At 46.1% G+C, this 130480-nt stretch overlaps 8 protein-coding genes across 13 annotated transcripts; 5 read left to right on the top strand and 3 right to left on the bottom strand.

Annotated features, from left to right (window-relative positions):
• Positions 1-2379: 2379 nt before the first annotated feature.
• On the top strand, positions 2380-14858 carry LOC135377313 (DDB1- and CUL4-associated factor 10-like). Of its 2 annotated transcripts, none has more exons than XM_064609651.1 (7): positions 2380-2593; positions 6525-6747; positions 9165-9278; positions 9355-9552; positions 11134-11305; positions 12488-12697; positions 13846-14858. In XM_064609651.1, exons 1-7 carry the CDS (start codon positions 2527-2529, stop codon positions 14470-14472), a joined length of 1611 nt encoding a protein of 536 aa, XP_064465721.1. In that variant the 5' UTR covers positions 2380-2526; the 3' UTR covers positions 14473-14858. The 2 variants fall into 2 exon arrangements, with proteins under 2 accessions (XP_064465721.1, XP_064465722.1); XM_064609652.1 differs by lacking the exon at positions 2380-2593 and adding an exon at positions 2649-2782.
• Positions 14859-16411: 1553 nt separating this feature from the next.
• On the bottom strand, positions 16412-20876 carry LOC135396639 (synaptobrevin homolog YKT6-like). Its single transcript, XM_064627719.1, has 9 exons — positions 20773-20876; positions 20443-20578; positions 20274-20356; positions 20111-20211; positions 19457-19515; positions 19351-19396; positions 18032-18097; positions 17868-17969; positions 16412-16574 (listed from the first exon to the last, which is right to left on the bottom strand). The coding sequence occupies exons 2-9, from the start codon at positions 20547-20549 to the stop codon at positions 16539-16541; spliced, it is 600 nt and encodes a 199-aa protein (XP_064483789.1). The 5' UTR covers positions 20550-20578; positions 20773-20876; the 3' UTR covers positions 16412-16538.
• Positions 20877-21354: 478 nt separating this feature from the next.
• On the top strand, positions 21355-30252 carry LOC135377312 (large ribosomal subunit protein uL24-like). The gene is made up of 2 exons (XM_064609650.1): positions 21355-21559; positions 29950-30252. The coding sequence occupies exons 1-2, from the start codon at positions 21389-21391 to the stop codon at positions 30217-30219; spliced, it is 441 nt and encodes a 146-aa protein (XP_064465720.1). The 5' UTR covers positions 21355-21388; the 3' UTR covers positions 30220-30252.
• An 8106-nt stretch (positions 30253-38358) lies between these two features.
• Positions 38359-60498, top strand: LOC135377311 (delta-1-pyrroline-5-carboxylate synthase-like). Its single transcript, XM_064609648.1, has 6 exons — positions 38359-39339; positions 52279-52674; positions 55897-56278; positions 58146-58529; positions 60147-60242; positions 60297-60498. The coding sequence occupies exons 1-6, from the start codon at positions 38470-38472 to the stop codon at positions 60455-60457; spliced, it is 2289 nt and encodes a 762-aa protein (XP_064465718.1). The 5' UTR covers positions 38359-38469; the 3' UTR covers positions 60458-60498.
• A 4704-nt stretch (positions 60499-65202) lies between these two features.
• Positions 65203-73139, top strand: LOC135377310 (polycomb group RING finger protein 1-like). The gene is made up of 6 exons (XM_064609647.1): positions 65203-65743; positions 67656-67758; positions 68053-68205; positions 69314-69455; positions 70927-71146; positions 72903-73139. The coding sequence occupies exons 1-6, from the start codon at positions 65729-65731 to the stop codon at positions 72945-72947; spliced, it is 678 nt and encodes a 225-aa protein (XP_064465717.1). The 5' UTR covers positions 65203-65728; the 3' UTR covers positions 72948-73139.
• Positions 73140-81676: 8537 nt separating this feature from the next.
• Positions 81677-96284, bottom strand: LOC135396625 (zinc finger protein Gfi-1b-like). 2 transcript variants are annotated; one of them, XM_064627697.1, is made up of 5 exons: positions 95071-96284; positions 87178-87456; positions 85455-85674; positions 83973-84123; positions 81677-83814 (listed from the first exon to the last, which is right to left on the bottom strand). In XM_064627697.1, exons 1-5 carry the CDS (start codon positions 95914-95916, stop codon positions 83808-83810), a joined length of 1503 nt encoding a protein of 500 aa, XP_064483767.1. In that variant the 5' UTR covers positions 95917-96284; the 3' UTR covers positions 81677-83807. The 2 variants fall into 2 exon arrangements, with proteins under 2 accessions (XP_064483767.1, XP_064483776.1); XM_064627706.1 differs by having other exon boundaries at positions 87178-87417.
• Positions 96285-96413: 129 nt separating this feature from the next.
• Positions 96414-122146, top strand: LOC135396613 (Kv channel-interacting protein 1-like). 3 transcript variants are annotated; one of them, XM_064627688.1, is made up of 7 exons: positions 96414-96704; positions 97281-97350; positions 105043-105113; positions 105582-105788; positions 105861-105923; positions 107267-107375; positions 121872-122146. In XM_064627688.1, exons 1-6 carry the CDS (start codon positions 96597-96599, stop codon positions 107312-107314), a joined length of 567 nt encoding a protein of 188 aa, XP_064483758.1. In that variant the 5' UTR covers positions 96414-96596; the 3' UTR covers positions 107315-107375; positions 121872-122146. The 3 variants fall into 3 exon arrangements, with proteins under 3 accessions (XP_064483758.1, XP_064483751.1, XP_064483741.1); XM_064627681.1 differs by having other exon boundaries at positions 107267-107402; XM_064627671.1 differs by having other exon boundaries at positions 107267-107595.
• A 1579-nt stretch (positions 122147-123725) lies between these two features.
• On the bottom strand, positions 123726-128807 carry LOC135396600 (cell growth-regulating nucleolar protein-like). 2 transcript variants are annotated; one of them, XM_064627652.1, is made up of 6 exons: positions 128709-128807; positions 128346-128510; positions 128172-128286; positions 125650-125757; positions 124754-125035; positions 123726-123892 (listed from the first exon to the last, which is right to left on the bottom strand). In XM_064627652.1, the coding sequence occupies exons 2-6, from the start codon at positions 128468-128470 to the stop codon at positions 123749-123751; spliced, it is 774 nt and encodes a 257-aa protein (XP_064483722.1). In that variant the 5' UTR covers positions 128471-128510; positions 128709-128807; the 3' UTR covers positions 123726-123748. The 2 variants fall into 2 exon arrangements, with proteins under 2 accessions (XP_064483722.1, XP_064483727.1); XM_064627657.1 differs by having other exon boundaries at positions 128741-128802.
• Positions 128808-130480: the final 1673 nt, after the last annotated feature.

Genomic DNA, 130480 nt, shown 5'->3' with positions numbered 1-130480 from the left:
CGGGCAAGCGCGCACATCTAAAACGTCACTTCCTGTTCGTCTGTCAATGTCTCTCCGCGTTGTTGGGCACCACTGTCGACGTGGCTTGAAAAAATGTAGTTTCAAAAATTCAAGAGTAAAAAAAAACGTTCAAGTGATGAATGCGGGCAATGGACTACAACGTATGAAACGACGCCTTATATTTAGTGGATTGCATTTGGTTTCTCAGCCCCTTTAAAGGTTCGAATTCCGAAATCGAAACGGGTTGAAGATGAAAAGAGAAGTCACTTTCTCGTGACTGGCAACAATACGAAGAAGAAACAAGTAAAAATAAATGGTACTATGCCACAGACTAGACCACAGACTTCCAGAAAGAATAATCGATTCATTCTTTTCACCTGCACTGCCTGCACCTCCTGAACTAGTTCGAGGAACTGCAATCCTCCCGCGTTCTTTTTGTCATAAACCTCGCGCGTACTTAAGAATTGATGCTGTACTGGTGGAGCACGAGTGCAGCACTTTTCTTTCGAACAGAATGGACCTAAAAAAAGTTCAAGCCCTGGTAGATATATCTGGCTACCAGATATACTTCAAGGCGATTCATGTGCATTTGAAGTAGCATTTAATTTGTTCAATATCATGCGTTCTATAGTCTGCACTCAATGGTATGAGGTCAGCCTTTCGCACAGCCTCTCAGCTTTTCCCTTTCCCTTCGTGCACGTGGTGGCGTTGGTGAAAGGGTTCGGCCGTTGTCGGCCTCACAGAGGTGGGCAACGTCACGACTGACGGGGAATGTGCGTCCTGGGCCGACTTCTAAGGGAACTGCCGACATATGTCTGAAAGTGTCTGAGGATAACCCAGGAAAAAACCCCAGACAGCACAGCCGGCACCGCGGGATTCGAACCCGGGTACCTCCCGAGTGCACGCAAAACGGTCTCACTGGATCGCTCTCAAATAATGTACCAGAAACCGCACGTGAAGTCCACGTTGTTTCATCTTTTTCGCCATATAGTGTTCTCCGTCTGCGAACCCAAGTGAAAAATGTTTGCAGTTACAAGTAGTTTATGAAACAATTTCTACTTGAAACCACTTTGAACCGTTGCCCGGCATCGTAACCCAATATCAGTGCACTACGGAGCCAGCCGCATGACCCAGTGACACAGCCGCCCATATTAGCCCATTACCCAAGAGGGATATGAGCGACCATAACCCAAACATTCTTTGGATGCTGGGTATGCGCAGTGACGACGCCTCATTTCTTTGGAGCCTCAAAGCGCTTGGGTACCGTGTTCTAAAACTGTCTATATTTTAATCGTCCTGTACTTGCGTTAGGCTCCCCCCCCCCCCCCAAGGTCTTGCACTCACACTCACGTGGCTCATTGCGGTTCTTCTGGAGCTTGAAACGCTGTCTTTAGCGTGGCGAAAAAGCATCAGGTCGATAGCTGATATTTTCAAGTATAAGACTCTTCTGCATGACTTCGCAACTTCTTCATTCTGAGCACTTGCAGTAACACACAAGATTCACAGTATTATTCACAGTATTCATACATGAACATACATGAACATGAACGGGGCGCCTACTGTGAAGAAGCGAATATATGTTCGACACATATACAATATTTATCATTAGAGCAGAAGTTGAAATCAAGTTGGCTCACTCACTGTCCGTGATCACGACAGGAACTTCAAGCAGAAATGCATCTGCTGCGCGAATGCGGTGATAGAGCGGTTCATAACTCGCTGTGTCTTTGTAATTTTTAAAATGATTTCAAATAAAGTTTACTCGGTATGCAATTGCTGAGAGTTACTTGGGATGACTTGAACGTAAACATGTTGCAAACCGGTGACAGATGGGCGTCTGCTTCACTTTTCACATAAATTATTATGGCGTTACGGTGCTGTATTGTTCTGAAAAGAAAAATAAACCATTCCATACAAATTTTGTTGAAAATAAACGGTTGAAACGCTAGAAATATTCAATGTACGGAGTAGTTGCGGAGTCAAGCACTGCCGCAGAAGTTGCAGCAGTCCGGCAAGTTTTTCGAAGCAGACGAAGTTTGTCGGCATCCGGGCATCTGTTCTCCTGTTTGTAAAATTCGTTTTCGTTTGCTTTTAACAAAGCTGGCATAATTTTTCAGCTTACAGGACTTTAATATATGTATATACAGTGTGATCGCAATATGAGGTAATAAACATAATTTTATAAACGATATGCTAGCTGTGAAGCGGGATGGATATGCGATTGATGTGCATTCTTCCTTCCTTCCGTGTGGGAAATTGAATGCGCAATGCTCACTATGGCTTTGACCATTTTTCATTGATTCTTGGATACTTTTCTACGTGCTATAGTTATTTGTCAATAAGAATGCCGAAGGAGAAGGAAGAAAGCGCGTGTTTGCTATGGCACGCGCAGACGACGAGTCTACTAAAATTTCGTGGATGACAGCTTCGATGAAAGATTTTGAGCACAAGCGACAAGCACTCACAGGCTTTTTAGAACATGGAGGCAAAACGCTGGCTTGTCTGTATTTATGTCATTTTCTTTGAATGACAGGCTCTCAAAAGTCTTCAATGAGAATTACATTCAAACAAGTCGCTTCGAGCAGCACTTCCGGTAGGTACAAAACGGAATTGACGTTTCCTCTATACAAACTCGGCCAATAGCATTTATTCCTCCAATAGCAGACAAAGATGGCTTCTGCATCGCTTACGGTGCTCTGTAATGAATTATCCTGTACATCAGTGCGTTTTCTAATCCTCGAATGTGTACTATTTCCATGCTAATTATAGGAATGCTATACAGGTAATTTCTACAGACATTAGACGCTTCTCTTCTGGCGTTTGATGTGGGCGTGATACAGCTGCCTAAATTACTCGTGTTGGGTGTCTATACTGCAAAAGTGTTAAGAAGCGGTTTCAAAGAAATTACATTGACGTGCACATGCCCGACTTCGTTGCATGGCTAGATGGTTCAATCGAACGTTGCTAGACGCGACGCGATTGCCCATTTTGCCTTCCTGTCTGTCTTTTGTGCGTTTGGATCAGCTTGCTTGGCCAAAGTTCTCCTTCTCTCGTTGTCTTTCCGATTCGCAATGCGTTCTTACGCATTCGGTTTATGCGAACATTGTTTTCATATCTCGCCCAACCGTTGACGCGTTTTCATAGCACACCCCGGCCGTGCCATGTTTGGGTACGTAGATTGTTTCGAAGAAATTCACCGATTTTCTGTTTCAAAAATTGTCTTCGATAAAACCACTTCACCGAGTAATGTCACGAGAATCGTGTGTTATAAACACGACAGTTGATGCATGCATGTGCACACTGATAGAATATGCGTAAAGACGCGGTGTAATTTCAGTGTTATAGAAATTGGGCCAAGATTTTAAGCTGAATAACAAAGTACTGTGTTTAGAACAAGTAGACGTGCAGATGATTAGTAACAATTTACTTTAAATTCAGCCGTTATATCATTGAGTCTGGGTAACACAAGCAGAAAAAAAGCGGATTAAAGAAGATCTTTTAAAGTAAGGAGCAGTAAAGGGAGCAGAAAAAATACAGTAGAGGCTCGTGGTAATGCTAATGAACGTGGTACCTAGTCTGTAGTACTTATCCCGTACTACTCAGCATACTCTTGTGTCATAGGACGAAGAACTTTTGGTACAGGCTCGATGGCGGAAGTCAATCAAGAGAGTGAATTCAGATGGATGAGTGGGTCCATTATATATTTTGCCAACTCCCTGAAAAAGGCAATTGCTTCTTCTTAGCTGTGTTACGGCAACAAGTTTCAAAGCTGGGCACCAAAGCAAACAATCTGTCATGTGCTACAAACGTTGCTCCGCCAGAGTGCCAAGATTGGCGCGGGTATTTACTCAGAGTGACACTTACGTCGTTTCTAGTACACCTCTAAAATTTAGAAGTACTTAAAGATACGCCTCTTGTTTCGATTGATTGATTGATTGAATCGGCACAGTGCACTGCTCACAAACCAAATGCATAAAACATTGAATATACGAGAGATAAAATGAAGCCGAGGCTCTTTGGCTGCACGAAATGTATGTGCTTATAGACACCCCAGCGTCACAATTACCAGCACTGGGCAGTGGTTTCAGCCTTATTCTGCCCTCAGCACCAGTGCGCAGGCAGGCAGTGTCGACTTCTGACGTCACCCCCTCAAGCTTTGCCTACCTGCGCCCTGTTGATGATGGAGGCCGAAGCAGCTCTAGCAGCTCTCCAGTGGTGGTATGGAGAGGTTTATGGCTCGCAGGTGACTCATGGGTAGGGAGTGACTTTTTCGGGTTAAATGCCTTTCTCAAATTCGGGGCGGGGGGGGGTAAAAATCGGGCGCTATTTTTAAATCTGTAATTCGGGGAGAAATCGGGCGATAATTGTGCCTTCGGGTGTTATCGGGTGTTTTTGTTTCTCCTCTTGTCTATTAACTCCTTTCCTAATCTCTCTATTTTGTTTTTGTTTTTTCTTTGTTGTTGTTGTTGTTGTTGTTTTTTGCGGGATCGTGACCTTCCGGCGGTAATCCCCGAAGGCATAGACAGTGTCGACACACGTGGGTGTATTGCTGGGAACGTAAGTGACCCATTCTTACATGCGTTACACGTGGCAACCTTTGTTCGTCTTCAGTGGAAACGTCACTCCAGGATTTCATAGTATGACTGGAATTCGGGGAGAAATCGGGTTTAACCCGAATTGGTCGGAGGTCAGTTCGCGGGGGAATGACCGGGCGGAATCGGGTTTAACCCGAAAAAAAGTCACTCCCTACTCATAGGTTGTGTAAGAAATCCAGGTGAGGAAACCTATCTGTCTTAAAATGTCACCTGTCTCGGAGATCTTTTCTGCAATTTAAAGTATTCAACGTATCACGGATACTCGTTTTATCAAGTTTAATTTAGTCTCGTTTTAATCATTCTATTGGTTTTGTGTACCAGAGCTAAGCGAAATTGACATATGCTATGGATATTGTAAATGAAAATTCTTTTGACACAAGCACGGGGCTTTATGAAAAACATGGTTTGATACAACGTACAATTACGCAGGCTGCCTCGCTACTACCTTACAGTACTCAGATAAGCACTAATTCATTTGAATCTGGAAGTAAGTAGAGTCTGGACTGGAGTAGAGCTGGACTGAAGTTCACGGAACACGCTCTGGCGCATTCCTTCCTCAGAGCGACACACTAGCAGTGAATTGGACTGTACGGACTTAATGAGATGTCCCTAGGTAACCCAGTCACCATGTTTGAAAGTCCGTACGGCAGCATTTGCTGCTAGCGTTTTACAATCGGGAAGCAGTGCGCTGTAGCGTGTTCCGTAAACTTTTGCCCAGCACTGTACATGTTTATAGTGGCAATTGCAGTTGGAGATTTTCTGAACGTTTTCCTCGAAAATGCTAGATGTTTTGTGTTTGGGAGCTCCAAACTCATCAGATTGCTATGGTGACTTTTTTCGTGGCTCTCGCCATAAATGATCGTCGAAAATAGAGCAGAAGCAAAGGTACATGTTACTTTATGAAACGAAGACAACTTCTTGTCCTCGTTATTGTGCTGTATCGTGTTGAATATGTATAGGGAGTTACTTTTTCGGGTTAAACCCGATTCTGCCCCGTTATCCCCCCCCCGAACTGACCTCCGACCAATTCGGGTTAAACCCGATTTCTCCGCGAATTCCAATCACTATGAAACCCTCGAGCGACGCTTCCACTGAAGACGAACAAAGGTCGTCGTGTGTAGCACATATAAGAATGGGTCTCTTACGTTCCCAGCAATACGCCCACGTGTGCCAGCACTCCCAAGCAGCGCAACATCTTGGCCCAATATTAGACCGATATTGGTCCATTATTGGGCAGAGATGCTGCCTATGCCTTCGGGGATTAGTGCTGGTAAGTCGCGCACCCCACCCCCACCCCCACCCCCAAGAAACAAGAAAAAAAGATTAGGGAAGGACTGAATAGACAAGACGAGAAACAAAAGCACCCGATAAGACCCGAAGGCACAATTATCGCCCGATTTCTGCCCGAACTACAGGTCTAAAAATAGCGCCGGATTTTTACCTCCACCGAATCCGAGAAAGGCATTTAACCCCGAAAAAGTCACTCCCTACCTGTATTTAGTCACATTCGCCAAGGTTTCAAGACTTGACAGTTGTAATTAAAAGCTAAAAATATTCTCACTGTATAACTATTAGAATTAGAAGGAAAATTTCGGCTCGTCCAGACGGTGTCTTGTTTCACCGACGGAACTCTTCTTCTTGCCTCCGTTCCCCTTTTCTTTTTTTTTTCTTTCTTTCTTTCTTGCTTCGCACGTAGGTGTACAGGGGTAGCCAGTCCGACTTAGTTGCGACTCACCTACCCAGTTTTTTGTCTTCTATCCGCCATCATCATCATCATCATCATGTTCGAAGAGTTGGGGAAATTACTTTTTTTACTCCCCCCCCCCCAAATCTGAGACAGGCACTTAACCCGAGAAGGCCACTCCCTAAATGTGTACCACCAACTTGCTCAACTCTCCGCGTTAACTGAACGAAAGTAAGTCTCCGCAGGAACTGAACTCAGGAGGGAGAGTCCCGCGGCAACTATGAAGAAAGCATGCCGACACCACTTCTGGAACACGCTGGTGGATCGCCGCAGCCTCGGGTTCGGCTCGGCGCTGGGCGACCAGGACCTGGTAGCCCGCAACCTGTACCTCTCTCTGCAGCCCTCGTGGGAGACGTTACGTCGTTCTCAGCACGGAGGAATATTTAACCTCTCCTTCTCACCAGACGGGTTTGCTCAGTTTTATCGCTTTTTTAAAAGCGATAAGACCCCCTGTGCAGGGGACACAGAGAGAGACAAAACAGATGGAGCACTGGCTGACAAACAGCTTTAATGGCAGAGACACAGCTTAAATACACCAACCAGAGCCATTTATAGGGAGAGTTTGGCCATTCTTTGATATTTTGACGCCTCGTGGGAGGAGCTTATTTTGACGTCCGAGTCGTCGTTGCGCCGCCCAAAAAGCCTGAATCCAAGCAGAATCCGCTGCCTGTGATAAGAGGGGGGCTTTGTTGCCAAACTAAAAGAGTTCAAGGACGAAGGGCTTTCGAAGGACAATGTACGCACGTGTCGTCTCGCCTTGGATTGTAAACAACGATCAGCATCAATATGGCGTCGGCGACAGGCTGACAACGGGACAACAATAGAGCACGGAGAGGGAGGTGGCTTAGCCGTGGCATCGCATGACACGCTTCAAGTTAGGCTCCTCCTAATGGCCAAACTCTCCCTATAAACGGCTCTGACACCAACTGCACACACCCGACCCCTGGTGGCAGCCGAGGCCATCATGCTGTAATCACAAAGTTTGTGATTTGTTGTGACAAGGTGTGAAAGTTTGTGTGTAATCACAGAGTTGTTTGTCGGTCAGTGCTTCGTCTGTTTTGTCCCTCTGTGTCCCCATGCACTGGGGTTTTATCGCTCTTAGGATGTACCACCAAACAGCCCGGTTTTTATCGCTTTTTATTGCTTTTTACTTGAAATGTGGGGTATCGCGCGCCTTGTAAGATAAATGAAAGTCGGACCAGGTTGCCGAACCGAGAAAACTTACAGGTTCGGTTGAGGTGAAGGGGGAATCACTTCTTCAGAAATCTATGGGCGATTTTCGATCGCACAAAACACATGAACGCTCTAAACTATCATCATAAGATTGGTACTGGCGTGTTCTCTTAGCTTTTCTCTAGTCAATGACGCATTTTTTAGAGGACAAGGTTGAGCCGTTGATTTTTAATAAATTAAAGTTTGGCGCGTCTCGAACGTGCGCTGCCATCTCGATAGAGTGTCGCGCACTAGAATATTTGCGAATTCGTGCTCAGTACAAATCGACGGATAGTCCCGGAATTCTACAAAACGTGTCATTGACGAGGGCAAAGCAAGGAGAACACGCCAGTACTTCTGTTTTGACTATAGTATTTTACGCCGTTTCTGAGCGCTATGCGAACAAACATTCTTTATTGTCTTGCGCAGAAGTTATTCCCCCTTAAGAGATTCTGATTCAGTTCTGGCTCAGCTCCAAAGCGCAGAAAGAATGGTCCGAACCGGTTTATTGAGGTTTATAGCGGTTGAGCCAGGGGCGGATCCAAGGGGGGGGGGGATCGCCCCCCCTCAAGCATCAGTTTATACATTGGATTCCCCCCCCCCCCCTTTGTGGGCAAGACCAGGGTTGCCAGATGGCAAAAGCTCCACATAGTCAACTCTTTGGCAGAACCCATTATTGTCTCGGAAATAAAGTAGTTGTTGTTCATGAAGAAAATACATGTGTGAGGTGTCATGCCCAGGTCCCACTTGGTGACGGCCGATGCGGCGTCACTGCACGAACGGTGACGTCGCGGCACGTCGGGAGAGAGCACGTTTTTCTTGTTCTCACTGCAGAGAGCTGTTCCGTAAACTTTTGTCCGGCACTGTAGTACATGGCCTCCTTGCATCGTTTCTTTTGGAGATCTTGAACACTGCCGGCAATTTGCGCGGCTTTAAACTACTTTTTTTTTTCAATTTTTTTCAGGCTATTACCATTGTAGTAGTGAATGTATTTTGCGATAGAATGGAGTCAATCCGTCACGCACTTTCTGTTTCTGCAAAAAAAAAATATACGAGGTTGTCCTGGCAAATTTTGGAGTTGAATTCGGAAAATTGAATTTCTCACGAATGAAATTTCGTAAACGTGCTTAGAAGCGATGGCAAAATCTCCCCTGAGATAAATAGTGTTCAGGCAAGCAGATTTTTGAATACGATTTTTTATCAGTTAGGTGAAACACCCTGTCTGAGGGTCCGTCCAACTCAAACTCCAACATAGAAAGGACAATTACATACAATTGCCACTTGCGTCGTTCCCGTCGTATGAATGTGCGTATGAGAGAGAAAAAAATGTAAGAGTGAAAGGGGGATGAGTGAGAGAGTGGTTGGTTTGTCCCTTCAGATGACGCACCCTTGGAAGTCGCCGGGGAGGTGTGTTAGCTTAGCTCAATTGGTGAGAGCCCCTGGACCGGTAATCCAGAAGACGTGGGTTCGAGTCCTACAGCTGGCTAACCTTTTCAGTGACTTTTCATCTTTCACGATTATTTACGTTACTTGCCGCCGCAACCGTGTTGGCATTCTAGTGCTCTCTTTGTGATCGGCAGGAAACTGATCCTTGTGACCCTCACTCACTCCAGGTCCATACTAGTGGCGGCCACAGAGGGAAAGAGCATCCTGCTCTTTGACCCCTTATGCCACAGACTTGTACAAAAGGTCGAGAATGCTCACGGTGACTGCGTCAACTATGCAAGGTGACGAATTTGTTTTATAGAAACACGCCCGAGTGTTTACGAGATAGAAGGATGTTTTTTTTTTGTCCGCCATTAGGTTTCTGGACTCACGAACGTTTGCGACTTGCTCGGACGACACAACGGTTGCGTTGTGGGACATCCGGTACCTGCAGCGGAAGATTCGCTCCCTGCTGGGACATTCCAACTGGGTTAAGAACATTGAATACGCGTCGGACGTCGGGCTGCTCGTGACGTCTGGCTTTGACGGCAGCATTTACACGTGGAACATCAATGAGTAAGTTGTCCGCGGCGCTAAATGTGATGGCTTTAATTGATTGACAATCTGATGATACAACAAATTTTTGGGGACGTCGAGCTGTGATGTGTGCTTCGTGTAGTGCTGCTGAATGGATTAAGTGCGTGACTTACGTTATTAGGTGGTATAATACTTGAGGTGTTTAAGGGCCTTCCCTCATCGCTGGGGATAGGGTTGCCACCAGGCCGGTATTATACCGGCACGGCCGGTTATTTGCGCGCTCTGCCGGTTGCCGGTAGGAAGGCGATACCGGCAGCCTTTTGCCGGTATTTCTGGCTCAAGACCTTTCATAAGGGCTCTTACGGGGCTTTCCCTTCAACATTCCACTACAGCTTGAATAAATCTGGAGCACTGACCCAACTCCGCAGTCACCAGTCGTTTTCTTAGTTATTCATTATTATGATTATTCATTGTTATTATTATTATCATTGTTATTCACAACGTCTTGTGTTCAGAGGGGAGAAGAGCAGTGGTTGCGCAAAGCTGTTGGTGGTTGTGTCGAGCCAGCTTGAACGTTTTTCACCCACGACCCTTTCCTCCTTTCTCTCTATTCCACCTCCTCTCCGTCAGCCGGTATTTTTCACTCCGAAAGGTGGCAACCCTAGCTGGGGAGCGTTTCAAGTAACAAATTCCTCAAATACTACTTGAAGTATGTTTCTGACTAGTTGTACTTTATTTGAGATACATTTTAAATCATATAGTGCTTTGAATGTTACTTTGATGTTACTAGTGATGTCTGGTGCTTGTGCTTTATGTTGAGTACAATTTTGAACTGCCCATTTCTATTTTTTTTACCTTACAACCGCCCTTTCCTCTGTTTTGAACAAACGATGTCTCGTGAAAAGTTCCATGGCCAGTCATCCAGCCAGCATTACCGAATGTGCACGATGGTAACCATACGAAGCGTCTTCATACGCACACTTTGGCTTCATGCACCACACTTTGGTGCAAGCAACCCCTCAACTCCTTGCGAGAGCTCTTAAAGGAGCATTAAAATGGTATCTAACATGGCCAAAAACTGCTGTCATCTTGTAAAGCAGTATGTGAAAAGCATTCCCATAAAAAAATTTTGTCCAAAGTTGTTTCACTGCGGCGCAATTACTTTGCAATATCGCCTCCCCACTCTCTCAAACCACCCACTCTAGTGTGACGTTTGTGGTAGAGAGCACCCTCATTCGTTGGTAGAGAAAACAGTCTGCAACCAACATTGTGAGCTGCTTCTTGATGACTTCTATTCTTTATATGATTTATATCGCGTTTCCTAAAAAAAAAAACAAAGCATATATACAGCCTGACAAAATAAGGTTGCGATCACAAGAGTAATATACTCGTGGCTTCTGTGCAATCTCAGAACTCACAGTAGCAGAAAGTAAGCGATGACGGCGGTATTGCGGCGCCACCTGTTAGCCACCGAACCAACTGCGTGGTGAAAACGGTCAGGGAGGCTGCACACTGTCGGGAAGCACTGGTCGATGTGGATTCGGGATTCGTCCCATCTCTACGACTTACAATCAACGGATATGGGCATTGGTGTCTTGACAGAATGTTGTCACTTTGCAGGTTTTCCGAATCGGGGGCCGAGTTCCAACGCATCTTTCATACCAACAAGCTGATGAGGATGAGGCTGACGCCTGACAGCCGTAAGATGGTGATTTGTACCACAGGAGGGTACATCATGGTTATTCACGACCTGGATTTGCACAACCTCTCCCACGACCTCCAGGGCTTCAAGGTGCGCACACACGTGTTGAACTGTCAGCGTAAAATACGAGGCGCACGATACGACGTCAACTTATTCCCCGTTTGCACCAGCGCGAGCGGAGTGCACGCGTTCGTGATTAAGCTGTGATTGAGATCAACAACATGGACATCAGTCCACTCATTCGCGAACACTTACACTTCAAGGGAAGCAGCGCAGGCACACTGCATCTTGGCTTTCCTTTCTCCCTCAGGTTCTTGTTGTACCGATCGCTGATGTTGTACCAATGTGTGGACTGCAGGTAGACTCGCGCCACGAATCCATCAGTCTCATTCAGTTAAAAGTGCACGCAAGGATCTGTCAAATGGGTTTGCAGCGATCACGATTGGGCACTGACCTACATCAGGCCTGACAGTGCGTTTGAGGTTTTTAGTAACTTTTTATAGTAGTTAATATGCTAATTTTACGTATTTAATCTGCACATAATGCGACTGAATTTTTGTATTTCTATGGGAGAAAATTTACCCTGTGTGCGCTGAACCAATGTGCCAAGGCATGGAAAGCTACCCTAATGTCACCAATAAATTACACTAATGTGTGCCACTGAACAGCCAATAAGTGCAGAATGTTTGCATTATCAGAAAGTTCATTAACTGTCACTATATTGAAAATATGCATATTAATCAATCTGCAAATAATTCAATGTATAATTATTCAATGTATCTAAACTTAATTATGCAAACAACAATTTACAGCGTTGCCAGTAAGGCAGCATTTGTAGCACAGAGTGTGACCTCTGTAAAAATCCATTTGTCAGGTATTGCCAAGGTGAGGTACAACAGATTACAACAGACTAAAGAGTTCGCAATATATGTGATGGGTTAAAGAAATGATGGTACAAACACTTCAACAGGTACACAAACATAGAACAGGAAACAATTGATGTTCTGAGGCTGGAACACATATAGAAGGACAAATACATACAAAGCCTCAATGCCTAAGAAATTAATGACGACTTAATGAATTTGATTTGATTTGATTAATTTGATGATTAACGATTGACTTCCCATCTCTCAACAGAAACACAGACCAAACACATCCCTCGGTGCGACTTTGAATGATTTGTGTGATTTTCGTGTGGCTAAGCCACGCTAGCTGGCAATTTGGATTTGTTCCTTTCGGTTGTGTTTATGGCGACTATTTTTTATCATGCAGCCCAACATGTATGACCCTGTAATGCTGCTTGGTGCAAATCCTGACCCAGGTTGTGTGCACAACCACGCCTATGCGACGAAACGCAACCGCGTCGAACTCATCACCGATTTTCCTCGTGGGAATGACGCGGAGGTGATATCTTCGCTTCAGGTGCATCCGCAGGGCTGGTGCGTGCTTTCCCGAAACACGAGCAGCGACGAAAACTCGGAGGTGGGTCTCAACCGTTCAACCCTAGGATATGGCCTCTTTCCTAGTCTTATTACAGCCTAGTGGCCCTTCAGGAAAGCAGCCTCGTCTCTTGCCACTAGTACTTTTTATTGGGAGTTTTTTTTATCCGCAAAATCTGCACAGGCGGATACAAGTGCACGTGGGTATCCACATCATTTATCCGCACGTAAGCGTTAAAGGAGTTGAGAAGCCAACACACTCAATGTGTAGCTCTGTTTCGTACATTGTAGTTCATGGAATTGATGTGCAAAGTGGCACCATTACTCATTTGAGCGTTTTTTTAAACTGTCGGGGGGTTTTTTGAAAACTGCGATTTTTTTTTTTATTTATACACGTATGTTCCAAAATATATTTTGAGGACTTTGTGGGTACGTGCACGCAACATACAACATTTACTCAAAAATATAGTATGTGGTTTCCTCGAACAGGTAATATGTGAACATGGTTTCCACGAATGTTACTCACACTTGCAACTTGCAAATCACCATAAGCGTATAAGAACTATGCTTCTTGTGTTTACTATATACACTACTATTTACTTATATGCTCCATGGAGATTCGTGAAACTTTGAGCAAACGCAGGAGGACGGCACAGCACACAGCTCCTAGTGTGTGCAGTCCTCCTGTCCTGTCCTGTCTTGTCCTGTCCTGTCTTGTCCGTTTAGTTATGTACTCCAGTTTGATAGTTTATTATAGTTTTAGTCCCTCAGTTACCTTTAGTTCACTTCATTCAGCTTTATTTAATAAATTGATCCAAATGATACGGGGAAGGATTGTAATAATTCGGGTCCTGCAGTACCCAAATTATTACCGCAAGTTATTTCGGTTTCAGTTTCTGTTTCAGGTAGTATTCCAAGTGTGTGATGTCCGTTTCTGTTACCTGCTATATATTTCGGGTATACAGTGAACCCTCGTTAATATGACCCCCGATAATCTGACATACGCGCGTTATGACCATACTCTTAAGGAACAATGCAGTGAAACCTTTTCAATCTCCCCCGTTAATATGACAATTCCGCATTATGACCAAAATTTTCGGGAGCGACCATGGTCATAATAACGAGGGTTCGCCGTAATTAAGTTTCCGTTACCTTCCCCCTGCCTACAAGCTCTACGCGAATACTTTGCAGTGGACATGCGTGCACGACATCCAGGAACCCCCCCTCGACACGCTGCGTTGCGTCCAAGACACCCCGGAGTCGGCGGACCTCCGTCCCCTGCGGCCCCTGGTCCAGTTCTGGCTCCACCCGCCGCAGGACCACCACCCCCTCTTTCCGATCCGCGAGCACATCGACGACGACGACGAGATCCCGGAGACGCGCGTCCTGCACGTCTCCGGCGGCTCGCGCCACGAAAACCCCACCGTCACCGAGGGCACGATCGAGGAGGCCACCGCGTTCCTGGCGGGGCGCGCGAGCCTGTCCGCGCACGTCTCCGCGCGGCCGCGCCGCCCTCGGCTCCTGCACTACGCCCGGGAGCCCAACGTGGGGCGGGGCTGGATCAAGGAACTGTGCTTCAGCACCGACGGGCGCCTGGTGTGTTCGCCCCACGCGTACGGCGTGAGACTCCTAGCGTTTAACAGCCAGTGCCGCGAACTGAGCGACTGCCTGCCCCAGTCGCCCCAGCCGCTCGTGCAGCTCTTGACGAACGTGAGCCACGCAAACTTTGTGGTCAGCACAAAGTTCTCGCCCACCCACTGCCTCCTGGCGTCGGGCTGCCTCAACGGGAAAGTATGCTTTCATCAGCCCGTGCTCTGACGGGATTTCATGGACGCGGGGGAATGTATAAACGAGAGACGGCATTGCGACGGCCGTTAAAAAAAAAAAAAAAGAAAAGGAGGGTAACGCGAGACTTCGGGAGATCCGGCGGGTTGCTGCCGCTTCTCGGCACACTTTTGAGACGCGTCTGTTGGCCACGGACGGTAGCACGTTTACGCGATTAAACTGCTGGGTTGTGTTTGCTTTGTACAATGTTCGAGGGAAACTCTGGGCAAGAAAAGTGTTTGACTGGCTGCCAGCCATCTAATGGGTTGCTCAGATCGATTCAGTAGGTATGAAAACTTGCTACGTCAATCCATACGATCGTGTGATAGATTATGCATTGAGGAGTAAAAATGGACAATAAAAATAATTTCACGTTCTCACGCAAGTCACTCAGATACGTTGCCCCAACATCTACGTGCATCGTTGTATACTAGGTCGGCAGTTGTATATTTTTTAATGGCTGTCACAACTCGAATCATGCCCCACAACCTCTACCTATTAATGTTGCCATTGCACGGTTGACTATTTGTAAACATCATTCAACCAAACCAGAAGCTTCCTGGACCCGAGCAATTGTTTGTGGAATGGAAGACAATTGAGACATCTTTTGAACATGAATGGTGTACAAAAGGAGCATTGTAACATTAAATGACACTTTTGAATGTACAACTTGTGTGCTCTTGCTGCTTCTGTGGGATGCTTTGCAACCACGTCAGCAATGCATGTCTGGTACAAGTGTGACTGGTGGTTTGTGCATGTCCGTGCTGCATAATTCAAGTGCATCGAGGTCCACTAGTTTCAATAAGTATTTTCCCACGTTGGTTCAAACCCTGATTACTTTCGGTTAATTCAAACAGGTTTCAAATTTGGGTTTGGCCCGCTATATTTTTGATGGAATGGTAAGCACCTTAATTCGTACGCCACCTTCGTTCAATTCGAACTTTTCGTTCCCTCGTAAAGTGTTTCTGCCTGCAGGAAGCGCAACCAGACCAAACCGAACGCTCCGCTTTAGGCCGTCGTGTCTTGGGCTACGACTATCTTTGAGTATCGGAAATACTGAAATGCCGTCCTCAACTCCAAGTGAGAACGTCCGTGATACTGCGAGAGGTGCGTTTAGTATGGGAATCACTGAAAAGTGTGTTCGTATGTGCAGATATGCACACAAAGGAACCATAATGGTGTCGTGCGGCATATAGACCTTGTCGCGTTACTCTCAAACCACTAGTCTCCGTTCGCTCCCTAGCCTCGTTCCCAACGACGACGCAACAGGGGTGGACTGCCAAAATATCTCTTCCTATTGGATATTCCTAGGAATCCTATTTGGATTCCTATTGGCGGGTGCGATATCTGTTCTACACCGGTTCCTGAGCAGGAGAAAATGAACCGCCACGAAATGAATACGAACGGAAACACACACGGCTCTGCATACGGCAGTCCACACGTGCAGAAGTTCCTGTGACTACCACGGGGTGGCAGCACTAATGGCGGCGCCCATTCCTTGAATCGCGTTTTTGTGTATATGTAGGCAAAATATTGCTAAGTCAAACAAAAATCTGTTGTTTTTTGGGCGCTGAATTAACGAAAGTCTACTGTATTTGTTGAATAGTCGTTACGAGAGTGAAGCTCTCATGTTGCTGAATGCTATTCACAGCCGCTATCACGTTACCTGTCCCAGTGGCAAACGTGACTAATTTACTTCTCGGCAGGCAGGCATATGACCACAAGTGGAGCTGGAGACGGAGACACATGCCACATTCCTCCATTACAGAAATAGAAAACGCAACGATAATGACTACTGAATTCCCCTAATGACCATTATTGTTATGCAGTGGCACGAGTGATTTTGTTTTACTACCTACCTAACCTACCTACTTCCTGTAGGCTATACAACCTACCAAAGCTACCATTTTTGGAACAAAAACGTGTTCTTGGATACAGAGGCACAATTTATTCTTAAGAGTAGCACAATATAACATAAAAGATAATGACAACATTTACAGCTTTCTTTTTTTTCCACGTTTGGTCTGGAGATGCTCACGGACTAAGGGCTTGGCAGGCTTTCAAAGAACTGTGCAACATTGGTTTGTCTTGCGTGCCTATGGAAAACAGAGAGAGAGAGAATGTAATGGCAACATCGTCTCTGCACTGTACGAGAAACAGAAATGGTGAAAATACAGTCAGAGTCTGACACCACGAGTGGAGTGCTTTTACACTACTTCAGGGTGAAAAGTTTTTGGGCAACATCGCTCCAGACAGCATGTATGGGAAAATTTTGTGTAGTCCATTTGGAACCATGTCATGCGTGATTCCCCACTGGTACTTGAAATCCCTTAATTTTGCATCTTTTTCTTATTCTCAAGGAGATATTAGTGCAAATTCTGCTTTTCTGGAGTCCGAACAGAAAAGCAGATTAGATTAGATTAGATTAGATATAGATATTATTTATTATTATTATAGATTAGATATAGATAGATTAGATTAGATATAGATTCGAAACAGAAAAGTTGTAATAGGAATCGGCAGCAGAAACCAGAAGTGCGAAAAATGAGTGACGCCATCCGTTGTATTCATCAACCTTCCTTTCTATCCTGTGACCTTTAGCATTAACGAGTCGGCGATCATGTTTATCGGCAATACGATACGCAATCGGATCACTATTATACAGTCCCCAAAGTATTCTCTCGTGCGATACCCGTAGGTTATAAATATTTGTGTGACACTCGAAGCCCTGGTCATAAACTGTTTTTACATCCCAGACAAAATGACGGCTGAGCCTTAAAGGAGTACGGAGTGCCAGCCAGAATATTTTCAGTTTAAGACATCTGATGGAAGTATATGCATCAATTTGCCGAACAGCACAAAATGTTTTGATGCCTGCAATTTTTTTTTCCCCAGAAAAAAAAAATAAAATTTTACATACAGACTTTTGTTCATTGCGCATCTTCGGAGACGCGTCTTTCCTTCACCCCCAATGTGAGAGGGTGAAGGAGCCTCATGCGTCGAAGATGAGCTTTAACTTGCGGAAACAAAACAAAAACACATGTATCGGGTGACGCTATCGGAACTGCCCTTATCTTGCGTTGCATTTTCTGTTAATCTTTTTCCAGGATGCAAGGGGCGACAGCGTGCTCTTTCACCCTCTGACACTGGGGGCAAAGGAAAGACGGGTCTCCGAAGATGTGCAGTGAACAAAATAAAGATAAAAATGGCGTTCCTTCACAACTTTTTTGCGGACGATTTATGGGACGGATTTTATTTTTGTTCTGAAAACAGCTTTGGTATCAATTGACTGAAGAGCTCAGATGTTCTCATTGGGACAACTTTGAGTCTTCGTCGAGTCAACTTCGATATGGCGAGTTGATCTGCAATGTGCAGAATAAAATACTCACTGTTTTGTAAAATGCTTTGGACTGCATGCTGAGGTCTTCAGATTTTGCCACGAGGTCGTCCAATTTTTCGCCTCTGTCTAAAACCGCGTCTATCGTGTTGTGCTAGAAGAAACGACCAATCAATCAATAAATAAAATTACCGCAGTCGAACATTTTACGCTAACCAATATTATCTTGGTTTCGTCCAAGTCAGCCTGGATTTTTGTCATGGCGTCTGCTTCCACCGGGTTCTGCAGGGAAATCAATGCTTAGTGAGGACCCGACACGTAAAGGGACGTCGCCGTCAGTGTACACCCATTTTTAGGACTTAACAGTACACACATAATATTTTCTCAACAGATTTCCGAAACATTGAATAAAAGTGGTCGGCTCACAGATGTTTAACAAATAGCATGCAAAATATTTTCACAGATTAGTAAAAGTATGCTTGACACTAGATGGCACCACGGCAGTGGTTTACCCAGAATCCCAAGCACGGAGGGGGTGTTAGAAAAAATTGGGCGGGATCATTATTATAGTTGCGTCACTGCACCTTAACATATCATTACCGACGTGTGTCTAAAGCTGAAATCGCAGGGGCACCCCCTGAACATTTGGGGAGTGTTAGGGGGTGTAGGGGGGGTCTGGATAAATCACTGCACTATGGTCAAATTCCATTAATACCTCTGCTGGAGCACGTATGGAAAGCTGTGCTGCCCATTTCTTCTAATCCCCACTGAAAGGCATTTTCCGAGTGGAACTACATTGATAGATTAAACATTGTTTACAACGTGTTTTCTAGTGTGTTCATTGTGTGTGTTTCATTGGTCCTTCCGTTCGCTCTTTATTTGTTTCTAGCTGAACCAGCACCGGCACAGTGCGCTGATTCACCAGTAGCCAATAGAAGTATAGCTTTACAGAAATCAAAAAGCTTATCAGTATGTACATACGTACGCATATTTTGTGTCACTGCTCATGTAAGGCGGCTGATTTTAAGCTGCCTAGATTCCTCACGCCTGGCTGCCTGTGCACTGTTCAGCCCTGTTACGAAGAGGCGCCAGCCTGGTGGACCAAGTAAAAACTAAAAATCCTCATTGCGAGTTCAACGGCATGCTGTGCACTGCCAACAGCAGCCTCCAACTTTGTATGCACGACAGCTAGAACATCCAAAATGCCGTCACGATGTAATTTGTCGCAGCTAAAGGTGCTGCAGAGGAATCTTCCAGGCCACCAGGAATACCGCTTTGCACCCCAGGGCGGAACAGTGGTTTGGCCACTTCTTCTTGGGCATTTCTGAAGAGAATCAGAGAAAGAGCCGGCACCACATCACGGAGCAGGGGCGTCGTGCAAAGGCCAGTAGCCAATCGCAGAAGCCTTCAACGGATGAGTGGGCGGTCCCAGTTGTAGTACTTAGGTTGTCACTGACTATAGTTCACTTTAGTTACGGTTAACTGAGCACATTTCATGCCATACTTAGGCTGTCCCGTAGAGGCGATAATCTTACCTGGTACTTCGCGAGGAGAGCTTCCAACCCAGAGAAGTTGCACGAGCTAGAAGAAATGAGAGGAATTAAGAATTGGCAAGCGGCCAAATTGTCCGTATCTGCGTACCTTTCTGTTACTGTCGCCCACGTCGAAGATGGAACTTTTGCGCAGAACTCGTCGAGAAACTGTTAGCAGACGACAGGATGTGATCTAACAATCGCACTGGTTGACAGATTGATCAATTCAATCAGGTAAGTACAAGTATACATAAAACTGACAAAGAGAGTAGCTCGCATCCAATAAGTTGTTTCCTGAAACACTGCGAGTGGCATAAAATAAAGCAGAGTAGAGTCACATGAAGTACATGTATGTGACTAAATCGTAGCGATTTCCACAAGTACAAGTGAATTTCCTTAAGAGGCTCGGATTAATAAAAAATTATGTAGAAATTGACAGATCAGAATATACATTTTGTTGTGTTCACCATAATGTTTGTTGATGGAATAAGTTGATAATGACTGATAACTAAAATTACCAATCAATCTACATTAATTACACAATTACAGTTGATATTGAATTCCGGTAAAAGGGGACCGTACATTTTTATTTAAGCTTATAAACACTGCCACCGCCGACTTGAAACACAATATACGGACCCCCTCTCTCAACACTGTGTTTCTACAAATCACTGGTAGTGCGAACCACTTTCAGGTTGTCTATCTCGTGTGGCTTCTTTCACATTTATAAAATGCTATCACAAGTATAAAAAAAGAGAGAGACCTTGTTGATCAACGTGTGTGCAACCCGGTTTGGGTACTCGTGGTCGGAGACTACAACACCTGCCAAGTAATCGCTGCGGACGTACACGTGACACATGTACTCTGAAAAACAAAAATAAAATTTCGGTACACTTTATCGCACCTTCATGCTGAATAATCCTCACCTTTTTCGCGCACAGAGGAACGAGAGGCTGGTAGTGTCCTTGCAACTAGGATCTGGCCAGAGAACTTGAGGAATTCCAGAACACTGTAAACACAACCGTGCAGCTTGCAACGTACCCGAGATTTTGGGCAGCAGACGGAATAAGAATTTTCGCTAATGTGCCAACACACCTAGCTCTTTGAAAGTACCCAAACGATGACAGCTCACTCGCAGATTTCAGAGTTGATCCTTTTGTTGGGTGCTTATATAGCACTGCTATGTAGAATAACTTTACCATTATAACTGTGCGCAGGTTCGCCCAAGTTTCTGAAACATAAGCGAGAATTTTTTAGGTACTCAACGACGTAACATCAGTATCCATATAGTCATCACGTAGCTGACAGCTGTACTGCTAACTACTCCATCATTTATCCGATAGCAAAGAAAATAACATTTTCTAAACCAGTTTCCGCAATTTTCTTTACACGATAAAGCGCAAATACTGAAATTGTGTTACTTACAATAAGCGTAAATAGGAAAGCTCAAGTATGATCACATCAACCACAGAACACAACTCGCGGAAGGTTAATTGCACTCTCGACCTCCTCGAACTTGGCGGATTTAGTAATGACTGTAATATCATCTAATTGGAATTCAGTATAGCGTAGCAATTTTAGTAGTTGCTTTATCTGTTGAGTACTTGAAAAAAGAAATACATAAAATATACTGATTGTGTTCAGGAAACAACTGAGTGTTTCCGGTTTGAGGCTACGCCATCCCTTTCCTTTCTGACATTACGCGTTGTGTGGTAAGTTGGTTTTGGGTTGTCATAGCTATATCCGAACTAATCACTTATTTTCAATCTGAATTTTAGTCTCAGGTATCACTGCTAGAGTTTAATATTTAATCGAGCACAGGTAGATGTAGATATTTTGTTTGTATGTGAGATATTTGTGCGAAAACTCGACTGATAGTTTCACCCGGTGAGCTCTTGGAGCCATGTTGTGATTGCAAAGTTCACAGAAAATGCGATCGCTAACTTCCTTACCCTGTGTTTCTAATTGCATATCGATCTCGTGCTCTAGAACGTGTCAGGCTTACAGTGGACTACGTTTTTCTTTCAGGATATAGACAGACATGGCGAAATTTAACGTCCATGTGTCCTCATCGCGAAGGAAGAACCGCAAGAGGCATTTCAATGCCCCATCACACATTCGCAGGAAGATCATGAGCTCACCCTTGTCCAAAGACCTCAGGCAGAAGTATAACGTGCGGAGTATGCCAATCAGAAAAGATGACGAGGTTCAGGTAAGTCAGATGAGAAAACGAGCTTATTTCGATGTTTGGGGTGCATCGAGGATTTATAATTGAAATACTTTTGAGTTTAGACTCTTCGCCTTTCTGTTTTTTTTTTTTCTTTTTCTGCTGATGTGTACTGCTGCTCTTTCATTAGCGTCTGACCATGAGAAAGACGTGCAGTGCACATCACCTTGTATGCAAGATTCTTCCTCACGTGTTCTTGGTGCTGGCTAGCACTAGCTGTCTTCGATTCGCGAAAACGTGCAGGAGGCAGCATAAAGGACTGTAAACGAAGTGCACGACAGGTGCTGCTCTCGTGCAAAGTGCACTGAGCCCCATTGAATAGAAATGTAAGCCTTAGATAGTTTCTCACAGCTGTCTGCGCTGAATCGCAATTTTCGGAGCGATAATTGTCTATAAATGAACTCTGGGAGTAAAAACAGGCCCATCTTGCAAGTATGCTCCATATCGATGATAAAGCGTCGCCAAAAAGGACAGTTACCCTATTCGGTGTCCGCCCATTTCATCGACGCCTGACCAAGGTTAGGTCAGGAGAGCCTTTTATGCATTTCACACGTTGCAGCAAGAAAAAGGCGGCAGCCACCGATTCGACGAAACGTCGCGGAACTGTGCCCAGTAAGAGGACTTGGGTCGAGGCAAGCTGTGACAGCCGCAAAAACAGGCGGCGCTCCTGTTCGTCCTCTATCTTTTCCGGTTGGGTTGTTCTGTTGTCGGCGCGATGGGCTGTAATTTCCCTCACCTTTGCTCTTTGTTTTTTGTAGTCCATTGCCTCAACCGGTCCTTAGTTATTCGGAGTCCTACATCCGAGCTCTTATCCTCCCGGAACCCCAGGGCTTCTTGTAGAGAGCATGACCTGTGCGCCCCCAGAGCAGCACATTCCAGAATTACATGAGCTGTAGATTCGGATTGTCCACTCTTGCACAGTCGGCAGCTTTGATCAACGATGAAAGATGAAAGTCACTGAAAAGGTTAGCCAGCTGTAGGACTCGAACCCACATCTTCTGGATTACCGGTCCAGGGCTCTACCAATTGAGCTAAGCTAACACGCCTTCTCAGCGACTTCCAGGGTGCGTCATCTGAAGAGACAAACCAGTCAGTCTCTCTCACTCATCCTCCTTTCACTCTTACATTTTTGCACACTCATACAGACATTCATACGACAGGGATCGACGCAAGCGGCAAATGTTGAACATGAGCGAACTGATGTACTGAGGCTGGAACAGCATTGTTCCTTCTATGTTGTTCCAGCCTCAGTACATCAGTTCTCTCATGTTCAGCTTCGATCAAGTTGCTCAAATTTGCTTCTGAGCTCTCTCGTCCGCAGCATTCCGCTCCCCGCCTCGGAACAGCAGAATCGCTCTCTATAGAATTGTCATATAGCTGCGCAACACTTTCTATGCTTGTTTTCCCCTCCCTGTATACTTGTAACGCAGATTTGTTTTCCATCCGTTGTTTCCATGTTTCGGATTTGTTGATGCAATTCCTTTTTGGTTGGCTTAGGTGAGGTCCGGCCTATTAGCATGATGGGTACCTGGTATTTTTGTCGCAAGTTTTCTCGTTCGAAGAATCCATTTTGTAGGAATTCCCATTAGAATTGTAGACTATGTGCGGCCACGTGTGGTCGGCCATGTCTATGATGAATCTACACTCATAGATTTTGCCGAAAGCCTCCCTGGCTTCGAAGGAAGAGAGTCCTAGATCGTTGGGTGTACGTTTGTGACCTCTAAGGGCCACACGACCCATTTCCCTTTGTTTACGTTCCAGGAACTCTCTCGTGGCAGCAGGGTAACATAGGACTCCATTGGCATATACAGTCAAACCTCGCTTTACGAACACCCTTCGTTTCTCAGAAAATCGTTCGTAAATCGAGGTATTCGTAAATCGAGGTCCGAGGTGTGCAGTGCACAAATACCTCACAAAACCACGGGAAATTGATTTGAATAAGTTTTAATATTGAAAATACTGCGTAGTTGTGCTTTGCACCATACTTTCGGCAGGGTCTATCCTGTTTAGAAGAGATGACAGAAGTCTGACACTTGACTCATCCACCCGGTCCTCAAAGTACCGTACCGCGCGCGGATGAGACTGTTTCCAACGGCAAATATCACGCTTGTCACCGGCTGTCAGGACTGAACGCCTTCTTTTGGAATGGCAAGATGTTTCCATCTCGGAGACCTGGTCCAAACTCACAACCGTTCGGCTGTAAACGCCGGAATTATTCCTTCAGGAAATGGTGAATCATGTTTGTGGAACCTAGTGGCGTTGGGACATTGTATGTTTGACCTTGGCAGCATGTACTGAGGAACTTTCATTATCCTCCGGTCCATTGGGCTGTCCTCTGTACGTTCATAACGCCCGTTCGTATATCGAGGTCAGAATGCCTTGGCTACTTTGGGTCCGTTCCCTAATAATCCGTTCATAGTTCGGATATCGAGGGTTCGTAAAACGAGGTCAAAATACACAGAAAAAGTTTGGTTCCCTGTGGAGCCGTTCGTAAGTTGAGGGAATTCGTATATCGAGGGTTCATAAAACGAGGTCTGACTGTATGTCAGTCCCGGGACTACCACCATTTTCCGAAGCTCTCGCACTACTTGCGTATAGTTGTAGCTCCGTCGTGCCACTCTATTTAAGTATCCCAATGCTCCCTGCACCTTTGCTCGTATCTTTTCCTCGTATTTTGTGTACCCAGTTTGCATTCCCTCTATGGTAACCCCTAGAAAGGTATACATGTCTTGGTGGGGTATGACGGATCCTTGGGTCGTAAGTTCTGTGTCCTCCAGGAGCGTGTTCAGGTGCACGATTGCAGATATCGTGCTGTTAAACTTGGCCCCTCTTTCTGATGCGAATTCCCCACAGTGGTTGAGCATTACCTGTAGTTCCTCTTTCACGTTCCGATAAAAGGAGGATGTCATCTGCGTATAGTAGTCCTGGGATTGTTAGCTGGTGCTGCTTTCCATTTTGCCAATACTTTAGGTGTACGCCCATACCAGATCTTACGAGGCCTTCTTCTAGCTCTGCTATGTATATATGTTGAAAAGTGTGGGTGACATTGGGCATCCCTGCCTTAGTCCTTTCCTGATGTGGATTCCACTTGTGCGTTTTCCTTTCCACTTTGCTGAAGCCAGTGTTGCCACATCTACAGATTTTTTTTTTTTGTTCCCATAGTGAAACAAGCCTGAGCATAGGCTACACCAAGTACACGAACATACACAACGAGATATCATTGTGTATGTTCCCATGCTCGAGCTTATTCCATCGTGGATTTCGTGCACCAGCTGGATGGATGGAGTGTAGGGGCACCCCTGGTGGGGCCCTTTGGAACGAGGGTCCAGCTTTAAATGTGCGGACGTGCCGGATATTCTTTGCTTCGTTCCTCTTCCGTCATTAATTGGTTGCAGTAGTAGACGTGTCCTTTCAACTCTATCCCCGCTGGTGGTGCTGATGTCGCGTCAGTCTTTTCTCTTGGGATGAGGGGTCCCGTTGTATCGTCCGCTTTTGCGTCGCCTGTATTCCTCCGTTTCTGTCTGCTATGCTCCTCTCAGTTTTCTACCGACCCTTGTTTCAATCGGCGTTTGGTTGTTGCCTCCTCTGTGTCTTCTCTGTTGGCCGTCGTAAAACTGAGGGCTTTTTCCACCTGGGACCGCGCATAGGGTTGCCATACCGCGCATAGGGTTGAAAAATACCGGCTGAGGGAGAGGATGTAGAATAGAGGGAAAGGACGAAAAGGCTTGTGGGCGAGGAACGTTGTAGCTGGCTCGACACAACCACCAACAGCTTTGCACAACCATTGCTCTTGTCCCCTCCGAACACAAGACTTAATGAATAACAGTGATAATAATAACAACGAATAATAATGAATAACTAAGAAGACAACTGGTGACTGCGGAGTTGGGTCTCTGCTCCAGATTTATTCAAGCTGTAGTCAAATGTTGAAGGCAAAAGCCCCTATGAAAGGTCTTGATACCGGCAAAAGGCGGCCGGTATTACCTTCCTACCGGCAGAGAGCGCAAATAACCGGCCGTGCCGGTATACTACCGGCCTGGTGGCAACCCTAACCGCGCACTCCAGTATCGCATGTCGTGCGTTTTCTACGATTCCCTTCCTTACACAGCTGGCAGTGCTTATCTATGTCCTGGAACTTGCTCCGCCATTCTCTCGTTCGTAGAACCCCTCCTCTTGCCTCGAACAGACGGCCACTTTCTCGGGAATTATCGTACAGCCCGATTACCTTTGCTATTGTAGTCTTCCCCCTTTCTGTACGTCTCGAGTGCTGGTTTTTCTTCCATTCGCCTTCTCCAAGCCTCAGTCTCCACTGCCGCAGTTCGGTCCCGCATTTCTTTGTCCGATAATTTTGGTGCAGGGCGTTCTATAAGCATGACCGGTATGCTATGTGTTTTTCTTCCAATTTCCGAGTTCTCGGATTCCATCTAGTCGGCGTTCCCATCAGAATTGTAATCTTGTGTATTGTTCTTGTGGCCATCTTTGTTCTTCCATATCTATTAACCGGCTTTCATACGTTACTTTGCTATATGCTTCTCTGTCTTCGAAAGTGGAGATTCCTAGGTCACCCATTACTATTTCGTTCGGTACGGCTCTGTGGCCTCTTAGGGCCATTCTTCCTATCTCTCCTTGTTTGCACTCTAGAAATTCTCTTGTGTTTGAGTATATGCAGAACTGCTCCATTGGCATACGTAATTGTGGGGACTACCACTGTTTTCCATAGCTTACCACTGTTCAGGTACCCGATTGCCTGCTGTGCTTTTCCTCATATTTTTTTCTCGTAATCTTGGAGGCTGTTCTGTGTACCGTATTTTCACGTGTATTAGCCGCACCGCAGATAAGCCGCAGGTAATACGACGCGACTGCTTTGTGCGCTAAACCAGTGATGCACATACAAAATCAACAGAGACGCTCAACGCTCGTCAGCGCCGTACTCCCTGCCAGCTGCCCTGTTCCCGTACTTGTCCGCGAAGTCGACGACTTTTAGTTTGAAGCCGCTGTCGTGGCTGTGCCTCAGCGTTTGAGCCATGCCTCACCTCTAACTGCCGTGCCCGTGTCCACGAATGCTGCTGCTCTCGTCAAATGAGAACTGACGCTTAGCTGACCACGTTTTATCCCGATGACGGATGTATTGAGCCCTTCCTGTGGGTCTGCCGACAAAGGAGACCGTGGGGAAGGCCATAAACCCTGTCCACATTCCGGTGTCGGCATGATGTATAAGAAAGGAGGTCAGTTCTAGTGTTCTACTAAGATTGGATTCTGCCCTTGTTGCGTGTTTTTCGTGGATTGACGGGTTAGTCCACTCGAATGTGGAGTGGACCCGCCCCTGTTCGGTATTGTTCGTGCACTGGCAGGGCGGTCCTGTTCCGAAAAACATGAGGCACTGTCGGCCCTTTCGTTTAACCCATGGTATGTGGAAAGTACCAGGGAAAAATAGTCACCAGATAAGCCGCAGAGCGTCCGCGAAAAAAATAAATCACGCATACGCCGCGGCTAATACGCGTGAAAATACGGTAGTTGCTATGTCGATGCCGAGGTAGGTGTACGTTTCCTGGTATGGTATGGCTGTACCCATAACAGTGAGTTCTAGTCCGGCGTCCTTTTCATCCCCACTCGGTGCAGACCTCTTGTAATTTTGTAATGATTTTCCGCATTGATTTAGCGTCTCTCGTAACTCTCTTTTCTTCCGAAATCAGCACAAGGTCGTCTGCGTATAAAAGTCCGGGGATTGTCAGCGCCTGTTGTATCCCATTTTCTCGATAGTTTAGTTTTATTCCCATGCCACACGTCTTGAGTCTTTCTTCTAGTTCGGCGATGTATAGGTTGAAGAGTATAGGGGATATGGGGCAGCCTTGCCTTATAGTCCTTTCTTAACTAGCGTGTGTCTTCGCTATGTTTTCAGATTTTTGGACAAACGTTAACGAAAGTTGGGAAGAGAAGCCAAATTCACAATGTGCAAATCTCTGGTGAAAAAAAAAACTAATTTTTAATTTAATGTTTGCTTCATATTGTGTGAGTTAAAAAATAATTGCCGTCGTTGCTCTGTTCTCCCCAGACAGCACAGTCGGCGCCAGGATTCGAACCCGGTAGAGTAAAGCCATTCTGTGCAGCTCCACAATAACTTTTGCCATCACATATTTCCGTTGTTTCAATGCAAAATGCGAAACAGAATGTGTCAGACGATGAAATACACAAAATCCTCGCCCAAAAACAATGTTCATTAAGCAGATTATACGTTTCTGCTCTTATCTGTATCTACGGATTTTTACGGAAATGTCCATTCTTTTTAATACGTGAGCTCCATACTTTTCCTAGGACTGGTGGCACGTTACCATTCCTTTCGAAAGAGTATGGTGGTCGGGCTACGTATTTCTACATCACTGTGAACTCTGGCTTCCTGAAGCATGTGCGAAAAGGCGACGCGATTCTCAGTGACGTTTTCGGGGATACGTGCATACATGGAGTCAATCGTAATACGCCGTATTAGTTATGCCACCTTTCTTACTCGGACGCCTCAGTTTAGTGGAACTGGCGTAAGGTATATCTCGAGTAATACGTGTATAAATAACGCGTAAATATACATAATACTGACATATTTCACGTGTGTTCCGTGCCCATCAATTTGCTTAGCCCTGTGCTAAAGCAATATTTTTGTTTGGTCTTAGTGTAGGGAATAGGAGCTGTTAGCATGACAAATGCCCAATGTGCTGCACGATATGGATTACCATTTCGTACACTGCCGGTCTCTGTAGCTCAGCTCTGAGCGACCCAGGTGTTCAGAATTGTTCGCAGTCCTACGCCTTGCTGCAGTGTACAGCATGTAGCTAGCCGTGCTGCAGACCCCACCTCCACCCAAATTTACCAGTTATTACTTGGTGTGTTAACACACGCAGGCCAAAACTATGTATCGGCATAGAAGATTTCAGCCATACCAAAGGGTAAACACAGAACACACTGCATCGTGACTGTGCGCGTGCTTTCCGCGAGGGGTGCTGTTGCACAATAGCTAGTGGTGCCTCTAGCGAAGTGCACGTTGCCTATAGAGTTTGCAAGGTTATTCCAGTCAGAAGCTGTCCTTGATACGATCCTTGAATATTTGTGAGCGTCGATACATTAGATAAGTACGTGCAGATGTTGGCATTGACTCGTTGATTGTGGGGGCCCTAAATGAGAAAACATCGTCAGCATGCAGCTTAAAGATGTAGGAATTTTGGGCAGTAGATCTTCCTATGGATGGGTAGTCTTTCGACAGCTGCCTAATCATACAATGGGGTGACTGAGTTCATTTGCTGATAGGTGCCGTGTTCTGGAAATGTTCCATTTTATCTCATTTGCTGCACGTTATATTTTATAGCAAGCACAGGTTTGAAGAGTGTCTTGGAAGTCCATATTTCAAGGCCTTAGGTGCCCTTGACTTTGGGACTGTCCTTGGACGCCCTTAAATTCTGGCAGTATTTTGTCATTAGTGTCATTGTTCAACTGTGCCACAGCTTTAGTACCATTCCGTATAAATGTCTTCACCTATGAGACTGCATGTGGACTGGCTTCGTGTGCATCTGATACTGGCACAGTCTAGGGATGCACCACGTTGCCAGTAGTTCTTGGTGCACCGTTTCCAAACCGGTGTGCCGAGGGCCTCTTCCCACCTGTTTTTGACGTGAAAACGTGCATTGCAGGCCTCTTGGGAGGTCTGATTTGCTTTTGTCTGCTTGTAACGACTATGAAAGTATTCAAATTTAAAGGCGCAGATACATCTTGCACACGCGTATTTTCCGGTTTACTGATAGCAATGGCGGTAGGTTAAAGTTTTGTGTGTTTGTGCGAAGTTCCACCAGCGTGAGGCTTGTTTAACCATTGAAACGTCTGTGTCAACCAAGCTTATAAAGTGATTGCAGTACTCCCTGATAGCATTTCTTCACGCATGTCGTCTGGCAACTCATTTGAAACATTGAGCTTGTCTGCACGTGTACTTATCAGCATCTGCATGTTCACCATGCATCTGTTCAGTTCTCTCAGCTCTTATCGATTATTGATGTGAAGTTTGCGTATTAAGTTGTAGTAAGCCAATGTTCCCAGAAAGTGTTTTTTCTGAGCATTGTGGCAAACCCACGAAGGCTGTCACCAGCGGTTATTTTGCGTTGATATTTTCTAATTGTTTCTCTAATAACGATTCCTGTATCAGTGGCACACATAGAACCTGTCCTAACCCTAACGATATTACCATAAAAAGTCAACAGACATCCTCGAAAATTCGGACAATTTCTCAAATTATCCATGCAAAGGTTGTACTTGGTTGTGTGATCACACAGCCAGTTCCTTGAGGGCCGGTAACACAACCTAGGCATAGCAATGTTCCAATGATGGTGCGTCTTTCGCAGGTCGTCCGGGGTCACCACAAAGGCCAGCAGGTGGGCAAAGTGGTACAGGTGTACCGTAAGAAGTTTGTGGTGTACATTGAGCGCATTCAGCGTGAGAAGGCAAACGGCGCCTCCGTCTACGTGGGCATTCACCCATCCAAGGTGGTCATTGTGAAGCTCAAGATGGACAAGGATCGCAAGAAGATCCTCGAGAGGAGGGCCAAGGGCCGCCAACTCAAGGACAAGGGAAAGGGCAAGCACACGGAGGAGAGTGTTGCCATGGAGGCATGAGTTGGAGGAGAGAATAAATGTGTGTCACCTAGGTCTCTTTCTGGAGTCTGTTACGCCAGCCAGAGCATGTTGAGGCTTGGTTTTGTAATTTGTTTGGGCAATCTAAGAGTCGCTAAATTAAGCTTCGCTTCAGAGTAGCGACACTGAGGTCCGAGGGAGAGTAGGGGCGCCATCTTGTTTCCGCATCACGCAGGTATCATCCCCCATTTGAGGACCAAAGACTACTAACATAATGCTCGCTGTCGCGTAGAGAAGCGTGTATGATTCCTGCGCGATAATCAGTGTATTGCAGAAACGGCTCTGGTGTATTGTACACCAGAGTGTCCCGAAGATGTCGAGGTGAGCTCGAGGCCGTCAACTGCTGCTTGTAAACGAAAGGAACATTTCACCCACGCACGATAGATGGCATCGTTCGCGTGGGAAGCGTGGCGCGGAAACAAGATGGCGCATGCTCGCTCTTGGTGTCGGTACTCTCAAGCGTAGCTTATTTAGTGACTCTAGGGCCATCCAGGTTTGTGAGCGAACTTTGTTACGTGTAAACTCTAGTGTACCAAACTGCTCTAATGTGTAATGCAGAGTTGTGGCCAATAGGCGATTTCAGATATTGCCCTTGTGCTCCGCACGGGGGCCCTCCGTCGCCCAAGTCACGCGCATCGCGCAATGCGTCGTGGGAAATGGTTTGCATTCGTGCTTGCCTGCCTGTTGCTCGAAGGAAGGAGGGAAAACCGAAACCGTTTGCGCTCTTCTTCTGTCTGACTCATGAAAACTAAATCCCAAGGTGCAGTGGGGCATTCGCAACACGGCGCTCTCTGGTGGGCCATCCATGCAATTTCTGAAATCGTCTAGTCTGTTGACCTCAGAGACCGCTTCGTTCAGGCCATTCCTAGGTGCACAGCAGCAGCACAGTGTGACCTGGTCTGGTGGTCACTGCTGTTTTGAGCCCTACAGTGCTTTAGCAGTCCGAAAAGCGCTATGAGTAATTCCGAGGTCAACATCAGGAGTCATCCCAAACCTTGGTGCCCTACTTCAACACGTGTCACCCTCTGCCTGGGGTATGTGTTGTAGCTTCTCCCTGGGGCTACTCTGCGGGTCATGTGATGTGGTCATAATAACGGGAAGATAATACCTGGGTTAGACCCTTGTGACAAAAATCTCTGTCATAGTCGGATAAGCGGATTGTCGTACAAACGAGATGGATTTACATGGCCGCGGAACGGTTCCCAAGAAAAACTGTCAAAGTGAGAATGTCATATTATCGGGGGTCATATTAACGAGGGTTCACTGCATTTGAAGCATAGCTCCTCTCAGTTGAATGAAGACACAAGATGGTCCTTATCCTTTTGCGCATGATTGAACTTTAGTTGGCCTTGTTGTTGGCAATTGCCCGTTTCGTCTTTCCTGGCCTCACTATTAGGCAAGTGGGGGAAGGGGATTCTCTCAGAAATGCGAACTGTACTGTACAAATAGGCCTCTACCTGTTTGTAAACAAATGACGTCATAGTGTGCGACAGCGCCACGAGTTTGGTAGAGTCGAACTACGTTCAAAAAGCTAGTGGCGAACAAGGTCGCGCCCGAAAGCCACGGTCTTGAGGTGATTACGATGGTCTCTGGAAGGGACGCGACCTTCAGTCCTACTTTTCTTTCAGCGAACTGCCCATTCCTGGAAACCAGCTCTCCCTTCCCGACCTGTTTCGGTCTGTCTACCAACGTCATGATGACGTTTGTCGGGTAGAGGTTTATTGTTTTGGCGTGATATTGAAACTCATCCCTGCCAGTAAATTAATGCGACAACTATACGCCACGTCGAGAAATACTTGTCGATTCTCTGGTATACATGATGCTGCAAAGCACATCCACGAAAAAACAAAACTGCGACAAACTGGTGGCGACGCGATGAGGGCTCCGGAGAAAGTACTTGCGTGACAGCCGTCGGGTAGCCAGCTCTGTTTGCATGTGTAGTGCACACACCTCAAAACTCTTCACTGGGGACCAGATGTTTCCTTGTGCTTCTCATAAGATCACATACCTGAATACCTTTGCGTGCCAATATGACATGCTCCGCAGTCTCCTCCTCTTGTCCACATATAGCGCATGTTTTATCTGAGACCTCTGGTTTTCGTTTGTAACGTCCCAGCCCTTGCCTCAAACATCAGCGCGCTTGTTCTAGAGTTGTCGAAATTTCCCTGTGACCGTATTTCCCTTTTATATACCCTGTACACCCCAAGTGACGGTTTCGCCTGCATTTCACTTGTCCACTGTGTAGTTTTCGGTTCCACTACCCTAGTCTTTATGCTTTTCGTCTTACTTTCCTCGTCCCAAGTAGCAGACAGACGCCTAGTTCTTTTCCGCCATTTCGTGTCTACGTTGTGTAGGTAAATATGATAGTACCACGGTCCCTTCATAGCTTTCTGGTCATGCAGCTCCGTCAAAAAGTTGGCCTAGGGACAACGGGAGCCGCGTGGCGGCGCCGCGATCGGAACCCGGTAGAATCTCCCGCTCGTGCCAGTCATGGGAACGGCAGATGCAGTCTTGTTTTTGCGCTTTTCCAAACATCCTACAAGAAAATTATTTGTTGCGATGGGCTTCCTGCTACGTTGCAGCAGCTATAATGCGAATAATCGTTATCACCACCACGGTCGCTATCAAGGGACCGTGATAGTGCCTTCCCGGCCCACATCTTTTCGTCTAATTTCCTGAGACGCGCCTCGTACCTGATCCTAGAGATGCAAAATTTACGGAAATTTTGAATCGCTCGAAAAAAGCCGGTTCTTTTCGGTTTTTTTTTTTTTTTTTCGAAAAATTGGACAAAATGGAAACAAACGCGGTTACTGCTGAGTCGAAGCATTGCCGGCCAAGCCACGGCATACAATGAGCTAGAAACCTTAGTACTGTTCTACCCTCTAGGCATAAATGCGGAGCAGAGCATCCCTTGATACTGCTGTCTACTCAGCGATAGGTAATTGGAACAACCCGTCCACTCCGACCAGAACTCCGACATTATGTGAACGCGACGGCAATCGCTTGGAATAGCCAGACGGAGCTCTAAGTTGGTGGTTGTTGGCGGATTACAGGCACCCAAGGCACTGTTGGAACTGTCGGGTTGGAACGCATCGAAGGCACGAAAATTTACATTTTTGAATTTTGTTGCCTGGAAATTTTGCGCAGTTTTCCCGGAGATTTCCGTTTTTTTAGAGCTTCGCATCTCTACCTGATCCTAATTTTTTCCTCCCGGCCCTCAAAGGAGGACCATCTCATATCTCCATAACCCTCCTCGTTCGGTGCATTTCCATGTGCGCCTAGTGCCAATCTCCACACTCCCCTGTGGCGTGTTTCCGTAACAGCACTGTATTCCCGGATTTGGGCAAAGTACTGCGTTTCTAAATGTCAATCCTGGCACCATCACCCCCTTCCAAATCATTCGGATTACTTCGTACCTGCTATAAGCCCATAGACCCCTGTTTTTAATTATTGCCGAATTTCGCTTTGTCTTTTTCATCGAAAAGTCTTCCTGTTCTTTTAAATAGTTACTGCCCGTATTTACCCAAACTCCTAAATACTCGTACTTAGCGACATTTTGGACTGTTTTCTTCTGTATGGTCATACGTCCTTCCTGGGCACCACGTAGTATCAGCGCGCCCCCTATGTCGCACGGTCCCTCTACAAAACACGTTGAAAACAGCACTATAGTACTACGACATTGTGACAAACGAAGACATCTCCATCTGGTGCGTAATGTAAAACCCCGAGACTAGGGAACACTAGAGTCATTAAACAGGGAGCGGAGTAGCGACACTGAGCCAAGCCGGCGAGCGAGACCGCCATCTTGTGTCCCGCGCGGCTGCGTCGCCTAGCAACGGGACGCCAATCTCCCCCTTCTCTGCCGGAGAACTGCGCGGAGTCGAGCCAGCTCGCAACGGAGGAAACCGGTTTTGGATGGAGGGGACCCAATATGGACGGCACCTTCTTGGAAGGAGAAACCACGTGACACGATTGGCCCAATCGAGGACACCGAACGGCGGCTCCGGCGTGCAAAAGGAAGGCGATACTCTGTACTCTGGGAACACGAAGGGACAGACGCAACACTAGGTCTCAAAGTCCGAAGTCTTCGGCCCGGCCTTGAGCAGACTGCTCGTTCTCGCGAACTGACCTCTTATTTTGTCCTCAACTGTGTGTTTTTTCTTTCCCTCTGTTGCGTATATATTTGTGGTCTGTAAAGTAAAGTTTCCAGCTGTGTCCGTCCCTTCCTTCTCCACTAGTCTCGGAGTTTTACATTATGCATCAACCTCACCAGCTCGCTTGCTTCTTCACCGTCTCTTCATTGTCGTCTCCATCTGATTCTGATGTTACCAAAGATCTAGAGCACATCCTTCTCCATTGCCTCTCCTGTGCCCACTCGCTACAGTGAACCCTCGTTAATATGACCGCCTCCGTTCCCGCAGATTTTGGTCATAAAGCGAATTGTCATAATAACGAGAAAGCGGTCCAGTGGGGACCAGAGGGCATGCACGGCAGAACAAAACGTACGCATGATGCTGTACAACAATTTATTTAATAAAAAAGTCTGTCAGCAATGACTGCTTGGAGTAGCTTGCAGTGATCAGCTTTTCTAACTGTACAAGAGTATTATTGATCACGCAAACATTATTAATGTCATTGTGTTGCTCAAAAAACAATAAGGCAACCTTCAGTGCTTCACTGCTTTAGCAATCCGAGAAGAGGTATGAGTAATCTTGAGGACAACAACGCCTCGAGTCACCCTAATCCTTTGCGCCCCACTTTAACTGTGTCACTTTGTTCCTGAGAAACTTAAGCAGCCACTCAAAGGGGTGCGTGACGCGGTCATAATAACGGGAGGATAATACGTGTCTTTGACCCCAGCTGTGCCCAAAAATCTCGGTCATAGTCCGATAAGCGGAATGTCATATTAACGGGAAGGATTTACATGGGGAAAAACCGTTCCCCACGAATTCGGTCATAAAGCGTGAATGTCAGATTAACGGGGATCATAATAACGAGGGTTCACTGTATATCAAAACTGCTTGGTCCATGGCAAAATCCAACGCTCTGTCCTAAAAGCACTTTTTGGACGCCGCAGGTCTTTTGGTCCTCATCCTTCCATTTCACCGCATTAAGGCCAGCAATGGAGTACAGTGAACCCTCGTTAATATGACCCCCGATAATCTGACATACGCGCTTTACGACCATACTCCTGTGGAACATGGCAGTGACGCCTCTGCAAATCCCCCCGTTAATATGACAATTCCGCGTTATGACCAAAATTTTCGGCAACCACCATGGTCATAGTAACGAGGGTTCAGTGTAGTTGTAAACCTGACACGGCATATACGAGCCCGATGTGCATTCTTGGGGTTAAGCATTTTGATGAGCATCACACTTTGATTGCGCGCTTCTTCAACCTTGAAATGTGAACACAGAACTCGTTTATTTGGCGTCGAACAATAGGGGAGAGAAGGAATCTGGGGGAGAATGACCTACTTACATATTGCGTGTTAGCTACAGCGTCATCATACCCTTTGCCCCACACCGATAAGGTGACAGACCGAGGAAGAAAATGACACGCTCCGTCCTATGGGCGCTTTCCACGAGACAATGGGTTCGAGAGATATACTGGATCCAGTGGTGCCCAGATATGTGGGAAGCGTATTTCCGGCCGTCACTTTGGTGCCGCCACAGTTTGCTGGCCTCACTCGCGTTTCTATCCGCTTACAATAAAGATGCAAGTTTCTGTTAGAGCAGCCAAATGATTATGAGCGTCGGTCCGTTTAACCCCCCCATATTTAACGTCGACGTGCATCCAGTTGTTGGGTTCGAAACCACACACTCGAGAGAGACGCTCTGCAGGTGGTGGTATGATGTCCAGAAGTAGAAGACGAGAGTCATTGGCGATTTATGAGCAAAAGAGATGCTGTATTTACGCTCTGGTGTTGGTGGTGGTGCTAATGAAAGAGCTCGTCGTTATCGGTTTCACAGAGGTAGACTACTTCACGACCAGCGCTTCGGGGGGGTTCTAAGGGAACTGTGCCTGACGCACGTCTGACAGCGTCTGCGGGCAGCACAGTCGGCACCGGGCAGGGTTGCAGAATGGGATCTCCCATTCCACAAACGATTCCACAAACGATTGTCCAATCATCGCGCTTCTTCTGAGGGAAAGTGTACATTGCTCACGAACGGATGACGGGTTCCATTTCTGTTGGCGTCTTTCATTCCGCACTGTAGTGCCTCTTTAACACCGTATAGTTCGTTGTCGCAACTCGCAAACCCGTTGCTTGTCATTTATCTGACGAGTACTAGACAGTACCTTTTTCGACGTATTGGCTGTCACATACAGGGTGTTCAAAATTAAGCTTTCACGAGCGCTACGCAAACACAGCGATGACAGGAAACCGGATGATAACTTTACGCTACTTGTGTAGGAAACGGGTGCCGCTAATTATGTAGCACCTGTTTCTTACTCAAGGAACAAAAAAATAGCACCAATTTTCTTTTGTTCGCCTATTTATAAAGTGCTAGTGAAAGCCTAATTTTGAACACCCTGTAGAGTGGCAGGATTCCGCTGGGAAAGACCAGTTCCCATATCGCTCCTGCACTGTAAACTGGAAAACACCCTTATGGGTGTAAATGGCTTGTCCTATAACTGACACCTCTTTTTACACCGTACATGGTCTGGAACACCCTTTTTAGAGGGTGTATTCCGTGTAAATCACCCCTGGAAAGGGCGCTTTTCTTTGAAAATGCCCTCTTTGCACCATTTAAACACCCTTTTAGGAGGGTGTAAGATCGTTAAACACCCTCCTAAAAAGGTGTATAAAGGGTGCAAAAGACGGCATTTTCAAGGAAAAGCACCCTTTCAAAGGGCGTTTTACACGGGATACACCCTCTAAAAAGGGTGTTCCAGACCATACGGTGTAAAAAGAGGAGTCAGTTATAGGACAAGCCATTTACACCCATAAGGGTGTTTTTCAGTTTACAGTGTGAGAACGGCCTGAACCAGCGTTTATTGTAACCCCAGAGAGACACGCGTGGACGCTAGAAAACTGGAAACTCACGTGAAGGATTTTTACGCAAACTTATTTTTTCTGCACTGGTAAACGTAGCGCACACACACACAGTACTGACGCCGCACTTCGTTGCTCGCAACGCCGTCCCACTTCGTAATAATTGTAACTTTTTTTTTTCTACAAAGTGATAGCATTTGAAAAAAAAAAAACAAAAAACATATGGATAAACCTTCAAACAAGATATGAATGACTATCAGTGTGCAAAGTTTGAAGCGCCAGACACGTTGTATTGTATGTTTACGACGCGATTAAAATGTGTAACGTTTGCGAAATTCACCCTGTAGATCTACATGTGCGTCTCTCTGAGCTCCAGAGAATCAGCATGCCGCACAGCGGTCACCCAAGTGCGTCCGCTGGTACCGAAATGGCGACTTTTCAGGTTACAGCCAAGGCATGGTAACACAGCTTACCAAAGGGTGTGCTCCGAAAATGGTACATTTGGGTGTTCCAAAACGCGTGCTCCTGTGCTCTAAAATGCGTGTTTGGGAGTAGTATCACTGCAGGTCAGATCGGGGAGGATCCGGAATTTTTTTCAAAGAGGTGTCTCATCTAGGACAGCGTACTGCAAATCACTGCCGAAGGGGACACATAACTGAAGCATATGGTGACGACAGAAGTTGATGGGGTCAGGACATCCGAACCACCCTAAATTCTCCCTACTGGGTCAGATGGTTAAAGAGAGGGATCAGCGGTCACTGATCTGACCAATCACAGGGCTCCTTCAGTAAGCCGTTCCAACTGTTCTACAGAAAACGTAAAGCCAAAATTTATAACAACCGTTTCAAAAATTCACCGACCCAACAGAGACTGCTGTCCGTTTAAAAAGAAAAAAAAAAAAAAAAAAAACAAAGCTGGACGCTCGTAGCATATTGACTCTCAAAGCCCTCTATTGTTTCTGGGTGAACGGCAGCTCTTCCAATGTCCATTAATAGGTCAACGTTCCCGGTAGCGACGTACTGTCCTCGTGTGTGATAGGATGCTGTGCCTCAGCTCTGCACGTGCATGAGGGGGGAAACTCCGCAGAGACTTTGGATTCTCCTGTAGCGTATCTTTCCAGTGATATCTCCGTACGGAGTATCAGGTTCTGCTTCGTTAGTGTGCCTACTAAACAAAAGGCAATCGTAGGTGACTTCGCGCCGACAGTCTTGAGCGGGGCAGTAATTCGGTCAACATGTGGCTGCTAACCCGTCCGAACGCTGGCTGGCTTCAGAGTCGAAGATGGGCATCCTTTCTGAAAACGACCCTTCTGCTCAACAAAGAGGTTAGTGGTCGTGCTCCGCGTCGAAAGCCGGCGGCGTACCGTAGCGAATTAATGGAAGCCCGCCGAGTCGTCGTTAAGTTGGGCACCGCTGTGTTGACGCGTGAAGACGAATGCGGCCTGGCCTTGGGAAGACTGGCGTCTATCGTGGAACAGGTCTCCCAGCTTCAGAATCAAGGAAGGGAGATGCTCCTGGTCACCAGCGGTGCGGTCGCTTTCGGCAAGCAGAGGCTTAATAAGGAGATGCGGATGTCCATGTCCATGCGTGAGACTCTCTCGCAGAAGACCGACAAACTCGGTGACCCCGGCGGCAACCCTCCGCACAAGCGAGCGGCCGCTGCGGTTGGGCAAAGCGGGCTGATGGCGCTGTACGACGCCATGTTTAACCAGTACGGAGTTAACATAGCGCAGGTCCTGGTGACTAAGCCGGACTTTCACAACCCGGACAGCAGACACTGGCTTCGGCAGACATTGTTGGAATTGATTAGTCTTAACATCATACCCATCATCAACACGAATGACGCCGTCTCGTCGCCGGCGACGGAACAAGTGGGGCACGTCGTGGACGGGCCCACGAGTATGGACAATGACAGCTTGGCGGCGCACTTGGCGGTGGAGGCTGGAGCCGACCTGCTCATGCTTATGTCCAATGTGGAGGGGATATACACGAAGCCACCCTCGATGGACGGAGCAAAGTTACTCCATACCTACAACCCTGCTTTCAACGGTTGCATCCAGTTCGGCTCAAAGTCCAAAGTAGGCCTCGGCGGCATGGAAGCCAAGGTGAGATTTTCACCTTTCTCTTGGAAGCATGCGTCTTGATATACAGGGTGTCCCAGCTAACTGCGAACATATTTTAAAAAATATATATATATGACACTTTTTCCAAGATGAAATCGACTGCAATATAGCATATGCTGAAGGGCACTCTTTAGGAGGGCATTAGCAAAGTCCTAAGGCAACGTCTTAATTATCTTTCATTAATTAACTTTTTAATTATAAAAGCTACGAAGTTGTCCCAATGAGAACATCTGTTCCTTTCGGTCACCTGATATCGTAGCCGTTTTCAGAACAAAAATCCGTTCGATAGATCGCCCGCAAAAAAAAAAAAATCGTGAAGGAAACCCTCTTTTCTTCTTTATTTTGTTCATTGCGCTTCTTAGACGACGCGTCTTTCTTTCACCCCCATTTCGTCTTGGAAAAAGTGTCATATATATATTTTTTAATATGTTCGCAGTTAGCTGGGACACCCTGTATATGACGTAACGCAGAGAGTGTCACAGAATAAATTACTTGTAGATTAAGATCACAGTAGCATCTCTGCTTGGAACTTTGGTCAATACTCTCGAAAGGCGACTGTAGTACCCGATGAGCTCCGATTCTCCGATAGCACTCCAATGTCAGGTCTACTATACTTGGGGTGACGAACGAACATGATCTCTCATTGAGACCGTGCTCAATAGTTTTGCCTGTTCAATAGGTAAGGCCTGTCCAGAGGGGCTCTGTGTCCCACCATAGGAGAAGTCGAGTTGATGGCAGATCCAAGTCCATGTGAAACACTCGAGCTGAATCCCACTCCTGGCGGTGCTTTCCTGGGTTAGAAACTGAAAGAATCACCCACTTTTTTTTTTTTTTTTTCTGCTATCCTCTCACCACGTCCGTGCACCGTGCCACAGTTGGCTCAGGGTGGGTGCTAAGCCCTCCATTCCTCTGCTGTTCTCTATTCGTTAGTCTGGTCATGCTGACGCTCGCTCCGGTCTCTCTTGCCCTATTGTATCTTAATGGGTATGCGTATCTTCATGATGTCCTACCGACAGGCCCAATCCGACGTTCTACGTAATGGGTGTCAAGTTCACGAGGTCGCTAGTATGCAGGTGAAACTGTCGGAGTGGCATGATGCAAGAGCTTTTGGTTGGCGCGAAATTTGAAATTCTATCTTATCTGAACGAGCCGTTCCTCCTTCCGTATTTTGCTCGTCCGCGTGCACATGCTGATGAATGCGTCTTGGGAGATACGTCTTAAGATGCTTTTCAAGCGTCGCCGTAATCCTTATCCCACATTGCGTCATTCAAAGTCGAAAAGCGTCACACCGACAGCAGGGAGCTTTCTGCCGTGTGGAACTCTTGCACATTCAGTGTAGGGGATTCTCCGCGGCGTCCAAGAAATGCAAGCTTGGGAGTTTAACATTTGTAACGCTTTGTCGTAACTCTTAGGGAACGGTGCCGTTGACGTCAATATGATGATGGCGTGAACATCGTCACGATTGTAGTGTGACATCGCTGTGACATATACTACATATATACGATCTGCCAGTGGTCTCTGTTCTATAGAAATGGCAGTGAGGCGGTAAATTCCGTGTTCGCACCCCCGAATCAACTGTAGCTATGAAATGTGTACAGAGTCGAACAGCAGGAAGGAGGACGACATCTGTCGAAAGTCCAACGAAAACCAGAGAGGGCAGAAATATGGGGTGTGCAAAGCTAAACATTACCCCTCGTCTAAATACGGGTGTAATGTGATGAGCTTTCATCGCACGTTAAAGAACCCTCAGGTGGGCAAAAGCAATCCACAGACTGACCGCTGTGTGGCGTCGCTCATGATCTCAGTTGTCTCGCGACGTAAACCCCCAATTATTAATTAATTTTACTTTGATTGGTGGGGGGTCTCGTTATCTCATAAAGCTTCCACACTCTCAGAAAAAAAAGGAGTACTTTTACTCCTTTTGGGGACTAAATGCATTGCCACAACAAATAGTCCCTTTCGGGAGTAAATACACGGGGGTAAATGAGTGTCACAGAGTGGATACTGCATTTCACGTTCTGTTGTAAGAGTCCCCAGGTGCACAATTCGTGTGCATGCATGAAAATACGTTGAATCAAGCCGTCAACCGTGACATATCGAGTGATATAAAATCTTGCGAACATACATAAGGCACAATTTGCGAAGAAAGAATCGTTTAACTGTTTCTTCCTCTGTGTGTGGGAAATTTCTAAGTTGGCTGAGTTATACAGCCTTATGGCATCAAATTGGCCAGGAGCACATATTTACGTACAGGCTGTTGAATTCGGAAGACCATTCGCGAAGTTCAGTGACAATCTGCAGTTCTGGGGAGTAAACGTCGGGTATTAGGGGACTAAAACGGGGAGTAATTTTTGTGTAGGGGGACTAAAAGTTGCAATTACTCCCCATTTTACTGCTTTTTTTTTCTTCTTAGAATGCATGTATGGGCGCCCGAAAATGCGACCCTTATCAAATTAGACCTTGTCATCTGGAGACAAAGGCGGCATTGTAATGCGATTATCGACGACTTTTGACTATTAACTGGGACGTGTGCCTCTGAAAAGCCACTCGAGCCCATATGCAGTTTGTTCAGGATATCGTTGCGATAGTCTTTTAGTACAATGACAAATGAGTGCGAAAAATCACATTGTTTGCGATTGTGGACAGACCTTTGTGGTCCTTGTTTGCATAATGAATGCGCTGGTTACGCGTATCTAACCGGGAAGGCACACATGTCCTTTGGCCGACCATATTTCTCCTAAAAATAGGATTCCGGAGCTTATTTGTTAGCACGTTCGGTGAGTGTTGTTTTCGGAGTGTATTATTTTCCGAGGATTCGTCGTTTATTTTTGCGGCTGAGTTAACGTCCGAAATTCCGAGAAGAAAAAAAAAAAAAAAGCGACGGCTATATCAAGTGGTAATCTCAGAATCCAGATATTCCTCAACATATATAGTCGCAAGTCGAGGTTTCAAGGAGGCAATTTGCTTCCTCGTCCACTTGGAAAAACTGAAACCGAAAACATGAAATTTTTGTATCTGTCTGTTCATGGGCGATTAAAAATAGACTCTTCGCGATACCTGCAGCCTTTCGCAGGAAGGTAGGAAGGAAGCCTTTCAATGCTAAAAAATGATTGTTTTAAGTATTCTTTTTTTTTTTCGAGAACAATTGGCGAGTGGAATGCGTTGCCTGAAACAGTGCTGAATAGTTCATCTGTAGAACAGTTTTCTACAGCTTTATCATTGATGTGTCTTGATGCTGCCCTTGCTTGATTCTGTGCTCATGAATTTGGGCCAGTAGTACGTGAAATAAAATAAAATGAAAAATTTGCTGTTTTGGGAAACTGTTTTCTCCGTATTCTTCCTTGGCGTCAAAATTTCCAGTCCCAGAAATGTAAAATACAAAATTGCCGCAAAATATAAAACGCATAAACGAGGTCAAAATTGCCCGTCTATATAGTCCGCTCTACAACCACTGCGCTTTGGTCTGTTTTACCCTCTATTTTGCAGTTTTAATTTAGACCGGATAAAAAGGTATTCTACTTTTTATTATTTATATGCCGAACGATAGCACTCCTATGAATCTTAGCCGCCGAACAATGAATTAAGTTAGCTGTCTTCTTCAGTTATAAGAAAGCTATATATTTAACAGTCTTCCTTCGTAACTAAGTTACAATTAACTTGTAGCTAGTTTTTTTTTTCATTCCGTGTTAGCGCCGCGAAGCAACTGTTGCTATGAGCGGCGTACAGACGTGGACAGATGGAGAGAGGACAGCAGGAAGGAGTGGGGGACAGGGGGGATAGTGTGCGTCTTGGGCCGACTTCAGGGGGAAACTGTGCCGACATTCGTTTGGAAAGTCTGCCGGAAAACCCAGGGGAAAACCTGAGACAGCACCAGCCGGTGGTATAGGATTCGAACCCAGCACCTCCCAGTCTTCAGCACGACCTCCCGTCCGCACAATCCGCCAGGGACGCTACTCATCGGCACGCGAGATCTGCACCACGATTGGACGATGGAAATTTGAATTCTGAACGCGCAGAAGCGTACCTACGACTACCGTAGCAGACGACAGCAATAGCTCCTATGAAAACGCGTAGAATGATGATGATAAATCAACCTCAGAATGAAACATCTTCCGTGGAATATCCACCGCTTGTGCAGAAATAGTATAAGGTAAGCTGAAGTACAAAGTATTGTAGAAGTTGAGGAAGCAATAGCCGGGCCGATTAGTAGCGCCACCGCTACCTTCCAAAAATGCGGTGCTGGGAAGGGGTGCCTACGACATGGTCGTTATAATTTAGTAGGTCGTGGCTGCAACGAACGAGCGGGACGCCTTAACCCGGTCGGCCATGCCGCTGCAGTCTGGTAACTATGGTTACCTCTTTTTGTTACACTAACTAAGTTACTCAAGTATTGCAATGTTTTCCAATCGTCATTCGAGTCGTTTTTGTCGAGGCTTCAAATCCCCTGCCGTTTTTTTTTTTTTTTTTTTTTTTTTTTTCAGCTAGGAATTCTCATACGCCGCCTCTCTGCGCGTTCATGTGGGAGAGAACGACGTACGTCTCGCCGTCGTATAGCTTCTGCGGCCGCTCATCTTTAAAATTCGTTCATTTAAGGCGGACTCGCTTCTTAAGAAAGACAATGGGGAATTTTTGTTCGCAGGGTTCTCGTAAACCTCGCTAAATTTCTACACGAAACAAGTACAGGCGTGTTCTCATCGAGTTTATCTAGGGAATGACACATTTTTGAAGGCCTGACGCGATCCACTGATTTTTGGAGAATTAAAGTTTATCAAATTTTCAATACATGGGAATTTATGGGAGATGCAACAAAATCGCTTCTCTCGGTCCGCCCGCCCGTGATATTTGGGCCAAAATGATGTCATTCCCTAGAGTTGCAGTCTGGGAATTGATTGCAGTCGACAAGCTTACTGGGGTTATCCAGATCCCTGCGAATGAAAATAATGTCTTTGTGGTTTGCTAGCATCTTCTGTACGCTGGCGCCGACTATGTTACTTCCTTAGAACGCGCGAGAAAAGCAAAGCGAAGAAAACAATTTTGGGACGGTGGAGCCTACCCTCTGCGGAAGTAAACGTTAACTAGATCGCATGAGTCCGAGCTCGAGGCGTAAACTGTCTAGAGACTGCTCGAGCGCCAGCAGGCGGGGCAAAATCTCACATTCTCTAGGGTCAGAAGAAGTAAGGCTTGAACTGTTGATATGGGGGCCCCACGATCGTCCATAACTTTGTCAGCTAAAGCTGCCAATGCTGTGAGCGACGGAGCCTGTGATACAGCCAAGAGATTGCGGATGGAAGGCGGTAAGCGGTGGAGAAAGAGTTCCCGGAGACAATCTTCGTCGAATGAGCTTGCCTTGTCTCCCAGAAAAGAATAAAGTCGGCGTAGCAGTTGCGAGGGCTTACTGTCGCCTAGTTCGTCAGCGGAAAGCAGCCGACAAAAACGCTCAGTGACTGAAGACTGCAAGCAGTCTAGGAGCTCTTTCTTGAGACGGTGATACTGCGACGCTGGACAAGCCATCAGGGCCATTGGCTGGGGGAGCGTGCGTCGGGTCCGTGTAGTAAGTCGTCGGTGTGCACGTCTGCTGGCTGCGACATTGGGACGTCCGGGTCACCACTTTGAGGAAGGTTCGATGCAACGGCGTGCTCAACAGAATCAGTGGCAGAACCACCCAGGGCTCGTGCCCGCGGATCAGCTTTTGGCTTTGCCCTCTACATCTCCTATTGTGTTTATTATACTATTGGATTTTCCGCCCGAATTCCTCCTATTAATGTTTCGTTTTTGGGAAAAATCTTTCCGGAAACAACACCGCAAGCGAGACTGCCCCGACGACCATTTGATGCTTCTTTTTTTCTGAAAAGGTTTTATTCACAGTGATTACTTAGGTGTTACAGATGAAAATCAATCGCCGCCTATTCACACGAGGGTGGCACGAACGACCTTTCTCCTTGTATTTCTTTCTTTTTTTACGGTGCTCGTTCGTTACGCCATTCTTGCTGTATTGTCAAGCAGGGTTTGCTTGCTTTCCAGTGATAACTTATGACACACGCCCATGCACTGGTCGCGCTGAGCCTGATTGAGGACTGGATGGACGAAAATGCTGGTGTCTTTGCCGGAGCCATGTTAGTGCCAGACGGAGCCGCCAGTCATTTCAAGAACCGGTATCAGCGGTATGAATTCCAGAAAAGATCGCACGAGACGGAATGGATATTTTCCGCCACGGGTAACGGCAAGAGCTCGACTGACGGAATTGGTCGATTGACAGGAGAGGCCTATGTATATGCTACGACGAAAAAATTAAATGTGCAGGGTATATGCAGGCGTTAATGAGATACATACAGATGGATTGAGCAATGAAAATGGAAATGACGGATTGACGAAAGTGTACCACTTAGTGACCTCCGCGCTGCAATACTCGATAGTCCCGCAAGGAGAACGATCCTCCCCAACGTTCCAGATAGGATAGGCGTTCCCATCTTGCAAGCAAAACGTGGTCAGTAGTTGAAGAGAGCTCTTTTTGAAGTGTCTTGACTACGAGACACCTTGCCCGCTGTACAAGTAGCAAGGTTCGAGTCTCTCGGCGACTGTGGACAACAGCTTGGCACCTGGCGGACCACAAGACGGATGGTCCGCATGCGGTTAGCAGGACTCGCATGTGACCGTCGGGCGAACGCAGACGAGGCAAGGTTGCACGAAATCCACGGAACACCGAATGCGTGTGGATCTTCGCAGATTCCGCCGAAAAGCTTTGGCTAGACGACAGTCATGGATGACATGTTCCGTCGACTCGGGGTGTCTGCAGAAGGAGCACGTAGAGTGGGGTAGTAGGTCACGAGCAGGCTGAACTCTCCAGGCGAATCGCCAGAGAATGTCCTGAAGGTCACCAGGGAGCCAGGACGGGACGAAAGCAGGCCACCGAATTTGAGCACCTTGTATAGCGCGACGAGATGGTCCGGCTGTGGAAGCTACGAGAGTGGCCACACGGAGCGGTGGTGTTATTCCGGGGTCGACAGTGGGAGTTGCAACTCAGACTCGTTAGAAGAATCGCACTATTGCGGCTTGGAACCTTCCAGGTACCTCAGCGCTTGGACTGTTGTTCAGCTGTGCATCAGGCTTGAGATGGCGACGAAGGGGGCCTAGCCAATAATGTAGAAGTGCTTGGGCAGGGGTATGCTCCGACGACAAAATGCGCATTAAAGTACGCAATGCGAAACACTGACAGGCAATGGCAACATCCGGCACTGCCCGACCTCCTCTCTGTGGAGTCATGCGGAGCATCTGTTGATCGAGAAGTGCTGTTTTCCGACTCCAGAAGAACGAGAGGATCTCCGTGTTTATACGTGATGTTAGAGTGGCAGAAGAACGTGGGCCAGAAACCAAAGGTGGCCTAGAAAGACGCACCAGAGGAAATATGCTCGCCCTCTGTACGAGAAGTCGTACTCCTGCGACTGCGCGACACAAGTCCTGGATCCGCCGAGTGGCCAGTGGCCAGTTGAGAGGCGTGGAGCCATCTTGATAAAAAAAACACACCAAGTATGCGCATGCTCGTGCATTGTTGCATCGGAAAGTCAGGGTCGACATAAAACGATCCAAGAGGGAGAATCTTGGACTTTTTGGTGTTTAGTTGACTGCCTGATACTGCTGCGTATTGCTCGTACGGCTGCGGGACTGCCGTGAGCGAGCATCGGTCGTTGATGAAGAGTCTGACGTCATCAGCATACGCAGATAACTTCCAACTTCTCGCTCCAGGAAGGGGGCGTCCATTGACTGCACGGGACGCTTCTACGCATTGTAAAAAAGGGTCCAAAGCCAGGGCGTAAAGGGCGGGAGAGAATGGGCAGCCTTGGCGGACACCTCGCTGGATAGGAAAGCAAGAGGACTGCAAACCTGCTACACTCATCTGGCTGCGGTGGTTGGCGTACAGCAAACGTATGCCGGACACAAAAATCTCTGGGAAGCCATAAGCGCTCAGCAGCGAAAAAAGGTATGCGTGTAACACTCTGTGAAATGCCTTGGCCTGGTCCAAGGAAAGGAAACCGCCGGACTCTGCCCGTCGCCGTGTGTAGTGCAAGAGGTCGCGGATCTCACTCAGGCTGTCGCACAGGCTACGGCCTGGTACACCGCATGATTGGCCAGCGTGAAGGAGCAGCGGGAGCATTTGACTGACTTGGAAGGCTATTGCTGCTGTGACGAGCTTGTAGTCGTTCTTGAGGAGAGTGATCGGCCTCCACGATTCCGGATCTGCAGGATTACCAGCTTTCTTAGGCCCAAGTTTAATGCTTACCAGTCCAAAAAACGATGGGAGGGCTCCAGCCTCGAAACCACGTCGAACAACCTGTATGAAGAAGGTACGCAGCATCGGCCAGAACGTGCAGTAAAACTCTGCGGGTAGCCCGTCCGGTCCCGAGCTTGTACCACGCTTTGCTCTGCGCACAGCAGCATCGAGGTCTTCGAGGCGAATGAAGTCTTCAAACCTACTGTTCTCAACCTGCGGGAGTGTTTTTAAGGCAAAAGCACCGAGAGAAATATCGGCAGTCGATGCAGGGTTTGAGTACAGTCCACGGAAGAACACAACGAACCCCGTTGCTACATCGGAAGGATCTGCCGTGATGCTGCCATCCTGTCGCTGGAAACTGTGAACAGTTGCCTGAGCTTTGCCTGATGCCGACGTGTCATGGATGTAACGTAGGACTTCAGAGCCGGCCACCAATCTAGAGTGGCAGCGTTCTTGGAGAGCTGTAGCGGATGAACACCGCAAAAGAGTGAGTCGGCGGTGAATGAGTGATTCAAGGTACTCTGCCATCAATGGCGTCATTGGGTGACCCCTGCGCACGAAGCGTACCTTCCCAGAAAGGGAGTTCAATTCGCGTGTACGGTCTCTTGCACGACGCTTGCCCCCAGGCCTGCAGCACACCTCTCACCCAATGCTTGAAATCTTCCAATTCTTGGGCTGTTGATTCGCGACCAGACAGGTATTCTCTGATCCGGACAGTAACGTCGGCGACAATGATGGGATCGCTGAGAAGGGGTGGGGCAAGTCGCCACGTCCCCGCACCGCGACCACGTATGCGCGAAGCGTCCTGCACTAGGATTAGAGGCTTGTGGTAGCTGACATATGTCACCGAAAACGTCACGACACTGCATTCCTTGACAGACGTCGATGCGGACCGGGGCACGTAGAACCTGTCTAAGCGACTCGCAGAGGGTCCCCTTGACCACGTTGAAGCGAAAACATCATCATGAAGCAAAGGCCACGCATCAACTAGGTCGAAGACCGACAACAGCCGCCGCAGGCCTCTAGCGTTCCAAGTAGGCCTACCCTGTCCCGGACCGGAGACATCGCGATTTGAGTCGGTCACACAATTGATATCACCGGCTATCAAGATAGGACACTTGACTCGCACACAGTCCTCCACCTCACGAAAAAAAAAAAAAAACGGTTCGATGCGGATGCAGGGGCATAGACGTTCACCAGACGATGCTTAGCATAGCCTATGAAAAAGTCGAAGCAAATAACCCAGCCATCGCTATCACACGAGACGAAACTATCATTAGGAAGATGGCGACTGAAAATAACTATCCCAACGCCGGCATCTCTCTCTACACAAAAACGTTAAAAAAAAAACTAAAAAGAACGAGGCAACCGATATTTCCGCTTAAATTCGGCCACCTCTAACTTTGAAAGATGAAAGTCACTGAAAAGGTTAGCCAGCTGTAGGACTCGAACCCACATCTTCTGGATTGCCGGTCCAGGGCTCTACCAATTGAGCTAAGCTAACACGCCTTCTCAGCGACTTCCAAGGGTGCGTCATCTGAAGGGACAAACCAGCCACTCTCTCTTTCATGTTCAACCTCTAACTTGTTTTGAAAATGTACTTCTTGGAGCAAGAGTATGTCGCACTTGAGTCTGTACCCGAGATTGACCACTTCGGCTTGCTTATTGGGATTTTTAAAACCCTGGACGTTAAGTGTCAGTATAAGCACTTCCATACTAGAATTGCAAGGCACTGGATGAGTCCGACGACGAACCCGAGAACTGGCTCTCCAACAGGGACGCAGACTTGAGTTTCCTCCTCCTCTTCTTCTGCCTAGACGGGCTGTCCCCGGATCCAGATGTCAACTGAAGGTCATGCTTGCTCTTGCGATCTTCACGCGGAGCCATTTCGTCGTCTGATACTTTCGGCGAAGTATATGATGTTGTAGACGAGTTATCCACTGGAGGGTCTACGGCTGAGTCCGAAGGAGGGATGCCGGTCTCGAGTTTGAGGTGTAACCCTTCGTGTAGGAAATTAGGAAAATTTATTTACAGTGCACAGGTGACGTTTACAGGATGCAGGATAAGTGTGTATTGTCATCAAGCAGGAGAGCTACCTATGGAGGTAGTCCCCTTTGGACAGACACAAACTTTTTTTTTGCTTTGGACAGACACAAACTTGCAGGATAACTATGCAGGATAACTGTATTGGCATCAGAGCGGAAGACCAGCCACACAGACTGGCTCCCTCTAACGTTTCACACGGACTAAACTAAGGCTACGTAGATGCCAACTCTAGAGCAATATGATCTCTAGATTAATATGTGTGCTGGACGTCACCATGCAACGAACGAAGACTCGCGGAAAGCTGCGAAAGTGACAACGGCACACTGTACTTGGCCACCTAAAAGTGAAGCACATACGTACCTCTATCATCTTCAAAGAGGACCAAAGATGTCTGCCACCGTCTTGCAAAGTGCACAGCTCCCAGCACAGCTCTCTCTCTACGAAGAGCGCGACGAACCCCTGCTCGAACAAGATTTAGCACTTCTGCTACACTACGGATGCGGCCACCCTGTGCTGCAATGCAGCGAGAAATCCACACCTGGTAGTTAATCTCAACTGCCAGAAGGAGGAACTGTTTCCTATCGCGATGCGGGACGGGAGGCTGAAAGAGCGTTTGAATGACAGCCCACCGAATGCGTGACACACCGAACACGACTTCAACTTTGTGCCATAGAGTATCGGGCACAAGGCACTGATGAAACGCGTGTTCCGCAGTTTCGTGACAAGCACAGAATGGACAGAAAGGAGTGGTGACTCCGTACCGAGCCAGACGGTCCCGAAGCGGTAAAACGCCGTGTGCCAAGCGCCATTGCAGGCTAGCCCGACGTGCGTCGAACCAGCCCGCGGTGACAAGACGCCAAGCAACCTGCCGGGGCACACCAAGGCCCACAGCCGGCGGAGGCATGGCAAGAAGCTCCAAGAGAGATTTGTACAGTCGCTTCACAGTCCAGGTAGAAATGCGTTCACCTGGGTAGGACTCGCGCAGGCGCCGTATGGAGGAGGCATACTCCCTGAGGTGGGGTGCGACAAACTCAGACCGAGGCCTACTCAGCGAAAAAGCCGAAAAAAACCTGACATCAGGACCCAGGAGGAACTGTAACAGATCATGGGCAGGGTGGCACGGCTCCATGAGCGCATCAAAAATACCTTTAAGACCAAGGGCGAGACACTTGGTCTTCATATGTGGAACCCATAGGCCACCTAACTCCCGCTGCAAGCACATGCGGGCGCGTGACACCCATTCCACGCTGCCACCCCAGATGAAACGAAAAGCTGTGCGAGTAGCAGCTACCAAGATCTGACGAGGGGGAATAACGACACTGCCATGGTACCAGTACTTACTGAAAAACCATGAGGCGGCAAGACGGGCTCGACACGTGATAGGGAGCACCAAACCTCTGAGATCAGCAAGAACGGGGACACTGCGCTGGTGCACCCTCAGCCATGAGGACGGCGACAGTCCGCAACTATTAAAGTTATATCCTAGTATGCGAACATCGTCTTTAACAGGAATGCCAAAGGGCGCAGGGCACGAAGGGGTAGCATTAAGGAAGAGCAAAACACTCTTCGCCCGATTAATGCGCGCATTTGATACGTTGCCATAGGCATCTAGAACACCTAGGACAGCGGCAACAGAAGCTTCATCTCTAAGTATTAGAGATAGGTCATCCGCGTACGCAAAAAGCGGAAGAGCTGTAGAGCCAGGTAGTTTGAGCATACGTGAAGGGAGGAAAGTTGCAAGAGACTCCAAAAGTGGACTAAAGACCAGGATAAGGAGGAGGTAAATGATTACTGATGACAGTACGACTACACCCATGCCCTGGCGGCGCTGAACTTGGTTGAGGACTGGATGGACGAAAATGCTGGTGTGTTTGCCGGAGCCGTATTAGTGCTAGACGGAGCCGCCAGTCATTTCAAGAACCGGTATCAGCGGCAGTGGCATAGCCACAGGGGGGCTAGGGGGGGCTCGAGCCTCCCCTACCTGCCACGTACCGACCCACGCACACCGTGCAAATCCGAGGAGAACATAATATATGGGGGTGGGAGCGGGGACCAGAGTGACGATCGCGAAAGTTCTTGCAGTTCATGGCGCCTATCTAAGCAGCACTCTTGAATGGTTTTCAAAGTATGAGCTTTTCAAAATACTTCCCATCTCGTGACGTGCACCACCTCATTGGTCATGACAGCCTATACATGTAATCGTATTGTGAACGTCCAAATCAACTATTTTTGTTCTTTTTTTTTTGCATCCGCACTTTGCAGTGTGCACAAGTATGTGTGCTCCCCCCCCCCCGGAGGGGGGGAGGGGGCGAGTTTTCGTATCGAGCCCCCCCTACCTTGGAGGTCTGGCTACGCCACTGGTCCGCCTTAATATCGAAGCGCTTTTCGGACCAAACGAAAAGAAAAAATAGCCAAGTCAAGCCAAGAAAAAAATAGTCGGCCGATGCAGAACGTAGCGGTATCGGTTTCATAGATTCGTTTACGGATGCAACAGCAACAGTCCCTTTGCAACTTGTACCACGCCGCCAACAACCTTGAGTTCAGTGAGCGGTCTATAACTGATCCACCCAGGCCAAGACATTGCTGCATTATCCGCGGTGCTTTTTCAGATTCAAGCTGCCTGCTGGGCTTTGGAGCACGGTGTCTCCGTGGTGATCGGCAGCGGGTTCCAGGACATGGCCATCACGCGGATTATGCAGGGCAAACGCGTGGGCACCTTCTTCACGGATCACCGCACCAAGATGCTTTCACTAGAATCGCAGGCTGCCCACGCCAAGCAGGGGAGCAGAGTGCTCGAAGCTCTCACTGACGAAGAACGTTCGGGGGCCATCAACCGACTGGCCGACCTCCTGGAAGATCGGGCTGCTTCTATACTAGAGGCCAACAAAGAGGACCTTGCTCAAGCTGAGGGCCTTCCTCCAGCCCTGGCGGCCAGGTTGGCTCTTTCGGAGCCAAAGTTGCGGAATGTCGCGCAAGGACTTCGAGATTTGGCGAAGTCATCTCAGGTAGGTTGTCTGCATTGTCCCTCCTCCCATTTCTTTCAACGTAGAATATTTCTGCGGCGGTTGGCGTCAACTGGACTCTTCCGAACCGATTATGGCAAGCCGGTTGATTAATGAATTTTACGTAATATTCGTCGAGTAGTAACATGCGCTTTCTCACGTGGTGTGGGGCGCATGACCCACCTGCTAAAACGGCATCTGTGTAGCTCTCGTATCTTTTTAAATAAAAAATCTGTAACGGATACAAATGAACACCCTGTATATTGCCACTATGACTTGCATTGTTTATGATGATTTTTTTTCCTTTTCTTATCATTATTATTATTATTATTATTTGACAACGTGAGTTATACACGTCGCTGTATAGCCGATGCAGCCACATTTCTGCGCTCTTAAAACGCCCACCTGTAATAGATGGCAAAAAGAAAAAAAAATGTGCATCCGCTTTTACCTCGAAACCTAAAAGGTACGGCCAGCGTAATTTCCACATACCATAACTTTTAAATAGGAGTAAAAATGCGTGCACATTTGTTTACTCCTAAACAGTTCTCTCGTGACGTAAAGCCACGAACCGCAAAATGTTACTTCTAAAATGTTACTTCTAAAACCTGACTGCTAAAAGCAGTAACCTTCGTAGGCCGCTGTGGAAAGCATGCCAACTTTGATACACATGCGTTTTGTGGTCCATTGTGTGGGGGGCATTCAGCCAGCGCGAGTCTAAACAGTGTTTGACTGCCACTCGTTCGTTTTGGAACCAGGGGGCTTAATCGCTTCATCGTCGTTACGGTCGTTACAAGCTAACGAGTGGCGGGAAATTCAAAAAGGCGGCGGGAAATTTAAAAAGGTGGGCACGTGATAAAACATGTGCACGGCGCTCTTTGCGCGATACGTGAAGGCCGTGGTGCACGTCACGCGCAATGTGTCACGTGCCCACCTTTTTGAATTTCCCGCCACTCCTTAACTTGTAACGACCCTAACGACGATGAAGCACATATGTCAGTGCTGTGGCACACCCCTTTTTCTATTGATGAGGAACGTCGATCCTTGTCACCAACCAGCTCGTCTTGCACAGGTGACGATCTGCTCATCCTTCCCTCGTTGTTGTGTGAGGCGTGGAACTCGGTTCATCTCCGTCTCATCTTTCATACGTAAATATTCCCCGGAATGACCGTAGTATATATAACGTGTCGTGGGAAGTGCACGCCTGTCGTATGAGTGTGTCTGAGTGAGTGTCGTCCATGATGTTTAATAAATTTTCCTACAGCAAACAATTCCCTATAAGACCACAAAATCAATTTGAAGCACTTGATTGACGGAGAAGAATAGCAGGCAGTCGCATTTCTAGTGACTAGGGAACAAACAGGGACGTGTGCGTCCCTTTTTGTTCCCTATATAGTCTCGGTGGGGGGGGGGGGGGGTTTCGCCATGGATATACGCCACTAGCTCGCTTGCTTTTTATGTATTTTATCATTATGGTTTCAAGTTTCAGTGTTGCTTGGACAGCACAGTCATCCTTCCATAAAACTTATGCGTCGTGGAACAGCATAAAAGCGTTCCACCAACCGACCGTTCTGATGCACGTGCGTCAGCAATGCTGTTGCGCGGCAACACATTCATTTTTATATGAATCACGTTTTATATGAAATTACATACATGGAGCAGAATGCAGGCGCAGATGGAAGTCACTGAAAAGGTTAGGCAGCTGTAGGAGGCGAACCCACATCTTCTGGATTACCGGTCCAGGGCTCTACCAATTGAGCTAAGCTAACACGCCTTCCCAGCGACTTCCAGGGTGCGTCGTAAGCCGCTGGGAAGGCGTGTTAGCTTAGCTCAATTGGTAGAGCCCTGGACCGGTAATCCAGAAGATGTGGGTTCGACTCCTACAGCTGGCTAACCTTTTCAGTGACTTCCACCTTTCATCATTAATTTCTTAGGCAATTGAGGCTTTGTATGTGTATTTGTCCCATCTATTTTTTTCCAGCCTCTGAACATCAGTTCTCTCATGTTCTGTCTTCAATTGACCCTAGATAGTGCATGTACCATGCGGCTGGACACCCCCGTCATACCACCTTCGCTGGGCGGCCATTTGAGTCCAACTCAAAGACGAAATTTTCCACCGTCCGTGCACCTCCCGCGGCGAATGTCGCAGATGTCACTGCCCACTTACATGAGGACGCCTGCGACATTACCTCACTAACTTATACATCCGAAAAGAAAAAGCCGCACTTTGATCCCCGCAATTGCTGCCACAGCCGATACGACGAAAGATATTACCCCGAGAATACGCTGAAAATATAGTTTCTGACAAGCGTGTATTTCCTCCAAAGTACTATATATGCACTGATACTGACGTACGAATTCGTGAAATAAATCCAGTGTACCGTTTCGCGGCTGAAAGCAACGGTATTCCGCTGCAGCGGACATATATAAAACACCTGTTTATGAGTGTTTAGAAGTTATATCAAGGGATATTAGTGAGTTTTAGTGCGTCGTACGAAACGTATAGCGTTGGTGGTTCTTCGCATTCGCCAAACAAAAAGAGAGCTTCGCGCAGCTTCTCTGCGAAAATCAAGCAGACGGGGCTAAAGCGTAATTTTTACAAAATTTTTTAGACTACTTCTGTCGCGATACTGTGCATAGTTTTGGTTGGGTCTGTCGTTATCCGTGGAGGACTTCATATTTCTGTAAAAATAAAAATGAGGTTCGCTTGGCAATTTTCAAAGTTCAATTGAAAAAAAAAAAAAATTTCCCGCAATTAAAAATTGTCAAGAGCCTTCGTCGATGGTGGCAAAAGTTTCCAGAAGGTAATTGTCGAAAGTCCGACAATCCTCCAGCGGGTATACGTAGCCAGTAGATTTTTTATCGCCTTAGGTGAAACACCCTGTATAAAGTAGTAACGTTAGAACGGGGTATTTCTTTTTTCTTTTTCTTTTTATTGTAGCGCTCCAATTTTTTCACTCTTTAACTCATCAATTTAGCGAGAATAGCTATACAGTGAACCCTCGTTATTATGACCACGGTCGTTCCCGAAAATTTTGGTCATAATGCGGAATTGTCATATTAACGGGGGAGATTTTCAGAGGTTTGACAGCATTGTTCCCCAAGAGTATGGTCGTAAAACGCGTATGTCAGATTATCGGGGGTCATATTAACGAGGGTTCACTGTAATCTCAATCTATAGATTTCCGCGTATATAAGCTGAGCATTCCCGACGGGATCTCGCAGGGAGCTGTTGGCCGCGTGCTCCGCCGATCCCGGCTGGCACCGGGTCTGGAACTGACGCAGGTGACCGTCCCCATTGGAGTGTTACTGGTTATCTTCGAGGCCCGGCCGGACTGCTTGCCGCAGGTCGCAGCTTTGGCTATCGCAACGGGAAACGGCCTTCTCCTCAAGGGCGGCCGCGAAGCCCAGCGTTCTAATCGACGACTCTACGAACTGGTCCAGGAAGCCCTGGAGCCCGTCCGCTGCGCCGATGCTATCGCCCTCGTCAGCACGCGGGAGGACGTGGAAGAACTCCTGACTCTCGAGAATTGCATCGATCTGGTCATCCCACGGGGATCGTCGCAACTGGTGCGCGCCATTCAGGAAAGGAGTCGGGGGATTCCAGGTATATATACTTTGGAAGCTGTTGGAACGGATATTGTTCAAGCATATATATATAGCGTAGGGAGTGACTTTTTCGGGTTAAATGACTTTCTCAGATTCGGCGGGTAAAAATCGAGCGCTATCTTTAAATCTGCAATTCGGGGAGAAATCGGGCGATAATTGTGCCTTCGGGTGTTATCGGGTGTTTTTGTTTTTCCTCTGGTCTATTAAGTCCTTTCCTAATATCTCTTTTTTTTATTTTTTTGTTGTTGTTGTTGTTGTTTTTTGGGATCGTGACCTTCCAGCGGTAATCCCCGAAGGCATAGACAGTGTTGACGCCACACATGGTTGTACTGCTGGGAACGTAAGTGACCCATTCTTACATGCGTTACACGTGGCGACCTTTGTTCGCCTTCAGTGGAAACGTCCCTTGAGGATTTCATAGTGACTGGAATTCGGGGAAAAATCGGGTTTGACCCCAATTGGTCGGAGGTCAGTTCGGGGGGGAATAACCGGGCGGAATCGGGTTTAACCCGACAAAGTCACTTCCTATATATATAGGGCGGCAAATAAGCTCATAGTGGCATACATCGTTCATCATCACATCATGGCGAAAAATGTGATGTTGAACGATAGGATTTGTCTAACTGATGGTTTATGTGTGACGTTGATGCTATATGGTGGGCCGTGTAATGAGGCTCACTTAGGGCTGTCATTCACAGCTTTAGCGTTAAGATTACCGGAAAGGAACATTGGTTAGCGCAGTCGACCGGCAATAGAGTCCCGCCGCTGTCTTGTCTAAGAAACGTCATCGTGACGTTGGTAGACAGACTGAAACCGAAACAAATCGGAAGGGGGATCGAGGGCTGGGTTCCGCGAATGGACACGTGTTCGCTGCCTCCAATTGAAAGAAAAGTAGGACCGAAGGTCGCGTCTCTTTCGGGGACTTTCGTACGCGACCTTGTACGCACGTAACTTCCAGCGTAGTTCAACTCTACCAAATTGGTGGCGCTGTCGAACACTATGACGTCATTTATTTACAAACAGAGAGAGGTCTATTGCGGGCGCGCCAAGTCCGTTCTCTGGACCTTGATCTTAACATTGCCTTGAGTTTGAGGGAAAACGCGTAGACTCACGAACCAGCAATGAAGCTTTAACCAGAACCAGAACCAGCTTAGGCGAGGCAGGTGAAACAAAGAATAGAAAGCGACAAAATAAAAGAATAGAAGAATTAAAGATAATAAAATTAGTAAATTAGTAAAATAAAAAAAATAAAATAATAAAATAAATAAAAAAAAATTAGTAAAACTAAATAGTAGAATTAAAGAATAGAAGGCGACATAATCGATTGAAATTGATGTACGATATTGATAGCGGAAACACTGGTCTAAATAAGGATGAATTTCTTCTACCACCTGTGTATGTATCATCCAGGATGGATCACTCTAAAAAAATTGAACCATTGCGTTTTTCAACGAGTGTTTTAAAGCAATCTTTCTTTTGTTCCACCATCCCAGAGTGGAATTCTCTGCCCCAAGAAGCCGTTAATGCTGCCAATAATACATTATTTATGGCTAAGATTAGGTGTCTTATGCACTGATTCTTTGTTTTTGTTGTTACTCTTCTTTTTTTTTTTTTTTTTCGTTTCTACCATGTAATACTGTGTGTAGTCAGTGTACAATATTGGTGTGTTTTTCCTGAGAATGATGCAAGTAGCATCACCATTGTACTTCCTCACTCCTCTGCTGTAATGCCTCACGGCGCTGCAGAGCTCTCTGAATAAATAAATAAAAAATAAAGAAAAAAGTGCAGCAGAACTGCCTATCGATTTGTTCGTGCTCCACTGCAGAAACCTCATTTAGTCTTCGTACGTCTTCCTTGTCCCGCAGTTCTAGGCCACAGCGAAGGAGTCTGTCACGTGTACGTGGACCAGGAGGCGGACCTCGAGAAGGCCCTCCGTGTGGTCCGTGACGCTAAGTGTGACTATCCTGCCGCTTGCAATGCCATGGAGACGCTCCTGGTACACCGATCCGTGGTGGACAGTCCTGCCTTCTCCCGCCTCTGTACAATGCTCAGGAAAGAAGGGGTGGTGCTTCACTCGGGACCCAAGCTCTCCCGTCTGCTGACATTTGGTCCACCAGCCGCGCGTTCCCTACGTATCGAGTACGGGGCTCTGGAGTGCGCCATCGAAGTGGTCGATTCCGTGGATGACGCCATTGAACACATTAATGCGTATGGGAGCGGCCATACGGATGCCATCGTCACAGAAAATGGTAAGCATGGAAAATGGAAAGCATTGGAAGCTGTGAAGTGCATTGACGTTCGTGAGGGGGGCGGGGGGTGTTAGGCTCGGAATATACTGAACGCCCCTCGTAATAGGAGAGGCCATTGGAGGCATAGTTGGCTGTCCCTGAGCATCAATTGGCGCATATTTATTGCCACGGGGAGTGCATTCCCGGATTAACCGAATCTCTGCTTCACTTCGCGTTGTCTTGAGCGCCATAGTTTATTATCGGCATTATAAATAATTGGATCCACGCGATTCGAAATTCCCGCGCAGAGAGACGTATATGCGCGACGCCAGTACGTGTGACGACATAGGGCATTCCTATGACGACATTCCTGTCCGGCTGATTATTGGCGGCCACTTTCACGTGATCCCTAGTGTGTGGCCTTGCTCACTCTTCCCAAGCAGCAAAATGTACTGAAAGTCGGGTGCAATAGGGGTGGACGGGTAGGTGGAAGGCCTTGAACAGACTCGTGAAACTAAGGAACATCGATAAGACACATACCAGGTGCGTTCTTTTCGCTTGCACCTCCTTGCACCCAGCAAACCGGTTCGGAGGGTGCAGCACCTTTTCATTCTTTTCGTCCCCTCCTCGGCGCACTCTTGCCCCGCCCGCGTTCTTTTCGTAGTTCCCTCTGCCCCAGTTTCACGTTGAACCCAAAAACCTCTGCACCTTCCCGTACGTGGGTGAAAAAGTGTGGAAGCAGACGACATCGTGAAATGGCTGCGACGTCGGTCTTCGAAATCTGGCCCCTGCTCGATGGGTAGAACTCGGAGGCCTCGTACATGTCGGCAAGTTGCTGGACACGGCGTGTAGACAGTCGGAACAAACGTTTGTACTCGAATTCCATGTACTTCGGCACGACAGTTTCATAATACAGAGGAATTCGACAGCATTCATGCCTCTCGAGAACTTTGATTGTAGCACAAACCAAGCGCGATTCATAACACTCGTCTTCTGAGTCCGAATCAACTAGCTCCATAAAGGCAGCCAGACTCGCGTTACACGCCATTACCGTCACAAGAACCAGAAGAATGTGGGACTGCGCATACGAACAAAACTCCACGCTCTACGAAAACTCAAACCTACGCAGCTACAGCCCTGCTTCGTAGCAGACGACAGCCCGTTGTCACTGTCATGTGATTGCATTCTTTTCAAGGGTTTAGTCCCTTTGCACCTTTCACTAAACTGGTTTTCGCGGTCTTCCCAACCCAGAAAACCAGGGATTTAGGTGCAGCACTTTTTTTGCCGAAAAGAACGCACCTACCGTCCACCCCTATTGCACTCAACTTTCAGTACATTGTGCTGCTTGGGTTGTCGCCGAATTCCTAGCGTCCAGCAGCTGTGAACACCACAGAGATGCGGGAGAGAACGTTACCACGTGACCATCCTCGCGGAACGTCACGGGAATATCACGAGAGCTGATAATGAGATTTTCCCGCTTGCTCCTTCCCAGGGGTCCGTTGCCGCTCACGACAAAATACATCCACTTTGAGCGAAAAAGTTTGTAGCAATCAAATGATTTTTTTTTTTTTTGTCAAAGTTTCAACAGCTTTTTTAATGTTGTGCGAGAGATGGGGGTACACGGCAGACTCTTTTCAGAGGAAACCGCTAAGAAGTTCCTCCAAGCAGTTGACAGTGCCTGTGCATTCCACAATTGCAGCACCCGCTTTGCAGACGGATACCGCTTTGGGCTCGGTAAGTTCACATTCCGCTCTCTTTCGAAGCTCCGCTAACACGTACTTTGTGCAGGCGCTGAAGTAGGCATCAGCACGGGACGCATCCACGCCCGTGGTCCTGTCGGCCTGGATGGCCTTCTGACGAGCAAGTGGATCCTGCAGGGAGCCGGCGACACTGTGGCTGATTTTGCCGAGGGCGGCACCAAGCAGTACACCCACGAAGTGATCGCGTGATTTATATGGAGCTATAATTATTTATTATACGATTGACAGGACGGGTGTCTTGTTTATGCCTCCGCCGAAGTGTGAGTGTTTTGGTTAGGGCTCCTGGACAGCTGTGAGAATTATTTATTGGCTTTGTACCTTGGACGTTGCGCATCTGTTTCGTCCACGACCTACTAGATTATAGCGACCATGTCACAGGCACTCCTTCCCAGCGCCGCATTTTTGGAAGGTAGCCCAGTTATTGCTTCCTCAACTTCTACAATACTTTGTACTTCAGCTTACCTTAGTATTTCTGTACAAGCGGTGGATATTCCGCAGATGCTTCATTCTGAGGTTGATTGTCATCATCATTCTACGCGTTTTCATAGGAGCTATCGCTGTCGTCTGCTACGGTAGTCGTACATACGCTTCTGCGCGTTCAGAATTCATATTTCCATCGTCCAATCGTGATGCAGATCTCGCGTGCTGATGAGTAGCGCCCCTAGCGGATCGTGCGGACGGGCTTCTTATAGGGGTTGCTGATTATGACATCGTCGTTATAATCTAGTAGGTCGCGGTTTCGCCATTCTGCTCGCAGGCACCCGACACGGCAGAGAATTTGTGGTTTGAGACCCTTATCGTCCCGCTGTGGTATCAAATTCTTTTCACTGCTATGCAAATAATGCCCGAGGAAATCAGCTGAAAATTCCAGGGGTAATAACATAGACAGGAAAGTATATTCAACATGTAAGACGCTGCTGATCGGCAGGACTGTGGTACAAGTGATTGTTACCCAAACGGCGCCGCAGGAGCAGCTGGACCGCGGTTTCATCACCATTATGGCTGTCCAGAAGATATTTGGCGGCTAGAAGGGGGAACACCTCAAAGCGGGAAGCCCTTTGATAACGGAATAGATGGCGCTGCGCTACGGGTGCAGCCAGAGCCGCATATTAAAAGTGAGTCTGGCCATTGGGAGGAGTCCCAAAAAGAGTCTCGACCTGTCAGTCACAGTTTCGCTCCTCTGATTGGTTTGCTTTTTACCAAGGGGGTCGCCATGACACCTTGCTGCCACCCAACACAGCGACGACAACAAACACTGTGAAGCGGGAATTTCGTGATAAAAATTTTTCACGGACTACTTTGATTTCACGTTGCAGCTGTACATTCTCATGTAAGTTTCTCGAAAATCAGTTTCAACTGATGCTCCGCTATCGATACCTAACCGAAAATAATACGTTTTATCGTCGGTGTTAGGCCTAGTGAACACTGCGATCACAACGAAATCATAACAAAAACGGCGCTGTGCTGTAAAATTTTGTACTATTTACTTACTGAATCTTATGGATATAAACATTCTTGCATTTTTTTATTCCAACTATTCATGTAGATAAGTTAAAAAATCGTACTGACGACAGGATGTGTATCAGCAGGTGGTTCTGCCGGCAGCGGTACAACGATGGAAGCAAACGACAGTTCTCGACGTGCGCCTTGCGCAGCCTAGGTGGCGTTCATCAAATTTGCACCAAAAATCCACTGGTTTTACAGATCGCGAGAGGTATATCCATTTCAATCCCATCCAATCTACTTGCCACCCAAAATGGCGCTACCCATGATGGATAGGGGGACAAATAGTGAGGATAGGTTGATTGATAGAGCCCCATATTTCCAGACGTCATTGGTCAGAAAGCTGAAAAGGTGGGTGGAGCTTCAGGTATAGGCATGACCCATTAATGGCCAGACTCCCTTTTAATATACGGCTCTGGGTGCACCCAGTGTATCTAGGGTGCCTACTAGTATTGAGGCATCCTAGGTGTATGCTGTACTCTGCTATGACGTACTCGTGATATGCCGGACGAGCTTTGGATATTAGTCTTATTATTATTATATTTTTGTACAATTGCTGTGTTTAAACTATAGATCGTGTTCAACTTAAAAAGGAAAATAAATGTAATCCGTCAGCTCTTAAAATACCTGCGCCGCAGGTAGGATGACTGGGCTCAAAGACGTCACTCTCCCTCCTCCGCCACATAATGTAATCCATCACACTCACTCTGCTTCCGCATTGGCTGTTAAGACTGACCGCATGACACTACGCGAGACCTCCCCCATGGCGGCGCTGCACTCTCTCTCTCCTGACGCGCTATTGTGTCTCCTTATCTCCAACGGCGTATGTAGATGACGGACTAGATTTCTTTGCCTTCTTAAAGTTGAACGCGAGTAGATCAAGTGAGGCTTTCCGAGGTTGCCATATACTAGGTGACTAAGGAAGAGGAATATATCTCATAGGGTTAAAAACAATGATTGGCAAAGTACCTCGAAACTGTACTTATGAAAAGTACCAAGTACCTGAAATCAGTGGCACTTGAGGTACACTACAAGGTACCATATTGCAAGGTACTTAAAGTAACTTGTCAAGACACATTGTCGTTTGTATCTTATTGTTCGGTGGTGTCAAAGAGCGATAAAGCAATTATGTTTTGAATGGCAATGTTTAGCTCGTGCTTTTTACGAAGCACGGGTTCATGTCTTACTGATGAATGTAAACTTAACAGATGGGATTATTTCCGTTTACGCTTTCACGACAATCTGCTGTGCTAGTGCAAATTATCCATCTGCCCAGTGGAAAGGGTGTCAACCTCTAGGTGTTATGTGCACGAAGAAGGACAAAAAGGAAACAAGGATTTCCCAGCTCTTCTCACTGTGTCCTGCCAAATCACGGGATTTCTAAAGGAACGCAAGCGAGCAAGAAGTGGAATGTAAAACGTCCCGCTTTATGCATGTTTTTTTGCAATAAAGATCTCTATGTTACCACAGGAAGAGGGGAAAAATGTTAAACTGTGTAAAACGAATTAAGCATGTATCCCTTCTAGTCTCCCCCTTACTCATTCATCATATAAGTAAAACCCAATAACGCATTGTGAAGAAATATGACAACTGAAAGCAACAGCGTGACAGGGCAATAAAATCGGGAATTGTGAACAGGAGAAAATATTGAAAAACAAGCTGCCGCGCTTTTTATAGCATTACGTGTGTGCGAAGTTTTCTTCCCGACTTTGGGCTGTTGAAGGATATAAAAGTGGTAATTGTTATGGCTTCTCAACATTTCAAACCTGTCATCGCTGTTTTTTTTTTGTTTTTTTTTGTCTAAAACGGCCCTACTCAACACACAAAAATTATCTACGGTATGTAGCTTTTTCTTTTTTGCATTACCAGTGGGCATACCTGGGCAGTAATGTCATTACTGTAATGAAATTATAGTAATGACAGCCTGTGGCAGTATAGTAGTATAGTCTGTGGTGATGGGTAATTCTCTTGGACGACCCAAAGGAGGAAAAAACTGCCTCTCAGAAGACGATGTCGTTGCACGCGGGTTTGAGCGTCCCCTGCAAGGCTATTTCTTGAGGCATTCTAGTGATTTCTTGCTCTGAATTTGGACAACCTAGGGCATAAGAGGCTCCTGCGTTAGCAGTGCTGTGGCGGTTTTTGTTTGTCTGAAAAAAAAAAAAGTCAAAATTGACTCAAAGCGCCATATTCACAGGAACTTTCCGGACGATGTACAAAACGCATAAGATTGAGCTTTATGCCATTTAATATGTCATTCATGGGGCTATCAAATGGTATATAATTCATTGCTCTATCTACTCTATCATGAACGTAAGCGATACCTCTTTAAGTAGCACCATACCTCCGAAAAATGACGAATTTCGGAAGCATTTATCTAAAAAAAAAAAAAACTCCGAAAGAATTGCTCAAAACTTTGATATGTGGTAGACAGACCCTTACACTACACACCGAAGAAAAATCAAAATTCGGACTTGAACGGTAGGCGCACTGTGAATTTTTTGCCGGCCCTATACGCGGAACCCATTCAACCAGTGTTTTGCCCCACGCGGGAGACACAGTGAAAAAAATTCACAGTGCGCCTACCGACAAAGTCCGAATTTTGATTTTTCTTCGGTGTGTAGTGTAAGGGTCTATCTACGACATACCAAAGTTTTGAGCAAGTTTTTGGCGTTCTTTTGTTTAGATAAATGCTTCCGAAATTCGTCATTTTTCGGAGATATGGTGCTACTTAAAGAGGTATCGCTTACGTTCCTGATAGAGCAGAGCAACAAATTATGTATCATTCGATAGACCCACGAATGACAAATTAAATGGCATAAAGCTTAATCTTATCCGTTTTACAGATCGTCCGGAAAGTTGCAGTAAATATGGTGCGTTTTGGCGCTTCGAGTCAACTTTGATATTTTTTTTTTAAGACAGACAAAAACCGACACAACACTGCACTCACCGATGGCGTGCAACACATTTTTTTCCCCCCGTTCATTTGAGACATCAAATGTACTGGCTTGTTCGATTTGAGATGGAACTAGCTAGCGGCAATGGGAGGCGACGATGGAGGCTTCGTAAATTTCAATTCCGGGCAGCCTAACTTTTCCACTTCCACTAGGATGACGATTGGGATGAAGCGCTTCCCTAAATGGCAGTCCAAACGAAAAATAAACGTGCGTTCATCCGAATGTGCAACTCAAGCACCTTGTGCATGTGTAAAAAGAAATAGGGCTTCATTATTCTGCTAGCAGACGACACCGATATCAGAACTAAGCCAACTTTACGCCAACACAGATTAACGATCGGGTATGATGAACGTAGCTATTTTGGACGCACTATAATTATGCCCCAGCTATTGTGATAGTAGCAAGTAATGTTCGCCATTTCACCCGTAGCGAGGTACTCGCACGTTGTCATCCAGCATGATTGCCATCGCAGCCAACTTAAAAATGGCGCAGTCGACTAACGATTTCGCGACTTCGCACAATAAAGTGCACGCTGCGACGAACTTAAACGCCTGCAATATACGAAGGCAATGCTTAGTTCGGGTATAATGTAAGTCACCAAAGAAGCCCCATCTATTTTGTTCTACTCCTGGTAACGTTTGTTTCAAAGCTCTGTTTACGTCATAGGCGTCATGCGCATGTGTTACGAACAAGGTTGCAATGACAAATCTCCGTATATTGCGAAATAGCGTCCGCGTGGTGTATTGTGCGCAGTTCAACCAACACGTGTACCTCCGGCTCATCGCGTAATTTGAAGCTTGTTGACGGTAGGGCATGCTTTCTTATTTAAATTGTGCGTTTTGTGCGAGGCGATTTTTGCGTGATGCTCTTCCAGCTCGGGACGTCACAAGTTCTTAAATATCGTACTAACACAGTAATTACTTGAGTTTGAAAGTAATACTTCAACTTCGCGCGTTGATTGACGGAACTGTTTTCGAACCACGACTGGGCCTTGAGCAGCCGGATGACTGGAAAACAGGTAATTCACGACAAGTGTGTGGTTTCTGCTTTTTAGGTTTATGGGTGCCTGCCTAAAAAGCGCATCTGATCTTAATTATCGCTGTTGGACGCCTTACTCTTTTCGTTTTCATCGACATTCATTTGTACGAGAAATGAATGACATGTCGAAACGTAAAGCTGTTTATTGGTGCAGTTTGTACTTTTGGGGGGAAACTTTTCTTGCAAGCGTCCAATCATTGCAAGTCCACGGAACATTGGAGAAACTGTTACGATGACAAGCAAAGAGGAAGGATGACCTGGACCCAAATAAAGTGACACAATTTGTGCCACAAATATCTGTGGCGAATATCTATCGTGATGAACTGAATTGATTGGAAGCTTGAATGAATGAATGAATATCCTTGAATGAATTGAATATTGAAGCTTGTATGGAATCTTGGAGAGCATTGTCTATTCAGAATGCATTCTAATCCTCAGTTGTTGATAATGCAACAGTGCAACAGGGCCATGGCTATTAAATAAAGGAATTAATAGCGTTGTGGTGGATGGGGCAATTAAACATACGACAAACACAACACAATTGAATGAAGAACATTGCCATGGCTCACCATGAGCTGTGCTGGAAACAACATCTGTCTAGAGGAGGTGAGGAACCAAGGTGGCCATAATCCCTCAGCAATCCCAAAGAGGTGTACATACACTGCTGCTCGGAATGAAACTTTTAAAGCTGCACTTCCACAATACCCAGGAATACAATTTCAGCCTAGTTTCAGAGCATATCAGACTGTATGTGACCCTCCCTTTAAAGTACTGCAGTGGAAGAAAAATAGACATTTATTTTATTTGGTATTATAAATCCAGCTCACTCAGAGACGCAAATCGTAATCCCGCCTGCAAGACTTGATGGTTTGGGATTCTCCAAGGGGTAGGTGAGAAGCAACGGCCACTCTTTGTCAGAAGACTGCCAGCAGCTGTGGGCGGTTTTAGGAGCAGTGTTGCCAGACACGTGGGCAGATTGGGCACCCATTTGTACTTGTCAGAACTAGAATTTAATTTTGTGATACTTCACATAGAGAAACAATATTTTGAGACATGTACATTGCAATGACAGTACAAAATGAGATCACTAATAACGTTAATGTGCAATAGTTACTAGCACTGCCGGGGAAGTGCCTTCGTTCTAGAATTCTGCTCGGTGGTTTGCATTTATGAGCAATTGTGCAATTTATTGCAATAATAATAATAATAATTTGGGCGCTCAGGCACCCACGCACAACACAATATCTTATCCTTCAACATCTATAATTCGAGAGGCTATTCGAGAAGTATCGCATACCCAGGATTCACAACCTTTATTGCTATAGGCTCATCCTGGCGTACCGAAGGGCAGTTAAGGAAAACTTATGTGACCTCCTGGACGTAGCAAGCTTAGAAATTACTAATCCTGTTTACAATTACCGCCACCCTTTAACATATGAAGTTCCACAGTGCCGGACGTCGTATGGGTTCCACAGGTTGCAATATAATTTAGTTAGATTACTCAATGATAATACATGCGATCTGCTGTCTTTACATAGAAATGATTTGCTAACATACTTTTGTAATTTAGATTAATCACTACTGTATATAAACGTTACATTGCTGTAGCATGAGTAAGGTTCGAAGCTGATCTCTGTTATTGATGATTGAGTGACATTTCTGTACCTGTTTACCACTGTGCATAGTGTTGCATACATTGCGATTATTTAATGTGCTGCTGTAGGGGGTAGAGGCCTTGTCAAGTCTCCTGTGACTTTTTAGCCTCTGCTCCTAATCACTTGTGTGATGAAATAAATAAATATAAGAGTTTGACGAATTAATGCTTTGCGTTCATTTTGCAGTATTGACTAAATAAAGATTACGATTATGGAGCAGTCGGGTGTCTTTTTCAGACATCCAGGCTTTACATTCGTGACCTGAACCCGCACATAGTCTGTCTGTTGTGTGCTGGCTACCTGATCGATGCTGCTAGTATCACGGAGTGCCTGCATACATGTAAGTTCCCTATTATTCATTTTTCTTTTTTTTTCGTGGCAAAGTTGGCTTTTGGTCGCGGAACTCTCATAATCCCCCCCAAAAAAACATCCATTGCATTGTTTGTGAGCGAAAGAAATGCTTTCCCCCTCCTCCTAATGAAGGCTCTCTCCGCAAATGAGATCGTTCGAGGGGGGCCTTATTGAGGAGGAGAGGCAAAATGCTTTACTGTCTGCAGCTGATGACTGACCCTGTAGAGATAAATGTAGGTCTTTCGGGGGTAAGTCTGCTCATGTAATGCTTCTCTCGTTTCAGTCTGCAAGAGCTGCATCGTGAAGTACCTTCAAACGAGCCGACTCTGCCCTATATGCAACACCAAAGTGCACGAAACGCAGCCGCACCTAAGTCTGCGTCAAGATCGTACCCTCCAGGACATCGTCTACAAGGTCGTTCCTGAGCTCTTGGAAAGTACGGACAGGCCTTATAACATATTTGAACCGAGTCTCGCGTGCTACCTGCAAAGCATGCGGGCGAATATTTGCGCATGCTCTTTCTAGATCTTTTGTCACCTTTTCTTCCATGTTAGAGAATGTACCGAAAGAATAACTTGGCATAATCGGTCTCCAGGTAGCAGCTCGCCTTGGGACGGCTCTGCTCAAGCGTATATCTGACAAGTTGTTTGTGACAAGTACGAGAAACCCAGTGTGAACTGGAGAGTACGGCTCTGATGTCTGAGCAGCATCTGCTGACAGAAAGAACACACCACATAGCAAAAATATGTATTGGGAATTGAGTTTTTTCGTGAGATATACATAAAGGAAAAATTAACATTTCCGCAAAGTGGGATTTACAAACGCGTGCGCAAGAGACAACGAGAGGAAAATGTTGCAGCATTCTCCCAAGATCGCTTACTGACTCGTCCCGCACACTTTTCCAGCCTTTTGGAACTTTTCAGTACGCAAAGAAAATTAAACTAGACTCTGACAATTTCTCTCTGGGCATTCCCGTTGTGAAATTTTCTTTCGTCGTGACATGTTCAGCCGTGTAAGTCCCAGCGGCATCAGTCGGGGACTAATCGGGTATAAAATACTCGGGGACTAATCGGGAAAATGTTGCAGGTCGATTGAAACCCTCGCATTCTGCAGTATATGGAATATTTCGCGGAAAACACGAGACGAGGCCAATTCCACGAAATTTTGTGGATTCGCAGAATCCACTAGGGGCTCTATTCGCTCGGAGATCGAACAGTGTCACCGCGCTGTGGAGAAACTATGAACTAGCGTAGTGTAGATAGCTTCCTCGCGTCACACGTTTATGCCGCGTTCAGTGCAGTAGGTGGAGCATTGGGGAACCGAACAGTATCGTACCATTGCGGCACAAGTTATCTTCCGGTGAATACACGCGAGAATTACAGAAAAGAAAAAAAAAACATCAACTTTAAACATCTGTCAGCGTGTTATCCACACTAGAAAGGTGACAGTGTCGCCCCCTGTAGGTCAATCTCGCAGTGAATATATACCTGCACAAGACCCCCCCGTTTATTTGTTATTCTAACTGCTTTTATCCTGGGTCGTAGATGAGACAAAACAGAGAAAGGAATTCGAGGAGCGGCGAGGTGAAGCAATAGCTGAGCAAAGGGTGGAAGAGGAAAGGCAACTGTCCCACACGCACCACTATGCCAATGACGAGCTCGTGCACATCTGTTTGGAACCTACCAGGTGTGTGCCTTGCATTCTTCTTTGCATAATCATCCTGTTGAAGACTGTGGGGATGTTTCAGTACGGAATGTCTGGCGCAATTGTTAGGAATGGTGTGACATGAAAGGAAGAAAAGGACAATTTGGGATCAGAGTGAAATCGGATTAAAGCGATTCATTGGTTAAGCCGTCGAATCTCCTTTCGTGGGTCTTGTTGCTTTTGTAAGCAACGTCATCGCTGGCGATCGCCAGGGCTTGACAGCAACGTTTGAAGCTGTTTCACACTGGGGGGTGTGTCTGCTGTCGTTAAGTAGGGAACCTACTGCTAGGGTGCATGTTGTTCCGGGACCCAACGAGAGTACGCCAAGTGTGACCAAGGCCAGTTTAATAATTTCGAGTGGCGCCAAAAGCTTATAAGCCAAAGTCCATTAGTGACATCACGTGGCATGCCACCCTTGTGTACTTCCTTCATTGTCCTCATTATGACATTGGCCCAGGCAAAGAAGAAGACTACAGTGAATATGTAACGCCGAAGCGTCTGCTACCGCTTCGGAGACGCCATGCGTTCTCTGGCTACGTGATGTCCAAAACGGAGGGTTTGAAGACTGTCCACGACACAACCACGATTTTTTGGGACCGCAGACACCACGGGAAGAACGAGTGGTGCAGCCCGAAATTAACTGCGCTTGTACAGCGAAAACCCCGTGCTCCCCGACAGTGTGCAGCCTGTCCGACCGTTTTCACCGCACAGTTGGTTCAGTGGCTAACAGGTGGCGCCACAATACCGCCGCCATCGCTTGCTTTCTGCTGCTGTGAATTCTGAGATTGCACAGAAGCCACGGATATATTACTCTTGCGATCGTAATCTTATTTTCTCAGGCTGCATATAAGTGCATTTTCTCTGGCTTTTTTTTTTGGAAAACGTGATATAAATCATATAAAGACTGGAAGTCCACAAGAAACAGCTTGCAATGTTCATAGCAGACGGTTTTTCCTACGAACGAATGAGGGGCTCTCTACCACCAACGTCACAGTAGAGTGGGTGTGGTCTGCAGTTGGAGCGCTCCGGCGTGTCACCGCGGCAGCCATTTTCCAAATTTATTGCACCGTGGTGAAACAACTTTGGACAGAAATATTTTGTGGGAATACTTTTCACATACTGCTTTACAAGATGACAGCAGTTTTTGGCCATGTTAGATACCACTTTAATGCTCCTTTAAAACTCATTTATTTAGTACGTAAGCTGTTTTTGGAAGAGAAATTTGGCCAAATTGACTCTGAAGCGGTGACGGACATTACCCCAATCGGTATCATACATACGTTCCCGGATGCGATAGTCCCTCACGAGTGCGGCACTTTTCTTTTGGACGCACCTAGAAATTGCAGGTAGACTTTTATAGGGTAACAGCATGTACTTCGAGCTTGCATCACCTTGCGTCACCTTGCCTGTGAAAACGTCTGACGTGAACTTATGTGGTTGCGCCACCATGCAGCAAAGGCGGAAATGGGTTCCTGTGGACGGGTCGTTGGTACGTGCGGTGCTCGGGACGAGCCCGGGTGTCTCACCTGGGGCAGCTGGTGGTGCGGCGCTGGCAGTCCAAGCGGAGGAGCAGCGATTCCTCTGGCCCGGAGATCGAGCTGCTGTGCCGGGGCCACCGTCTCTGCCCGTCCCATTGCCTTAAGAGAGTGTGGCTTACCCACTGGCTGGACCAAGTGAGTTTCGGGGAAAATTTACTAATATGCCACGCTCTGTGCTGGGGACTTTGAAGCGTGAATGCTTTTGTAAAACAATTATTTGCTCAAAGAGGTAACGTTTCTTTGAGTTGGAGGAACACACAAGACGAAGAGGACAACGCGAAGACTTTTTAGGTCTCGCGTCGTCCTCTCGGTCTTGTGCTTTCCGCGGTACACCAGCTCGCTTTCACAGAGTCTAATTTGCTCGTCAATTATTTGCTCTCAAGTGGTTTTCTGTTGCGCTCGAATGCACCAAGGTTTTACCAGCTTTTATTGGTTCGTTATTTAGCGAGGAGTCATTGTGCGAGAAATGCTTTTTTCCTGGATGTTGTAAATATTTTAGCGAGAAATATTAATGTTGAAAAATGTTGTCACGGCGCATCTATTTATCGCATTGATGGTTGTATTAATGTGAAATAATTTATCATTAATAATTTGCCTAGTGCCTCGGTAAGAACTTGTGTTGTGTTGAGTATCTTGAATTCAGTCTAAAATTGGTTCAAAATCTTGGGCATCAGCATTGAAAACTGCGCCGCTAATCTCTGCGAGACACGTTTCACCGCTTAATGGTCTGTGACACTTGATTGTGCATTGGTTGGTGTCATTTGCATAGCTTAGTATACCCCGTCAAACATAGTTTGTCATTTGATACAGCAGATGGTGAACAGGCACAATGGTCACTTGAAAACCACATGCTTATAAGTAGGGAGTGACTTTTTAGGGTTAAACCCGTATCCGCCCGATATTTACCCCCCCGAACGAAATCTGTAAAATTCTGGTTTAACCCGAATCTACCCGAAAACATCCGGGTCGCGTGGTACACTCATAAGCATGCATTAAAATAAAGTTTGATAACATTTATAAACATTAGTTCCATGTTAAGACAAATTTTTATTAAACAAAATAAATAAATCGCCCGAATACACCCGAATTCCTGACGACAGAATATGCTGTAACGGGATTTAACCCGAATACGCCCGAATTTTCAAATGAAAAATATCACCCGATATTTACCCCCCGAATTTGGCCAAAAATAAAACCCGAAAAAGTCAGGCCCTACTTATAAGCAGGGTGTGACTTTTTCGGGTTAAACCCGATTCCGCCCGGTTATTCCCCCCGAACTGACCTCCGACCAATTCGGGTTAAACCCGACTTATCCCATGAATTCCAGTCACTGTGGAATCCTCAAGTGGCGTTTCCACTGGAGACGAACAAAGGTAGTCACGTGTAACGCATGTAAAAATTGGGTCACTTACGTTCCCAGCAACACACCCATCTGTGTCAACACTGTCTATACCTTTGGGGATTACCGCTGGAAGGTTACGATCTCGCAAAAAAAACAACAACAAAGAAACAAAAAAAGAGAGATTAGGAAAGGACTTAATAAGACAAGAGGAGAACCAAAAACACCCGAAAGCACAATTATCGCAAGATTTCTCCCCGAATTACAGGTTTTAAAAGAGCGCCCGATTTTTACCCCCTCCAAATCTGAGACAGGCATTTAACCCGAAAAAGTCACTCCCCACTTACGAGTATCATTAAGCGCCGCGGGGCTTTGGAGCCGGATAGTCGAGTTCTGGCCAATCGCGACGCACGGAAGAGTACCCCGGTGCACGTAAACGGTGCAATGAACCAAGTGTCACGACCCCATTGGGCAATCGGAAATGGTGCAGATACAAAGAGTAGGTATCTTGCTAAAAAAAACATACATGAGCATCATTTTGAACTCTTTCAGGCACCTCCTTTACTACTGCAATTCCACATTAAAAGTAGCATGTAGCAGTATAGGCGGGAGACGTGCAGAAGGACAACGTAGTTGGCAGCCGTGCCCGTCGCATCCTGCCCTTACGGAGACTTTAGTGACACGAACTCGACTGCATTTTGTGAGATTGAGAAACATTTGGCAAGACTATCATCCCAGTGCCACATAGACCATCAATTTTCTTTCCCACCGTCAGCATGGTTTCATGGTCATGGTTTCATGGTCAAGGTCATGGTCATGGTCAACATGGTTTCATCCCAAGTGCAATTTTTGCAGCGATGAATGTGACATGCAGGCTTGTATTAAGCTATGCCCAGTGCTCAGTGCAAGGCGGGGACTGGTACCGCATCACCCAAGTCGACAAGCGATTCTGCATGTGTGTGTCTTCCATGAGTTGTGGCTAGCGTCTCGAGCCCGCAGAAATGGAATGCAGAGTAGTGGCCCACAGAACGGCGCAGCATTTACTCCATGGAAGCGGTGCGTTGTGTTGCCTTCATAAAGAGCTTTGTGGGGTGATTTGATCCTAGTATAAATTTCGAAATGACTGAGCATCTCGGTGCAGAGTTAGTGGTTGGGACCAAGCTGTCTTGCAATGACAGTCTTGCTTCAGTTCCGCGCATCTGTGCAGCAGCGTCTCAATCACTGCCATTTTGATTGTTTTGATTACGGCAGTGCTTCCCAAACTGTGGGTTCAGTGGGGGGAACTTGAAAAAGAGGGACAGCAACAGTTTCTGCTCAAGTCACTTCCCCAATTTTGGCCAGGGCTGGCAGGGAAGTACACGATCTGGAGTACTAAAGCCACGAGAATCCTTCTCTTTTTTGCCACAACATACTTTTGCCAACTTTGCTTACCGTTGTGGCGTCGATGAAAACAAAGTAGAGGTGGCAGCGCAGCACAGAGCCGGAACTGAGAGTTGCTGTGTCCAAAACTCCGCCCTTGTTTTGACGCACTGTTCCCTAAAAAACAAGCTCACTGCAGTCATTCCTGCTGGCAGGTGTTCTTTTCTTTGCTCGTTTTTACGATGGGTTCTAGCCCCGCTGATTGGCTCTGGCTTCAGTGTCAAATGAGATTGCAGCGTCAGTTTTGTGCTTTACGGTTCACACACTGAAATCGAAAAGCTTGCGGCATTGCGAAAAAGGGGGGGGGGGGGTTGCGACGATATATTTTATATTTTTGATGGGTCGCAGGTTAGCAGAGTTTGGGAATCACTGAATTATGGGGTTCGTAAATTTTCCATCGGAACTCTGCACCGTGATGCTCATTCACTTCGAAGTTTGCCAGGACTGAATTGGCTTGGGAGCTTTATGTGAGAACAACACAGTGCTCCACCTGCATCCAGTAATTGCTGAGCACAGTGCGCTGGCACACATTTGTAGGTTGCTACCCTGTATTTCACTAATATTTTCAAAGTTTTGGTAAAGTCCAGCCAGTTGCCGATATTTGTTTTACCTTTTTCTTCAAAATTCCTCTGGAATCCAACCTAGTGCTGCCAACTGAGTTTTTGAATCACTCATCTGGCATTTGCGTAGAATAACTTAAATTGACACACAAAAAAATCCGACTGACATGCGTAATGTGGTTGCTTTCAAGCAGCACGCACCCTGCCTGATGCAGATGGACTATGAGTAGGGCCTGACTTTTTCGGGTTAAACCCGTATCCGCCCGATATTTACCCCCCCCCCCCCCCCCCGAACGAAATCTGTAAAATTCGGGTTTAACCCGAATCTACCCGAAAACGTCCGGGTCGTGTGGCACGCTCGTAAGCGTGCATTAAAATAAAGTTTGATAACATTGCTAAGCATTAGTTTCATGTTAAGACAAATTTTTATTAAACAGAAAAAAAAATCACCCGAATACACCCGAATTCCTGACGACAGAATATGCCGTAACGGGATTTAACCCAAATACACCCGAATTTTCGACTGAAAAATATCACCCGATATTTACCCCCCGAATTTGGCCAAAAATAAAACACGAAAAGAGTCAGGCCCTAACTATGAGGCAGCATTTTCTGCAGAAGTACCGCGGGTGGGGGGTGACTGGGGCGTGATACCGCAAAGACTTACTGCGATGAATGTGTCGGGGGGGGGGGGGACGCCGAACTTATCCTACATTATTGAGATTTTGAACTCACTAACATAATCTGAATGAATTCAACTACCCATTACTTAGTTATTGTGGCTTTAAGCCCTCACGAAGAAAATGTCATATATTTACTTGATGCTTCGGACAATCAGAAAGGCACGCATATCTAGTCCTCTGTCTTCTCTTGAAGGTCCCATGGCCTTGTCCAGTATTGCAGAAAGCTAGAGCATCTAAGAACGGTTTCTTGTAAAGATAAACTTAAAGTCGTTAGAAATTGTGTTGCTCGTTATGTACATTGTACACACGGTGTAAAAAAAAACTTTGCCAGTGCAAAAACCTCGGTTTAGCCTGTGATGTGGTTAGCCTTTGCGGTCAGTCTCGGTGTGGTCGCCTCTCGGCGATGGGTGCTGTGAGGTCACGCTGCCGTGTTTGCACTCGGCGTACTAAAGTGGAGACATAAATAAAGCACTATCTAAAAGGAGCCGTAGCTCCGTAAACAGGCTGTAGGCGAATAGCCGCACCATTAGGATTTTACAGTCGCGTTGAAATCGATGAGTCTTAACAAATGCAAGAGTCTCACTCTACACCTGTAAATGAAGAAGTGGTACGTTAAGGCAAAAGGCAGCGTAAACAGCTTCCTTTGTTAAAATAATACTTAATACTGGGTTAAATAATAAAATAATACCAAATAATCACTTCTCAGTACAGTCCTACGAGAAATTTTATAACTTATTGCATTAACGACAAAATACAGACACAAAATAGTCAGATAGAGGGTTTAAATTCATGCCTGCATTCTTGTTAGACATGGTGTGCTATTGTTTCCATTGAATTGAGAGGGCGCGCAGTGCAGAGGCTTGCCACTTAATCAGCCTTGTGTTATGTTGCGGAGGTCACCGCTCGCATGCTTTTGTGTACAGAGATTCATTCCGAACCAGTCAGTAGAAAGACATTGTATTTTGTGCTAAATGTTACAACTACAAATGTCAATCACTCTTTGCTGCATTGTTGTTCATTCTCATATGAAGCATATGATATGTAAGAGTACCATCAACATTAATATGCCATTGATAACTACTATAGGTCACACGGCAGTACACCCTAAAAACTCAACCTGGCGCCATAACATGCTCTGCGTGAACTATCGTGCAAGAGCTTTATCAAAGTCTCTCTGAATTTGTAGCAGATGTCGTGTGTGTATGCCCATCAGTGACAGTTCAACAAAATGGGTCGAGAAGGGCATACTCACTGGTGCTACGCGAGCAAGAGAGTGTGATACTGTTTTACACCATGGTCTGACGAGAGCACTTTATGTGAAGCGGATGTAACAGAAAAAAATATTGTGTCGTAATGATACCATATTTTCTCTTTAATATAAGATTGCCTCATAATGTGGAACGAAATTTCGAGCTGCTTTCTTTCCTTTGCTATTGTGAAGTGCACATTGTGCAACACACAAACGTGATTGCTTTTTTTTGTGGAATGACAGGTGTAAAAAAAATACCAACCAAAACTATCTGGGATCTTGTGTGTCCATCCAAAGATGGGTGCAGAGAATTTGAAAGGGGACTCGAATTAGGAAAATTTTATGCTCCGAATCTAGGGTTGCCGTCGAGTAGTACAAGATGGCAAGATGGCTAGGCAAATGTCACTCTCATTCTAAAAAAAAAAAAAAAAGACTAAGAAGCTGTCTTATATATATATATGAAAATATGGTAAGTAGAACACTGTGGCGGGCCTGCTGTCAGTAAAAAAAAAAAAGCATCGGGGGAATTTTCAGCACAATCAATCATCAGAGTCATGCAATAAATGCTGTAGTTTCATTTGATCATAAAATTGTATGCTCTCAACACCTTCTGCAATCTATTGGCTCTTCACCATTGCCATGATGACACGAAAGGTTGCCCAGTGGCAACACCACCTGGGCTGGTCCACTGGCTGCCAGGTGTAATGTACTGCTAATATTCTCCAGAAAACGCATCCACACCTTTAGTTACGCTAACCAGGGAAGTGAGACACCTTTGGCCATACAGACATAGTTGTAGCTGAGGCAATGAAACATAGGAGGAGAAAGCCAACACTTAAGCTTCACAGTGTGCATGCTTTGACTAAAGAATGTCAGTTGATGAAAAGGCACCAGCGGTAGAATTCCAACCCTTCCATATCTGGTCGGCGGTACTACCTGCTACTACACGGTCGTGTTAGCCATACCCTCTCATCAATGTACAGCTCCGGTCAACCTTAATAATAACACTTAGAAAGTTGTGGCATCGCTCCCGAGCACGATCGCAGCAATCCTTGGGGCCACGAGGAAATCTTAATTAGACAAAATGATTATGTTAGTTTAACGCAATGACTTTGTTCACTTAACATTCCCCCAGTGCACCAAGGGTGGCTGTTATCGCGCTGGGAAATGGGACCAAATTTTTTCAGTGTTATTATTAAGGTTGACCGGAGCTGTACCAAGCCACGCTAGGAAACACAGGGACGCCATCGACACATGCTCTCTTACATTGTCGCCAGTTACGCTCATCGCCACGGCAACAACAGTGTAATACCCCTGTTGCCCGGCAAAGTGAATGTCATTCCCGACGAATGACAGTTACGTTGAATGTCATTTGCTCGAGCAAGATGGAGCTACATGGCAGAGAAAGATGTCATTCGCTAGTGACGACAACGATCTGTTTAATAGTTTGACCGTGTTACGTGTGAATACTGGTGGACAGATTTATTGTCTACCTTAAAAACTATACGTATGGACATCGTTGGCACAACTAAACTACTATTTGCTTCGCTTTGACAATCGTGGTAGGCCCGGACAAGTACGTAACCGAATCGCAATTGACAGGCAAGATGGCGGTGAGTATGGCTGTATGGTGTTTAGGCGTGGCACAAATCAGCTTGGCACTGAACGAGTTGAGTCGGAACAAGAGTAGTCTTTGAAAATTGTGTAAGGACTCCCCTTAATTTCAGAAATAAAGAAGCACGGAAAAACTTATGGGACAATAACTTCCAATTCCGCGTGTCTTTTTTTTTTTTTAATGCTTAATGTGTTTTTTTTTTGCTGCCTCTCTGCCGTCGAGGGTGCGTAGTTGGTGCAAGAGAGAAAAGCAGATGATCTCCCCAAACTCATTCGCTGAGTGAATGCCAGTTTCATGAAATGCCATTTGGTGTCACCATGTGGCACTGAACGAATGTCATGCAGTGTGAATGAGGGTTAGAGTTCCACTGCTGGTGCCTTTTTCCATCAACCGACATTCTTTAATCGAGGCAGCACGTCACAAAGAAGGCTTTGTCTATACTAGATGGCCTCTCAACAGCTTAGCGTTTTGTGATAGCCTGTGTAAAAAGTTGCTGTCTCTGCAGCCGACGAAAGTTGTGTACGTTTGCAAATGATTAAAAGCTGTTGGGAGGGCAACACTTGTTGACATTTTCATAAATGACAAAAGTGAAGGCACCATATGTTGCAGAGGGTGTTTGTGCTCTACATTTTTCAGGCTGCTGGTTACTACCTTGGTTGTATGCAAACGTTTTGTTTTCGAGGCACAATTGGCCACGAATGTTAAGAGCAAAAAATAAATGGGACATGCTTTTTATTGTACACAGAGTACCTCGATATTTTCTTCCTACTTAGGAGATGGTGTTTTGCATATTGCTCATTTTTATTTGGTCACTGACAATACTGGTGGTATAAAAATGTTCAGAGTTGTCCAACAAGCACTTTTTGACTGATTTTCTGTTGTACATACGGTAACAAACTGGTACAGGTAGGCATTTTCTTATTTTCTCCTCAAGCCTATAAAGCCCATTTTGTTGCACTAAAATCATCAAAACACGTAATTTTTTTTTTTTATGATCTTGAAGCTCTTTAATACACTATAGTTTAACGGTATCAATTTTAAGTATGGCGAGAAATTTTTAAAAATGCAGCCAGGCAAGTCCTTGTAGGACCACACATGATGAATATTTTGCTGTTTTTGCTTTTTCAGGAAAAGAATTGAAAACTTGTTCATGAACTTGTTCATGAACTTGTTCATGAATCTCTGCGGGACAATTTTTCGTTTCATCTTCACTTTCCCATATTTGCTGTAGCACTCACGTAGCGTCCTTGCTGTTACGATTTTTGCATTGCGTACACATATTGATAGTTCGCAACAACTTTTCAAATTTTCTTTCGCTCGCATCACAAATTTTTTTTTCGCTCCCCAGACAGGTGCGAAAATGCACGGGCCTAAAAAAAAAAAACACGTTAAAAAAACGAAACACGCTCTCGCCAGGTCTGGTTTCTACGTGCACAATGCCCGCTTTATTTTGATGCGCCGATTCCGCATATCCCACTGGCGCTGTCAAATTACTGCAATGTATGTTTGTAAAAATACTATGGTGGTATTGAAAAAATAGTTGTCAAAGGAGGGAGACCGCAGAAAGGAACAAAAAAATGTTACGTAAAAATAAGCCTATATAAGTATGGCACAATCAAACGCAAGTTATTGCCCTGTGATTCACCAACATGAGAAAGCAACCTTTTGGGAAAAAACGTGTCACGAACAGCTCGGAAACTTCGCACTTGTTTTCTTTTCTTTTTTTTTAAATCCTGTTCGAGACCGAAACTGGCACACACGCAAAAAGTTTGTCAAAAAACCTAGTTAGGTGTACAACGGTGTTGTACATCTTTGTGCCGCATGGCCGCCCAGCCTTGGCCAATGAGGATGAGGTCGTTCCTGCAGAGTGCCTGGGCAAGAGGGCCAGCGAGCATTTGGCACCAGTAGCTGCAATTCTTGTGAACCAAACCCCCCCCCAACTTGAGGTTGCTCAACCGCAAATCGTTACTGTTGAACCACCTCATGAGGGGTGGTCTGCACTAGAATTATGCTTCGAGGGTCTTCTTGAATGCGACGACTTTTCCTTCATCAATGCTGAGCATTTTCTATGGCATTGTTTTTGTGTAGTTGTAACCCACAGGCTGTGCTAGGTCTGGAAAGAGGCTGAATTAACAGATGTAGTACAACTTCTTCGTGATTGGTCGACGTTTGGTAGAGGAATCGGAAATAATGTGAAAGAAGGTGAATAGAAATTCTATTGAAAACTTGTATGGAATGTTAAGTTTCCTTTAATTTGGCTGTCTGCACCGTTTGAAACCTTCGGTGACGTAATTGCCCGAATGCGTGTCTTTGACTCTTTCACGGGGCTAAAAAGAATGCAAAAAAGGCCAAATTGGAGCAAACATAAATTTGTAAGTCGTTGAACACCTGCGAGAAAAGGACTTCCCTGTACCATTATACTGTGCGTTTTTTATTCTTTATGTGCGGTTCTTTATATTCTTTTTTTATAAGAAAGCTACGAGAGCAGCATAGATACCGTATTTGCAGGTGTGTATACGGCCGTGCCGACACACTCTTGTAGAGAGTATGTAACTACTAGATGACTAATTACCTCAAATTCATTCATTCATTCATTCATTCATTCATTCATTCATTAACTTTGTAATTAGGGGCTTTTTCGGGCAAAAACGATATAGTAGAATGTGAGATAATCCTCGTTGAAAGCATTTCTATTTTGTTAAATCCTGAATTGAGCACGCGAGTTAAAATATCTAATGCTGAATTTCGCTATGCAAAGTAACCAAAACCGCGCAGCAGAAGCACAGGGAGAACTGAGCCCATTTCACGTGAGAGGGCCACGTGCTTTGGAGCGATAACCGCTTTGTGTCCAATGGCAAAGGTCATGCGTTCCTTAGGCGCACGGTTTTGATTTCGGCTCATTTGCATAGCAGTATTCGGCGGTCTATAGCAATACTATATAAGTAGTAATTTTCGCGAGGACCTATTTTTCGCGAAATTCGCGAACGCCCTTTTTTCGTGAATTTAAAGTCCCGCGAAATATTCGAACCAATGACAGAAAAATACGTGAAAGAAATATGTAAGAAATTTGACCCAGGACGCTGAGGCAACTTATGTATACGGAGTTTCTTACGCTGTTACACTGCATTGCCTCGCAAAGTGTTCAGTTCGCCGCTGCAACTGGAGACTGTAGTCCTGCCTTCACGTACGAATCCCCCGCGGATGTAAGCCTCCCGTGATTCCGGTTCCTTGTAAGCCTGGATCATCCAGAAAGCGCGTATGCACTCTGTCGCGCCTATAGACCTTTGGAAAAGTTGTCGCATCACTACCAAGTGCCAATCGCACCTGCTCGATGCGATGACAGGGATGACGGGAGACAGGGCAATTGGGCAATGGCACAGATACGAGCCGAGTAGGACCCCCTAATCGCATCCCTTGCAGTCAGAAGTGCTCAAAAGGAAGACAAATTGAACGAGTTACCCAGTTGGGATACCTCTTATTAGCTTCTTCCAAGAAGTTCAAGGTGGATGGCCCCTAAGATGCAGGGTGGACGCAGCGCGGTACCGCGAATTTAAGGTTCCGCGAATAATTGCCTGATCCTGGCTTCTCACAAATTCGCGAATTATTGAGCCCGCGAATTTAAGCACTTATACAGTATTTGGATATTTCAAGGCACGTACTCGTTTCAGGACTTTTTAAGAGCGTAGGAACGCTTTCAAACAATGGTCGTCTCCCATTCTTCTGCCTCACTTTTGTCCGAAATCCCCTAATTAAAGAACTAACGAATTCTAGGTAATTAGTCATACGTAGTCGTTACATACTGTCTTCGTGAGGATGTCTGCCTGGTCGCAATACCTCAACCGCATCTATGCTGCTCTCATAGCCTTTTTTAATCAAAAATCCAGAAAAAATTACCCTTAAAAATTACCCTTATTAAAGAAAAGACACCCTGTCTACATTGCCCATTATTTCAGCCTCCCGCTCACATCTGAACTGTGCACACCCTGCTATCGAAACAGATACTGAGGTCCATAGCAGCCAGAATCTGCGACTTACGTGATGTCCAAAGATAAACGATTGTTTCTTGGCAATGTCTACCTTCCATTTCGATGATCAAACTTGGCACAAAGCCTCCTTTTCTGCATTAACTCGTGAAGTGGTACAAACCTGGAATGGGACTTCGTTTTGTGATAAAGTGACTAGGACGAGTTTAATTTTTCGTCGACATGTATTTCCCGAACCATTGCATGCCGCGGCATCACTAGATGTGCAATATTGCAAACTCCCGACTATATAGTTGCAACCGCTTTTACGCTGAAGCTGAAAATGAGACTCTGTGCCAAGTTTGAACCATCGAAAGGTAAGTAGCTACTAGAGGAAGCGAAGAAACAACTGTTTATAACCTGGACACACTGCTCTTCTGTCCAATCACAACACACAGCTGTGGGTCAACGACGTATCGCACTCCCCCTCGTGGTATATATACGTAGAACCGAAGATGATCTTGTGTTTATGAGACTCAAAGAGAACACACTAGCGGAAGCCCTGGTTTTCATTGTGAAACATTGAAGTTGACTTACATCGACAGACACACAAAAGGACAGGCTAAAGAAGTGTCCGCTTGTACAGCAAAAATACATTAACTCTCGTCTAAATTCAGCCAGAAGTTACAGACACCGAGAAGGCATTTTCGATACCTCTGTGAAATGGAAGACATGAGTTTTGCGAGGCGCCCATCGGCGCCGATCACAGGGACAAGTCGGTCGACTTGCCGCGTAATACCCTCTACCGAAGGCAGCTTTTCAACTAATGCTAGAAAAAGAAGAACCAGCACACAGCCGTGTATTGGAAATACAACAGGGCAACTCTCTTCCGTCTTATCGGATCTTCCGGCCAGTAGTTGAGGCCCTTTTTCTGCGGTGATTGGAAAGTGGAGGAAGAATTATTTCACGTTTTTAAGTGACTTAATACCAGTGCGTGTAGTCTTTTTAAGACCGAAGCAACTACAACAGAGTAACAGCCCCGAATGTAACCGAATGCACGTACAGCATATTGTTACGAGCAGCTTTGAAAGACGTTTTATCCTTGGCTTGCCAGTAAAAGCCAGTTGTTCGCTTACAACCGTTCTCTTCACATTCCTTAATTTCTCCAGTCTTTCCCAAAGACAGCTTATCATGCCAATCCTCGTACGAAGCAATGCTTGCTTTTTAAAATAAATTTTGCGTCGCTTTTGGGCGTGCACGTGCGGCTTTGGAACTATTTGAATATATTTGGTTTGGAATTTGAATCGAATACACAATCAGTGGCTTCGGTATTGGAAAAATCCGAACGTTGGTGCAGCTAAAAAAACATGCTATCCGCAAACGTTAAGTGCTGCTTGTCATTTCCGAAAGCACTGGCACGCCTTCGCAAAGCAGTGGCGACGTTCGTAACACGTCCATCTCCCAGCAACCGCGCCTTCTCGAACCATTGCAGGACTGCCGGCAGTTTTGGTTTGGAGTCTGAGGGCGACCGGGAAAGGTGATGGCGTTTCGTGGCGGGAGACAGCTCGTCATTACGTCGTGGTAGCTCAAATCCGAGATGGTCGTCGTAATTTACGCGTCTTCTGTATAGGGGAATATTTTTTTCGGGAATGCCGTTTTTGAACGGCATAAATTAAAGGGAGACTCCGGTAAGACGGAAGGACGTTGCAACGGATTAACATGTGGGATTGAGAAAACAAACTCGCATGCCAACAACGCCGCTACTACACCATCATTCAACCTGCGGAACAAGTTACACATTCACGAACACTGCCTGTGCTATTATTGTTCATTTGCGGAGTACCTTTTGAGAATATGAAAACAACCTCTGAACACTGCCCTGAGAGAGGAACCACCGAGCGCGTTGGTGGCCTGGGGGCGGTTGCTTCCAGTGATGTTGAGGCTCTGCATTTTTGGGTCAACTGACCTGTTAACGCCTGTGTGAAAAAAGAAAAAAAAAAAAAACTTATGTCATTTTGCATGGATATGTCAAGGTGCTTCACGTCGTGCTAACCCTTTGAAGGGTACGGGCACGTTGGGAGGAGTAAGAAGTGCTCCAAACAAGGCACGTAAAACGCAGAAAGCGAAGTCTCACCCTTTGAGCACTGATTGGAGCAGCATCTCTCGGTGCGAGGTGCGCATGTGCCGAATGAGTGTGGCTTCCTTTGCAAACTTTTTGTGGCAGTGGCCACACATGAGTGGCTTCACTTGAAGATGGATGGAACGCAAGTGTCGGTTCAAATCACCTGCGCAGAACGCCACCTGGTGTCACTTTAAGGAAATGAGAACACGGTGGACATACACACGCTTGACTCGATGAGACTCGATGCGTGGTGGTGATACGAATAGGGCCTTGTGTTTTTGGGTTTTACGTTTTTTGAAAATTGGGGGTAAAAATCTGGCTGTAAAAATCTACGTAAAAACATGTAAACGTAAAAAAACTAGCTTCTCACATTTTAGGTGAACACAAGATGTGGAACAGCCATTCTCCATGGCCCACATCGGTAGGTGGATTGGCACTCTGCCAAGTTAGTTTTCAGATTTTTTTTGTAAGTGATGATTATGCAAGTTGGGGGGGGGGGGGGGGTAAAAACGGGTTTAACCGTGAAACACAAGGCCCTTGACATGAACAACACGAGACTCGCACACAGTGATTGGAGACTTCATTGTGTATCACGGGGATGGTCAACACGTACACCGCAGTGCTCTATCTAACCAAATCGGGTACATGTGGTCAGTGATTTATCCGGACCCCTATCATCCTCCCCCCCCAATGTTTTTGCAACACCCCTCGAGCTTGTAGTTCTGGATAATGTGGTATTCGCATGTGGTTTCTGGTTTTATTAAGTCAAGTGGCAACAATGGAACGGTGTTTTTGGAATCGAGAGAGAAGGACCCATCTGCTGCCTCCCACCCATGGGGAACTGCCTGCAGCATTCTCCTATTAGGAATTGGATCATAAACGATCAAATTCTATTACACATTCGACCAATTTTCTGTGTTTATTTGAGGAATAAGTTTTACTCGATTCACGCTTTCACTGGGACAAGCCATGGGACGAAACCTCTGGACTCTTAAACGTGAAAGAACCCTTTCTGATCCTCAAGGTGGTGTTTACAAATGGAAAGCACATCTGCGCAGAATGTTGGAGCGCACCGGGCCACCACCGTTACGTAGAAAATCTGATCTTGGAATACCGATACTGATGTGGCTGCGACATCACGACAAGTTCCCCACCATATGCCAGCCACGCGGGCAGCGCCACTGGGACAAGTCACAGGCTTCTGAGGACCAATGGGAATGTCCGGGGCTCCTCCAACATCGTTCCTCGCAGAGGCAGTGTGCTCAGTAGAGCCAGTAGTGTACGTCTCGTTAATACGCGTATAGAAGAACAATTATTTACGTATTACTTTTACGACTTCCTTAACTTTACTGCTTTTCACTGCACTGCTCGTATCATAGTGTTCCCATACCTGGTGCAAGGTGAAAAGGAAAAAAGGTGGACAACGCGAACAAAATACTCATCGTGCGGCAACGAAGAATACAAAACGGTTGAGCAGTCTGAAAGGTGTCTCACCTCTCTGTGAAAAGCCCTTTGCGCAGTGCGGGCATCCGAAGGGCTTCTCTTTATTGTGGAACCGCTGGTGTGTGACCAGGTCGCTGTGGCGGATGTAACCTTTCCCACAGAGCGAGCACCGGTGAGGCTCAGTGCCGGCATGCACGTGGAGGTGCCTGGTTAGGTCGCACCTCTGGATGAAGCTCTTGCCGCACTCGTCGCAGTGGAACCGCTCGTCCTCCTGTCGGGCAGTGGGAGGGAGGTAATTCCCGCTTCCATAAGAGTAAAAACTGGGACTGGTGTGGTACTTAAAAAGGGGGGAAAACTATACTTAACTTCTTTCGAGCGGATGCTCTTCATCAGAAAAAAAAAAAGGGCAGGAACGGGAAGCTAGTGCCGGAGGATGTCAAACGTACTGCCCAGCCCGCAGATGAAGAGCGTCCGCTCGAAACGTTAAGTATAGTTCCTCCCTTTTTTCCCCCTTTTTAAGTACACCAGTCCCGGTTTTTACTCGCGTGTTTTGTGTGCCTGGCAGTACTTTTGATCGCTCTGATAAAGAGCGTCCGCTCGAAACGTTAAGTATAGTTCCTCCCTTTTTTCCCCTTTTTAAGTACACCAGTCCCGGTTTTTACTCGCGTGTTTTGTGTGCCTGGCAGTACTTTTGATCGCTCTGATAAAGAGCGTCCGCTCGAAACGTTAAGTATAGTTCCCCACGCCCTTTTTCCCCTTTTTAAGTACACCAGTCCTGGTTTTTACTCTCGTGTTTTGTATGCCTGGCAGTACTTTTTATCGCTCTGATAAAGAGTGTCCACTCGAAACGTTAAGTATAGTTCCCCACGCCCTTTTTCCCCTTTTTAAGTACACCAGTCCCGGTTTTTACTCGCGTGTTTTGTGTGCCTGGCAGTACTTTTGATCGCTCTGATAAAGAGTGTCCGCTCGAAACGTTAAGTATAGTTCCCCACGCCCTTTTTCCCCTTTTTAAGTACACCAGTCCCGTTTTTTTACTCCCGTGTTTTGTGTGCCTGGCAGTACTTTTGATCGCTCTGATAAAGAGCGTCCGCTCGAAACGTTAAGTATAGTGTCCCACGCTCTTTTTCCCCCTTTTTAAGTACACCAGTCCCGGTTTTTACTCCCGTGTTTTGTGTGCCTGGCAGTACTTTTGATCGCTCTGATAAAGAGCGTCCGCTCGAAACGTTAAGTATAGTTCACCACCCCCTTTTTTCCCCTTTTTAAGTACACCAGTCCCGTTTTTTTACTCCCGTGTTTTGTGTGCCTGGCAGTACTTTTGATCGCTCTGATAAAGAGCGTCCGCTCGAAACGTTAAGTATAGTGTCCCACGCCCTTTTTCCCCCTTTTTAAGTACACCAGTCCCGGTTTTTACTCCCGTGTTTTGTGTGCCTGGCAGTACTTTTGATTGCTCTGATAAAGAGCGTCCGCTAGAAACGTTAAGTATAGTTCCCCACCCCCTTTTTTCCCCTTTTTAAGTACACCAGTCCCGGTTTTTACTCCCGTGTTTTGTGTGCCTGGCAGTACTTTTGATCGCTCTGATAAAGAGCGTCCGCTCGAAACGTTAAGTATAGTTCCCCACTCCCTTTTTTCCCCTTTTTAAGTACACCAGTCCCGTTTTTTTACTCCCGTGTTTTGTGTGCCTGGCAGTCCTCTTTATCGTCCCTCCCGCTTCCATAAGTGAGGCTAGAACGTGCAGTAATATCGGTATAAAGGTAAGACATTGAACGGGGCTCACCTTGGTGCGCACTGTGTGGATCTTCTGGTGACGTGTGTAATTGCCAAGGCGGTTGAAAGTGGCACTGCACATCTCGCACCGGAAGGGTCGTGACGCCTTGGGAGTGTCGCTCTTTCGCACGGGGGCCTCCACCATTGCCTTGCTGCTGGGCTGCTGTCGGCCAAGCGGACTGGCACCTTCCAGTTTGCAGATGGCGTTGATGCTAACCTCTTTGATTGTGGTGCCATCTTCGTGGAGGACCTGGAAACAAGACACTGTTTCGGCCGGTGCTGCTGATGGCTTCAGTGCCATCCACCGGCCGCATTCATATGCAAGGGATTTCTATTAGTACCATCCCAGTAATACCATCAATGTCCGAGAGACGTCTCAGAAAGGTAACTGTATCGTTATTCTACCTTATCCATGGAGGAAATTAATAGTATCTTTACACAGTATGTCACGTAATCTCGAAATGTTTGCGGCACTCAGGGGGCCCTAGGCAAATGCTCGTCGTGGAATCATCCGGCCCATTTTGCGTCCGATCAGGCAGAGGTGTTCCATCGACCTGCTGGATTTTTATTATTTTATATGCAGGGTGTTTATTTTTAGCCTTTGCAGAATTTTTATAAAAAAAGCTAAGAGAGCAGCGGAGATGATGTTTTTTTGCGGTTGAGTTCTACGGCCAAGTGGACATCCTCTGGAAGAGAGTATGTAACGATCAGACGACTAACTACCTGAAATTCCTTAACTTTTTAATTAAAGAATTTTGGGCAAAAGCGAGATAGCGGATTGACAGACTATCTTCGTTGAACCCCATTCCACGTTTTAAAAAATCCTCAAACACGCACGTGCGTTACAATATCAATCCCCAAGTTTTTATATATGCAAATAGGACAAAATTGAAAAGGCGCGCCTAAGAAGCACGTCACCCTCGCCGACGGAGGCTTATCTGGGCTAGAGTCACTAAAGCTTCGCTTCAGAGTATCGACACTGAGGTCCCAGGGAGAGCAGGAGCGCCATTTTGTTTCCGCACCACACCGGTACCATACTCATTTGAGAATCGAAGACGACTAACATAATGCTCGCTGTGTCATACAGAAGCGTGTTTGATTCTTATGCGATAATCCATGTATTGTCAAGTAGAGCGTCCCAAAGATGGCAAGTTGAGCTCAAGGCCGTCAACTGCTGCTTGTAAACGAAAGGAACATTTCCCGCGCGCACGATAGATGGCATCGTGCGCTAAGGTGGGCAGTGCGCCTGCGCGTGGGAAGCCTGACTCGAAAACAAGATGGCGTATGCTCGCTCTTGGAACTCAAGTGTCGATACTCTGAAGCGTAGCTTATTTAGTGACTCTAATCTGGGCCGGAAAGCGGTTTATCTGGCCAGCTGAGCTGTACCTATTCCAATCATCTCTATTGCTTCAAAGCACGTGACCCTCTAACGTGAAACGAGCGCTGTACTCCCCGGTCGCCCCCAGTTTCGGCTCGTTTGCATATCAAAATTCGGGGGATGCGCCCGTGCGTGTTTCAGGATTCGTTAAACGTGAAATGACTTGCAACTAGGATAGTCTTTCAATCTGCTATTTCGCTTTTGCCTGAAATCCCCTAATTAACGAGTCAATTAATTTTAGGTAAATAGCCATCTTGTGGTTGCATACTTTCTTGAGCATGTCCACCTGGCCGTAGCACTCAACTGCAAAAACAACATCTATACTGCTCTCATAGCTTCTTCAATAAAAATTCTGTAAAGGCTAAAAAGAAATACCCTGTATATACATGACTTGCACGTGACGTCACACCATAACTTTACCGGTGCTTTTTCCCTCTTTCTGGAAAACCGGCGCGATCATCTATATACAGCGTGTTTTTTTTTGTGTTTTTTTTTATTCGTTACGGAATTTTTATGAAATAAACTAGCAGAGCAAACTAGGTGCCGTTTTTACAGTTGAGTTATATGGCCAGGCGAACATTCTCTCGAAGAAAGAATGTAACTACAAGATCACTAATTACCTAAACTTCATTCATGAAAATCGAGATAATCGATTGAATTGAAAGCCATTCCATGTTTAAAAAACGCTTAAAAGCGCAGGTGTGTTGAAATATCCATCGCTCAATTTCGCTATGCAAATGAATGAATGAGTTTATTGTGGCCAAAGAACGGCCGAATGAGTCGAAACAAGAACTACGCACTTTCCCAGCAGACAAACAAATGACGTCAGATGGTACAACGCGCCGCCAACTTGGTAAAGTGGAACTATACTATAGCAAAAAAAGAAAGAAAGATCAATAAGTCACAAGAAAGCCACGTTTAAATGTGGCTTCTCACATTGTAAGATTTTTGTGTAATTCTTTACATATTATTATATTATTACATAGTTGTATGACTAGCTTGTTCTGCTCCATTCTACCAGTAGCCCCATCTTTTCGGAAGCCCTTTTCTAAAGGTGGCTACCGGGCTCTTCCATCTTCTGGAGCCTGAAGGGCACGAGTTTCTCTCGGAGTGCACGTGATGTCTCTATACAAAGCTAGCGCGAACTAAGTCGTAATAACAAACCACGTTTCGCACAGGGTTACGACATTGACTTTCAGACGATGCAACTCTTGGGATGAAGTCTTTTGTTTTCTTTCCGTGGTGGACTGCAAAAATACTCCAAAAGCCGGGAAACGACATAACTAGACGAAAAAGTTGAGTTAGTAAAAAAGGTAGTAAAAATGTTGATGATGTCCGTCGCATGACGGACGAAACGTCTGAGTAAACTTTATTTTGTTATGTTAAGTCGGAGTTCTCAACTTTTTTGTCTAGTGGTGGACTGGGAAGTGGGAACGGCACTGATAGGGTTGCCACCAGGCCGGTATTATACCGGCACGGCCGGTTATTAGCGCTCTGCCGGTTGCCGGTAAGAAGGTGATACCGGCAGCCTTTTGCCGGTATTTGTGGCGCAGGACCTTTCATAAGGGCTTTTACGGGGTTTTTCCTTCAACATTCCACATTCCACTACATTCCTTGAATAAATCTGGAGCACAGACCTAACTCCGCAGTCGCCAGTCGTTTTCTTAGTTATTCATTATTATGATTATTCATTGTTATTATTATTATCATTGTTATTCATTACGTCTTGTGTTCGGAGGGGACTGAGCAGTGGTTGTGCAAAGCTGTTGGTGGTTGTGTCGAGCCAGCTAGAACGTTCCTCACCCACTTTCCCTTTCCTCCTTTCCCTCTATTCCACATCCTCTCCCTCAGCCGGTATTTTTAACTCCGAAAGGTGGCAACCCTAGCCACTGAAGACGCAAAAGCGACTAAAAACGTGACCTCATCTGTGTGTCAAAGAAGCCACCCGTGACCTCTATGAAGGAATGTGGCTTTGTGAGACTGCTGTGTTCTACGCCCGAACTGTTTCGGTTTCACTTCGTCCTTCAACGTCATGACTACGTCACGGTGACGTTTCTTCAGTAGAGGTCTATGCCGTTTTTGCAGCCGCGTTTTTCCTTGGTTTTAAAAGATACGATTGCGCTTTTTTTTTATGCTGCGGTATACATCCAGGCTAGCAGGCCTAGCACAAATTTTTGGCGCGCAGATGCAACGCTCTCTCTGGTATAAAAAATGGGGAACATGCTCCAGCGCGCAATCTTGTTCCCATTTGAACGCGTCATTTCTCTGGCTCTATAAATGTCCCTCGTCAACTATATTTGGCATCAACTTACTCAGATTTTAATGCTCTTTCAGTTGGTTATCTATCATGCGTGTACACTGTCTGCAGATGTCTGCTGAAACAAACAAGAAGTTGGGTATCTTTAAAAAAAAACGAGGATTTTAAGTGACCGTTTCTCGAAAGGTCCCCTTTTGCTTTCATTTATATTTGGCTAGGACATGGCCCAACGTTAGAGCTTTACTTTACAAAAAAAAAAAAAAAAAAAAAGCTCCGAAAGGTGCACACTTTTTTAAATTCCGTGTTAGCGCCGCGAAGCAACTGTGGCTATGAGCGGTGTACAGGTGTGGATAGATGGAGAGAGGACAGCAGAAAGGATGGTTAGTATGCGTCCAGGGCCGACTTCAGGAGGAACTGTGCCGACATTCGTCTGAAGAGTCTTCGGAAGACTCAGGAAAAACCTCAGACAGGACAGCCGGTGGTATAGGATTCGAACCGACCACCTTCCAGTCATCAACACGACCTTGGCTCTCACAAGAAGAGCGGGACGCCTTGACCAGCTCAAAGGTGCACACTGCGTATGAGCGCGTCGAAACGGGGCTGATGGTGGCAGTGATTTATCCAGACCCCCCCCCCCCCCCTTACACCCCCCAAATCTGGAGGAGACCCCCCTAAAAACCTTGTGAGATTGCATAATATTGAGTAAAAAGCATGTAAATACACCCCCCTTGCAGAACCCAACACCCCCGCCCAAGGACGAAATCCTGGGTAAAGCACTTGCTGGTGGTACCGCGGGATGGGTCTGTCAGTGGCGTAGCCAGATGGAGGGTTTCCCCGCCCCCACCCCCAACCGAAACTGTACCTTTGGTAGTGCATTTGGGAGAAGGAAGCGGGGGTGAAATTCTCCTCCCCCATGTAAACTCACCATACCCCCGAAATATTTTTTGTGGCTATGCCACTGCTGGGTCGGTCGATGTCTTGCAACCAAAAAATGGGCGACTCTGCGTGACCAAAATTGGTAGCTTATGTGCATGTACATTTACAGGGCTGCGAAAACGGAAGCAGTATTTCGTAATGACCGTTATAACTGATATTCGCTCGGTTTCTAAGAAAATGTCACTCTTCTGTATTGGCTGTTCGGGCTATGAAAGTTTCTCAAGCTCCACTTTCCGATGTCTTCGCCTTGCTTTGCTTGAGTGTAACTGTGCTTGGACAGCATAAAGGCTAAAACAAATTTTGAATTACATGTACGCTGCTTTTTTTTAACTCCAACTCAGTTACCATTTTTGAAGGCCAACTCTAACTTATTTCTTTTGAGTAACTTTTCCATAAATAATAATAAATAAAGGGGAATAAAGCAAACAGCCGCAACGTCGCCTGTTCAGCAGACGAAACGAAATGAGTGCGAGAGAATAGTGAGTTTTTTTAGTGCATTCTACGCAAAGGCAACAGCGTACGATGCACTAAAACTCTCTCGATGCTCTAAAATTCTCTCGCCAAGTCCGTTTTCGATAATGAGGTGAAGCCAACTTTCAAATGGTGACGCCTACCGAAGGAATGCCGTAGCAATGTGTCACAAATAGACGCTAAGTTTTCGACACGCTGGTGCTATAATTACATGGACGAAAATAAATTTACTTACTGGTAGCAGTGAAGCAGTAGTGCGACGACGTGTTTACACTTTTTCTGACTGACCAGCTGTGCAAGAACAGAAACTGCGGAGTTTCACTGCCGTGTGATTGAACCGGCTGCCCGTATGTGCCCGAAGTTTGCAGCCAAACTTCGACGACTTTTACTTCATGAGCATCGTTATGCGCGATGCCGGCAACGATGAGTTGTTTTGCTGCCAGCGCACGTTCACCCTCAACAAAATAACGCCACTCGGCCGTGGAACCCGACCAATTTTATTATCGCAGAAAGTGTGCCGACGGACCTGTTTTCGGACGCCATTTTGAAAACTAGCAGCGGCCTCTGTGGTTGTTGGAGTTACCAATACCTGAGTAACGCAGTTACCAGAAGTTTAACCACAAGTTGTAACTACCCACTACTAATTACTTACTACCCAAGACAAAAAAAAAAAAAAAAAAAAGAAAGATCGGCTGGTAGAACGTAACACGTGTCAAACCGAATCTTTCAGCGAACATACGTGGAAAACTAGGGGACAGATATGCTCCAGATTAGATTGCGCATAATACTCGCTGTTTTGAAAATTTAAATCCCTTGTGCAAGCTCAATCTCAAAGCTGCCACAACCTCGCTTCCTCATATGCTCAGCGTACGATTTTGTGGGTATCCCAACGTTTTCGCGTATATCAACAGAGGAAAAAAAAAAAAAAATAACGATACCGAAGTCACCGCGAAGTGTAGATCACTTGGCTAAGAATGTCATTCTCTAAACCGACTCTCGCTAAAACGTCACCTGTCGCCATTTTACTTAAAACGTTGTTCTCTAAAACGTGGCTTTCTACGAAGAAGCCTCTAAAGCGAGGTTCACTAAACGGAAGGGCTCCGCACTTGCTCATCTAATGCGCTGAGGACGTGCCTTCTTTTTGAATTCAATCGAAAAAAAAGAATGGGTATAAACGCACTGCATCAACCTGGCACACAAGGTTGCAATGCGTGGCAAGGCAAAGACGTCGGAAAGTGGAGCTCGAGAAACTTTCATAGCCCGAGCAGTGGACAGCCAATACAGATGGGTGACGTTTTCTCAGAAACGAAATCATTTATCACGGTCATTACGAAATACTGCTGCGGCTTTCGCAGCCTCGTAAATACATATGTGCATAAACTCTCGCTTTTGGTCACACAGAGTCGCCCATTTTCTTTGTTGTAAGACATCGACAGATAGCTGCCATCTCGTGATTCCGCCAGCCTCGTTTCGACGCGCACGCGGAGTAGGGTCGCGTTTTAACTCCGCTCATCGCTATAGTGTGCACCTTTTGAAGCATAATTTTTTGCAGCAAAGTAACATCGGGCCATGTCCTGCAAGATGACATAAAAAAGGACCTTTTCAAGAAACGATCGCGCAAAATCCTTTTTTTTTTTAACCCAACGTCTTGCTTGCTTCAGCAGACATCTGCAGAGAGTGCACGCACGATAAATAGAACAAATGAAAGATAATTAAAATATGAGTAAATTGATGCCAAGTACAGCAACGAGGGACATTTACAGCCAGAGAAATGACTCTTCGAAGTGGGAACAAGATTGCGCGCTAGAGCATGTTCGCCTTTTTGTATACCACAGAACGTTGCACCTGCGCGCCAAAATTTGCGCTTGGCCTGTAACACTCGAATTCAAGGCCTGATTTCTCTCTCTCTCTCTCTATTTTTTTTTTTTTTTTGCACAAAAACTATTTGGCAGAAATCATTCGTTTTACCACGGTTTATCATCATATACGATGAGCTTCTAAACATAAAAGAAATAATGAAAATCCAGGAGGTCGATGGGGGACATCCCTGCCTGATGTGAAATCGACCAGCTTTTACACAATCCTCGCCTATGCCCAATGTATAACCTGTGGCCCATGAGAAATGGAAACAACACTAGGGGGGTGTTTAACGTGACATCCTTTCGTCGCCCATCCCGGTTTCAGCTACTGCCATGAATGGTAAGCAAGATCTATATGCAATCTTTATTTCGACAACACAGTAATAAAGACCCCTCATCGACCCCAGACGTTACGACAATGCTCGGTCACACATGCCTGATGTGATGAACACAGTACTGGGTGGTGGAAATCTTCCGCAGTCCAGCCACACCAACATAGGCTGACTCGCCTCACACGCAAATCCATACAACGGCAATATCCCGCGCATTACATCTTCCAGATATATCTAGGACATTCATGACTTACTGGGAAATCAAGGAAAAGGGGAGGTAGTGGCAGACAAGGGCGAGACACGGACCATTGTGACTGCTGCTAGGCGTGCTAGTCACAAATGGAGGCCATTTTTGGAAAGTCAACTGTATATAGAGTCTGGTTAGACGGGACACGCGATGTCAGCGTGGTGTAATAGATATAGCACATTTGACCTGCAAGGGTTCGAGTTTCGCCCCTGACAGCACCGTTCTTTCAATGAGCGCGTCTTCTGTTTTATGTAACACTCGGATATTCTTGTAACTTAGAGAGCTAAGAAACTATAAAAAAAAGTAAGCGGAAGACAAGTTTAAATGCTCCTGTATTTGAACTTGTCTTTGTGCTCACTGCTCTGCAAGTAACCTGGCCTTCTAAGCAGAATTGCCAAAAAGATTCAAGACATTGGAACCTACCTGGAACTTGACGGGCGACATTGCATCTGGGACCAACAGGAAATTTCCTAGGATGACAGAGTCTACAGGGAGGACGTTTAGGCCCACGGGGGAGCTGAGGTCGACGCCTGGACTCTTTCCCGGAGTAGCCGTGCATATGGCTGGAGATTCCGCCTGTTTCGAGTCTTCTCTGTCCTCTTCCTGCACACTCTTTCCTTCTTTCGTTTGTTCCGTCTTGTTTTCCTTGTCTTGTAGGTAGGCGTCCACAGTTGGACTGCTGCTGCTCTGGACCGTGTTCTGTTCGGCCAGGGGAGATGCAAAGAGCTCGGCCATGTCCGCCGTCTCTTCGAAAGCTGTGCTGTGCTTGGTGAGATCATCCAAAAGCATGGATGGGTCCTGGTTGATGTTGCTGAGGGCCACGTCCTTGCTGTTCTCGTGCAGGAGGGGAGACTCTCCCGTGAATCCATCCAAGTTAAGGCTTTGGTCTTCGTATGTCTCCACCTTGATGAACTGCACTCCGGCGTAGTCTGCAGCGCCCAGGGCGACGTCGTGCTTGATCGCAGGGCAGTCTCCCGTCCCCAAGAAGTCGAGCCCCGAGACCTTGATTGCGTCCCCCGGAACGAAAATCGGGTCCGGCGATTTGGCGTCCCGCTTGGAAAGCTCAAGGGCTAGGTCATCCTCGGCGTTGTCCGTCTTGGCTTTGGCGTCCTCGTCGGGCGCTACGACGTAGTGAACGTCGTGCTTCAACTGGTGCACCAGTTCGCCCAAGTTGGGAACGAGGATGAGCGATGGGAGCGCGACGCTTTCCCGGTGCGCTCCGATCATGAGGGTGTTGATGTAGTCCATGGTCGCCTTGTCCGCCTGCATTCGGGGCTCAGAAGCGGGCGCCGGGTCCCCGCGCGCGAGCCCCTGCAGCCGAGCCCACGACTCGACGAATCTTGCTACGCTGCTGCATCTCGGGGGGCCGTTAGGCTTAGCGAGGTATGTGCGGTGGTTCGCGACGCGGGGGCTCGGCACCTCGCATCGCGACGGGCCAACCGAGCAAGGGCAGGCGTCGGGACTCGTCCGGGCTTCCTGTCCAATCACTCGAAACAATAGTCGCAATATTCACGAAATTCGAGAGCCTGGACACGCGGTGTTGCCAGACCACGACGGGGCGAGCGTGCGATATTGTTGTCGTGGATCGAAGCCTCGGCGTGTGCGCAGGTCTGCGGTCCGTTGCCCGGCGCAGCGGAACCACTGCAGGGAGAGAGGGGGGTTCGTCATTGATTAGCTGCTTCTCCTGTGCGAGCCGTAAGAAGGAACACGTGCAACGGGAGGGTGGCTTTTTTTCTTTACTCACGTCTACTTTGAACAGAGCTTACTTGAGTACATCGTGCAAAAAAATTGTTCCAATGCACCCCTTCACTAAGCGTATGCACGCTGGCAGCGTTACCCCCCGCGATTGACATTCCTTCACGAGCGTGTGCAACAGGTCGGCGGCTTCGATCCATGCTCGATGCCCCTGCGCATGCGCTTGCTGCCGCTATTGTCGCGATGTCTTGAGGATGGAGCGCGGACTCCAGCCCATGGCCGAGCATAGTTTAGACGCCTTGTGCCGCAACACCAAGTTCACGCGACGCCAAATTCAGCTGATGTACCGCAGCTTCAAACAGGTGGGTATAGCGAGTCGCAATGCTGACTACCAACCATGTGGAGACGACTGATCTAATATGTCTCGCGAGCAGACGGGCCACCGCCATACTCGATGGATGTTATTGTCGTGTGTTGCGATGGGAGCGCATATACGCAAACGCGCCAGTAATTTAATGAAAGGAAACATTTCTGATAAGGTTCGTTTGTGTTTGCCATTTCGTATGACCATATATGGTTAATAAGCAGATATCGTCGAGGAATTCATCTGCTATCTCGTCCGCGTCTTATCGGCGTCGGTAATCAGCACGCACAGCAAATTCGAAAACAAAACGTGCTGTCGTGGCAAGTTTTTTTCGGGGGAGACGGATATATAGTCCCGTCCGAAGGTAGCTATGGTATACGGCCGTGTAGTTCCGAAACACTACGACACCGTGTTCATGCTTCTTTTAATGACATAGGATGGGTGAGAAGCCAAGCGGGAAGAGACGTGATCTTTTCGTGCTGGTTCACCGCCTGCAACAAGTCAACAGTTGTTTCAGTTTTTATACTACAGAAGGGACGAATTCGAGAGCATTGTTTTCCCTTTCTTTTCACAGGAATGCCCCACAGGTTACGTGGAAGAAGACACATTCAAGCACATTTTTGCCCAGTTTTTTCCTTACGGCAGTAAGTACCAGCAAAGCCATTTGATGCACCGCGATTATTTTCATTGACTTTTGATGCCATTACCGCCTTACGCTTTGTTGATCTCAGTTCAAAGCTAAAGATACAACTGTACGGTGATTTTTTTTTTTTGCGACGATATTTCACAGATGACATCTGCGCAGTGGTTTATCCAGGATACCAAGCAAGGGGGGGGGGGTTGCAAAAATGTTGGGTGGGTGGGGGTTCATTATTACAGCTACATATATAACAGACCCCGACGATAGGTGGTGCGCAGGTAAGAAAGTTAGGAGGGTGTCGCCAAACGTTTGAGGGTGGCGTAGCGGGGGGTCTGAATAAATCCCTGCATCTGGCGTCATCTGCGAAATGTGATATTAACCTTATGTTAGTTGATTGCTGCACAGCTGAGTCGATTCCGTTGTTCTGCGTCGTTCTGTAGCTAGTTGTGTACACTTTTCTCAATGTACTTAGCATGTTAGAGCGGAAACCACTAAAAAAAAAAAAGATGAAAGAAAGAAAAACGAAATGTTACCAGGACGTGGTGCTTTTAGAGGCGACGTTTCGCGGGTGAGACGCTGTCCTCAAAGTAACATTGTTATTTGCTATTTTCTATGCCGTTTGCAGACATTTAAACTAACGAGCAATGTATTGTGGAGTCGTATGCGCGTGATCAGCGCCACGCGGCTTATAGAGAAAGCTCGCTTCCTGCTCGAATTCCCGTTAGGGTATAGTAAGTATAGTTTATCCAGAACCGCAAGCTCGGGGGTGTCTGGATAAACCACTGGGTCTAGTACACACAGTTGAAACGATGAACCGCTGCTGAAGCAGACGTCAAAACGCATGAATATATCATTTCTTCAATAAAAATTTGACGATCGCGTTGGCCATTGCATAGGATTGATTGATTGATTTTAAAAGAAAAAAAATGGAGATTGTAGTCTCGAGCCACTCGGGACTGGCTACTCCAGGACGCGTTCTTAATAAAAGAAAGAGAAACTACACTAACCTCGACGCTCGATGTTCTCATTTATTCTTTCATTGCATAGGATTCATTCATAGCATTGCATTGCTTTGCATTGCATTGCATTCAAAATTGCGGCATACCACATAATCGTCTTCATACTGCTGAACACCTCATCGCTTTTGCAGACGACATCGGCGCCCCATGTCATGGCTTCACGAAAGGCGGTTCAGGTTCGCCTAATCCCTTTTCAATCAGGGCAGGTATCTTGAGGACACCACAGGCGAGGAAAATCTAGTCAGGTGAGACAGGTATACTGGAGCCGGTCTAGCATGATTAGTTCATTTGTCCAGCCTCAGTCGCTAGGCGATATAACGGCGTCATTTCCGGTCTGTTCGCTTCGCTTCGTCGTCTGGCACGGCTCTTTGTCTTACCACCTTGACATTACGAGCGTGCCTCTTGTTTTGGTTTCTGATTTTACACCCTTTTCCTTCCTTCTTGAAAGCGGGATTGAGGGGACTGTCGTTCATATACTGTCCTGGTTGCTGCCTTCGTACGTATTTGGGTGGCTTTCTCCCAGGCCAGGAGCAGCCGCTTTGTTTCCAGGACCGCGTCTCTTTGTTGTGTTGAATCCGAGGATGGAGGCGATTTTCGTTTCGATGATGTGGGAGTATGGAGTGCTGGACGTGATAGTAGAAATATGACCTCTTCCTCGCCGGTGTCTCATAGTAGGCCCGTCGCGATATCTTCGGACAGCCTTTTCCTCGTTATATAGTAGGGATCTCGTGCGGGCCTGGAGCAGGAGTCCGCTGGAAGCTCTCAAGGGCTGGAGCAAGTTTCTCTTCTCTGCATCTCTTCTGTCACCTCTTCAACCACACTCTAAGAAAAAAAAACGGAGTACTTTTACTCCTTTTGGGGACTAAATGCCTTGCCACAAAAAATAGTCCCTTTCGGGAGTAAATGCACGGGAGTCAATGAATGTCACAGAGTGTAAACTGCATTTCCCGCGCAGTTGTAAGAGTCCCAAGTACATAATTCGTGTACATGCATGAAAATACTTTGAAGCAAACCGTCAACCGTGATATATCGAGTGATATAAAACCTCGCGCCATACATAGGGCACAATTTGCGGAGAAAGATGCGTTAACTGTTTCTTACTCTGTGTGGTTGGAATATTGCTATACGTTGTCTGAGTTATACAGCCTTATGCCGCTCAAATTGACCAAGGGCACATATTTACGTAGACTGTTGCATTCAGGAGACCATATGCGCGAGGTTTTAGTGACGATTTGCAGTCCTGGGGAGTAAATGTCGGGACTGAATGTCGGGTTAGGGGACTTAAAATGGGGAGTAATTGGAGGGGGGGGGGCAGACTACGGGAGTAGAAGCTGCAATTACTCCCCGTTTTCTCCTTTTTTTTCTTAGAGTGCAGACTGCGACGGAGATCTGGGAAGCATTCCTTATCACTGCACAGGCAGTTGCGTCAGCACGCCCTCCATTCCGCTGACAACTGAAGAGATACAGTATCTCCGTCGTCGTCCCCCACAGAACAACTCCCATAGAATGCTAATCAACCAGGTTTCTTGCCCCCCCCCCCCCCCTTTTTTTTTTGTCTACCCTTTATGCCTCGTTTCCGTGCCTGCTTTATCAAAACATCCTCTGTATATGTCGCCATGCTCTTCTTTTACATTGTTGCCGAATGCCATATGTCCTCCTCAATCAAGTTCATCTCTTCGTTGATGGTCCTCCACTCTCCTTTATTTTGGGCTGTGTGCCTACACTCTTAAAAAAAGGGTGTACTTTAACTCCTTTTTTTTGCCACATATATAACACCCTTTTGGGGAGTACAATTACGCTCAAAAAGGTGTCTCCTCACTGCCGGGGAGTAATATCACTCTCCAGTAGGGAGAAAGGTGTTGTGCTACTCCCTTGAGGGAGTGAGGAGACACCCTTTTGAGCGTGATTGTACTCTCCAAAAGGGTGTTATATATGTGGCAAGGAAAGGAATTAAAGTACACCCTTTTTTTTAAAGACTGTAGTCGTGTCTTTACTACATATGTATATATGCGATCGCGTGTGTGTAATTCTCTTTATCCAATCTTTAACGAGAACCGGATTAGCAGAGGTGGTAAAATACGCGGGTTATCATCGTTTCGTGCGATTGGTTGATCAACCTACCGAGCAATCGGGTTTTTGAGCGTGTTCTCCGGAAGGAGAATGTTGGCTCTCTCTTTGGATGGCCGGGTTCGGAGTACCGAAGGGCCCCCGTTGGTGATCAGACGTCCGATCTCCCGCTGTTGACGTTCTAATTGTTTCATTGCTTTGTGGAGCTCGAACATGTAACATCGTTAGCGTACGTGGCTGCTGGCACCCGCCATTGTCTTCCCTAACAGTCTGCCGAATTCGTAGGATTGATAAGAGTGGCGGGCTATAGTTCTTGTTTTCCAACGTTATACACGAAGGTGAACATAAGACTCTGTGCTTTCGACATTGAAGTTCTGAATATGCCTTCCACCTTTCCTATTTCCGAGCATATATCCAAGAGGTCTTACATGTCTTCCGCGTCGTTGGTGATATAAGTCGTCTGCGAAGGGCAGGGTTGTGATATAGTACGCGTCCCCACTGGTGTCGTTGGCGTTTTGGATGTGGAGGTGTATACTCCTTCTCTGGTAGAGTCCAGTGCGACGAGGAAGTCATTCATGTACAGTCAACCCTCGATTTATGAACACCCTCGGTTCCCCGAAAAACCGTTCATAAATCGAGGGATTCACAAATCGAAAATTCAGTTAACTGAGTACTATCGAGCAAATGGAACAGTATTTCCGAGTTGGGATTGTGTTTATAATGCCATATATTGTGTAATTTTGCTTTTGACCATGCCTTCTGCTGTATCAGTCTCACAAAGAACAGACGTTAGCGCATTCACACTCTGTTTATTATGCAATACTATTGTTTAATTTTGCTTTGGACCATGTCACCCGCTGTGTCAATCTTGGAAAGGAGAGATGTCAACACATTCGCACTGGACTGGACTGGTCTCGGATTTCCTCCGGAATTTTTAACCTCCGTTTATTAATCTCCGGGTGACAGCGCCCACCTTATTCATCAACTGAGGTCAGAAACACTCGGTCGCACCTTGTGCAACACCGGAAAACCCATTTGTTGTTCCGATTTCGAGGGGTTAAGAACCGGGGGTGCAATACCTGGAAAACGTTTTGTCCGTTCAGGCGTCATTCATAAGACCACGGAATTATCCCTTTGAAAGTTTCTGGACCTCGGACCGATCTGTTCATAAATTGAGGGCAAAAACGCTGGGCAACTCCTAGTTGGTTCCCAGAAATTCCGTTCATTATTCGAATATCGAGGTTCATAAAACGAGGGAAAAATGAATGGAAAAAGTTTGGTTCCCCGTGCTCGTGTTCATAAAACGAGGGAATTCATAAATCGAAGGTTCATAAATCGAGGGTTGACTGTATATATATATTAAAGAGAATCGGTGATAGGGGGCATCCCTGTCGTAGACCAACTTGGAGTTTAACGTTTCCTGATGGAAAATCACCACTACGATATCCGTTGGTATATATACAGCCTGTATATGGGGCTTTGATCAACTCAGTCATGTCATCCGGCATTGGCATATTGCCTTTATTTTTGTGTCGAGTGCGCCTTGTGGAACACAGCGTCGTAAGCTTGTTCCAGATCTAGAAAACCCAGCAAGAGTTCTTGGCCTTGTGCCTGCATTAATTCTATTAGTTGGGCAAGTATGAACATATTGTCACTTGATCTTGGGTTCTTGCGAAAACCATTTTGCAGCCTCTCTGCAAAGAGTGAGGGCGATAGGAGGCATACGCTAGGTTGCGTTGGCATATTGCGTACTTTATTTTAGTTGTGCCTCCCACTATTGTACCAACTTGACAGACATTTGAGAAAGTGTCAAAAATCTCGTCTGCTGTATCATTTGAGACGAGGTCTCGCTATAACGAGAGTTTACCAATAGGAACATTCACTCAACATTAATCTGTTGGTTACATCGTTTTCATGAGCGTTCTTAGGGGACTTGAGCTTCCAACCTATAAAGTATATAAAAGTATAGTAGACAAAGTCTAAGAAAAAAAAAATACTGTAAAATTCGAGAGTCACAATCCTCTAATTTTGTCCCTTGGAGTAAAATGAGACAACCTACCAAAATAATTAACCGTACGAATTAATTCCTGCAATCAAAGCGAGCAAAGCGAATCCCAAACGCAATCTTGATAAGCCCATATTTCCGAGGCGGTGCACTGCTCCTTTACAAACAAGGCACTGCCCGTCTGTTGTGGTTCGCTTTTCCGTGCTCTTCGAAATCTGTTTGTTTCTCGTTTATTCCAAACATCCCAGGCAGTGAGTGAAACAAATACCCGTCAGGAACTTCATGGTTCGCGTGTGCCTTCGGAAATGGAACGTTATGCCCTTACCTACTTTGACATAGTAGGCTTGTCAAGATCACGACCTACTAGATTATAACGACGATGTCATAGGCACCCCTTCCCAGCGCCGCACTTGGAAGCTAGCGGTGGCGCTACTCATCGTCCCAGTTATTGCTTCCTCAACTTCTACAATACTTTGTACTTCAGCTTACCTTAGTATATTTGTACAAGCGGTGGATATTCCACGGAAGATGTTTCATTCTGAGGTTGATTACCGTCATCATTCTAGCGTTTTCATAGGAGCTATCGCTGTCGTCTGCTACGGTAGTCGTACATACGCTTCTGCGCGTTCAGCATTCAAATTTCCATCGTCCAATCGTGATGCAGATCTCGCATGCCGACGAGTAGCGCCCCTAGCGGATCGCGCGGACGGGCTCCTCATACGGGTTGCCGATTACGACATGGTCGTGTCAAGATCTGCGCTGGACGAATGAAAAAGAAGCCTTTTTGGCGAGTCTTCACCCTCCAGGCATTCAAGATACTTCTCTATCTCTTCAACACATGCACCAATCTCAACAGTTCTCAAGTCAAATAAAGCAGATACGTAAATATACACCTCTCATTAAAGTGTCAGTGCGAAGTTCATCAAGCAGCGCGTTTCTGAGATAGATGTGACCTCAATAAAAGAGTGCCATTTTCTTACTCTATACTCCGTACCATTTTATAGCCGTTTGTAGCCATTTGTAGCCGTTTGTGTGGACTTTGTTCGATCGGTAAATGTGGCTTGCGCCGATCAAAATAGATGAGTGCCGGGAAGTTTCCCCTCTGAGAGACAGTCTTTGCAGAGAAGCGTGCCATACAGGGACACGTCGGGGAAGATACGATGATGAACACTGTGAAGGAATACGTTTGGTGCTGGGGTTCCAATTCTATTTTCTGGCTAGAGTTTGTTAATTAATTAGTTTATATAAGCCAATATAGTTTTCTGGCGGTCGTATATCGGCCCCCCACTCTCTTCATCAGTCCCCGTATGTACTCCGCTCATAGCCTCAGTTGCTTCGCGATGGTAACACGGAATAATAAAATAAAAAAAAAAAACCAAGAAGGTTGGGCTCAATTCCTGGTCGATGACAGTAACAATGTAGGGGAGATAAACATATTACATGGCACGTTAAAGACCTCCAATCCTCCCCACGTGCAGCATTTGTCCTTATTTGTAAATATAGTCCCAAATATTATCTTTATTTTTTTTCCGTCGATAATCAATATTTGGTTCGGTTTCACAACAGTTGCTCGATAGAGGAGAGTCCTTTTCCGAATTAACTTTTTATCTGCGTGTACAGTGAACCCTCGTTAATATGACACCCGATAATCTGACATACGCGCTTTACGACCATACTCATGGGGAGCAGTGCAGTGAAACCTCTGCAAATCCCCCCCCCCGTTAATATGACAATTCCGCATTATGACCAAAATTTTCGGGAACGACCATGGTCATAATAACGAGGGTTCACTGTATTTATAGACGGTCAGGTACGCCCGGGTCTTTTTTGAGCTTCCGCTCTAATTTCTACTCGTAAAAATTGGCCAAGTATTTTTCGAAGGCAGGGTTGTATGAAATCCTCGCTCGCTTTATGCCTTCTCTAGCTGCAGTGCTTTCTGCATCATGTTACCGCAAACCCTCGTTATTATGACCATGGTCGTTCCCGAAAATTTTGGTCATAATGCGGAATTGTCATATTAACGGGGGGGGGGGGATTTGCAGAGGTTTCACTGCATTGTTCCCCAGGAGTACATGGTCGTAAAGCGCGTATGTCAGATTATCGGGGGTCATAGTAACGAGGGTTCACTGTATCACCGCGAAAGAACTCTGGCTATACCGCATGAAGGCGTCAGACGGTGGACCACCCCCCATCCTCTGCATGACCAAGCTGATGGCACACACAAAAATATATGTACAGGGACAAAAGTTTACGGAACACGCGAGCGGCGTATTTTTTCGTCGGTACGACACCCTAGCGGCCGGCGGAAGCGGGTGAGTTCACTGCTTCGGAGGGGTGCAAGCGTGCGATGCCAGAGACACAGCGGTAGTTCTGGTATCGCCTGGTTGTTTGGGAAGTGGAAGCTACCGCTGTGTGTTGCTAACAGCGTACCCTTCCACCCCTCCGAAACAGTGAACTCACCCGCTTCCTGCAGCCGCTAGGGTGTCGCACCGAAGAAAAAGTACGCCGCTCGCGTGTTCCGTAAACTTTTGTCCCAACCTGTACCTATGTGTGCTCGTACTGTTTCCAGTAGGGGTTAATGATAAATCGTTTCTTCATCTGACAGATGCTTGCTCGTACGCGCGGTACGTTTTCAAGAGCTTCGACAGAAATCGGAACGGCGCCATCAGTTTCAAGGTAGGTCATCTCCATGGATTCAAGTAGTAGAAGAACGTTAACCCACGGTCCCTGTCGCGCACAGCTAAACAGAAAAGATGGCAATGACGATACGTAAACTATTAGGACCACGCTATTCATTTCTTATACATTTTTTTTAACATCTTGGAAGCGTCCATGACTGCTTGTGGTGAGATGCCGCGAAAGCTGACCATTCCTATTCGCAGGGCCGGCGAGAGAAATTACGGGCCCCGGGGTTGGCTCATATACCCCTCCTCACGTCTCGATTTATATGATTACGACAGGTCTTGGGGGGGCCCCTGAAGTGACGCCATCCCCGGCTGCCCCACTCCACCTCTCCCCCCCCCCCCCTGTCTATTCTTTCTGAAAGATGTCACCTTCGGAGATTTTCTCATTTGATTTAGAACAGGTCCACGTGGATGCATATATATCCAATAAAAAAACTTGCCATGCCTATTTGCTTCCCAGGACCTGCTGTCGTGTCTTTCGTTGCTATGTTACGGTAGCGTCCAAGAGAAGCTTCGGTGGGCATTTTCTCTGTACGACATCAACGGGGACGGCTACATCACCAGGCAGGAACTCATGGACGTCGTGTGCTCCGTGTACGCCCTACTCGGACGGCGCTCCAGCGCCGATGAGCGGGCGCTCCGAGACCACGTCGACCGCGTCTTTCAGGTAAATTATGGCGATCCTCGAAAACAGCAGGGTTCTCTCGACACTATCAAGAAACACTATGGTTCCTTTCAGAAAATGGACGTGAACCGCGACGGTGTAGTCACACTGGACGAGTTTATGGACATCTGCTCAAAGGTGATCTTTTCGTTCGATGACGTTGTTAGCAATGTATAGCGGGAAGGTTACTGCCAGTCTTAACAAATCAGATATATAGTCCTGAGACAGAAAATAGATAAGGATGCTCCCTCACTGTCTTTCGTTGCCTAAGCACTTGCTATGATAGTGGCACAAATGAGGAATCACAGAGGTGAAGGGACAAAACGACTTCATTCCTCCGGAACGGGGACAGCTTCGTTTACGCGAAGAAACCGAAAATGTTATCTGCAGTAGCTCTTTTCATGGATTGTACATATAGACACCGGGACGTTGTCTTCCTCTGGCGCCGGCATGTGGCGGTAGTGTGTTGCCGCGTACCCGTCAGGTGGCGGAAGTGGAAGAGGTGGCACCGAGGTGAAGAAGAAGGGTGGGGAAGGACATCAGGACAGTCTGTAGCCAGCACTGCACTCTAAGGAAAAAAAAGAGTACTTTTACTCCTTTTGGGGAGTAATTGCATTGCCACAAAAAAATAGTCCCTTTCGGGAGTAAATGCACGGGAGTAAATGAATGTCACAGAGTGAAAACCGCATTTCACGCGCTGTTGTAAGAGTCCGAGGTACATAATTGGTGCGTATGCATGAAAATACTTTGAAGCAAACCGTCAACCGCGATATATCGAGCGATATAAAATCTTGCGCCATACATATATGGCACAATCTGCGAAAAAAAGATGCTCTAACTGTTTCTTACTCTGTGTGGCTGGAAAATTGCTACGTTGGCTGAGTTATACAGCCTTTATGTCATTCAAATTGAACAAGGGCAAATATTTACGTAGACTGTTGTATTCAGGAGACCATTCGCGAAGTTTAGGGACAATTTGCAGTCTTGGGGAGTAAATGTCGGGACTAAATGTTGGGTTAGGGGACTAAAATGGGGAGTAATGGCAATCTGGGGAAGTAGAAGCTGCAATTACTCCCCGTTTTACTCCTTTTTTTCTTAGAGTGTGGACGGTTTAAGTGGTCTGAATAAACTGCTGGTAACTTTGACTACGTTACAAGTCTTACAAGTGAACATGCAGGTCCTGTAAAGGTCTCCCACCAGACGCACTGCGTAAACACCATGCATGAAACGATGTGCGTGATGAAACGTAGGGAGGCGCCTGCCCTCGTATGGTCCCCTCTTTCTGACACTCCTGCCAGTGGGTCGTCTGCGTGGATATGTTACATACCAGCACGGACAACAGCAAGCCTTGGTTCCTGCCTTATATAAGCTCACGTCAACCTTGTGAACGCTCAGTGCACGACACGTTGCCGATAGCTGTTGGACAGGATTGATTGTCCTTTTTGAGCGACTGAGCGTATATAGAAAGCGTTCTGTTTCAGGATGACACAATCGCTCGATCCCTCAGCCTCTTGGACAGCACAATGTAGCAGTTGCCCAGCTGCATGGCTGTCAACGCGACCGTCCAGCGACGTCTCCAAGCAGGTCTAGGTCTGACAGCGTCTGCTCCTCTCTGCTGTAAATGTCTTCGTTAAGTGGGGGGCAACTTTCCAAAATCAGTGCTATACAGGATGCTTCTGTATGTGGTACAAATGGTCGCCGTTCTACAGGTCTCTTATCTGTTTCTCAACGGCGCTGCCAAAGCTAAGAGACATTTTCAAGTTCGTTGCATTTGGTGTGTTTTTTGTTTCGACGCGGAACGATATACAGGGTGGGTGTTCTTGCATTTGTTACAGATTTCTTATATATATATATATATATATATATATATATATATATATAAAGGTCTGAGAGCAGCATATTTGCCGTTTTTGCAGGTGGTTTATACGCAAAGGAAGAGATTCTCTCGAAGAGAGTATGTAACTGTTGGATGACCAGTCGGTCTAAAATTTTTTATTTATTTATTTTCATTTCCGCAGAAATGTGGGCCAGGTACAAAAGGCCTAAGCCTGACGAGGTACCTGGACCAGGAAACAACAATAACAGTAACAGAAATAACATGCATAACATAACATGACATGCAGTCGGCATAATTTCTAGGATTGTATTCAACATAAAATTTCTGGTTATTTTAACTACAAGTCACTTTTTACTTTAACTTTTTACTAATTAACTTTTACTAATTAACTCACGAATTTGTGGGTTTTCGGGCAGATTGGAGTAGCTGCTGATCTGCAGGCTATAGATCAAGCGCTCTGCGGCACAGATAAGCCGCCGACGGCGGTCCTATTCTTCCTGCATCCGTGATGCGCACGGTTTTGGTTTCGGTTTCGACTCATTTGCATATAGCAAAATTCGGCGAGGGATATTTCCGTGCTCGTGACAGGATTTAAAATAAAATAGGATTGCTTTTTAACGAGGGATTGCCTCCCATTCTGCTGTCTTACTTTTGCCCTAAACTCCTATTAAAGAGTGCAGCAACGAATTTTAGTTAATTAGTCGCCTTTTCGGTACAACTCACCTGCAAGAACGGCATCTGTGCTGTTAACGAATTAAAAAAAACAAAAACACCTCGCATTTCGTGTAAATCAAAAGAGCATGCGTATGGACATAAGCTTTCTTAGTACCACTGTAATTTTCGATTTCTGTCTGACCGAATTTGGCGACTGTTCTGTGTTATCAATGGCATATACGCATACAAGGCCTGCTCGTTTCACAGCACCATGACATAGAGTCCCCTGTGTCAGAGCCGCGTATTAAAAGGGAATCTGGCCATTAATGGGACCTGCCTATATACTTGAAGTTCCATCCCACGTTTTGAGCTGTTTGACTGGTGACGTCTTGAAATATGGGGCAACTTACCGTCGCTGTCTGCCCCCCCTATCCAACGCCATCTTGACTAAACCTACGAGCGTTCTACTCGAAGCGCCGTTTCAAGACCGGGTCGAGTTATGGCGAATTCCATTGGGAGAACATTTTTTTTTCGGCGCTGGGTGGGGTTATGGTGAGGTTTCCCGCATGCTCCTGGCGGGGTCGCACGGGTTTGCTTTGTCAATGCTACGGGTATGCGGGTTTGTTTGCTAGCATTCAAGGTACGCTCTCTGCATATCGCGTTGACTCGCGTGCTTTCTCTGGTTTGCTTTGGCCACGTGGGGTTCAGCAAACGAGGCTCGTGCACATGACGTCACGCGCAGCCTTTGAGCGCCTTTGAGCCACGTGACTCAGGAAAAAAACATATGGATGCGTCACATGCGTCCTACGGCGGGCCGAATGAGGTAACAGCATGTGTTTTTCTAATATCACGCATACCGCAACAACTCACGACATGCCCTCCTACTGTAACTCCGGTGCGGCAATATGTTTTCCCGAGTCACATGACTAAACGTGACGTCACTGCACAAGTCTCAGTGAGGCTTGTGCAGTGCTCGGAATCGCGCAATATAATTACACAGAGCGGGACGTGCGAGAGACGTACGACCACCTGCGCGACACACGAGGAAAAAGAAAAAAAAAAGCTCCAACATCACGGTCTCACTTCCTCTTCTCTGTCGTGTTCCTCTGAGGTAATCGCTGTGTCAAAAACTAATGCACCTTGGAGCAAATTTTTTGTCCCACCAATGGAACATTCAACGCTTGCTCCGGTCTGCCAATGGAACAGTTTTTGCTCCTTCCTGGGGCAAAGCTTTGACCCAGCTCTGCCAGTGAAATTCGCCATTATTCTCCCTCCTTCGCTACGTATGGACCCATAAAGTCAGAATTCGTCTGCTACCGCGGTTCGCCGTTCCGCGAATTCAACAACTCTCAAATGACTGCAGCTATAACTTCGCAAATTTCAATTTGAAGACTAAAAGTGCAACACTCAGAAAATCAGTCTTGAGAAAAATATGGGACCGTTTTGAGCTTTATTTTGTTTTCCCATTTCGTACGCGGGGACGTTCACTACTCGCAGACGACAGTGGCTGCCCAAGCGGCTGACAGTGGCTCGTCTGAGTCGTCTCCATGGCTACGAGCTGAAAGCACGTTCGCGATTGGCTACGGCCGTCGAAAACACGATCTTGATTGGTTGATACGCGTCGGGCTTTCTCTTTGGTATTTGCAGAACCACCTGCTGGTATACACCTGGTCGTCGATACGGCTTTTTAAAATTAAACAACGTGACAAGTTCGGAATCGAAGAGGCAATAATGTTTATATCCATAAAATTCAGTAATTCCGTTTTTCTTATTATTTCGTTGTGTCTGCGCCGCGGTGTTCACTGGGTCTAAGAACGACGACAAAACATATTTTCGGATAAATATAGAGAAACTTATAAGAGGATGTACATTTGTATCGTATAGAATCAGAGTGATTTGTGAATGTTTTGTCACGAAATTCCCGCTTCACCGTGTTTGCCTAGTTTGCCTTTGTCGCCATTTTGGATGGCAGTCGGGCGTCATGTCATTGACAGGTCGAGCCTCTTTTTAGGCTCCTCCCAATGGCCAGACTCCCTTTAATGGGCAGACTCCAACTCTGCCCGGTGTCCTCTGCTAAAGCGAGGCGCAAACGACTGCTCGTGCCCACGTGGTCTCAAAGCAGTGGCGGATCCAAGGGGGGCGATCGCCCCCCCAAACCTCAGTTTATACATTGGATTTCCCTCTCCCCCCAAAAAACCGAGCGTCTGGATCCGCCCGTACTCAAATCAGGGGCGGATCCAGAGTGATTTTTTTCATCGTCGTTACGGTCGTTACAAGCTAACGAGTGGCGGGAAATTCAAAAAGGCGGGCGGGAAATTTAAAAAGGTGGGCACGTGATAAAACACGTGCACGGCGCTCTTCGCGCGATACGTCAAGGCCGTGGTACACGTCACGCGCAATGTGTCACGTGCCCACCTTTTTGAATTTCCCGCCACTCGTTAGCTTGTAACGACCGTAACGACGATGAAGAGATTAAGCTCACTGGTTTGCTAAAGTGTACGACCCTTTCGTGCAGCTGTTGTTGACTTGGCTCCTGGTGCTGTGGAGAGCAGACCTTGTCTAATTGTGGTGATTTCTTTTTGTGTGGAATGGTATTATCGTGTGACATGTATAGGGTAGCCGAGAAATAATGTGTCGGTGTCACGTGGTACACTTACAAAAAGAGTCACTTATAATGTATACTATTTTGCTACTCTGAACGAGAACACCGCCATGCTTATAAAGCGGGGAAACACTTTGGCGGGCTCGCTACGATCACTTTCATTACGAAAACGAAGCCAAAAGCTATTTCGAAACCGAAACTTTAGGAGTGGTTCGCCCCCCCCCCCCCCCACGCAGCGCCCCCTCTGTGCGTGATATCACGCGATTTCTACGCGCGTCCTTCTGTTCGTTGTTTGCAACGTGCGTGTGAGCAGCAGATGTTAGATGCAATGTGGGCGCAATGTCTGATTAGTATAGTGTCCTGCACGCACAGCGCTCGTCTTAAAGGAGCACTCCAAACTAATGGCGAATTCGGGTGGTCATTTCGGAGCAACTTTTTTTGCCAGATCTCGAGCAGTCGTGTTCGCTTGGTCAAAATGAAGCAAATCTCGCATGTTCGCGTGGCGCTTTCCGAGCGCTCGGAATTTGCTAGCTAGCACTTTTTTTGCCCGGTCTCAAAACGATCGAGCAGCAGATTGCTCAACTGTATCCGGTGTCGTCACATCCGCACTGCAACGGTGGCGAGTGCCCTCATTGGCCCGCATGTTGAAATCACGTGGTTTAGCAGACGACAGGACTCGAAGACTTGCGACCGCGACGCCCCTAGCGTGATCCAAGTACCTAAAACCGCTAGATTTCTAGCAATCATGTTCGGGTGGCAACGGTCACGTGATCCACCTTGGTCGCCGACCTAGCAATTTCCGAGCGCTCGGCCGTTTTGCTACGAAATGACCACCCGAATTCGCTATAAAAAGTATTTAACGTCGCTCAGACGCCTTTCGCGAAAATGAGCGAAGGTTACGGCAAAGGCTTTCGCGAAGTGATGACGGCAATGACACGCGTTGAGCATTTGTCTCCTAGCTATATGTCTTCCCATCGGCGTCTTCCCGCTCCTTGTTGAAGGACGACCTGCTAAGCAGACATTGGAGGTAAATCGCTCAGAGAACGATGTTGCTAGGCAGGAGCCAGAATATACTATAGCACCTTCATGTGTTAATGAAATTTCTTGGAGTGCATATACTTTGAGTCACAAAAGATATCTTTGCGAGAACACAGTGTGAGACTTCAGTGGCATAAATTAGGCAGGATTGTGAAGACACGAGATTTACCTAGTCTGGAGCATGTGTTTCGATAACGTTGCGGGTAAATTACATCAACTATACATTGTGGATAACCGCAAGCCTCCGTGACATGTGGCGTTGTGTTGCCAGTGCACATGCGAGGACCCCACAGTCGGGATTCTGGGATCATTGCTGACAAGGGGGTGGTATTAAATGCAATTCAACTATTGCGACTATTTAACGTTGGTGACAAGCTGCATATGTAACGTCATGTACACTATACTCAACGCCTCCTCGTTCTTGCGTGCACGCACGTAGAGTGTCAGCCAATCACTGCAGGCAATTTCAAACACACAAGGCCTATACGTAGCCAATGGGTTATGGCCTGTGGAAGCATGACTGTCACTGGAAGGACTCTTGAGGATTACGTTAAATACTTTGATTGCTTTAGAGGATCACCTTTGGCGAGCGCAAAGAAGTGACATGTATTCGAGACGGCTAGCTGTTGCAACTATATTCGTTGAGAAGCGAAAGCCAGTTCGTGCTAGGTGTATTTAGAAAGGCAGAGCGCTATTTTTAGAAACCGTCGCAACAGAGACCGCAGTTTCTGTTCAGGATCTGGTAAAAACGAGAACATGGGCACTGTGGTACATATCCAACTTTTGGAACATGAGCTGTTAGACATGTGATAGTCTAATTTTCTAGTATAGTTGCTAGCACACAGCTAGTGGATATATGTTTGAAAAAAAAAAAACTTGAGTTAACACTTCAGACTGAGAGGCAGTGCCTTTGGTTTCGCAAAATAGTAACGGGTAGGAGGAAATCTACCGCGAAATTTCAAAAAGAAATCGAGGCTGGGCAACATGGTCAGTCTTTTTTCTCAAGTTCACAAATGTGACGTATAGGCACTACGTCCACGTGACATGGTGGTGTTATATAGTGGTAAATACTGTGAAACCTGGCACTATAGAGTTGGTGCAAATATTGGCACGGTGCCAAGTCTAATTTCCAACTGTTACACATATCCCTGTGGATATATCACCATAGTAGTGTGATCGTCGTTAGTGGTGGCCACGATGGTGATACTCTTGCGGTACAGGCTGTTGAAAGGTTGCGGTACACCACCACATGCTATGTTCCTTAATTGGAACAATCAATCTGGTAGGAAACTGTAGGATTTTAAAATAAAATATTTTTTATTTTTTTATTTTTAATATTTTTTTAAATAATTTAATATAATTTAATTATATAATTTTAATATTAAAATTAATTATAATTAATTGATTATATTTTTAATTAATTATATTGATTATAATTTTAATATAATTTAATAATTTTTAAAATATAATAATTAAAAAAATTAAAATATCGCGATAATTGGTTTTAGCTAAATCGGCGAAACAACACAAAGCATTTTCCAGATTGAAATGTGATGTCTCAGAAAATATAGGCTAAACGAAAATACCTGGCACTTGAACACACATGTGAGCAATATGACACCTTGGAATATATTATGCCGGTTTACCGCCTCTTTCATTAATTGTTCAATTGAGCTTCCAATCAGCGAAGTGATGGCGCACCCACTCACGAGCGCTCATGGAAGTACTTTTGTACCCACCTCTCGCGCATGTGCGTAGGTGATTAGGAGAAAGACCAGTGGGAAAGTACGGAATCTTTATGGGGTTGCTCTCCCTGAATGAACATAACACAGCTGCGTTTGTATTGAGCTCACAATGATGAGTTTTCAACAACAAGAACAACAAATTTTCCATTGTTACAAGAACAGTTTTTGGTGCCTTTATAATGTGCTTTTGCATAAATTTACTTTGATTGCGGGAAAAAGATAGTTGCCCATTGCTGCCCGCCTCCTTGATGAACATTTTCGATTGTCCGACGTCTTTTTGTTTGTGCTCTCGATGCGCGAGGTTGTATTGTCCAGCATGTGGAGCAGGCAAACACATGGGGAAAACCTCGACATAGGTGTAGTGAAACACTCGTACGTAAGTTTTTATTTCGTTCAATTTTTGTGCTACAGTATGTAGGGCAGGCCTCATGGCGTATATTGCCGAAGCCCTGACGCGAATTCCTCAACATAGGTATTATGTTGGGTCTGACATTTTCGACGTAGACTCGACGGAGCCCTCCGCAACGATTTTGAACCAAATCGGGTTAAACACAATTTTCCTTCCCTGGTTGGCTTTTGACTGCCCAAGTCTAGCGGAAAAAAAAAAAAAACACTCTAATCTCAACAGCAACATACGTGAACCTTATAGATTTGCAACAAATCTTACTGTGTGCTGACTGGCGCATAGGCCATACAGGCCAGTAGTTCTGCTGCAGTAATAATAATTTATTTAACCACCATTTAGGACAAGTGACAGAGTCGTGCGCACCTTCGGAATTTGCGAATGTCATTTAACCCAAAACAACCATAGGTCTTATAATATAGTCTAAAAATATGCATTCAGTGCTGTCTTCCACGAGGCATCCATGAGCAGCGAAGAGCACCGCTTCTTTCTGCTTCACTGCTAATTGTGACGTAATTCGTACCTATAACCGCTCCAGCCAATAAGAAGACCGATTTGCGACTGAGAAGGCTTCGCGTTGAAAGGAAGTGAGAAGAGTACCGGTGGTGTCATGAATTCTACAGGAGAGAGGGTCAATGACCGCAAACGTCCACAGTTGTGAGCCTTCAGACAAGGGGAATCAAAATTCGCACGGAAATGTTCAGGCACCAGGGTGCACATTGGTCGGCGGTGACGCCAGCGCCACCTTCTCCGTTGTCTGGGTACCCCCTTAAAGGGAGACTTCGCAAGGATTTGAAAAAAAAAAAAAAATACGTGAGCATCATACTGAACACGGACCGCTCCCTCGATACCGAATACAACATTCGCATTCATTTTGTGCGAGCAATTAGTACGTATATGATGACAATACCAAACCGAAACCAAAATGCAAAGCGCACAGCGGCTCGCCCGGAGGAAGATGACGTCACCCAGCATTGTCGTCTGCTAGGAAGCTTGCATTCTTTCACGCAGGATGACGTCAACAGTGTTGCTTTCGGCGCCCTCTTGCTTCACAGAGGCGAAGCGCTCACTTCGTAATAATTCGCTCTAATAAAATATGCGCACTTTGGGAGCCGCGATATTTCGTATGTATGTCCCTGACACCCCAACGGTTACTGCTACGTCACAATCTTTGTGGTGATTTTGTTGCGGAGTCCCACTTTAATGGCCCCCCAAATCTTGCAACACCCTTCAAAACACCAGCCAGAAATGCCCAAAGTGCCAGAAAAGCAGCAGATATAGGCGTGATCCCCCCTCCCCAGACAAAAATCGTGGGAAAATTTCTGGTTTTGAGATGGCCGTCCAGTGTTCTGCGGCCAACTTTGAAGCTCACAAAAGCTGTGCTCTTTGGGGCTTGTTTTCGTTAGATGCTTTGCAGTAAACTGCTCATGGGAGGTATTCTGCATACGTTTATTCTCATGACGTCAACCGCTAGGAAGCACCAGAGCCGCAATAGTGGGTTGCTGCCCTCACGTGGGTCCTGAGCTCCTGGCCCTCATCCTATTCACCATGTTAGGGCTTTGATATGAGCAAGTTGGTACATCTTGAGCAGGGAAACTACAGCGCGAAAAAAAAAAAAAAAACTGGGCAGAGGGAAGACACAAATACACACTATAGTGTAGTGCAGTAGTTGTGTGTATGTGTCTCTTCCCTCTGTCCATTTTTTTTTCGTGCTGTAGTTTCCCCTATTCACTGTTCATTTGGTGTAAGTTATTGTACTGTGCAAATATTACCCCCGTAATTTTCATGTTTTCAACATTAGTCTTCTTAATATGCAAAGGAACAAAAACCGCAACCAAGCTTTGCGGGACCATACATCATGGCAGCAGTCTTGCCTTTTCCAAGCTAGTGCCCTCAAGAATGGCGATGGCATCAGTTGAATAAACCCTGCAATTATGGTCCCTCAAAAACTCTAGGGACCACACTGCAATACAGAGAAATGTGATTCGGCGGAGGGACAGTATTTAGTGGGCGATTTCAATCATTCAACACCGATGTTATGGCGTTAAAACACTGCGCTGGAAACATTATCAGTCGTATTGCTGTTATGAGCGAGCCGTAAAATAGTAGTAGACTGGTCGTTTCCCTCTAGTAGCCGGGTGGGCCTTAATCATGGCCTGAATGAAAGCCTGTGGGCCTGTTAATGAAGCTTCATAGCACTAGGTGGCACTACTGTGCTTATGGGGATATTTTATGAATTCTTTGTGTTTAAGTTGTTTAGGATTAGGATTGTGCAATAGTTCCGCCCGTTACAAAGAGAAAGCCGATATCCATCCAGATGACGTAGAGAACCAAGTGTAAATTCTTGACGGTTGAAAGAAACATCGGAACAACAATTAAAAAAAAAAGGGTGTGTTTTACGTGTTTGTTTTGCATTCTGGTACAAGAACAAGCCAAAGTAGGATCCAAGTACCGCTCCAGGATCAAAGTACCGTTAACGGAAAAATCGCTTATAACGATAGCGAAAAATGTCCGTTAAAACTCTTAAAATACCAGGAGGGCTTTAAAAGTATGGTAGGGCTGCAAACATTATAATAGCAATTAGAATGTTAAGTGCCAGAAGTTGTACAAGGGACTACTATAACAGTCACTCAGTATTACGTCTCTGTGGGTATATAACAAATTGAAAGTGTACATTTTAGCTGATGCTGTGAAAGCCTGGTTGTACGGCCTATCCAGAATGTATGCATCAGGGAAGTCTATAGTTGTAAAAGACGTGTCGTAGCACTTTGTTGCTTTAGGGCGCTGTTGCCTTAGTCAGTTCTGGAAGGAAGCTGTCCACTCTTCATAGATGGGTACATGTTTCTGTCACGTGCTTGGTGTTTGTACAGATTGCTATTTTTGTATGTTGGCAACCCGGCGAGCAGCCTTTAGGCAGCACCATTTGGAAATCTGCTGAAGCAGTCGCTTTGTATTTCAGTCCGCACTGTGTCTCCAGCATGCTATACATAGCTCCTGTGAAGTTCATTCAAACAATTGTACTTGGGCCCTCTGGTGGTCACTTCTGGACACACGCCGTCTGGGTCGCCCGTTGTATTTGGCTGTGTTCTCAGACGTTCGTCCTGTCCTATACATTTCCTTGTAGAAACATAGAAAAAAGATACGAACATACGACATACGATACGACATAGAGTACATAATTTAATGATAATAAGAATAAATAAGAACGAATTTAGTTTTCCTGATCTGGTCACTAACAACCGTTAGGTATGATATACTGTAATTCGTTGTATCGATATTCGATGTATCGATATTCGATATGTGGAAATTTGTACGAAATTGCGGCACGATTGTGTAGCACAACCAAAAGGGCACCGAATTCCTCCAGAATAGCGAGGCGATTTAGTAGCGTGCGATGCTGTGCTCTTATTTGCGCAAGCTGCCGAATAGCATGCGACTTTTCAGCCACGTGTCACAGGGCTGCTGAACTCTCATTGGTCACTGGTTTTTTAGGGCATTTTTGTAAATTAAATTGCACAGTGACGAGACACCATTCGGCAAAAAAGTGTTTTTGCCGAACAAACTGAAACAAACACTGAAAAAAGTGTTTTTTTTGTTTGTTTTTATGGTGGCTCCTGATCTCGAGTGCTTGATGAATGAAGCGGAGCAATGCTAAGTTGATTTTTTTGCATTGCTTCTTTAATAGCCTTTCCAGCAACGTACAACAACGAGAAAAAAAAAACGTTTTAAAGTCTCACTACAATTCGCATGGGAGCTAATTTAGTATATGCTATGTAGAATTTGTTGTCTTGTAGTTGGACCACAAATTGTCAACATCCACCACCGTTTAAGAATGGCTCTTCCGAAAACACTGTCCTGGAACGGCAGGCTTTTGGGGTGTTCCCCAAGTCCTTGTCTTCCAATTTTGTAATAGCGTGCATCAGAGAGGGCACCACCATGCCGGGATGTAAATGTAGTATATATACTGCAGGAAATTTTGATGCAGGTATGACAGAGTTGTTCCAAACTTATTTTGTACTTTTTAAACAGAAATTGCGTGCATGGCTAAAAATGTACAGGATATACAGGGTGTTTCACCTGACGCGCTAGAAAAATTCCATTAAGAAACCCACTTGTCATTCCACCACAAAATACATTCCTAGCTACAAGGGCAACAGAGGTGAAAAAAAAAGAAAAAGAAAAACCTGTCGCTTCGAGACGTGCAAATTGGTTGTCAGCTGGCGCCGGTCCTCCATCAAGTTATTACAAGCGTAAAAAGAAAGAAAGAAAAGAAACAGAGAGAAAAAAAAGAAGAGAAAAAACAAGGACCCGCGTATTTCTGTTTCCTCTCCCCCTTTGAATTCAGATACATGTTCTTCTTTCGCCACTTTCTGCAACTCAATGGGAGAATTGATGGCTGGTTGCCGACAATTTGTGGATCTCGAAATAATGGCTTACAATCCAGCAATTCGAAGCAATTACCATTGTAGAACGGAATGGAGTAAATCCGACATGCGCTTTTTTTTTTTGTTTCTGGCAAAAAAAAAAGGAAAAAAGAAAAGAAAAAGGTTACAGTCACACAACATATTTCGGAGTTCACTTCAGAAAATTGAGTTTGTTGTGACGGAAAATTGATCAAACCGCAAGTCTGTTATAGTATAGACTTGCCTTGAGTACTGGCTTGTAGTCAATAGTCAAAGTCTAGTTCACGGTCAAGGTTCGAGGGAGGTATAAACACCGTTGACCCCATAATTTTGGGGGAAGTTTCCTGAGGCAAAGTACCCTATTGTAGGAGGTACCTCTTCTACATTGGTCATTTTCTGTTGCCTTGAAATGAATCCTAGAAGAGGTATATCTAGAGCTGTGCGAATAGTAAAATTTCCATTGCGAATGTTTTACGAATATTTCACTTCCACTGCAAATCGAATTCGAATGATCATGTGAATGATGGTGTTGTGCTCATTCGATGATGTTCTGCTCCAAACTTTTGAGCCTTTTCACGCAACATAACATATCGTGAGAGAAGGGTCCTTCTGTGTTGTGTGTGGTAGACTGCATTAGTGGGATGAACTGCATTGAGAGTTAGTCAACATGTTCCATGCAGCCTGCTTTGTGTGCATCTCCTCGTTTCTCTGTTTACACTGTGAATTTCCTGTACTTTTTTTAAGGCAACTTTACATATTTCCATAACACTGAAAGATGAGGTACATTTACTGGAATATGCAGTGCCCAGTGTTGACCATGGGGTTACAGAAGTTGTAGACTTTAGTGACAGAATATTGTAAACAGTGTAAAGCAGGCTTCACCTAACACTCGAGTGTAATAAGGTGAAGCCGATTTGCAGAATGAAGGCGCACACCAAAAGAATAGCGGCAACGTGAAGTGGGCTTCACCTAACTCTTAAATGTAATGAGGCGAAGCCCACTTGCAGAATGGCGATAGCGATACCTCCCTTCAGTACCATAAAAAAAATAAAAAATCGAAAGTTTCGAATACTGAAAGTAGGTTGCGAATAGCATTCGAATAGCGTCAGATATTCGTTTCACATTCGAAATTTCGAACATTCGCGCAGCTCTAATATTTACTAAAGGCAACACAACAAACATGTCTGTCATGTTCCAAAATTGTAAAAAGCAGCATTATCGATGTAACAAGGTTTAGACTCCTACGAAGCTCAGCAAACCCTAACTCAAAGGCAGCGAGCATTCAGTGTGACGTTGCTCTGCATGCTGACTTGCTGAAGACGAGGAGCATATGTAGTGTTGCAGGAAAATCGAACCAATCATAAGACAGAACGATATCAATGTGAATGCTGGTTGGCTTTGAGCATGTGTTATTCAGCAGTGAGGTTCTGTTTTTGGAGCGTAGCATAGGCATTTGTTTATTCTCACTGTTTATCAGGAATAACCACACCTTCATGTGACTTTTAGGCATCATATACACATTTCATTACACACGCGTTATCATGGGGGAAACTCCATATTCTGGAACTGTGAAACATTATGCATCTCAAAATAGATGCTGCTTATGCCACTTTCAACCATTCCCACAATTCAATAATTTTCCAATGCAATGGTTCTGTCTCAATCAAATCCAGTAGCCTTTAAAGGAGCACAGAAAGCGCTTCAGTCAAGCCAAGCCGTTAACATGAGTGCTAGAACGTACCATGCGAAGTGATTCACTCGACAGATGCATACATATCGCGGAATTCGATTTTGAAAATCGCGCCCGCCCGCAACTAGCCGCCAGAGCCGTTTTGACGTCATCGCTGTGCAACCCGCTAATTGGCTTGCTTATTTGGAGAAGCGTCGTCTGCTACACAGAGGGCGCGTTTTCTTATCCAACCCGAGTGGCCAGGGAGTTGGGTAACGACGTCAGAGCCTTTATCATCACGTGACTCCAGGGTAGCCATCTTTGACCGTAATTTTCGAACGGCTAGAGTTACTCTGCGCTCAAAATGGCGGACTGGCTTGACGGGCGAGACGATGTGGAAGTGGTGGCATACTGTCTGTTTAACAACTTACCGCAGATGCGTGCACTCTAGCAGATTTTGAAAATGTTGGACAATTTCTAACCAGTCCTACATTTCCAAATGGAACACCACCCCAATTGTCTGTCAACAGGACGGTTGGTAGCAGACGACGCATCGTCGTCTGCTAGCTTGTGTGGGACGTCAGAACGACGGCTACTCTTCTTCAGAGCAGAGCAGAGTAGAGAAGAGTTGTAGCTCCCTGGGCTAATTTTCGCCGCAGAGTTATGACGTAATTTCCGCTACTCTGGCTATTTTTCGCCGGCTGAAAGTAACTCTGAGTTGCCAGAGTTGAATAAGAAAACGCACCCAGAGAGAGAACTGAAAGTAGAAACGAAAAAGAAGAAAAAAAAAGTGCGAAAAGCGCGGGCCCCGATTGGAGCGCAGTCTCTCTTGTAACCGTGATGACATCACAATCCTCCTCCGCCTCGTTTCGGCCTGCAGAGCGAGTCGAGCGGGAACGCGCGCGTCGATGGTCGGGGGCGTTTTATTCCAAGAAAAATACTGCGTACAGACAATTTTTTTTGTGTGTTAGTTGTCACGTCAAGTTACGTCCTTTCATAATTTGCCAGAAAGAGAAAATCTGTTGGATGTCTTTCTGGGCTCCTTTAACGCGTGCAATGCTGAGCAAGCACTTATTCTGATCGTGTAAGATCTACGAATCAAGAAATGTAACATTATTACAAATACAAATATGGAGAACACACTTTTGTTACCCCGACTACTGCAGCATAGGGAACAGAAATTTATATATAACATATAATATGAATATAAACGTGAATATAAAACAGTGTGAATGCCATGCTGCTTCAGTTCTTCCCCATCATTCCACATTGAATACTATGGTTTTGGCAGGGTCACTACTTTACCAATACTAGCGTATGGACACCGACCACTCTTTTGGTAACGCAAAGCTCTACAACCACAGAGTATGGGTGCTTCACAGTCTTGGGATCTGCGAAAGCCTCCTCCATAAATTTTTTGAGAATGTACATTGTTTTAAATAAGTTACCAGTAACTCCTAACTCAAATGGTTGCTTGGAAACACAGCTACTGGTTAAGCGTAACAAGCATGGAATGTAACTGCAGTTTGCAATGTAAAGTTTTTGAGAGTTTCATTTTCCTGACGCGCAAAATTGTACTTTATTTTGGACATGCATGCGAAAAGCACCATCCATTCCGAGCAGTTTGACCTACACAATTTTACGCGAATTAAATTTGGTACAGAGGGTGGAAAAAAAGTGCATAACCTCAAACAACCTGTATATGTTAAAGTAATTCGTCTTGTTTCTGTCACAGTTTTCACCGGGTGCGACAGGCCTGAACGAAATGTGGAATTTGACATTGAACTTGTTTTTGAGCAACAGTGCCAGCTTGAGAGAGCTGCAATGCTTGTATATAATGTCGCATCTCTTTGGTTCCACTTCCTTACTTGCATTGTGTCCCATCGCATCCTTGCGGAACTTGTGTTCAGTATTGTTACTTCCCGCGAGTGTTGTTGAATTTCTCTACTTCCCCCACCTTTTAAAAATGAGCCATTTCCGGAAGTAAGGAAATAAAAACACTGTGCCCAACAATAAGTCGCATGTGTTTCTTGCGTCTCGTTCTGTGTTGAGTAAACTTTCAACTGGATCAATTTTTCTGACATGCCCAAATCTTGGAACTGGGGGATCGCGCAAAAGTCCGAAAAAAAAAAAACGAACTTCGCTTCAAAGGTCAACTCCCGAACACGTGGATGAAACGTACTTCTGGCAACATTAGACGTCACCATTCCGCAAGTCGGCTTCACCTAACGCCTGCGAGCTTAAGGTGAAGCTCGCTTTAAGCACTGTTCGCGCGACTCCCGGCTGGACAGTACGTGCTGGGCACTTCGTGTATTTCGGCAGCGTTGGACAAAAACGAAAACGCAACAGCGCTACGACAGGCCTCCCTCCCTCAGATTAATGGAAAATGAATAGTCATTGCCTATTTTCTTGCCTCAATTTTTATATTGGTCCTGGTCCCGTTTCACTCCTTACCAGATCCATTTAAAGTGGGTTACAAGGAAGAAATGACTAATGCGCAGTTCCTTGACCTTCGCATAGCGTCATACACGACGTGGTCAGCTGGCGACCTTTCGTGACGCTCGCTTACTGGGCAAAGAGTCCGAAATATCCAGCGACGAGGCTGTACGGCGTCCGAAATTTTGGATGTTGTTATTAGAGATGCGAAGCTCCGGAAAAAAAACCCGGAAATTTTGGCGAAAAAAAAAACAGTTTCTTTCGTTTTTTGTCATCGTTTCCGGAAGAATTGCCCAAAATTTCCAGGCAACAAAATTCAAAAATGTAAATTTTCGTGCCTTCGAAGCGCTCCAACCCGCCAACAGTGCCTTGGGTGCCGCTAATCCGCAAACCACCGCCAACTTAGAGCTCCGTCTGGCCGCTCCAAGCGATTGCCGTCGCGTTCACATAATGTTGGAGTTCTGGTTGGAGTGGACGTGTTGTTGTAATTGCCTATCGCTGAGTAGACAGCAGTCTTGTGGGATGCTCTGCTCCGCATTTATGCCTACAGGGTGAACACTACTAGAGTTTCTACCTCATTGTATGCTGTGGCTTGGCCGGCAATGCTTCGACTCAGCAGTAACCACGTTTGTTTCCATTTTTTCCGAAAAAAGAAAAACGTTTTTTTCCGAGCGATTCAAAATTTCCGGAAATTTTGCATCTCTAGTTGTTATACATTAACTCTATGGGGCCGTTCGAAAAATCGGCCCCCAACTGCACATAGCGATTATCACGGCATTCGAAATATTGCAAGTTGTCCGAGAAATGGAACAACACCCCACTGAATTTTGTCCGAGATCTCCAGCTAATGCTTTTCTTTTTATCAGCCCACCTATTCTGCACTTCCCTTCATGTGGGTGGTAGACAAAATCATGTGACCTTGCCATTTTTATTCCAAATCCGTTTTTTTTTTCCCCAGTCTTTCCGTTCCCAGTGGCATCACCCGGTGCAAGAGCTCTCTGCATCAGCCCCCCCCCCCCCAATTAATGGAGCCCTTTCCATACTAGGTGACACACGACAAATAACATTAAACCACACGAAAAAAAAAAATTACATAGGAAGTATGTTGTACTGTCTAGCTGCTTTGGGGAAATGGGTGGCATTCATTTTGAAGTTGAAGTTCATTGAAGTCTTTATTTATTCAGCTACAGGGACTAACCTAACCACATCTCCATCTTGTTCTATCTGTTTGTGACCGGTGACGACCTTTTGAAACTTGGCTCGCATTTCTTCATCCGTCATGGGAGGGGTGACGGAGCTTGCATGGTACTGTGCAAAAACCTGCGGATGGACATAGGACAAATAAATTTCATAAATGGCTCGGCTTCAGGTAGAAGATTAAAAGGGCTGCAAAACCATTTTCAAACCTGCGAAAAAAAAAAAAAAAAAAAAGCGTCGTAAACATTGATTTATGTAGAACCTCTATATAGTGAACCTGAATATAGTGAAGATAGGGTTATAGCGAAGTAAATCTGCGGTCTTAATCTGTTGAAACCCCAGCAATGGACTACTGATGTAGTGAAGATACTGACATAGTAAAGCTTTGTTAGTGGGCCGACGACCTTCACTACAAAGAGGTTCTATTGTATCTGCCATACCTGGGTAGTAATGTCATTACTGCAATGAAATTATAGTAATGAATTATTTTTCTGGTAATTTGTAATGTACTGGAGTACTGTAAGGAGTATGCAACTTACTGTCGTAACATTGTCCTAGTTAACAGGGTAAAGCGAACTTTTCAGCATGTTTGCAAGATATCGTGGGCAAAAATGAGTGCAAACAAACAAACAAACAAAGACCAGGATCGAGAGAGAAGTGTGCAGAGAGCAGAGGTTGGCACTCGTGACCGCAGCTCACACATGCTCAGCTCTTCATTTGCTCGCTCATGCTCACGAGTGAATTTTGCTCATCTCTTCGTTTGTTCATTCATGCTCATGAGTGAGTTTTGCTGAGTTATGGCAGAGAGACAGGCTGGGGACCGGTCTCTAGGTGAGGGTGTCGCCTGCTGGCTTGGTTGCGAGGGTTTGGGAGAGGGCTTCAGAGGGAGGGTTGATGTTTCAATGTTTATAAGTGTCTGTCTCCTGCATCCCTTATCTAAGTTTGTTCGCACTCATTTTCACTTTAGTTAACAGAAAGCAGTACCTTCTTCTGCAACTTCTTCCAAGAAAGCTGCTGCCCTTTGGCAGAGCGGAGAGTAGCCTTCACTGCCTTTTTCCACTTGAATCGGGGCTGGTTCTCGGAATGGTCTTCCACCGAAGTGCCGTTCTCGCACAGACGTTTCGGACTCTGGGGAGGCTCCGCTTCTGCTCGTCGCTTAGGGGGCTGCTCATTTTGGGACTTCTGAGCCTGTGCCTGCTGTATGATCTGCCACGCTTCTTCGGCGAGCCTCTGGTCGTGGATCCGTAGGCTTGACGCGAGAAAGTTCTGTACGGAGAAACGGACGGACGTGTAAGGTCGTCGACACGGGGGATCTTGTAAGATCTGACAAAGAGCTCTCTACAAATTGCTACGGAATTTGCCTTCAGAATCGTTTCCTGTGAAAGGTCGCAGAAACAAGATTTTATTGCAGCATGTTTTTTCTCTCAAGAAATTCACTGTTAGCATCCTACGTGGTTATCAGTGGCGTGTGAACATAGACAAGCAGGAAGGAGCAAGAGACAGGGAGGGTTAATAGTTGCTTTAGGCAAGCCCCTTGACTTTCCAGTCTTCAGCACTCTACTGAGGACCTACCAGGAATGAGCAAATGCTGCACTCACTTAGCCATGCCGCTGCTAGTATTGCTTAATTGAGTTATAATGATGTTGAGCACTGCCTGCGCGACACAATGCTTTGTGGGCCTTGATGAGGTATGAGCTACAGAATCACTTGTTTAAGGCCACACTGAGCAGAGCTGTCTGTAGCGTGCTACCTAGCATCGATGGAACCTGCCGGACCACTTGTCCGACAGCAGCCCAGCAGCAAGCCCACGGTCGAGGAAAACGAACCTTGCGGAATGTTGCATTAAAAGAGCGGTGTAAACGCAAAACATAAATATATACCTTGAATGGCTTCATCTTTCTGGGAACGTTCTCATATGCCTCCATTGCCTTGAACATGCTTCTCACACGCGGTGGAACATTTTCTGTCGCTATCACGTTGGCTATCAGCTGTAATGCACAAAGGGGCAAAAAGTTGACGTTGGCAACATGTCACTGAGCTTGGGGGGAAGGACAAAAGACAAAAACGAACACCAGCTCGCTTGCATTTTACTTCTATGTTCAAGGGTAAAAGTTATTGCACATTCCCAATGTTCATAACGTACAAGTGTTCTAGACGGTTGTGCCAAAAGCCTGCGAACCTGTTCTGATTTCACCCGCCACTGAGACAAAGAGAGAGATTTTGGTGGCGGTTGCTAAAGGTGGTCATATTTGCAGCCCATTATTGGCTTAATTCATTTACTTAATAACAACTGCAATATGACGATGGTGAACCAAATGGTACGCGCTATAACGGGGTTACCTCTGTCCTTAAAAGAACGCGATAAAAAACACTCTAAATGCCCTTAACTACTGAGAGTTCTAGAAAACCTCTAAATCTTTACTAGGAACAAGAGATAAACTGATGTTCTGAGGCTGGAACAACATAGAAGGGACAGATACAAACAAAGCCTGTCCCTTCTATGTTGTTCCAGCCTCAGAACATCAGTTTATCTCTTGTTCATCAGGTGCCGCTTGCGTCGATTTCCGTCATATGAATGTGTGTATGAGTGAGCAAAAATGTAAGAGTGAAAGGAGGGTGAGTGAGAGTGAGTGGCTGGTTTGTCGTCCCTTCAGATGACGCACCCCGAAAGTCGCTGGAGAGGCGTGTTAGCTTAGCTCAATTGGTAGAGCCCTGGACCGGCAATCCAGAAGATGTGGGTTCGTTTCCCTACAGCTGGCTAGCCTTTTCAGTGACTTTCATCTTTCATCTTTACTAGGAAGATAACAGACTATCGCAGAGCCAGATGTGGGCATCAACAAGACCAAATTAGGTCCGTTTGATGCCCACATTTCCTCCTTTGATACGTGGACATCACAGTGAATCACAGTGTTGTCTCCTTCAGCCAATAATAGACTAGTATATGTGCGCAATGCAGCGCCCTCTTGTAGCGCGCATGAAAACCTTTGGAATTGCGCCATGTCTGAGGCTCCCTCCCCGACCGCATGGTGAGACGAGGTGTTCAAAAGGAATGCAAACAAGGTAAGAGTGCTTCTGAATTCTTTGTTGCATTGGAGCGCCGTCATTTCGATTTTGGGAGATAGAATTACGTTAACCTAGTGCAAAGGGTGCTCTTTAATTCCATCCTATGACATATTTAGACAATTCAGTACAGTCCATTAAAGAACTATTTAGTGCACTGTATAACGCATAAACATTTGGTACAAAATAAAAGCTTAATATGATTGCGGCAAGTATCGATGCTTTCGGGTAAGCCCGGGCCCGTGCGGTGCTCTACTACTGGGTATTGCGCATTTAGCAGACGACACTTAGCAGACACCGCCGTCACTGTCTTCTCCTGTCGTCTGCTATGGAATATCTTGCAGCTGTAGCGCAGGATGTTCCCCACGGTTAGCAGTATACGTGAAGACACGATGCTGAGCGCACGGGCTCACGTGACAGCAGAAAGCTACGGCGTTTTTCGCATCTTCCGTTTCTGGGGAAATGTCGCTGGTGCGAATACATGGATAGTGCTTTGTCCACCTCCCTGGCGTCCTATGCGGTTCACTATCGGGCACTCCATCCACAGCGTTATCAGATCTCGCTCTCGGAAAGCACTGCGTGCCTTAGCGCCACTGCGTCGCCTGGCTCTTCAGCAGTTCGAAAAGTGCCACGCCTACTCCCGAGGTCAAGAAGACCAGGAGTCATTCCAAACCACGCCAGCCCACATGCGTCCCTCTTGCCTGAAGTACGGGGTAGATTCTCCTTGGGCCAGTCCGAGGGTCAAGTGCCGTGGCCATAATAATGAGAGGGTAATACACGCGTTTGACCCTACTCGTGATACAAATCTCGGTCACTGTCGGATGAGCAAATCGTCGTACTAACGAGGCAGGAAACAGCTGCCAAGAAAAAAAAAAAAGGGTTCATAAACTGAAAGGAGGTGTATTGTTTCAGCGGGCACCATTCATGAAGCAAGGAAATTCGTAAATAAGCGGGTTTCGAAGTGCTACTCTGCCTACGGGATGTTCATTTGCGTTGGAAGTGCCTCCAGATTTTTCTTCGTGTCCTGCCATTATCTCCACATTCGTGCAGCATACCTCAGCAGTATTCATTCACGATATCGTGGAAACTTAACCAACGTGCCCAATGTGCTATGCTTCTGGAGTATTCATTGCTTCCATGGTGTGTGATTCATTGGAATGCTCTTTCTATCGTGTTCAAGCATGCGCATGCTAACGACCTTGGTGTGGAAACTGTTTTGTGTGTAATCCTTCCTTCATTTAACGCCCCTCTGTTTACAATCGTAAATAAACGATCAGACAAGTAAATGCCAACAATTGTTGCGAAAGAAATCGTACGACGACATCCAACAAAAACTACTTACGTCCATCCATTCCTGCTGTTTGGCTTCCCCTTTCGCTGTCGGTGCCTTGAAATCCTTTCCACCGTAGCGCTGTTGCTCCGTTACGCACTTTGTATGCAGTTTGTAATCATCCCCCCTGAAATTTATCAATCATTACGGCGTGTCAACACAACGAAGGTTAACGATCGCGCTTACCAGAAATCTTTGTTGCAGTCGATACATGTTAACATGTTACAACTGCGGCACCGTGAAAGGTAATGCTTCTCTACTTGATTCTTTTTCACTGATTCGCCACAAGAACTGCACGTGAAGGTCACCATGACGTTGCAGAAGTTGTTGCAGGACGGATCGGATGATCAACTGATGAAAGCAATACATAATCAACATTAGCACGTGGCAAAACAGCAAAACCACGCGGACACAAAAGTCATGTCAGTGCACACGGAACTGAACGTTCACTGACTTTGTTTTGCGTTTACTATGAGAAATCAACTGAAATAAACACTGTACATCTGCGCTTACTGAAGGTAATATTCCACCTATTGTGCAGTTACTTACGTATACGGTCCCCTTAAAACTTCAAAACGAACCTCCACAATGAAGTTCTGCTCTCCGCTGCCGGCATGCAACAAGGTAGGTTCACGACCAATCCGCTGCTGCCGCTCTGGCGCTGTTTCATTAAAAAAAAGAAAAGTTCGAGAAATATAATGCCTCAGTAGGTACATAATATAGTGGGCATCAAAATAAATGTCATCCAATGTGAGTATAGACTTCTGTAAAAACGCATTGTATTCTACATAACTTGAAATGATGAATACGACCCATCGCGAAAATCATCAATACAGGAACCGAAACTTGGTGAAGTTTTTGTCGATATGCTATCTATCGCTTTTATTTTTATCAGTGATGTAATGAGAACCAAGGGACAGGGAGGGTGACATAAACAATATGTATGAGTATTTCACATGCGGTTATTTTTACATATGTTTCGTTGCAATAACGTATTAACTCCCTGTACCCCGTATGAGGACTGCTACGCGGTCGCGGTTATGGTGATCACGGATGGTGAGCTAGCCGCTGATACTGCTTCATACCTAGGGTTGCCACCTTTCCCGTCGGCAAATACCGAACAACGGGGAGGGGGTGGGGCGTTGTCGTGCTGTCCATTTCGCACCTATATATTGGCAGATGCTCATAACGCATAGTATGCACTCATGAAACCCACTCGTTATTAGGAATTAGAGAGCGTGTTCGTTTTGCAACCTTGGACTTGGTTACAGGTTACAGGTTGTTGGAGGTACTTGGTTGCAACAAGACTTGGTTACAGTGAGGGTAGAGTGAGCAAGCGCAATAATTAACGCATTAGACGTTGTATATGTATACATCGAGCTTTGAATCAATACGATGTATGAACTGCCTTTTTTAAACCAAAAGTTGTTTTAGTTATATTTCAAACTGGAAATAACGGGGAGTCGGGCGGAAAACCAATAGAAGTTCATATGGTAGCCAGGACACGTCGAAAGGAGAGACAAGCAGGAAGACCCCCGATTGCCAGCTGGAATGCATAACGTCGCATTTTAATACGTCCAGTCAATTTCATTTGTGTTGTCCCCAGTGCTATGTGAACTGTGTCAAACTATGGGTTCTATTGGAGCCCACACCCCCCTGCCACGCCCCTCCCCATCTTCTGCCGTCTTGGATTGGATGAAGTGGATTATGAGGGACCGTATCAAATTCTTGAGGCTTGAACGATTGCTCATTTTAACTATACCGTTCAATGTTTGGCAACGATGACGCAAACGAAAAACTGAAGTCGTAAGGTTTTTACTTCGACAACGTCAATTTCCGAACATTTTATGTCCGCATTACACCCTCAGAGGGACACCGAACGCAAGCCTTGAATTTCCGAACTGTTCAGGTGAAATACGGACAGGTGGCAACCCTATATTCGTACCATTTCAACCTTCATTATGGTGAGCTCACCATACCTTCGTCACGAGTATAGATCACGTCACGAGCGGAGGCTACTCAGTGTTGCCAAGCTGGAGGATGGATTTCCCTCCCGATCTAGAGGTTGGTGCATGCCTGAAGGAAGGCATTTTGATACGGAGGTACGCTAACCGGTTCACTCGCATTCGGAGATCCCCCTCCCTTTTCGGACGAAACAAGCATTTGGACGGTACGGTTATTTGGACGGGTTGGTCAAGTTCCCCGCCCCCCCTTTGGTTCAGTTCGTCCAATGCCCACTATGTCCAATTTTTTTCGGACGTGCTGTGTACTTGGACGTTGTGAATACTTGGACGAAATAAACATTTGGACGAATCGGGGTG

This window comes from Ornithodoros turicata, chromosome 1 (genome assembly GCF_037126465.1).
Source record: "Ornithodoros turicata isolate Travis chromosome 1, ASM3712646v1, whole genome shotgun sequence".
NCBI classification, from domain to species: domain Eukaryota; kingdom Metazoa; phylum Arthropoda; class Arachnida; order Ixodida; family Argasidae; genus Ornithodoros; species Ornithodoros turicata.
Note: the sequence above shows the minus strand (reverse complement) of the source record. Positions and strands in the feature narration are given on the sequence as shown.

What these genes read in the sequence shown, in the direction of transcription:
- LOC135396625 (XM_064627697.1), bottom strand. Translation starts at nt 95,916, where the DNA reads ATGCAGGCGGACAAGGCGACCATGGACTACATCAACACCCTCATGATC. An exon ending in TCCACACAGTGCGCACCAAG is followed by an intron (nt 85,675 to 87,177) that starts GTGAGCCCCGTT and finishes ACTGCCCGACAG; the next exon opens with GAGGACGAGCGGTTCCACTG. An exon ending in AAAGGGCTTTTCACAGAGAG is followed by an intron (nt 84,124 to 85,454) that starts GTGAGACACCTT and finishes CGTTCTGCGCAG; the next exon opens with GTGATTTGAACCGACACTTG.
- LOC135377312 (XM_064609650.1), top strand. Translation starts at nt 21,389, where the DNA reads ATGGCGAAATTTAACGTCCATGTGTCCTCATCGCGAAGGAAGAACCGC. An exon ending in GAAAAGATGACGAGGTTCAG is followed by an intron (nt 21,560 to 29,949) that starts GTAAGTCAGATG and finishes CGTCTTTCGCAG; the next exon opens with GTCGTCCGGGGTCACCACAA.
- LOC135377311 (XM_064609648.1), top strand. Translation starts at nt 38,470, where the DNA reads ATGTGGCTGCTAACCCGTCCGAACGCTGGCTGGCTTCAGAGTCGAAGA. An exon ending in AAGGAGTCGGGGGATTCCAG is followed by an intron (nt 56,279 to 58,145) that starts GTATATATACTT and finishes CTTGTCCCGCAG; the next exon opens with TTCTAGGCCACAGCGAAGGA. An exon ending in CGGATACCGCTTTGGGCTCG is followed by an intron (nt 60,243 to 60,296) that starts GTAAGTTCACAT and finishes TACTTTGTGCAG; the next exon opens with GCGCTGAAGTAGGCATCAGC.
- LOC135396600 (XM_064627652.1), bottom strand. Translation starts at nt 128,470, where the DNA reads ATGGTGACCTTCACGTGCAGTTCTTGTGGCGAATCAGTGAAAAAGAAT. An exon ending in GACTGCAACAAAGATTTCTG is followed by an intron (nt 128,287 to 128,345) that starts GTAAGCGCGATC and finishes GATAAATTTCAG; the next exon opens with GGGGGATGATTACAAACTGC. An exon ending in GGAAGAAGTTGCAGAAGAAG is followed by an intron (nt 123,893 to 124,753) that starts GTACTGCTTTCT and finishes GTCCATCCGCAG; the next exon opens with GTTTTTGCACAGTACCATGC.
- LOC135377310 (XM_064609647.1), top strand. An exon ending in CGTTCCTGAGCTCTTGGAAA is followed by an intron (nt 68,206 to 69,313) that starts GTACGGACAGGC and finishes CCTGGGTCGTAG; the next exon opens with ATGAGACAAAACAGAGAAAG. An exon ending in ATCTGTTTGGAACCTACCAG is followed by an intron (nt 69,456 to 70,926) that starts GTGTGTGCCTTG and finishes GCCACCATGCAG; the next exon opens with CAAAGGCGGAAATGGGTTCC.
- LOC135396639 (XM_064627719.1), bottom strand. Translation starts at nt 20,549, where the DNA reads ATGGTAAAGTTATTCTACATAGCAGTGCTATATAAGCACCCAACAAAA. An exon ending in CACACACGTTGATCAACAAG is followed by an intron (nt 19,516 to 20,110) that starts GTCTCTCTCTTT and finishes GTCTGCTAACAG; the next exon opens with TTTCTCGACGAGTTCTGCGC. An exon ending in CCAAAGCATTTTACAAAACA is followed by an intron (nt 16,575 to 17,867) that starts GTGAGTATTTTA and finishes TGTTTTCCATAG; the next exon opens with GCACGCAAGACAAACCAATG.
- LOC135396613 (XM_064627688.1), top strand. Translation starts at nt 96,597, where the DNA reads ATGGAGCGCGGACTCCAGCCCATGGCCGAGCATAGTTTAGACGCCTTG. An exon ending in CCAGTTTTTTCCTTACGGCA is followed by an intron (nt 97,351 to 105,042) that starts GTAAGTACCAGC and finishes TTCATCTGACAG; the next exon opens with ATGCTTGCTCGTACGCGCGG. An exon ending in TTATGGACATCTGCTCAAAG is followed by an intron (nt 105,924 to 107,266) that starts GTGATCTTTTCG and finishes GTTCTGTTTCAG; the next exon opens with GATGACACAATCGCTCGATC.
- LOC135377313 (XM_064609651.1), top strand. Translation starts at nt 2,527, where the DNA reads ATGACAGGCTCTCAAAAGTCTTCAATGAGAATTACATTCAAACAAGTC. An exon ending in CGCTTCGAGCAGCACTTCCG is followed by an intron (nt 2,594 to 6,524) that starts GTAGGTACAAAA and finishes AAGTCTCCGCAG; the next exon opens with GAACTGAACTCAGGAGGGAG. An exon ending in ACGACCTCCAGGGCTTCAAG is followed by an intron (nt 11,306 to 12,487) that starts GTGCGCACACAC and finishes TTTATCATGCAG; the next exon opens with CCCAACATGTATGACCCTGT.